Source organism: Semicossyphus pulcher, unplaced genomic scaffold (genome assembly GCF_022749685.1).
Source record: "Semicossyphus pulcher isolate SPU_LCO1_2020_fin unplaced genomic scaffold, fSemPul1.0.p SCAF_5, whole genome shotgun sequence".
In the NCBI taxonomy this organism is placed as follows: Eukaryota; Metazoa; Chordata; class Actinopteri; order Labriformes; family Labridae; genus Semicossyphus; species Semicossyphus pulcher.
The window spans coordinates 3633482-3776103 of record NW_027211726.1 but is presented as its reverse complement, the minus strand read 5'-3'; the positions used below and the strand labels follow the sequence as shown (position 1 = coordinate 3776103).

General features: G+C 41.1%; 9 protein-coding genes and 1 long non-coding RNA gene across 10 annotated transcripts in view; 9 read left to right on the top strand and 1 right to left on the bottom strand.

Annotated features, from left to right (window-relative positions):
• Positions 1 to 27835: 27835 nt before the first annotated feature.
• Positions 27836 to 38134, bottom strand: slc39a7 (solute carrier family 39 member 7). Its single transcript, XM_069682125.1, has 8 exons — positions 38022 to 38134; positions 35826 to 36304; positions 34998 to 35166; positions 34795 to 34866; positions 34506 to 34640; positions 34180 to 34293; positions 30991 to 31187; positions 27836 to 29808 (listed from the first exon to the last, which is right to left on the bottom strand). The coding sequence occupies exons 2-8, from the start codon at positions 36294 to 36296 to the stop codon at positions 29554 to 29556; spliced, it is 1413 nt and encodes a 470-aa protein (XP_069538226.1). The 5' UTR covers positions 36297 to 36304; positions 38022 to 38134; the 3' UTR covers positions 27836 to 29553.
• Positions 38135 to 41897: 3763 nt separating this feature from the next.
• Positions 41898 to 48160, top strand: LOC138608834 (major histocompatibility complex class I-related gene protein-like). The gene is made up of 7 exons (XM_069681411.1): positions 41898 to 41992; positions 43805 to 44071; positions 45087 to 45365; positions 45506 to 45808; positions 46328 to 46438; positions 46655 to 46673; positions 46766 to 48160. Exons 1-7 carry the CDS (start codon positions 41935 to 41937, stop codon positions 46773 to 46775), a joined length of 1047 nt encoding a protein of 348 aa, XP_069537512.1. The 5' UTR covers positions 41898 to 41934; the 3' UTR covers positions 46776 to 48160.
• Positions 48161 to 48818: 658 nt separating this feature from the next.
• LOC138608836 (uncharacterized) lies at positions 48819 to 70304 on the top strand. The gene is made up of 2 exons (XR_011309457.1): positions 48819 to 48874; positions 69199 to 70304. It is a non-coding gene; the product is annotated as an uncharacterized lncRNA (long non-coding RNA).
• Positions 58601 to 62406, top strand: LOC138608835 (major histocompatibility complex class I-related gene protein-like). The gene is made up of 4 exons (XM_069681412.1): positions 58601 to 58930; positions 60264 to 60530; positions 61546 to 61824; positions 61965 to 62406. The coding sequence occupies exons 1-4, from the start codon at positions 58873 to 58875 to the stop codon at positions 62345 to 62347; spliced, it is 987 nt and encodes a 328-aa protein (XP_069537513.1). The 5' UTR covers positions 58601 to 58872; the 3' UTR covers positions 62348 to 62406.
• An 826-nt stretch (positions 70305 to 71130) lies between the features above and the next one.
• On the top strand, positions 71131 to 83079 carry LOC138608833 (major histocompatibility complex class I-related gene protein-like). Its single transcript, XM_069681410.1, has 6 exons — positions 71131 to 71253; positions 73011 to 73277; positions 74293 to 74571; positions 74712 to 75014; positions 76885 to 76995; positions 82917 to 83079. Exons 1-6 carry the CDS (start codon positions 71196 to 71198, stop codon positions 82940 to 82942), a joined length of 1044 nt encoding a protein of 347 aa, XP_069537511.1. The 5' UTR covers positions 71131 to 71195; the 3' UTR covers positions 82943 to 83079.
• A 4668-nt stretch (positions 83080 to 87747) lies between these two features.
• On the top strand, positions 87748 to 92376 carry LOC138608642 (major histocompatibility complex class I-related gene protein-like). The gene is made up of 5 exons (XM_069681208.1): positions 87748 to 87883; positions 89186 to 89452; positions 89911 to 90189; positions 90330 to 90632; positions 92237 to 92376. The coding sequence occupies exons 1-5, from the start codon at positions 87826 to 87828 to the stop codon at positions 92374 to 92376; spliced, it is 1047 nt and encodes a 348-aa protein (XP_069537309.1). The 5' UTR covers positions 87748 to 87825.
• Positions 92377 to 105370: 12994 nt separating this feature from the next.
• On the top strand, positions 105371 to 108510 carry LOC138608355 (major histocompatibility complex class I-related gene protein-like). The gene is made up of 4 exons (XM_069680922.1): positions 105371 to 105477; positions 106349 to 106615; positions 107631 to 107909; positions 108050 to 108510. Exons 1-4 carry the CDS (start codon positions 105420 to 105422, stop codon positions 108430 to 108432), a joined length of 987 nt encoding a protein of 328 aa, XP_069537023.1. The 5' UTR covers positions 105371 to 105419; the 3' UTR covers positions 108433 to 108510.
• A 6295-nt stretch (positions 108511 to 114805) lies between these two features.
• LOC138608873 (major histocompatibility complex class I-related gene protein-like) lies at positions 114806 to 119821 on the top strand. The gene is made up of 6 exons (XM_069681457.1): positions 114806 to 114933; positions 116263 to 116529; positions 117545 to 117823; positions 117964 to 118266; positions 119414 to 119524; positions 119741 to 119821. Exons 1-6 carry the CDS (start codon positions 114876 to 114878, stop codon positions 119764 to 119766), a joined length of 1044 nt encoding a protein of 347 aa, XP_069537558.1. The 5' UTR covers positions 114806 to 114875; the 3' UTR covers positions 119767 to 119821.
• A 6442-nt stretch (positions 119822 to 126263) lies between these two features.
• On the top strand, positions 126264 to 133024 carry LOC138609192 (major histocompatibility complex class I-related gene protein-like). The gene is made up of 6 exons (XM_069681830.1): positions 126264 to 126348; positions 127675 to 127941; positions 128957 to 129235; positions 129376 to 129678; positions 131850 to 131960; positions 132177 to 133024. Exons 1-6 carry the CDS (start codon positions 126291 to 126293, stop codon positions 132200 to 132202), a joined length of 1044 nt encoding a protein of 347 aa, XP_069537931.1. The 5' UTR covers positions 126264 to 126290; the 3' UTR covers positions 132203 to 133024.
• An 8281-nt stretch (positions 133025 to 141305) lies between these two features.
• The window catches only part of LOC138608802 (major histocompatibility complex class I-related gene protein-like), a 13837-nt gene continuing 12520 nt past the window's right edge, over positions 141306 to 142622 (top strand). The window contains exon 1 of the mRNA XM_069681377.1: positions 141306 to 141406. Coding sequence (XP_069537478.1) covers positions 141349 to 141406 — 58 coding nt within the window. The 5' untranslated portion in view covers positions 141306 to 141348. The remainder of the gene's footprint in view (positions 141407 to 142622) is intronic.

Sequence of the window (142622 nt, the reverse complement as noted above, 5' to 3'; positions counted from 1 at the left end):
ATAGTGGAAACAAACTGCAATCTCTTTCTGCCAAAGAATTACTGGCAGAAAGACCTAAAGAGGAATATTTCCAATATGCAGAGGCCTGTGATATCTTTGCCTTCAATCTCTGGTGTAAAAATTGGTTGTCATACGGCAACTCAGAAGAATACATTGGCTAGAATCGGGCAAACCACTTAGAAAGCAAATATGAGGACTTGATAGGTCCCGCGTTCATATACCAAGAGCCCTTCGTCAACCCATCAAACCTGGCCCCAAGCTTTCAGAGCCCTTTATACGCAGGAGGAGCTCCATGTGATGAACTGGACATCAGATAAACTTCCAGCTGCCTATGAGGAAGTGATGAAGTCAGATTGAGCCGATGTGAGAGCTGGCAGGTCGTCGTCCAAAGCATTCCCAGTAAGCCAGCGGGCGTGCTGATGATACTCTTGATCGTGTACCTGATTGAAGAAATCCAAGTAACATAAAAAATATTGCTCTTGTATCTGTTTGTCTTTCCTTAACATTATCTATTAAATCATTTTTTAATTTCACCTTGTAAAGTTTTACCCAGGCAAGCGACTTCCTGGTTAAATACACATCAAACACACTCTAAAGTCCATGCAGTCAGTCGGCTGGAACATTTCTACTGCAAAATTAATACAATATTTCCTGTAAAGATTATTCTTTATGTGGTGAAGCTTCAGGAGAAGAAAAACATGAATAAATAGAGAGCGTTAGAGTGTGTTTAACTCGTCATGACAGGTGTTCACATGAAACTGCAGTTTATGAGATATTTTTAATGGACTGAAGCAAAGACAGTAAATGAACAGTACACAAGTACCTTTAGAACAAGTATTTGTAGCATACAAAACTTTTCTTCAGTTAAACAAAGAAAAAATTGAGGAAGTTGTTTTAAGAGCAAAAGAGGAGCGATTAAAAGTCAGCGCGCAGCTTCACTCATTAGTGTTGAAAACCACTGACCAAGCCAGAAATCTGGGCGTAGTCACGGACGACTTTGACCTGAATTCTCAAAGCCACATCAAAACAATTACAAAGTCAGCCAACTATCATCTCAAGAAAATATCCAGGTTAAAGGACTGATGTCTCAGAAGGATCTGGAAAAACTGGTCCATGCATTTATCTTCAGACAACTAGATTACTGTAACAGTGTCTTTACAGGTCTCCCTAAAAAATTAATCAGACAACTGCAGCTGATTCAGAACACTGCTGCTCGAGTCTCCACTAACACCAGGACAGTAGATCACATCACTCCAGCTCTGAGGTCTTTACACTGGCTCCCTGTCTGTCAGAGAATAGACTTCAAAGTTCTACTGCTGGTTTACAAAGCGCTGAACGGTCAAGGGCCAAAATATATTTGTGATCTCCTGACACAGTACGAACCATCCAGACCCCTCAGGTCGTCAGGGACAGGTCCGCTTTCTGTCCCCAGAGTCAGAACCAAACATGGAGAAGCAGCGTTCAGTTTTTACGCTCCGTATATCTGGAACAAACTCCCAGAAACATGCAGGTCTGCTGAAACACTTTCTTCTTTTAAATCAACCTGAAGACTCACCTGTTCACAGCTGCCTTTTATTAAACTACTTTAATACTTTTATTTTAATAACTATTCTAATTATTTATATCTGCACTGTAGCTTTTACCCTTATTTTTTATTTTTATTTTTATATTTTCGCTTCGATTTTAGCTGTTTTTCTTCACTTTGCTTTTTAATGTCCTGTTTTATGATGCGTTTCTTTGCCTTTGTTGTTCTGTGTAAAGCACTTTGAATGGTCTTGTGGCTGAAATGTGCTATATAAATAAACTTGCCTTGCCTTGCCTTACAACTGCTGGTTTACAAAGCGCTGAACGGTCAAAGGTCAAAATACATGTGTGATCTACTGACACAGTACGAACCATCCAGACCCCTCAGGTCGTCAGGGACAGGTGTGCTTCCTGTCCCCAGAGTCAGCCAGAGCCCTCGATTGTTTAACGTAAAAACACTGCTCACACATTTATATTATGTGTTAGGGCCTGTGTCTACTAACTGCGTTTCTTTTCGCTGGCAGCGCCCACAACCTCTATTTCAGAGCGCTTCTCATCGCCGCTTACTGTTGCTAGGTTGGCCGGTGAGAGAGAAGAGGCAAAAAGAGATTATTTATTGTTTATTTGTTCAGACATCAGGGGTCCGTTTCACAAAGCAGGTTTATTGAAAACTCTGAGTCTGTTAACCCTGAAATGAGGGAAACTCTGAGTTTTCCGTTTCACAAAGGGAGGTAACTTAAGCTCTCGGTCAGTTACCGTAGTAACAGACTCTATGAACCTAACCTGGTCGTGAGCAGGTTTACTTCAGGAAACTCAGAGTTTCGCTCTGTCTCCTCCCTCTAGAATATAAAACCCTCATTCGACTTCCTCATTCATTCAGCCCGTCTCACGCGTGTTTGAGCGGTTACCGAATTAAAAGAAGAAACGTTGCGTCTCTGTGCTGCTCTGATCCCTTTGCAAAAGTCTTTTATATTTATGATAAAAAAAATCAAAAGACAAATCTGTGTCAAAGTCATCATTTTTAGATTTTCCACCACACACTGCCGAGAGAACTCAAATAAGACGGTTAAGTTATTGGATTTTTTTTTTTTTTAAACTAACACTCAACATGAATTATAATGTATGTGAAGTCAGCATCATGTTAGGGATAAAGCTAATGCACATTAAAACGATGAATGAAAATATGATTGAAGTGCTTCCATGTATGTTTTTTTCTCCCGCTGGATTGCTCCTAAATTAATATAAATTTTAGCTTCCGGTCGTGATTAAGTATTCAATAAAAAGACCAGTTTAAACTTGCGCATTTACTCGAGCAGCAGTTTCTTCCCACGCCGCTTCTCTCTCTTTTGCAGCTGCAGCCGTGTTACTTTATTTTTCTAAAAACATGCTCGTATTCGCTGAACGTCCGCATGGGGATTTCGAGCTCCGCTGGTGTGACGTAGGAGGACCTCTTTTTGTGTACCGTTGCCATGGTGAATCGTGGTGTCGGGGCTCCATTAATGCTGGCTTTTTACAGTCAGCGTGCACGCACTTAACTCCGGGTGAACCTACTCAGAGTTGATTGAACTAACTCTGATCAGCTGTTCTGGAACCGAAAACTCAGAGTTTCCTATCTCAGAGTAGATTAACTCAGAGTTCAGGGTTAGACACAGAGTTTGTTGAACCTGCTTTGTGAAACGGACCCCAGGTCTGAATGAGGTGATGACAGCTTTACAGGAAGAAGAAACTGTGACTGATCGGCTTTAACCACTTTTCCTAGGAAATTGTATTTGATGTCCTTGCTGCGTTCTTTCCACTTGTGGCACTCTGCTGCTGCTGCTGCATCAAACGTCCCTCTTTTCCTAAACACAATTTGTTCCCTGTCACAAATACAATCATGAACATATTTGTGCCTGTAGGTAATGTTACCCTGCCGACTGTCTTCCTGTCAGACTCCCTCTCAGTCTGCAGGCTGGTTTCAGAGAGATAAGCTCTAACGTAAGCCTCAGGTAGATTCCCAAACAGATTTCTGGTTTATCATTTGTATAAAGCTGTTTCCTACCCATCCATCTTAAAGGAGAACACCTGATTTCTAAACCAGGAACAAATTCCTCCAGAGGTGTTTTTTAAGTCGGCCGCTGCAAAATGGGCTGTAATGTATTCAATGTAATCCTTTGTGGCAACTGACTAGATCAAAGTCTGTCCACTAGAAGTGCTTGCTTTGATACTGACAGGCTCAGGTTGTTATTTAAACTGTCTGACAACATCACAGAAAGGATCCTTAAAGAGATAGACCTTTTGTTTAAGAATGAACACCTTTTTAAAACCACAAAAAGAAGTTGCACGGCCTCTCTCCGAAGCCACCAGACTCCATTGACAAAACAAGTAATTCTACCGTGCAGGACACAGGAGTTGGTGGTTTCCCGCTACCAGATTGTTTAGTTTGTTTCTGTGCATGTTGGACTTTGTGTTCCTAAATGGCTAATTTGAAACAACACAATATTTGTGTATAAATAAAGACACAAAAGTACTTACTGATAGAGGCAGGGGTAGACAAGCAACTCCTGTAACTTCTTAGTAGAGGTAAAATTATTTATTTTGTCAATGGAGCCTGGTGGCTTTTATTACAAAGATGTAACGTCTGTTTCTGGTTTCAAAAAAGGCATTCATGATGTTGTTCAGCTCCCTGAATGACACTCGGAGGCTCTGTGTGAATCTAAGGATGTCATTCAGCTCGTTTTAAAGCTGTTGGCTAAAGTAATGTCAGGAAAAAGTCTAAAACTATTTGTACTCGTTAGTCAGTTAGATCCCCGAAATACAGCCCAGGTTCAAAAACCCCAGGATTCAAACAGGGCCCCTCCTCCTGGGCTCTTAGTCACCAGAAGCTCACTCTCAGTCTCTCGTGCGAGAACACCGACAGCATCACGGTTACCTTTGTGCTAGCATTGCGCTTGCCCTACCCGGTTTGAGGCACCTACCTGTCCAACAGAAAGAAGGCCAACTCTGCATCGCTCCTTCGCCATGTTCGCCGCTCCGAATGGGGCCCAGTAGCTAATCTGAACCACTCCCACGCTCACCTGTACGCTGTGATTGACTCAGGGAACCACGACAGCGCCCCTCCTGAAAACGTCCCGTGCAAAGCAAAACAACAGAATAGATGCAGAGGGAGGGGTCTCACAAGGGTCTGCACACACACTCACCAACACACGTAATGTAGAGGCCTGTAAGTGATGATTTGTATTATATTTGTAAAAGTCTATATTTTATTTTTCTAGGAAAATCCTACTTATTATACCTTTATTTTAAATGATCTCCTTTATCATCTGTCTCTGTCAGTTCCCAAAAGTGACTTAATGGTTTCACAATAAATCAAAAGGATGACACATTTGATAAAAATGCAAGATAAGAACCAAAGTCTCAAAGGCTTCTGAAGACGCTGGTTGTCACGATGCTGACTGCCCTGCCCGAGGATATTTTGATTCACCATAAAAAGGAATCTCGCCTCATGCACGAACTATCTTGACCTATCTATTAATACTTGTATTCCTCCTAACACTCCTAACTTGTCACATATGGCACCTCAGTCAGTGGAACTAAAACTTTAAAATATGACAAGCTAGGTGCCCGTCAAGCATCCGTGTGGCCCCTGCAGGGCTCCAAGTAAGCTCTTACCCCTCAATCCCACAGGATTCATCTCTGGCGCGTTCCGTGTGCGCCGCGACCTCCGGAATCGATCGCGCCCATTCAAGTCAATGCTCATGATTCCACAGCACGCGCCGCGGTCCGTCTCCGGCGCGTCCCAGAAGCGTGTCTCCGCTCTGCTCCGCTAAAGATACGCGCCGGGTCTATTTTTGACGGAGGCCGCTTCAAACACGCATCGAGCTGAACGGAGCAGATCGTTCCAAACAGGAAGTCACACACAGCAGCATACAGCGTCCGGTCATTTCAAAATAAAACACAATGTTCAGACCGGTACAGACTCCCGTTTTTTCCCGTTATTGTGTGATTTCTCAATTCTCGCGCGATTATGTAGTTCTCCCGCGATCTTGTGATCTCGCGAATCCAGCTGCTTGGGCCAGCGCTCCGCTGCGCTGCGGACCAGACACGCTTCCTGTGGGCGAGGGCTCGCGCCGTTGACGGACCAGAAACGCGCCGGAGACGGATCCTGTGGGATCGAGGGGTTATTCATGTGCAAGGTCCAATCAGACTTTTCATACAAAGCAGTGAAGCTTACAATTATAAATGAGCATTTTGGAAATAAAGCTTTACTTTTATTACTTCTGGACATTCAACAATCATAAATACTTAATTAACAATTGTTTCACAGAAGAACCCCAATTTCCTCTCGTTGTACAAAAATAAAGTCAAATTCCCGGGAGTGTGTGCAGTAAAGATCGGCTGGTGGAGCAACAGTACACAACTTTACCTTGTGTCCTTGGCGTGTTGGAGCCCTCAGGTGGGCTCAGTCTGCAGCAGAACAGCTTCTTGTGTCGGTCTGAAGCAGATATTCACGCTGATGGAAAGTTCAATGACTGTAGTGTTAGTGTTAGTTACGTCTCCTCTCGCCGTTCCTCCTCTACTCTGCTGCTCGGGAACTGAACGCTGCAGGAGCCCCGTTTGTCCACAGAGCTGTCAATCATGAGGCCACACCCCCTTTTTATAGCATCAAATAACTAATTAAAAGTAAAACTTGTCAGAGAAATGAACTCTTGGACATAAACCAGCACAATAAGAACTAACTTTAATGACAGAAACCATGTTTGAGAAAAATGTATTTGGCGTGTATTTTGATTTTATAGTTTGACTCATGTCCCATCTGTTAACATGGAGGAGGCGGGCTTTATGACCTTTATGGGCTTGCTACACTCTACTGTTGCTTTCACTCCCTGTCTCCAAGCTGCAGACCTGGTTGCAGGCTAATCAGCAGTATAGGACACACCTGTGCGCAGTGTGTCTCATGCGTATAAGCCAGCGCAGCAGCCAGTCTCGGGTTGACCTCTCACCGCACACCTCGGTGTTGTTAGTTAGTTCTGACTGTTTTTCTTGTGAATAAATTACTTTCTTACTCAGTGTGTCTCCATCTGTGTCTCGGTCTGAAAGCCGGGGCTGTGATACAGATGTTTCGGCTTCAGTTTCGGGGAGCTGTCATGTCGTCCATCTTTTTTAAAACATTAAATTAAAGGAGAGTGTTCAGAATGACCGACGGCGCTGGGCCACATGGTCAAAGTAAGAAGAGTCTGTGTTTCCCCTAGTCAAACCTGACCCACATTCACAGGCACGCTCTTTTGCATGTCAACACAAATACTCACATTAACCATGAATGCAAACTATGCAAAAGTACACACCTGCCAGTGTACTTGATACCTAATTTACCCTAATTAACAATAATTTTCAGCATTGCAGAAGGACAGGTAATTCATGATGGCAGTAATGCACGTGAACTTTCCTCTCATGGCACACAAATTAGTTGTTTATCACGTTTGATCGTGTTGAAATGGAGGTCACCCCCTGCAGTTGTAGGTCATCGCTGCACAAGTCGCTCACTTTGTAAGATTTGATTTGGAAAGAAGCCTCTTTAAATCCGACCTGTCAACAGTTTTAGACTTCAGGTCAGTACAGTCTCATTCTGCGACGTCCTACGTGGTTTATTCTACTTTACTTCCTCCTGTTGTCGTCATTTGTGGACACCTTTTTGTGCCAACTAGTGCTGTTAAAAGCAACAACAACAAGTGAAAAAACAAGATGGCCGCCATCAAGTTGGACAAGAATGTTGACCTCATTAGATAAATAAATGAAACTCGTTTAATAAAGCATTTATAGTTTGATACTGCAAATATACGTGACAAATTATCGCTAACAAGCTGCAACGCTCCGATGTAGGAAGTTCATGTTCGACGACATTGACGCGTCACGGCTCACCCAGCGCAGTGAACACAACTTGAGAAGATTCATGGAAAAAACCAGAAGGTTACAGGAAGAAAGAAAAGAGTTCTCTGTGGAGAGCAGAAAGATTTCTGGAGGAGGAAACTCAACAAAATAGAGTGAGTGAGTGAGTGAGTGAGTGAGTGAGGGTACTTTCAGAGCAGTAGAGAGAGAGAGTTGCGACGCAATGGTGGATCATGGTGCACATTGGACCTCCACTGACGCGACTCTCTGGGTAGCTCCTCCGCTGCTCGTCTGCTGTCCTCACCTACGTCCTCAGCATGCACCAGCTTTCAAACACGTTGTCATCGGCCTTATAAGGACTGTCCTTGTAACACATTGCCCACAAAAGCGCACACTGACCTGATGCGGTCGGCCAGGTTTTGACCTCGTCTTGTTCTACTTCTGACACTCATCCAAAACAGCTTGGAGAAAGTGAATAATTATTCCAAAAAAAAACTCAGAACAAGAAGTCTGGTTCAGAACCAGAACAACACACTTATTAAACACTTTGTATACAGTTCTGTGTTAGCAACAATGACCCCTCCTGAACACGTTTTTCTCCCGGGCGTGTCCGGCTTCAAAAAGAAACAACTGACCTAAATAAAGACGTCAGATGTCACAGTATTTCAATCGCGGCACGATCAGAGCGCATGAAGTCGATGACTCATTGTTTCAGACATGTTTCTGCTGAAGCCTGTTTCGTTAGAATTGTGAAATAGATATGTTCTTAATCAGACACTAAGAGATCAGATTTCCACGACTGCAGATGATTTCCTGATTTCCAGATTTCTGTGGAGGTGCGTGTCAGGGCCTCAGTCTGTTTCTTGTTGGGTGAGTTTTTCATCTACAGCTGCAGACAAATTACACCTTTTATTAGTTGTTTGTCAAGGTCTGATATATTTCAGCATTTCCTTATCAGCAAGTTCTCAAAGGCTGACACTTTTTCACAGCTTTTTGCATCTCGTACAGACGCACAGCGTATCCTTTGGCGATTCTTTTCCACACTCTGCAAAAGTTCGCACGATGTGTGAATTCAAAATACTATTTTTGCAATAAAATTCAGAGGTTAACCACACCACATCAAGCAAGAAATCACTGTTTTGTCTTTATTTTTAGGGATGTATTCGAGAGTGTGCAGGAACTGTTTGCAGGATTTGATGTACTGTGCACGGGTCGTTTTGGGAGGACAGGCTGAAGATGCAGAGCAGCTAGTTCTGTGTCAACTGGGCAAAAAAAGTGGGAGGAGAAAGATTTAATTAGTTTTACACTTTGTAAGAAAAACAGGATTTTAATTGCTGCTTAATCTGGCCACATTTCTCTGGTTGTAAAGTTGTCGTGCGTTTTACTGATTTGTTCAAAGGGAACAAAGACGGTTGCCATGGTACCACCGTCAGGATTATTCGTCCAAAAACTCAGCTCCAGAGAAGGTCTTGCGAAGGACTGGACCTGTGTGTAAAATGTTCCATGCATGAGAAGATGATTTACTGACGTGAAGAACAAGAAAAATACCTTTGGAAAAAAAGCAAGAGGGACCCGCAGGGAAGCCGCCTCGCTGCCACAAATTTAGAGAATTTGTGTACGTGTTTAGTTGAACATTTCCTGCGAGGGTGGGGCTGAGCTGGGGGAATTTTTACGCATCTGAATTTCCTGGCAACTGGCCTCCCCTCTTCACCTCAAAAGTGTCATGTGAGCATGTGCAGAAGGAAAGTATAATTCAGGGGTATAATCGCTGCGACAGCCGATAATTACAAAACGACGTGCATTTACCTCACGGAGGTTTTAAAAGAAGCCGAGCACCATCTAAGCTTGTTGTGAACTAGATAAATAAGAAGACAAAGGAGACAATGGAGCACATAATCACACTAAAGAGTAACATTAACATGTCAAACACATTCACACAACAGCCAGAAGTAATTACTCCACATCACGTTTACTGCAAATCACATGGCTGTGAGGAGATCAAAACACGGAGCGAAGGATGCAAACAGGTCAACACGTTTAAAGTCTTTGATCTGACGTAAAATAGCTCTGTCACGGCCTGCAGACTGGATGGACGACACCACAGCCCCATTAAGCTGAGCCAAACCCTCTCTATCGCCCCCTGCTGACTGGCTGCAGTATAGCTCATAAAGCCCGCCTCCTCCATGTTAACAGATGGGACATGAGTCAAACTATAAAATCAAAATGCACGTCAAATACATTTTTCTCAAACATGGTTTCTGTCATTATAGTTAGTTCTTATCATGCTGATTTATGTCCACGTGTTCATTTTTTGGTTGCAAAATGCGGTCTGTCTGATCAGTCCCAAAAGGGGGTGTGGCCTCATGATTGACAGCTCTGTTGACAAATCGGGCTCCTGCAGCGTTCTGTTCCCGAGTAGCAGAGTAGAGGAGGAACGGTGAGAGGATTGTGGACTTGGTCTATCAGCTTGTCTGCCATTGTTGTCCCTGCTGCCGTGTCGACCCCGTCACATCCCCGCTGCCTCTACACTGCCCCCGCTGTCCATGTGCAGACTGCATTTCGCGTGCTAGCTTAAAACTCTAAAGTATTTCTACACTGTGATGATAACTTCTTCCACGCTCGGTACCTTAAAAGTTCTAATCTTCTGTCTCTCTGCTTCTTCTTTTATCTCTACACTGATCCTGATTACATGCATGAAACTTCAGGCCTACTTGGAAAAAAACTACATTCTGTCCGTCACGCTGCACTACATGTTATCACAAATGCAGGCTCATGCACATAACGTCACATTTTTTCAGCAATCTTACAATTGAATCATGACACGTTCACTGCGGGGCCTGATTTTCTGGCAAACTGTCTTCATTACGTCTGAACTTTTTATCTCTTAATTGTGGTTACGGTAACAAAGTCCTCAGGGTAGCAGCACCACTTACATGTCCTTCTCTAAATAACTTTAAAGCTCTTCACTAAGCGCTCTGAGAACACATCTGATATTTTATGTAACACTTGGCTTGTGGTCAGATTTGTCATGGACATGCCTCTTAATTTGATTACTTAATTATGTGACACCTCAGGATGACTAAAAGCTGCAATAAAAAGGAAGAAAGGAGGTTGAATGAAAAGTTCGTCCACATCTTCTTTGGCATGTTTTGATTTTCTCACCAACTTTAGTCACAGAAAAAGAGTCAAACAAGATTTAATTTAAAACTCGAGGCCTGTAAAGACCATGTGAAGGAAAGTTTTATGCTTCCGTTTAACCTTTATAAGGACACACCCAGAGGTAAGTCAAATTAATTTTGGACGCCGTTAAAAGGTCAAGAATTTCTGTAATTAACAAGAAGTTATATCATCTCAGCTGTTGCAGATTACGTGGCTCGCTTACAGTCACCACTGCAGAATGAACGCGTTGAGCTGCAGAAACGAGGTTTAAAGCTTAAATCAGTGCACAGGTGGTTCCTGTAAGTCTTACTGAATGTGTCTCTCCTTTAATTTGGACAAAGATCTCCTTTACCTCTCCTGCACTCTCTCTTCTTCTATTCTTCTTTCCTTTTATGCCAAAGTGTCAACAAGTTCACAGATGTAAAAAGTACCAGGCTTGATTCCGATCTGATTGGGCGTTGTCCTGAGATCGGGGGTTGGATCGTGTCTGTTGCACACTCTGTTCTTCATAGAAGCGGCCTGCTTATTAGAAATAACAGGAACTAAAAGATAATTAATCAGAGTCTCCAATAAATAAACCGTCGAGGGAGCGAGCCATGGATTTACTTTAAAATGCCTTCATTGAATCAAAGTCTCAGGTCTTCCTCGGGGCGGGGCTAGGAAGAGGCTTTTATTTCTTCCACTAAGAAAATAGTCCCTCAGATGCTTCGGTTGAAGCAGCTTTAATACAACTCTGGATTTGTCTTAAAACCAGTTTACTGAGCTGTTATCATTGAGATAAACATAAGCCACTCTGTTTGCATCACTGCCACAGACTAAAAAAGTGCACTTTACTAAGTTTTCAGAGCTTTATGCATTTAAGTTTCCTCAAATTAGCATTCAAATGTGTCAACAATCCAGCCCCTTGAGAGATTTATCCAAAGACAGGAACAAGAAGCAGAGTGAAACTGTTATAAACAACGTTGTATATCTAAATTAGGACAATCAGCTGACTCCATAAAGGACTGTCGACTCTAGAACAAACAAACCAAATCAATCCCTGATATAAAAGCCAACCAGAGCTGTACTCATTGTGGGGGTCCGTATCCTCTGCAGAGAGTCAGAAGAGGTGCAGCCGGGGGGAGGAGGGCTGCTGGTTTGGGGGCCTCAGAATTTCATCTCTGCTTTTTGCAGATGACGTGGTTCTGTTGGCTTCATCAAGCTGGGACCTCCAGCAGGCATTGGGGCAGCTTTCAGCAGAGTGTGAAGTGGTTGGGCTGAGAGTCAGCACCTCCAAGTCTGACCCCTCCATCCCACAGGATCCGTCTCCAGCGCGTTCCGTCCGCGCCGCGTTTCTGGTCCGTCAACGGCGCGAGCCCTCTCCCACAGGAAGCGTGTCTGGTCTGCAGCGCAGCGGAGCGCTGGCCCAAGCAGCTGGATTCGTGAGATCACAAGATCGCGGGAGAACTACATAATTGCGAGAGAATTGAGAAATTAGGCGATAACATCAATGTTAGCAGAGCAACACACAAACTACAGTTCAGTTTGCACATCCAAGGTTTATTATCTGCTCATTTGGAAATCATTTCGTGATTTCTGTGCTTCTACCATGGCTGAGTATACTACTTAATTAAAAGTGTTTTTTTCGAGATTTCAGTGAGTTGATAAAATAAACGGAAAAAAACGGGAGTCTGTACCGGTCTGAACATGGTGTTTTATTTTGAAATGAACGGATGCTGTATGCTGCTTTAGTGCGTGACTTCCTGTTTGGAATGATCTGCTCTGTTCAGCTTGATGCGTGTTTGAAGCGGCCTCCATCAAAAATAGACCCGGCGCGTATCTTTAGCGGAGCAGCCGGAGACGGACCGCGGCGCGTGCTGTGGAATCACGAGCATTGACTTGAATGGGCGCGATCGACTCCGGAGGTCGCGGCGCACACGGAACGCGCCGGAGACGGATCCTGTGGGATTGAGGGGTAAGAGCTTACTTGGAGCCCTGCAGGGGCCACACGGATGCTTGACGGGCACCTAGCTTGTCATATTTTAAAGTTTTAGTTCCACTGACTGAGGTGCCATATGTGACAAGTTAGGAGTGAGAACCAGTTGTGAAATATAGAAAGTGTTAATAGAAAGGTCAAGATAGTTCCTGCATGAGGGTTAGAAAAATAAAATATAGACTTTTACAAATATAATACAAATCATCCCTTATGGGCCTCTACACATGTGTGTTGGTGAGTGTGTGCAGACCCTTGTGAGACCCTTCCCTCATTTTGGTATCATGATCATTGACTTGAATGGGCGCGATCGACTCTGGACACGGAACGTGCCGGAGACGGATCCTGTGGAATCGAAGGGTGAGGCTATGGTTCTCTGCCGGAAAACGATGGATCGCCCCCCCCTCCGAGTGCCACAAGTGAAGAGTTCAAGTATCTCGGGGTCTTGTTCAGGAGTGAGGGTTAAATGTATTGCGAGATTGACAGACGGGTTGGTGCAGCATCAGCAGTAATGTAGGCGTTGTACCAGACTGTCACGGTGAAGGGACACATAGACAGACAACCTCGCGAGCATGTCTGTGGAATGTTGGAGGAAACCGGACTACCTGGAGGGTACCCCCGCACGCACAGGGAGAAAAAGCCAACACACAGATACACGTGTCAAATAAATTGGATTCAACATTAAACAGTAATTTTCCACTGATGGTGCGGTGAGACAAGGTGAACAGGAAGAATAACTGAGTTTTTTGCCTCGTCACTGTCGGAGTGATATTTTCTTTTCCATTAACCCGTCTTCACACACCGTCGCATCCCGCACCGTGTTGTTTACTGTATGTGCCTTTTAAAATTTTAGCAATTTCTCTTCTGCTTCTTTGTGCTGTTTTCTTCTCCTGCGTTTCTCTTCTTACTTGCCACAGTGTCAACCAGCTCGTATATTTAAGAGCAGTCCAGTCCAATCTTTCTGCAGAATGACAAAACATTGTAGGACTATGTGCATCCAAACTTTTGTCTGTTATTCCTGGCAGCAGTCTGCTATACAGAAATAACAGACCACAGAATGCTGCTATCGACCAATCAGAATCAAGTATTCCACACAGCTGTGTAGTAAACTCACGTCATTGTTGCACACTTTCAAAGAAGGTTCTGTTTGCATCATTATTGCAACGAAAGTCTGAACATTAATTTTCAGTCTGTTTTTTCTCATAATCATCTCATATTCATCATTACATCATTAATCATTACATATTTGAGACACTGTTTGTAGTTGCAGGTAAATTATTCAACAACATACACATGATTATCATTAGACCATGCTTGAAAGTCTTTGGAAAGCATCTTGGGACATTTTGGCTGAACCTGGACACACATGAAAAAGGTAAAAGTCACTGAGGCGAAAGACGTCGGTGAGGTCAAGGTCAAAAAAGGTCAAAGTTATTTAAGCATTTGGATTTGTTTTTTAATGCTCACATCTGGTGTCTTTAATATTTCTGGTCTTTCTAAACATTACGGTAAAAGTTTGTTCTTTGTCTGAATATTTGATCTTTTTTTTAAAGTTGATACTTTAGCAAAAGTTTCAGGCTTATAAAATTAAACTGGAGTAAGAAGAAGAAATAACCGATATTAAGGAAAATAATGTCTCAGTCTAAAATAACAACAACAAACGACACCAGTGCAGTCAGGCAGAGGCCTCACACCTTGTGATGTGACAAAGTAACTACCCTGTTATTAACTTCACAGATCAGAAACATTAGAAAGTGTTTTTTTTTCCAAGCTTCCGTGTGCTGCAGCTGCTGACTAATCTCATACTAATTACTCTGTCATTTTCAGGTCTTCCGTCATGCTTGTGTGATTTATATCTCAGTTGCACAATATGCAAATCACTAGCTGACCACACCTCAGTGATACAAGGAAGGATAAAAAAACAAAGACAGTGTTGTATAACTGTGCTACTCTCATTACTCTGATTCGTCACGCTGTGACCTTTGACGGTCTCCTGGGTCTCTTTCAGATTTTCATTTAACACTACATTTTGATTTAATTTAATTTTAAGGTTGCATTTAGTCCTTTTAGATGAGGACTTATTTTGTTGGTTATGTTTGAGGACTTCAAGCCTCAGAAAATGAAGTTAATACTAATAAATACTCATTAACAAAAACTAAAACCAAAGATCCTCTCATGAAGCTGATGCTGCATACACACGCTAAAGTCTGCCCCTGAGTTTTTCCCTTTCGCACATGAGACGGACATCATGAGGCAGGACATGACATGTTCGCTCTCTGCCCCACCGTTCCTCAGAGAAGTAACAGAGGCGTAATAATCCTGCCTTGAACTGGCAGTGTATAAGAGGCTATCTTTGCTTTTGTCATCTTATAAATGATTGTTTTTCTTCAACCTTGGACGTTTTTAATTATCCTGTTATGTGTCGCTCTTCCGGTTTCGTACCAATCACAAGATATAAACGTTATGACCCCGCCCATTCGCTCGTGGTGAATATAACCTGCTGCGTTCACACATCGGCTCATCCCGACTTCTTACGGACATTTTACCAGAAGGCTGCAGGAAAAAGTCTGCATAAAGTCGGGGTGAATAATTTGGCCGTTTGCGTTCACACCTGCAGCCCACAATGTCAGATATATTCATGTGTGAAAGGGGCTTCACAGTGCGCTATAATAACTCAAGGGATCCAAGATAGTTAAAAATTGCTGTGAGCTTAACTGCTTATTTGACAGGCTGTCAGAGAATCTGTCAGGCTGTAAAAGAATGCATTTGACGTGTACTTCACAGTAACGATACTTAGATGGTTCATCGTTTACAAAGCAACCCGGCGTTGATTTGGAAACACTCTCTGTAATAAGTGACTCATCCTCTGCAGTTAAACGAGAAACCCGATTGCATGTTTTCACTTTTGTTTAGATGGGTGAGGAAGGGACACTCCGATGTGCTTCAAAGAAAAGACGTAAAAGATATTCCACTAAAAAAAGGAGGTACCATGAACTGGACTCGCCCACAGGGTCACTTCAGGAGAGGTGGGGCGAGGCAGCGTAAACGCATTCAAACACAGAAGCCATTCAAGGTGCTTTACAAAGGCTGAGGACTGACAAACTATATCTGACAGCTTTTAAAAGATTTAAGGGCCCTAATGGTTTGATATCCTTCAAGGAGAACAGAAATGTATCCAAGATATTAAAGTGTATTTAGTGATTTATAAACCAGCAGCCCCACTTCAAACTATTCTGTAAGTAACTGGAATCCAGTTTAAGGGCCTGTGTCCACTAACAGCACTTGTTGCACTGGCAGCATCCAAAACCTCAATTTCAGAGCGCTTCTCACCGGCGCTTACTGTTGCTAGGTTACCAAAGTTGTCCGGCGGCACTTCCGCTTCCCTCGGTAGTGTTCCTTAACTCTGTTTTAAATTGTTCTGTTTGTTTAATATTTTCATTCACGGAAAGTTTACATAGAAACAATGGAAAGGAATGTCCTGGCGTTAGCAGCAGCTCTACACCTGGAAATTGTACCCTCGAAAAACTAAAGGATTAGCATCTCCTCCGCCATTGTGGTTGACAAAGTTGATATTTGAAGGCCCGCCCCTTCTTGATTTTGATTGGTCGTTAAGGGAAAAGTGATATTGAGAAGCGCAGCGGTGTTCCAAAAGTTGAACTATTTTCAACTGAGAGCGCAGCGACAAAACACAGCTGACACCGAGAGCGTTTTTGCACCGAGGACGCAAAAAAACCGCCGTTATGGGACACAGACCCTAAAGATTTAGGAACAGGATTAACGGTCTCAGCTCTCTTGGCTCTTGTTAAAACTCCGTCAGCAACAAAGGCATGGATGAGTTTTTCTACATATTGTCTGGACATGAGACTTGCAATGTGTTTGAGATAATAAAATTCAGATTCAGACATATTTGGGCTTCAGCAGCTAAATTAAGGCAAAAAGTAATCTAAAAAAAACATCAAGTTTTCGACTATAAAGCTCTGGATGAAAGCTGAGCATAACTTTTATTCTTGACTTCCTGTAAAAGATACATTTTCTTGTTGTTTGTATTTTGTCTTGTCTTTGTTTAATTGAAGTAAATTAAATTAAATCCAGCCATCAACGTGTTCTAATCATTGATTTTCATTGGCCTTAGTGACTCAGTGATGTAGCTCTGTAAATCAGAGTGTCGTCTGCGTAGCTGTGATAGACAACTTTAAAGATACAATCTCGAACATTTCAGTTTCGTGATGTTGAGCGCTACCCACTGACGATAATCGGTAATTATGGGCGCACACTTCCCAATTTAACCAGACGTCTACTGCTGGCTCTCTTTTTCACGGTTTCACGCTTTCCTTTTTAGATGTTTGATTCATCTGAGCGTCGAGTTTGTTTCTTTTTCTTTGGATTTTCACTTCTTTTTGAAGTTGTATCTGTAGTCATCCATCTTTTCTTAGTTTGTTCAGCCATAGTAGATTACTGTTTACTCGCAACACTTGAAGAGAGCGGAAAAGCAGCTGCTTAGCTCCGCCTACCCTCTCTGGCAGACCAACCACTGCTGGCTGATGGAAAACGCGTCACTAACTGGCATGGCGCGTGACACAGACACCCAGCCTGTAATACTGCAAAGGCTTTCATCAGTGGGCCACAGGCTCAATCAGCATTGTGTTACCTCATTCAGCGATAGATAGAGACTTAACAGACATTTATTTACATGAAAAAGTTTGAGACTGTTACTTTTAGTAAAGGCAACATTTTTGACATTATAACAGTTTTTTATTATTCTAGATCAAAGTATAAAAACTGAACATCGGATGCATCAGTTGGATCTGGAAAAGTTTTGGTCAAAAAACAAAAAGAAGAATGATTAAAACATTTTCTGAAGTGCTGCATGACGGGGGGTGGGGGGGTGGGGGGGCTACCGTTTAAACCATTTGTTCGCCAGATACCCGTCATTTTTAAACTGGTGCTCGTGATTTCACTCTATTTAGGTCGCTTGTTTGTCTTTGGTCCCTCTTTAGTCTACTTTGTCATTAGCTGTATTACGTACCCAGCAGCCCTCTGTTTAACCCGGAGACCATTCGTGTTTGGTATGAAACAAGCAGAATCATTAACGCATTATTTCAGCCCGGATCTTTTCATAAACTTGACCAGGTAACGGAAATGGTTGCAGTTTGGTTCTGTTTAGGCGACAATACAACCTGGTTAGATCCAACTCCAAAACTGATAACCCGACACTACTCGTTTAAAGTAACACCTGCTGATTCATGTTTTAGGCACACTGAAACAAAAAACCTGCTCCGATCTTGATCTGCACAGATTTCAATGCTCTTTTTGACTCTTTCTGCTCTTTCCGTCGTCAGTCTGGTTGAAACTTTGCACAGTGATTTTTTATTTTTTGAAAAACCTGTCGCAGTCCTTCCTCTGTGACACCTGGGCGCCTGTGAGTGCGTGTTTTTCTCAGGTTTAGCCGTTTTGCGTATTACTAACCTGTTTTTTTGTGGCCTGCCTGCAGCCTCGACTTAAACCTGTTCTTCCTGTCTCCAGGACCGCAATTTAGCCAGCCTGCTCAGCCACCTCTAAGCCCAACTGCCACCCAGACCCCCACCAGCTACCCCTTCACTATCCCCTGCACGTGTTTCTATATAAAACACTTTGTTACCGTCACCTGTGGTCAGTCTGCATCTGGGTTCAGCTTTGACTTGTGACAAAACCCCTCTTTGTTTTTGTATTTAAGGAGACATTTCTACAACCTCAAAATAAAGAGCACAGTGTTTGTGTTTTCGGCATTTGAAGGATTTGACATTGATTTAACAGCAATTCAACCCAGACCATAAAATCCTTTCCTTGGGCTCAACCTAAACGCGTTTAAAGTTGATGACGCTCTTAAAAAATGTCCCCAGACAAAGAGCACACTTTGTAACGTATTGGAAACATCCTCGTGTGCTGCCCTGACACGTGAGCCCTGCCCTGGTATTACACTGTACACTGTTACACTGTAAGAATGAGGCGACATCTTAAATTGCAGTGGTTAAACAGATCTATTAGTGCTGACTGAAATGTTTCATCTATTGAAGGTGGAGCTGGTTTTCAGCTCATTGTCAGGCGGCTCAGACCTGCACAGGACGTAAACAACTGACCTACAATACATGCATTAAAACGTGTGCTGCATTTAGAAACAACTCCACAATATACACTCTTCTATATATTATAATTTCATGACAGTTGTTCCATCGAATGTTCAGCTTACACAGATCAGCCATAACATTATGACCACCTGCCTAATATTGTGTCGGTCCCTCTTTTGCCACCAAAACAGCCCTGACCCGTCGAGGCACGGACTCCACCAGACCTCTGAAGGTGTGCTGAGGTATCTGGCACCGAGACGTGAGCAGCAGATCCTGTAAGTCCTGTAAGGTGCAAGGTGGGGCCTCCATGGATCGGACTTGTTTGTCCAGCACATCCCACAGACGCTCGGTTGGATTGAGGAATTTGGAGGCTGAGTCAACACCTTGAACTCGTCGTGTTCCTCAAAGCATTCCTGAACCATGTCTGCAGTGTGGCAGGGCGCATCTGACTGCTGAAAGAGGCCACTGCCATTAGGGAACACTGTTTCCATGAACTTGGTCTGCAACAATGTTTAGGTAGGTGGTATGTGTCAAAGTAACATCCACATGAACGGCAGGACCCGAGGTTTCCCAGCAGAACGTTGCCCAAAGCATCACACTGCCTCCGCCGGCTCGCCTTCTTCCCATTATGCATCCTGGTGCCATGTCTTCCTCAGGTAAGCGACGCACACGCACCCGGCCATCTACATGACAAAAGAAAATGAGATTCATCAGAGCAGGCTGCCTTCTTCCATCGCTCCGTGGTCCAGTTCTGATGCCCACTGTAGGCGCTTTCAGCGGTGGACAGGGGTCAGCTTGGCTCAGCCCCGTACACAACAAACTGCGATGCTCTGTGGGTTCTGACACCTTTCTATCAGAACCAGCATTAATTGTTTCAGCAGTTTGAGCTTCAGTAGTAGTGCTGTGGTAGTGAGATAATCAGTTATTCCCTTCAGCCATCAGTGGTCATAATGTTGTGGCTGATATGTTCTGTGATCAAATTACGACAATGAGCGCATATAGGTCCTCCAGGTGTGTTTAAGGTCATTAGCAATAAAAAAAACGTTCTATTTTTCACTTTTCTAATTTACTACGAGCTTTATTTTGAAGCTTAAAAAATGCCTGCTGCTGCATGTGGGTGGATTCGTTTTTTGTGCACTGCATTGCCTTAGGCCAGCTGTCACGCAGAACCATTCTTTCGTTAGTTCATATCACTCTCTATCTCTCTCACGCCCTCTCTTATTTCTTTCCACTTCTCACTTTAAATCTGTTCTTCCTCTCCTGCCGTCAGCTGGGGTCGCTGCGACCCTCCTCCACCCCAGTCACCTCCGATCCATTCATCAGTGTCCAGCCTCAGTCCTCATCCCAGCCTGCATCCTTCCTTTCTTTTTTTCTAAACTTGTAAATGATTGTTCACTCCTGATGAAGTCTCTCCTGAGGAAGTGTGTAGGTTTGGGAACAGATGCTCGAAACTAAACTTTTATTTGTCTGGTGAAGTTTTCAGAAAAGCTCTGCTGAAGCAACTCGCCCTTCAAGTTTTTTTTTTATCTGCATTTTTGTGCATCTGGCGCTGAAAACAAAAACCTGTCTGAATGTGCTCAGAGATTTTGATCGTAAGTTTGTTATTGCTTTTACAGTTGACTTAGGATTCCTTTCATATTTATATAACAGCTGCTTTAGAGGTATCTTCTCAGCTGTCGGCCTGGTTTAAACAATATTTTATTTATTTGTTTTGGCCTTTTATGCCTTTTTTTGAAGAGAGAGGACAGTGGATAGTATCGGTGACGGGGAGGAGAGAGACAAGGGGCCGAGGGTGGGAGTCGAGTCCCGGGCTGCCGCAACCAGGAATGTAGCCTCTGCATATGGGACGCGCGATTTAACCTCTGAGCTAAACCGGCGCCCTGGTTTAACCTTTTGACAGTAGTTTGTTCTCCATGTATAAAACATTTATTTTTGCAAACCCATCGTACAAAATAACATCTATTTGTAAAGAGGACTTTCTTTAGCCTTCTGAATTTTAAACCCAGTTTAAAATCCAGATTTGCTCCGTTTAACTTCCATGTTTCTGCAGGTGAGACAAACATAGAGGACACACAGGTTTCTTGGCTAAACCACAGCAGCTTTTTCCTGAAGGTTTTCTATCTGTATTGCTTTTATCCCTCCCCGTCTCGATTACTGTAATGCACCATACGTTGGTGTTAGCCTCTCTGTCTCGCCTGCAGCTCGTTCAGAACGCTGCAGCTCGCCTTTTAACTTCTAAACGAGAGGACATCTCCCCTCCTCTGGCTCTACGATTAACTCATAAATCTCTCAGACCTCTTACAACCTCTTCTTTTACACTCGGATCTACAGACCAGTTGCTTCTGGCTGTCCACAGGTCAAGGTTGAAGCTGAGGGGTGACCTGGCCTTTGCAGTCGCAGCTCCAAAGCTCTGGAGCGCTCAGCCTCTCTGTGTTCGGCTGTCCCCTGCTCTGCCTGTTTTTAAATCAAACCTTCAATTCCTTGGCTTTTCCTGCATGAGTTACCTTTTTAATCCTTTTCCTTTCCTATTGGTCTTAATGACGTGTTATTGTCCTGTCGTCTTGGTCTTAGTGTTTTATTGAGTTATGTTTGATTGTAAAGCAACTTTTGTTGTTTTGAAATGAGCTTTATTAATACATTTGGACTGCACTTTGCCCGCTCTGCTTTTACAATCGGTTTCAAGGAAATTAAAACCTTTGTTGCATCTCAACCACAGAAAGCACCCTCACATTTTTCTGCCCTGAGTCACAGCCACCCGCACAGGCTTTGATCTGAGCACAGTGAGTCGAACGCTCCAACTGCCTTTTACATGCAAACACATTGATTTATCAGAACTCGACGGTAACTTCTTCTTGTGTAGAAAACAAAAACAAAACCTTGACCCCGGAGCATAAAATCCCCTCCTTGTTTGAGCTAAACCTGAAGGCGTTTCATGTTGATGAGGTTCTTTAAGAATGTGAAACATCTGGGCTACAAAGCGTGTCCCTGTACAAAGAGCACAATGTGTATCGCAGTGGAAACATCACTGAAGACTGCCCTGGCATGTAAATGACATTGTGTAGACCTGTTGTCTTCGTGTTCGGTTTGTGACGATCAAAACTGAAGCAGGAATGTTTATTTAAAGTAAATCGAGCGGCAGTCTCACAGCAGATGTTTATTCTTGTCAGACGTCTCCGACCTGCACACGAGCTTAACAACAATTACATTACATATATTGTGCGCTTATATCTACAGCATAATGAGTGCATTAAACGATGTAGATGCTACATAAAAATGCAGGATGATACAAACAGAAGCAAAGGACTGCACAGGTGAACATGTGCGGGCCCTGCAGGTATTGTCTGTGTGTATTGTGTATATTGCAGAAGTTTGCCTTCAGGCATTTCTGCATGAAACATCTTTTACTTCTACCGTGTGATTTAAAGGCGACATCTTTTTCACCCGAGCCACCAAATTTTCCTAAACTGCAACAGGTACGTTTGATGCCGAACGAACCAAGTTGTGAAATGATAACTAGTACGTTGGGTTTAGACATCCAAAGTGCTTGTTCAGGAAAAGGTCCTGATTTGGGTTGCAACAAAGCATGAAGGTTTGCTTTTGGTTTTGCACGGGACATGAACAGAAGCCATCCTGGTAAGAGTCGACCAGCCGACCGGGTCTCCTGACTACACTGACTGTCACCCTTTAAAGGGTTCGCCGATTTCCAACCTCAGTCCTATCATGCTATCATGGGGAGCTAATGCCATTATGGTAGAAGACCCATATCGCTCTGTGCCTTTGGAGGACGCTATCCGCTTCTCCAAACCTCCGCCTCGCTAAACTACACTTCCACAATCTAGGACGCCCGCCTCCGATGTCTCGTTCAGAATCGTCAGGTTTGAAATGTCGACTGCAGACCAGAAGATTTTTGAGACGATCCACCGTTATGTGCGTGTCGTATTTTAGATTCTCTGAGCCGCTGCCTGCAGTGAAACGGTAGTATTTCACTCCGGCGTCTCTCGCTGGGCCGTTCCTTTCAGAGGGAGGGGCGCAATGCATGCTGGGTGTTGTAGGAATGTGGAATGGGCGAAACCACGTGCTGTTTTTACAACTTTCTCCACAGCTATGGGGACAATTTCAAATATTATTGTTTCTATCGATCACAGAGAACATGAGCTTTGACTGACAGCGGCTTTTAGCCAATTGCTCCTTTAAGCTACATCTGAGGCTTTCCTCCGTAGCACATAGCATAGCATGCTTAGCACGTGTTTATGAACCTTGCAGGCATCTAATTGGGCAAGCATGTCGTATTAAAGTGTTGAAATCCATCAGCCAATCACTCAGTTACAACAGGAACAGTGTTACGAGCCGTAGTGCTGCGTGTGCGTGTTGTGGTGGTTTCTCGTGTCTCTCTCTCTTGTGTGCTCTGCTCTTCCACTCACTGCAGCAGGTGATTAAGCTCACCTGTGCAGACTTTCCAATCAAGGGCCAGAGCATAAAGAAGCAGGAGAGAGGAGGCAGAGAGTGTTCTCTTCGAGGCCTTAGTGTTTGTTTGTTTGTTTGTCTGTCGTTAGTTGTAATTTTGGTTTGTAGTGTTTGCACCAACAAGAAGAGATCGGCTTCTCTTTTGTTTGTTTTTGACAGAAGCTTGTTTTGTGTTTAGTTTGTAATAAATTCCTTTAATTTCACTTCTTCTTTTCCCTGGGTTTTACTTTATTGTTACCCCCCTCATCCCCTCACCATCTTCGGAAACGTAACAAACAGATTTATTCTAAATGTTTTTATGACCCAAAAGGCGTGGCTGTAATTACATTTTTATGTTTCTATTTGTTGAGTGTAAGACGGGAGGCTTCTTCCAATCATAATCTAGAGGAAAGACTTGATTTACCTCTCAAAATCTGAATCTTTTGGTAAACAAACAGAATATAAAGCTGAACTTAATATTGTTTTTCACTCCGGACTGAGGTTTAACAACCAACAACACTTAAAGCATTATAAGATCATTGCTTTTTGGTGGCCCCTGGGCACACAGGTGACTAAATTAATTCCTCTTCAATACGTTGAAGCTAAAGTAACGAGCTTGTTTGAGTGAGGAGAAGGAAGTCCAGATATTTGTTTTAAATGGAGGAAGTTAAATCAAAAAGCTGTCACAGGCTGCTTAAGAAAAGTACAGATACCTGGAAGCCGTAATTAATAAAGTATTTTGCGCCAGCACAGCTCTTCCTGCACGTTCTCAATAAAACTCCCCTCCTGCTTCCTTTTAACAGCCTGACAGATTCCTCACTTGGGAAAGTAGCAGGAGGAAATGGGTTTGAATCCGACCTGATGACAGCCAAGATATAAATAAATAGGTCAAGTCAGTCTCTCCGATGGTCTGGGTTTGCTTTTATAGGTCATACAGAGGTATTAAGTTTCATAACAGGTCATAAACTCCTGAATGTATGCTGCATTCAAGACCAAGACACATTTACGAGTCAGTAAAGTATATCATAACCTATACTCATAGCAGGTTTTAAAATCAACAACACCTGGAGACATCAGGCGTCTGTAAGAATGAGGCTGCAATAAAATAGAAATCAAAGTTTTGTGTGACGCCGGACGCCGGGTGTATCATCGGGTGACACGGAGGCCAGAACAGTCTGACGTGTGGCGCGGGATGGTTGCCTTCAAAGAGTCCTTTAATTCCTATAATGGACACCTCGAAAGGCATTATCACACGTATACTGTGGTCATTACAAAAAGGGAAAACACCATTCATTTGTTTCAAACTTTTACTTAACTTTTGCAAGCCGTAACTTCCTGTTTACACCAGACGGTTTGACTAATGCCTGAAACAATCAGAACCAACCTAAAAGATTTGCATACAATGGAAATGTTGCTCAATTCTCCAGTAAATAAAACAGATCTACAGATTTTTGTTGTCCGCCCAGCTCATAGAAAGCTTTGGCTCGGCTAGCAAGCAAGAAAGTTAGCAAGAAAGCTAATGCTATGCTAGCAAGATTCAAAATCATTAACAGTTGACATCCATACCTGTCCATCCATTATCTTTACCACCATCCTGTTCAGGGTCACGAGGGGCTGGAGACTATCCCAGCTGTCATTGGGCGAGAGGCGGGGTTACACCTGGACTGATCACCAGTCAATCACAGGGCGGACAAACTTTCACGCTCACACTCACACCTATGCACAATTTACAGTCACCAATTAAGACAAATTGGTCTGTGGGAGGAAGCCGGAGTACCCGGAGGGAACCTACGCATGCACGGGAAGAACATGCAAACGCCACACAAGCTTTTTTTTTACCCTGCGGTTCCGCCTCAGAGCCGTAATGCCACCTTTGCCATTTTACACTGGACCAAGCAACGCCGACGTGAAGCCGCCCTAGTGTGTGTTTCTAAACAGCGGCAGCAAAACGTGCACAAGGTGTAAACAAACACACAGCGCTGTTCCGCCGTGCCAGCTCTGCCGTTTACACAGACACCGTTTCGCCTCCGTTACTAACTTTGCCCCACCATACCCCCTCCGTGGGTTCTACATAGAAGACGGAACGTAATAGAGGCGTAAGAATCCCGTCTTGAACTGGCATTGTAAAAAGGGCTACAGAAAGGCCCCCAATACGTCTGAACCGGGATTCAAACCAGGAACCTTCTAGCTGTGAGGCAGCAGCGCTAACCATCAAACCACATACCTGTTTATAAAGTTACAAATCGTAGGTACAGGCTAATACATAGCCAACAGAGTCACTTAGAACAGTGAGCAGATGGTGTCCATTATCAGGAAATAACAGACGCCCTGCAGCCAATCAGAGCGGAGTATTCACACGGCCCGCGCTTTAAATCAGTTTAAACAGCAGGCAGGTGAAGCAGCACCACAGAGGAGGATTTTATAATAGATTAACTAACTTCTGCTTATTATTATTATCTTGAAGTCATTTTGCAGAGATTTTAAAATCACATGTAAACACGTCTCGCTTCCTCTCGAGGCTTTTTCTTCTCCTTTCTCGAACATTGAGAGACAAAAATAAACCTGCTGGCTGTTTTCAGAATAAGGAAATAAAATTTAAAAAAATAAAGCAGTCAGCTGCTGATTAGATCAACAGTCCAGTATGTTGTTCAACTTCTAAGAGATAACTTGTAATTACACCACTGCACGGAAACTTTGCTTTTATAATGCAAGTTTAATCTCTTCTGGAGAAGTCGATTAGAGTGACCAGAGGAGTGTCACTGCTTATATTCGTTACTCAGGAAACATCTAAACACTAAAACATCCCTAATCCCAAATCTGTTTTGTTTCCTATAAATACACAGAAGCGACCCGAGGCTTTTATTCATGACGCCTAAATAAACAAACACCTGCAGTCGATTCTGTTCCTCATCTTCTGATTCTTATCCTATCAGCATGTAACCACTCAACCACACACAAACACACTGCTGCATTTTGTCTTCTGTTCCATCAGCACCTCCACATACCACACCTGTCAGGGTGATGGATCATCTTGGCAGTATTGCTCGCACAGGTAAAAGAAAAGACGTGAACAAACTTTTGGTGCACGGAAAAATTGCAAAGTCTCATAAGTCTTTATAATTTGTGTATGAAAAGCATAAAAAAAAGTCTTAATTGCAGATTTCTAGAACATAGATGTTGCCATGAAATTAAAATAAAAGTTTTGCACATCCTGCAAGGTATAAAAAATGTTATCAACCTGCACTTTGAAGCATTAAAGAGCAGCTCCGGTCATGTGTTAAGACATATAAAATGCTCTGCTTCAAATAATAAATTGTGTCTGGCCCCGCCCACTATGAACAAGGTTTCCCCTTTCATAAAATTACAGCTGAAAACAAAACTCGTCAAGGCCGTCGTTTAGTGGCAACTAAACTGTCATTATAGTTAGTTCTTATCATGCTGATTTACGTCCAAGTGTTCATTTTCCTGACAAGTTTATTTTTCATTATATATTTGATGCTGTCAAAATGATGATTGACAGCTCTGTTGACCAATACGGCTCCTGCAATCGATCAGTTCCGGATCAGCAGAGTGGAGGGCGAACGGCGAGAAGAGACGTAACAAAAACAATCACTACAGTCATTGAAGTTTCCATACCTGTGAACTTTAACCTCTGACCAACACAAGAAGCTGTTCTGCTGTTAAACACGCCGGTGAGCGGGATCCTTGCTGCGTTTTGGTTCGTGGAAGTGGCTTCGGCGATCTCTACTGCGCAGATTCTGGCTCCGAATTACGTCATCAGCACAAGATGGCAGCGCCTATCACGGGGGCTATTTTGGCATCACTTTCGTACAATGGGAGCAGATGGAGACGCATCATCACACAGTCATTGCCCTGCCCCATGACAAACAGGACCTACTAGCTAGTTAGCAGTTATGGGTCCTCAATGTGTTTTTAAGAATAAAAATCAAATGGTGTTTGTTAGCCGTTTGATGGGGACTCTAAAAATGCTGAGTAAAATCTGGTCTAAAAAGCACATGTGGGTCTGGCCTGGAGTTACACAGCAGAAATGTTTCCTTACTTACTGCTCCAAAGTTAACTCTGAAATCTAAAGGCTGCAGAATCAGCGGAAAACGTGAAACATTTCTTAAATTAAATAATTTCTTATTAAATGTTCTTTTTATAAGTACATGCTTTTGAATGTTTTCAACTACACTGATCTCATCCTTAGCCTTTTATCTTTGCTTTCTTGCTTTTACTTTGATGTCAACTGTACCTACAATTCGTCTTTGAGTATCTTACTTCCGTTTTGTCAGTCACAGCACTTTGTAAACTCTTTAAAAGGTGCTATAAAAAAGTTCATTTTTCTCCCTCATTTTAGGCTTGTTTGCTGCAGGTCTATTCCACATTTTTAGTTCACCCTTTGTACATGTCCTGACTTGTCTAGAAAGTATTAGGAAGTGTGCAGTAGAAGACAACAGCAGCAGGAATCAATCATTACATATAAACATGGATGTGATATGTGTCAGGTATCAGGTATCTTATTTCTGCATTGTAATCTAATCCATCAGATGACTGATGGAGGTAATTACTGAGGGAACAGGTATTGGTGAAGGTCAAACACACACTGAGGGACCTCTTGCTCCCTCTTGTGGTCAGTTTTGTTAATAGCAGATAAAATTATGTTGCTTTGTTTAAACTTGAATTGCATTTATGTTCCATTAAAACAGATGAATCAACCAATTAAAGAATTGTCTCAAACTACATTTTCCAAGTCTTTAATTACAGAATGTGCTGAAAGATCACAGCAGTCTGTATTTTTGGATTTCGTAATCATCCGTTAATTGGAAAATATACAATTGATTGTGAAGATTGTTTAAGGTTTAAACGTCTTCCTTTATAAGGGAGGAGAGAGAGGAAATACGATGCCAATGCGTGGAGGCCACAACATTTACCTTTATTTTGTGGAATGTAAAAATACTAACAATCATTGTATCTCCAAAGGAAACAGACATTAAAAATGAATAGTATTTTTAAACCTGGGCCCAATGTTTTACATTTACCATGGTCTGAATGCCTCAAAGGTAGAAAATAGTTCAGTGTTCCATCAGGTTGCTTCAGCCAGCAGCTTTGAAACAGGCTGTAACGGCTGCAACGAAATCTTTTGTGTCAAACATGCCCGATTGAAGTACGTCTACTTAAAATAATCCGAGCATGTCTGTGGTAAAGACAAGTATTTCAGTGCCTTACACGATTACAGAAAGGATACTGACTGAGGTAGACCTTTTTGTTTAAGAGTAAGATCCATTTAAACCCAGGAAAAACCTGTCTTCAAAGCCGCCAGACTCCATTCACAAAAACAGTTATTTTACCTGGTGGAACATGGGAGTTGCTGTTCAACGGCCGCCTCAATTTTTAAGTTTTATTCTGTTATCGAGTGACTTTGGTGTTTCGAATCATTAGTTCTGATCAATGCAATATTTGTGTGAAACAAAATAACAAAAAAAAAACAGCCAATAAAGGCAGCGGTACACACGCAACTCTCAGTTGTTCTGCAAGGTAAAATTACTGTTTTTGTCAATGGAGTTTGGCGGCTTTGAAAAGAGTGATTTAACGGCCGTTTCTGGTTTCAGTAAAAGAAACATGCCTCAGAAAGAAGGGTCTTCCACTTTACAGGTTGCCTTCTTTTATTGTCAGACACAATCTGAGCCTGTCACTGGCAATAACAGGCCCCTTTAGTAGAGGTACGATGATTAGGTGCAGTTAACCACAAGGATTACCTTGCAGCCATCACAGCCTGTTTCACTGCTGCTGGCTGAAGCAATCTGCTGAGGCAATTCCAAAATGTACATTTTACTCATTTAGACTCCAAAAAATTGGGCTCAGGTTTAAAATACAGGAATTACCCTTTAAACAAGTATAACTGAGCAGATCAATGTAAAGAGAAAAAGTTAGGGAGGTCATTGCTTTCTTCTCTCTTTTACTGATCCGGCTCTGAAATGGAATTATAAAGAAACCAGCCACTTGGCAAGGAAAGTGTTCTACTCAAAGCCACTTTTAGGGGCAACCGTTTGTCAGTTAAAGCAGAATGATCCACAAAGGGACAGCAGCGAGTGAATTTAAGGACGTGCATACAGAATTTCCCCTCCTGTCCTAATGGAGGCGATCAGTAAATGCAGCCGTCCTTACAGTTAACCAACAGGTTTCTTTTCAGTCTCTCCTGCTGACCAGTTCTCAAAGAAGCCAATAAAGAAACATGAACACAGATCAGTGATGTGAACTGCTAAAAAAAACACAAAGACAACATAAATCATCCGTCTGCCATCAGTAGGTGGTGTTTGTCCCAAAACAGAATGCATAAAAGACAAGAGAAGACACCCCTGACAACCTGACAAATAATCCACCTGAACTCTTCTTAAAACCGCCATTTTTCAACCCTTCGACCTTTAACCTTCTCACTTCCTGTCTGTCTCACTGTGTAAGCAGCTTCTGTCATATCGCTGCGTCTCACTCGTACTCAGCAATCAGCACCATCATGCCGACTCCCAACAGCAGGGCCAGAATCTCCAACAGAGACTGGCCGAAACTGGAGCGGCCCGCCAGCAGTTCAGGGAGCACCGTCACGGTGGCGATGTAAACGAACCCTCCGGCTGTGAACGGCAGGATCCAGGCGGTGGCTGCGGCGCCAACGCCCTCTGCCAATAAGGAGCAAGCTGTGCCGGCCAGAGCTCCGATGGCTGTCAGCAGCTGGAGACACATGGCCTGATGGGAAACAGGAAGAGGATTACTGCAGTCAGAACGTCAATTATTTGAAAACATCCTATATACCTACAGGCTCATCTTCCTCACTCTTAGCCTCATCTTCCTCACATTCAGTCTCATCTTGTTCACTCTTAGCCTCATCTTCCTCACATTCAGTCTCACCTTCCTCAGCTCCAGTCTCATCGTCCTCACCTACAGCCTCATCTTCAGCCTCACCTCCTTCACCTCCCTCATCTTCAGCCTGAGCTTCCTTGCCTTCAGCCTCATCATCTTCTCTCTTAGCCTCATCTTCCTTTGCCCCATCTTTCCCACCTTCCTTCAGCCTCATCTTCCTCACTTTTTCCATCCTCATCTTCCTCACCTTCAGCCTCACCTTCCTTTAGCCCCATCTTCCTCACCTACAGCCTCACTTTCCTCAACGACAGCCTCATCGTCCTAATTTTTAGCCTCATCTTCCTCACCACCATCCTCATCTTCAGCCTCACCGTCCTCGCTTTCAGCTTCATCTTCCACAACTTAAGCCTCATCTTCCTCATCTTTTTAACCTCATCTTCCAGCCACTCAAAAACACAACATGAAATCCGCACTTGTATTTACACCTTCATTTTGTCAGCCCAATCTCTGCACTTTAGTTCTTTAGCTGCATCCTTGTACAGAGAAATGCAGGAGCAACAACATGACAGGCTGTTCACTTATAACTTATTGACTGACATAATATGACCACAAACCAAGTCGGCTAAACCACACGGCGGTAACCTTAAATTACCACTTCATATTTAGAGAATGCTGTATTTGTAAATATTTACACCTATTGCTTTTGGCTGCATTTTCACATTTCTTTCCCCACCGCACTCACACAGTGAGCCAGCACTTCTGAATGTTTCGCCCAGTCGGCCATGAAACCAAGAATGTAAATATGCAGTTGCACAACTTCACACTTCCCTGAAGCATGCCATTTTCTTCAGCTCATTTGTGAGGTTTTGACACAAAATGTGAATCCTGTTGAGTTTAATAGCAAAGAGAAAATCTTCAAGCAACTGGATGGTTGTGCAGTATAGTTATCAGGTGTTTTTTGCACAGACTGGAAGTAAACTGAGAGCCTCGCAGAACCAGGAACCTTTATGTGCTCAGTCTCGCTTTTACATTAGATCCTTATAAACATCACCTGGAGGCGTCAGTTACCTTTTTCTTGGTGCAGCCCGACTGGACGAGGATGGCAAAGTCTCCGATCTCGTGTGGGACCTCGTGCAGCAGGATGGTGATGGTGGTGATGGCGCCAACTGCTGGACCAACCAGGAAAGACGCCCCGATTGCCAGGCCGTCAGTGAAGTTATGTGTGAAGTCAGCCGCCAGGTTCAGGTAACCGGACACTTTGATGTCTGTGGTAGTGGAGAAAATGGAGAATGAATAAGGTTAGGAGGAAAAGAGGGTATAAAACACACAAGAGTACAAGAGAGACCAATAAATGGGGATTTTTTCAGATATGGTGGATGATAAAGTAAATATGAGAGCTGGACTAAAAAAAAAAATAGGGCTGCACAATATTGGAAAAAAACGACTGCAACTTTTTCTTCCATGATCGAGCACAAGAAAACAAAACCCATCTCCTACTTTCACCACACTTGTTTGAGTGACACCTGCATAAAAAACGTTTCTTTATAAACTAAAAACAAACAGACTTGTGGGCTGCAGTTGTGTCACTTCTACGGTATGTCATCTCGCCTTTTTAACGGTGTTCACACATAAGTTTCATCAGGTCGGTGACGGAACTTTTCGAAACTAAAAAACATATTATATCCTACTTCCTGTTGGCACACACAACCTCACGCCGAGTGTGTGCTGCAGGTGAAGCCGGTAAAAACGGTCGTTTACGGGGCCACAGCGTTAACAAGCACCGGGCCGGGGCGGGGGGTGCTGCTGATAACAGTGTGACAGGGCGTCTGCCTCGATCATCCGGCCGACATGATCTGTGACAGCAGCAGCGTTGTGTTTTTTTACAGTTTACAGGCAGGTGACACACAGGCTCTGCTGCACAGCGGTCAGTTCTCTGTGTGCTCTGGTGAAGAGCTGCAGGAGTGTGACGTCAGACAGACTTCTCTTGTAGAAAAGTCATGAAACATGAGAAACTGGCGACTTTTCCTTTTGCACCGAGCAACAAAAAAGTAGCAGCTTGACGTGTTTCAGTTCATTTGCTTCAACATTGCACGTCCTGCAATGTGACTTTTATTGCCATTGTTAAACGATATATTGTGCAGCCTTAAATAGGACCATGTAAATGCTGCTTTCTTGAACCAATATCTATATTAGTTTAGTTTGGACCAATGTCTGCTCAGCTGTGATGCTCTGATGTGCTGCAGACAGTGGTGAGAAGATCTCTGGAGTTGGACCGCCCTCTACTGGACAAACTACATGATGGCACCATTTAAAAATCGCCCCAAGAATATTTTTCTGCACTAAATGTTCTGCAAAAAGTGTTTATATTGGCACATTTAAAGTGTTAGACAAGGCAAGAGAAACAACAGCACAGTGAGGAGAGGGGGAATCGAGCACTTACATATAAAAGTATGATTTGTACCCAGATCAGGGCTCAATAATCAACCAATTCCAGCCCCCCTCCATGTAGGACACTGGGAGCAGGTAGACAGAGATGCTTTGCTGTGTTTAAGGATTAGCTGTTTGATTGACAGATGACACATTGCCCTGATCGCAAAGACTTCCATGATGCCAGCAGCACATTCCCGCGCTGACGTGAGCGACTGAAGTGAAGCCAGGAGAAAAACTACACAAGCACAACAGCAGTTTCTGCCCAAACATGCAAATGAACGGCTCGATCAAAAGGAGAACGTGACCTGGGCTGAGGCCAAACCCTGATCCACCGAATTAAACTTCTTACTTAAACCGAGCAGTAAATTTAAACTTCTGACAGCTATGAATCATTCAGAACGCTAATCGTACAGCTGAAGTGTTGCTACACATCAAAAAGGAGATGTAGACGTCGTGCACACATTATAAAACATAGCCAGACAATCAAATAGGGAGTTGATCATACTTCATTATGTCTACGTTTTGCCTTTAAATTTAAGGCCACAGTGCAGCAGTTTCAGCACTGATCGGCTCTTAGGTTTAAAATAATAACTTGACCAATTACCATTTTTGGTAAAACCTGAGAAGAAAGTTTCCTAAAATGTGAATAAATACAAAAAATAATTTTATGACTTTAATGACTCGAGCGTTTGGATTAAAATTGGGTTTAAAGGTAGTTGTCTGTGAACATAGTTCAACACATTATAACGATTGTGTCCATATTTCTACAATTATATATATATATATATTTTGTTTGTCAGTAGGTCGGCGCAGTGGTGCAGTGGTTAGCGCTGTGTGGAGTTTGCATGTTCTCCCCGTGCATGCGTGGGTTCCCTTCCCAGGCCAAAGACATGCTCGTGACTCTAAATTGCCCGTAGGTGTGTGAATTAGGGGTGTGTATCTTTCAACATCTTGTGATTCGATCCGAAATCGATTCTCGATTCAAACCGATTCACAATCAATGCCCTATTTGTTACAAAGAGGTGCTTATTTCAGGACTTACTCTTGTCTGCTGTGTGCGAAGAAAACCGCAGTGGCAAATTATTATACGACATTACAGCACATGAAATGTGTTCAAGATTCTGCAGCTTTTATATTTGATACAATCATGTAAATACACAGAGGTAAACCTAAGACAAAAGACCCTTTTTTTTTTGATTACATTAACATTTAATTAGGACGAAAAACATTTTTTTGGAAGTTTTAAATCGATTCAGAATTGTAGAAATTGCGATTCTGACATGAATCGACATTTTTCAGCACCCCTAGTCTCCATGTGTCAGCCCCGTGATTGACTGGCGATCAGTCCAGGTGTAACCCCGCCTCTCGCCCAGTGACAGCTGGGATAGGCTCCAGCCCTGAACAGGATAAGCGGTATAGCGAATGGATGGATGTTTGTCAGCATTGTAAAAGGTAGTTTAGGTTATATATTTGGATGCACTCTACATCCCAACAGCCATCAATAAATTAAATGCTCTATTAAAAAATAATAAGGTATTAAAGTGTCTGTGGCTGTTCTAGGCCTGTAAGAAGTCTGTCCACTTCATTTATAAACTACAAAGATCACATTGCATTTAAAAGGCCGACACCTGCTTCACAGGTATGGTTATGTAAACACACCCATTCTGTCCTTCTGTAAGCAGCCTCGCTGATGACAGGTTCACTGCTGTTTGTCTACTTGTGTTCTTTTGTTAATATTTACGTTTCACCACACTGCAGTTCAGCAGCTGACCAGCAGAGGGAGCTGTGCGTTCATTATCCGTCTATAAAAATCATCATATTGTTCACCTGTGCTCGGCTTCTCCTCTTTCTTTGGCTCCTTCTCGTCTTTGCTTTGCTCCCCCTCTTTCTTCTCCTCTTCTTTTTCTTCTTCTGCATCACTGTCCTTTTCCTTTGGAGCGTCTGTGTTCAAAATACAAAATACAAATGAGCCCCTGATCCCAGAGCAGCTGCTGAGGCTACAGATGTTTCTGATATGAAGCGGGCTGCAAAATAACAATGTGCAAATTCATCTTAATCTATTATTTGAGACAGATATAGAAAGCTCTGGTTGTTCATATTAATATTCCATGAATTACAATAAATTCTGTTAGGAAGAACTTCAGGAAGCGTACCATGTGAGTGTCCGTGAGAGTGTCCGTGACCGTGGCCTCCCTTCAGCAGACGCACAAATTTCTCCACAACCAGGAAGGCGATGATCCCACCGAGCACCCACAGACCCACCGACATCATGTGACCGTGAGCAGCTCCTGTGCAGACAGAGGAGGTTTACTTCTACTTATTACAGTGTATAAAAGTTAGATAAATCTCCCCATACATGAAGTGTTGTTTTCGCACCTCTAGAAGATTTAAAAAAGCACAAACTTACGACATAAACTAAAAGAAAAGGTGATTTCTACAAACCATGGGAGTGTCCGTGGTCATGCGACTCTTCCTTTGCGTGTCCATGATCTTCCGTATGGTGGGAATGCGGCTCTGCGCAGAACAAATGCGACACAAGAGGACACTGACTCGAAACTCAAAAAGACAACTGAAAATTTAATGAGCATTTATTCATTTGACTTCCTTTCAGTCAAGAAAGCAAGAAAAGGAACCGATTTACCAACCCAAAGCATGAGGTATGAGGTGGAGGAAGGCGTCTCCCAGCAGTCCACCTGAGGCGAAGCTGAGCAGCACCTTGAGCAGGTTCTGGTGCTTGTCGCTGTTGGACTGAACTGGGATCACAAACAGGATGAGGAAAGGAGCCGCACTGATCAGCAGGGTCGCTCCGATCGCCTGCAGACAGGGATGGAGGGAAGTTTACTTTTTATTACTTTCCCAGGGAAGAATATGTCAGGCCAGGAACAGACACACCATTCACAAACAATGGTGGGTTCACAAAAGCATTGCGTGACTTTTGCAGCCTTTAAACGTGTGCGCATGAGACAAACAAAGAACCACCTAGTTCTCAAAGCACAGGCAAACAGTGAAATGCTGCCCTCACATGCTGCAGAGCAAATATGATCTCATGCTTTTGTGCTGTTTGCATGTATCTAAATAAGGTCATATGTATTAGACGCTGTAATATTTACTTACACGCTTGCATGCTGAGGATGGAATGAGAAGACACCACTAGATGTAATGGTACTAAATGTATTTACGCTAATCCTTGCAGACCTAAGTGTAAAAATAGAAAGTTGCCGTTTAGCTGGGACTTTTTTTTTTGGCCTTTGCCTGTATTTAAAGGGAAGTGAAGACTGACAGGACAAAGAGGAAGAGAGAGTGGGGTTGATATGCACTAAAGGGACGAGGGTCTGACTCGATTTGTACTTAAGTTTAAAGGGAGGACACAGACTTTCTTTCAGGAGTTTTTTCATACACTGTGACCCTGCCTAGCAACAAAAATAGCTGTTATTGGAGAATAAAACACCGTGCATCTCTTTCCCAAGCCTCACCTGCATCCAGAGCTCCACCAGGTCCCTCTTCTCCGCCTCCCTCGCCACCCTCTCTCCTCCGTGCGAGTGCCCGTGTGCACTCCCCTCCTTGTGCACATGGACAACTTCTTCATGATGTGCGTGTCCGTGATCATGGGAGTGTGCGTGTCCGTGATCGTGGGAGTGTGCGTGTCCATGATCGTGGGAGTGTGCGTGTCCGTGATCATGGGAGTGGGCGTGTCCGTGATGCTCGTCCTCCTCTGAAGGGAGGTTGGCCTCGGCGCTATACTTGCTCGCTCCATGAAACATCCTCCCGTCATCTTCCTCGCCGTGGGAGTGGCCGTGGTGATGGTGGCCATGGTGATGGTGGCCGTGGGAGTGGGCGTGTCCATGGTCGCCATGGGAATGGCTGTGGGCGGTGGATGGATGGGAGGCTAACAGGAGTAGTGCCGATGTGACCACCGTCAGTGCCAGCAGACGGGAGCAGCCCATTTTATCCCCTTTGACAAGGAGAAAAAGGCCAAAGACATCAATCAGTACGCCTCAAAGAGCAACGATGGTGTTTCCTCTGCTGGATAATGGAGGGCAAATGTTCTGTCTTCTTACATTGAAAACACTATCTTTGTCATGCAGTTAAACCAATAGCTTCACTTTGAATGTCAAAAAATGACATGCAGTGTTTCTGATTCCAGCAGCACAAACAGTGACGTATGGGATGTTTAGTCTGCGTTATCTGGGACGAACAACATGCGCAACCAACAGCACATTATCACCACGTTCACCTACCAATAACCTGAAAGTCAGAGATGGTTTCACACAAAAAACAAGTCAACTGCTGAGGTGTGATAACAGCTGTCAAAACTCTGACAACTTGTGTACTTCATCTAAAAAGCTTAGAGTGTGACATTTATTTTAAGACTGCTTGACTCCATCGACTGCAATAATTCAGAGATTTATTAAATTAAATTAAAGAGCTATTCACAACTGTTAAACAAGTAGGACGAAGTGACAAGTAACAGTGACAGTTATGGGATAAAGCGAGTGACATGTATATGTGATAGCAGCAACATTTTAGCAGGATGAGATAATACAGTATGGTTTACCGTACAGTTTACATTAAAAATAAATAAATTGAGGCACTCCATTTTCATAAATCCCGGACAGTGTGGAGGACAATTTGAAGTTTGGTGCAAATACGGCAAAAAAAAGGGGGAAATAAGTTTAATTAGTTAATATCTAATATTTAATGTCTACGGTAGGCTTGTAGATTTTAGTTTAATATTTAATGTTTGATGCTTGTACATAGAGAGCGAAGTTAAACCGGAGTCAAATTCCTTGTATGTGTACATACTCGGCCAATAAAGCCGATTCTGAAAGCATACAGTTTGGACCTCTGTGCAATGATGCTCTGATTATCTTCTATTTTGTGTGGAAACTTTGGCCACTGCTTTGGAAGAAATAAATCAGCTATAGTGGACTTTTTTCACAAGGCATTAGCTGTGCAGAAAATATGGTCCCTCCATATGGTCAAAGATGCTTTTCCATTCACCAGTCTGCGGGCCTCATACAATGTGTTACAGATTAACATTCAATTTGGATTACATGATCGGATAGCAGTGCATCCTCAGTGAGACTGTCGTTTGCAGAGCTATTCTTTCATCACCAGACCAGCTAGTGAGCATTTTATTTATGATATGGCAGCTTTTCATACTGCACCGGAATTTGGCCTCTACAGTTACTAAATTTAGGGATATTTCAATACATTAAAAAAAACGCTTAGCTGCAATTTAGCTGCCTAGCCCTGATGTCAAACTGTTTACATAGGTACATGATGTACAGTACAAGCAGGTAATGGCTCCTGTTGATGTTTGCAGTCTGAGTTAACGTTCAGTGTTAAGATACTTTCGTTTGTAGCTAACTTAACAGTCACCCTTGTGACTTTACATAGCTTTATCTTGTTTATTTTCTGGCGGCTTCACACATCGGATACGGACGTAAACAGGATAATCTCTTAACTCTAAAAAGTGTGGGCTTTAATCCCACAGTAAACTGTGAAAGACCCGCTCATCAAACAATGAACATCCCGACTTCACTACATTGTAAAGTAAGCCTATTAGCATGCTAGCTAGCTAATAACCAACATGCTAACATGTTGCTGCAGCAGGAGCAGCATCACTAACTGTTATAAACAATGAAAAACAAACTGTTTATCCTTACCGGGTTGTGTCAGGTATCACTCCCTGTCAGGCCGCTGGATAACTCTGTTCTGCGACTGATATGTTTCCTAAACCGCTAATATTTCAGTCTGCGGTGGTACTGCTGGTAAGACGTGGCATTTACTCAAGTAAACGCAACGAAATCTCGCGGGAACGCATTCCATTCCAAGTGTGTGTCTCCTTCCGTGCGTCCTTGTCATCTTCACTCTCTGAAAAGATACGTTTGATGTTTCATGATACGACTGTAAAGGTATGTAAACGTTACCAAAATAGTATCAAAACATTTTTCACTCATAAATGCTACATATTTTTTACTTGCGATGATGTAAAGTAAACACAAGAGGAATGACGAGGGCTCAGTTGAAATATCGCGAGAAGACGCCAGAATTTGACTCATCATTTTCGGCAGTTGGGAAGAGAAGCATCCTGGAGGAGAGCAGGATGTAGGTCTGCGAAGAACGCTGCAAATATAGATATACAGTTATTAATAAGAGAGTATTAACTAACTTAATTGAAAAGAAGAGAACACGTGCTTTCACCTCAATAACGCTTTCACAATGCATTAAAGTAGGTTAGAATACATATTTTAGGAGGAGTCATTTCTAAAATAAATTCAATCAAAACATCACATTTTCATTAACTCCAATGTAATAGCCTATATAAGATTTTCATCTTGAAAACTTTTAATTATTAAATAAGTATTTACTCTCAGTAAGTTTTTTTCGGTCAGTTCAGTTACTCAACTGGAAAGTCAGCTCAGTCAGATGACACATATGACATATTTCAGTTCAAAACCAGTATTTTCTACTCTGTCCGTGATAAACATGGGAACATAATGGGAGATACTTGATTGGTAAGATATTATTATGTAATTAATGTATTGTCAACCTCTGAGAGCGACGACCAACATTTTGGGGCTTCCGGTGCAGCAAATGTGGTTGACGATAAAGGTCTTCCGTCCAAGACTTCCTTTTCCGTGCGCTGCATCGTTTACAGTCTGACTAGCGACTTGAGAAGTGAGACTGCAGTTGGAGTTGTACGGCGGATTGCATTCCGCCCTTTTCGCTCTGCACGCTGTTTTTCCAGCATGCAACCACAGTCTTCTGATACGTGCTCATCGTTCAAAACTATGTGGACAACAAAAGCTCTACAAACAGAAACCACTTCCCATAATGAAATCTGGTCCCACAAATATTTATGCCGAATCTGCAAAAAGGATTAGTGCTGAGGAGATTCATCCGGCTATGAACTATCCTCTTCCTAAATCTTTCCGCACTACATTTTCACTCACTTGACTTAAAGATATTATGTGAAAACATGGGCAGTTACCAACAGTTACCTCCTTATCAGAAAAAAGCTGGAATTAATTTAAGCCGCAAATAAACTCTCGCTAGGGAGCCTTGACCAGCCGATTAGATCCTTCATCTATGAACCTGGCTCTGTACTTTTACATCACAGAGAAGAGGCTATGTTGATATTCTTTAAAGAATCTCTTCATCACATTGGAATAAGTACCAAGAAGCTCTAACTTTAACTGCAGATGAAGTCATTTATTTTAGTTATCCAGAAGCTTACAGCAGAATGATATGGACACAATCAATCAAAGTGCAATTAAACAGTATAATTTAAACAAATGACCATAACACCCTTTCTCATCTTCTCTACCAATGTTCCCCCGGTGTTCACAGACATCTTCAACACCTCATTAGAGACCTGCCACGTGCCAGCCTGCTTCAAGGCCTCCACCATCATTCCTGTCCCCAAAAAGCCAAGGACCACAGGACTTAATGACTACAGACCCATCGCCCTGACCTCTGTGGTAATGAAGTCCTTTGAGCGCCTGGTGCTCTCACACCTCAAGGACATCACAGACCCTCTCCTGGACCCCCTGCAGTTCGCCTACAGAGCCAACAGGTCCGTAGATGACGCAGTCAGCGTGGTCCTTCAATTCATCCTCCAGCATCTGGACTCAGCAGGAACCTATGCCAGGATCCTGTTTGTGGATTTCAGCTCTGCCTTCAACACGATCATCCCGGCTCTGCTTCAGGACAAGCTCTCCCAGCTGAACGTGCCCGACTCCACCTGCAGGTGGATCACAGACTTCCTGTCCGACAGGAGGCAACATGTGAAGCTGGGGAAACATGTCTCTGACGCCAGGACCATCAGCACCGGCTCCCCTCAAGGCTGCGTTCTTTCCCCTCTGCTCTTCTCCCTGTACACCAACAGCTGCACCTCCAGTCATCAGTCCGTCAAGCTCCTGAAGTTCGAGGACGACACCACCCTCATTGGACTCATCTCTGGTGGGGATGAGTCTGCCTACAGGTGGGAGATTGACCATCTGTTGACCTAGTGTGGTGAGAACAAGCTGGAGCTTAATACTCTGAAGACAGTGGAGAAGGTTGTGGATTTCAGAAAGACAGCAGCCACACCCGCCCCCATCACCATCAGAGACTCCACTGTTTCCACTGTGGAGTCTTTCCGCTTCCTGGGGACCATCATCAGCCAGGACCTCAGGTGGGAGCTGAACATCGGCTCCCTCATCAAAAAGGGACAGCAGAGGATGTACTTCCTGTGGCGGCTGAAGAAGCTCAACCTGCCAGAGACAATGATGGTGCACTTCTACACCGCCATCGTTGAGTCCATCCTCACCTGCTCCATCACCGTCTGGTACGCTGCTGCTACTGCCAGGGACAAGGGCAGGCTGCAGCGTATCATCCGCTCTGCAGAGAGGCTGATTGGCTGCAATCTGGCATCTCTCGAGGACCTGTACACCTCCGGGACCCTGAGGCGTGCAGGTAAGATCGAGGCCGACCCCTCTCACCCCGGTCACAGAGTCTTTGAGACCCTCCCCTCCTGCAAGAGGCTGCGCTCCATCAGGACCAAAACCTCCTGACACAGGAACAGTTTCTTCCCTTCTGCTGCCAGCCTCGTCAACAAGGCCCTGACCCCCCTCAACCCCCCCACAGGACATGGACTCTCATCCAGCCCCTCAGTCACTCAACACTTAACGAGTGTTAAGTCTGTAATTCAGACTATGCCTTACATGAATGCACACTGGACTTATATTGTCTATACTCTGCACTATTTTTAAATTAATACTGTAAGCTCTTTGCACTATTCAATATCCTGCACACCTGTACAGTTTTTAATCACACCTGTTGTACATATTTTGTACTATTTGTATTATACGTATTGCTTTAATATTTTTATTCTTATTCCTATTTTTTATCTTGATTTTATTCAAGTTCTGTGTTAATTGTTCTGCATCAAAATCACCAAAACAAATTCCTTGTATGTGTAAACCTACTTAGCAATAAACACCGATTCTGATTCTAAATCTGATTCCGAATCCGAACTCATCGAGCAAAGCAGACATTTCTTACTGACGCATGTTGATTCAATAATAATTTAATCAACAATACATTCACAGTACAAATTACATATCATACTATGGGGGAAAATATACTGAAAAAAGTTTTAATAAATTGCTAAAATTGGCCTTTATTCCACAAAACAGACTTTAAGCAGTTTCGGGTGCACCTCTACTCTGAGCACCACGGCAGCTCAAACAGGTTACCTCGGGCCCTTCTGCCACCGTCAGTACGGTAAAAAGAAATAAACTAGTTATATTTGTATGTAGGGAACATGGGTTATCAGCTTCAGTAGCTTTACACTAAAGGTTTTTAAATATATCTATTCGGTAGTTTTATACAGACATCTGTAATTTATTTCGGGTCTGTAATCAGTATTTGATAAAACACTTGAATTGTCATTTAAAAAACGAAAATGAAAGAAAAGTTTGTCACAGTCAAGAACAGACACGCCCCACAGCACGCTGCCAAGTATAAACGGAAACCGTTATATCAGTCGACCGTCTCTCACTTATCCAAACTTAGCTACTTGTTGATTGTAAAATGACGTTTGTGAAAATTGTATTCGTGTTGCTCCTGTTCTGTGATGTTGCATCGACAGGTAAGATCACTTCCTGATTATTAATGTTAGCCTACTTCCTGATTATTAATTTATCTAACAGGGACAGTGCGCATTCAGGAACATTAACATTAATCTGGTTTCTGTGACAATGTTGATGATTTCTTGCTGTGGAGCGCGGAACACTGTGAATTTCGGTGTTGGAAAGAATAACTCAAAGAATAGACTTTTAAGCTACAAATTGTTTCACTCTTGGAAAAGTTGAACTCTAGCAGAAGCTCCTCTGGGCGGAGAGATCGAGTTTGATCAAAAACTACTCGGAGGAAATAGTTGAAACTATTTGAAATGATTACATTGAAAATGTAAACGTCATATTAAATTATAATGAAATATAATTCAAAATTGACATGCAGCAAAGAAAGGTAGTTAATTGAGTTTGTTGCTTAAAGCCCCTGTTAATTAAAATCCTTCTAACTGTGTAATTTATGGTCTTATGTACATACTAGTAAGCATCTAAAAAGTTTTAGAAATTAGTTTAAATCCAAACTCGAGTTATTGCCATTCTTTCTTTGTTAACTTCCTTGACATTGGGGTTGAATTGGGCGTGGTTATGTTAGGATACTTATTATGTCATACATTTCCTTGAACCAATCAACCGCAGTTGTCCCGCCCTCACAGGCGCAATAACACTTCTCAGCTCGTGATCAGTCTTCCTCTCTGAGTCTGAGCTAACTCGTGTCAACATACCCTGAACGTCTCTGCACATACCTGTTGCAACGAGCTTCCTAACGATCGCCTTCTTCCCCATCATGCCTGTGTGTGCCAGGAGTCACAGGACATCAATCACTCGCGAAGTCTTGGCAACCAAATAAACAACAGCGGGACCAGTTTACTTCTAACGGCAAAAGAGGGTCCGCTCCGCATCGCTGACATCGGCATACATATGCAGTTCTAATATGCAATGTCAACAATCTTTGTGCCCATATCAGCTGTGCGCTCAGTATCAAACTTTCAGCTCCCTGGCGATCTCCCTCCTGCAAGCTGCACAATATTATACTGAAATGAGGAGATAAAAGTCTATCAAACTCCACTGAGCGGGGCCAGTAGCGGTGCAGAGAGCACAGGTGCAGGTGTGTTGGGGTGACTGAAGCAAAGTGATCAGATTAAAGTCATTTGTGAGTTAAAACTTAATGAGGTGAAGAAGAGAGAACAATGAAAGTGTGGAAGTAAGAAATAACCATGTAGAAAGAGGCTAAGTCTACATGTGATGTGCTTCTCACAAAGCCTGTTATTAATTAGATTCATTATTTTAATCACCTGACAGCAATAGTTTTGATATGATGTGCACATGCACACATACCTGGGTGGTACAACAAACCCTCTACCCTGCTGCTGAAAACAATTTCCTTTCCCATGCGCCATTGTTGTGTTGACAGTTGCCATGAGAACGCGGTCAGGCGGACGTCGGCAGGTGTCAATCAGCACAGGATCTGCCACGCCTACACAGTCCTGAGAAATGTTCTGAACAGCCAAATGAGCCGATTTTCAACACGATTTTCTAGTGATTTATTTTCACTCAGATTTTTGTGGATACTTTATGACTCACTCAACTCTGATATCATATATGCATTTTTGCTGTCTGAAGCCGAGTTTCCAGGGCCTTTAAAGTGCCCGCTTGGCCACAGCAGGTCATAGGAAAGTGTGATGAATGTCTGCTTTGGTTTTTTGTATACAATTATCATCAGTCAGACACCTGCAGATGACAAAATAATCTTTAAGAGCAAATCTCTGCTCTATTATTTTTCACCTTAGTTTGACAACCCAAAGGCTGAAAACTCTTTCTCTGTCTAACAGTCAAACACTCCCTGAAATTTTTCATCACTGCATCTTCTGGAGTCCCAAACTTTCCCGAGTTTGTGGGTATCGGGATGGTTGATGAAATGCAGTTTGGATACTATGACAGCAACACCAAGACAGCAGAACCAAAACAGGACTGGATGAAAGAAGTATTCAAGGATGATCCAAAACATCAGGAGTGGTATTCTCAGAAGTGTTTGAGGAACCAGCACTTCTTCAGAGCCAACATTGAGGACTTAATGCAACGCTTCAATCAAAGTGGAGGTACAGTACGTTTAACTTCACACTGAACTTTTGGTTTTAATGTGCAATTTTCTTTATAAAACTCAACTTTATAATCTGTCTGTAAAAACAACACAGGAGACTGACTGGACTGCACTTTACATGGATGATAAATGACCACAGTAGGTGCAAAGGCTCTGGACCTGAATCAGATGACTTACTGTGTTGGTCATTTAGTTTTTACCACTTGATCTGTATAAAATAGTATCAGTACAATGCATCAGCTTTTATGAATTCTATTTAAAGACTGTATTATTTACAGTACTCTCATTTTAAAGCATTAGTAGTCTTGACCATAAAATATAATGGTTCTAAAACCTTAGTGGTTAGACAGCAGCTCCTGAGTAATACTCTGTCAGTCTGTCTAAGTCCTTGGTAAGTCACACTGTATGAGGGCAGAAGTGGTCTTTTTCTATCCTTGTTTGTTGTTCAGTTTCACAGCAATGCCCACATCAGGGTGGACTTTGTTAGGGGTCAGCCATCATACCTGTTATTCACCTTTCTGATGAGCTGGAGATCTGGTCATGCAGGTTGTAGATTAGTTTGAAGACAGGAATTGAATCTGATTCTTTTACAGTCTGCTCTGCACATCAGCTCACTACCTGAAGTATGCTAGCATTGCAACCCAGTACCTTGCTAATACCAAGGGCAGAGAGTGTGACTACCAACCTCCACAGCTGTGGCCTGTCCATATCCATGTGCATCCATGACACGTTCAGTGTCAGTCTTGTAATGCTCATCATCAAGACAGCTCTGGTTCCCTTCTGGATTTCCTTTCTGCATTGGCTCTGAGGTTTAGAGGATATGGGCTGTGTCAGGATCTCAGCAGTCTCTCTGTTGTTTAGCCGTCCGCACCGACCACGTGATAATTAGCTGCATCATCCAATAACTGCGTTCTGTGGGTCAGTCTGTCTCTGTAGTTAAGATGTGATATCATCTGTTAATAGCCAACTTTGCTGGAGTGTCACTTTTCCTGTTGTCTCTGTCAATCTGTCAGGTGCCCACATTTTGCAAAGCATGAGTGGCTGTGAGTGGGATGACGAGACTGGAGAGGTTGTTGGTTATGACCAGTATGGTTATGATGGAGAGGACTTCATCGCATTGGACCTGCAGACACTGACATGGACTGCTCCAAAACCACAGGCTTTCATCACCAAACTCAGATGGGATGCTGACAAAGATAGATTAGAATATGATAAACACTACCTCATCTCCAAGTTCCCCAGCATGCTGAAGATGTACGTGCACTATGGGAGGACGTTTCTGCAGAGAACAGGTAGAATTAAGGACCCAATGTACTGTTGCATTTTCTGTTTCTAATGCAGCATGCCAATGAAAATGAAAGTGTAGGATATACAAATTCTCCATCCTTGAGTCTCAGTATAGACTCTTCTGTTTCCCTCTGCCTCCCTACAGAGCTTCCTTCAGTGTCTCTCCTCCAGAAGACTGCCTCTTCTCCAGTCAGCTGCCACGCTACAGGTTTCTACCCTGACAGAGCCGTGCTGTTCTGGAGGAAAGATGGAGAGGAGCTTTATGAAAATGTTGAACACGGAGAGATCCTCCCCAACCACGACGGATCCTTCCAGACTAGTGTTGAACTGAACATTTCATCAGTGAACACTGAAGACTGGGGGAGGTACGAATGTGTGTTTCAGCTCTCTGGTGTGAAGGAGGAAAATGTCACCAAACTGGACAAAGCAGCGATCAGAAGCAATGAAGGTAAGGCTGGTCTCAGTGTAACCATTGACTGTATGAAAGAGGTGGACAAAGCCACTGGGACATCACTGATTAGTTTTTAAACCCTTCTTTAGCTTCTGTAGAAGCCTTAAGTTTGGCATTTTGGCCGTAGCCATTTTGTTTTGGGGTTTTTTTAGCCAAAAGGGACCATATTTTGAGAACCGGGTGGATACAGGATTCCTACCTCTCTATCCTGGATGATAGGCATCTAACTTGTCAATTACAGGTTGCAAAGCCCAAATAAATGAGACTTGGTGACTTGGACTCGAGTCACTTTTTTTTAATGACTTGCGACTTGACTTGACAAAAAATTAATGATTTGAGACTTGACTTGACTTGAGGCACGATGACTCGCACCCGTTGGTGCTCGGGCCCTAATCAAAGGAAATGAAAAGAATAAGTTCCAGGACTTACACGATGGAAACCCTTTCAGAATCACACAGCATGGCTTGTTAGGTTGAAACACTGTGAATGAACTCTAATGGTTTGTTTTGATTGCAGGCTCTCCCTCAGGGTTTCCCGCTGGTCTTGTTCCTGGAGTCATCGTTGGACTGCTGCTCCTTCTGCCTGTCTGCATTGTTGGACTCTTCATCTGGAGAAGAAACAATAATGGTGAGGAACACATTTTTTATATCTCCTGATGAATTTAGAATAAATACCTGTGATAGTCTTGTCTTGCATATTTTGCATTGTATTTCTGTTAAGTAGTCAATTAAGTGGATAAGTGATTGTGAAGCCCACTGAACAGATTTTCCATTTTTGTTGTTTCATAAATTCTGAATGTTGATCAAATGTAACATGTGGTGGTATTTTTCATTTGTATTTCAGGGTTCCAGCCGGCGAACAGGAAGTAATATCCAGTTCACCATAAAGCTTTAATGTTCTGCGTCATGCGGACACCAATATTAGTAAGATTTATTCACTGTTTGTCTCGACAGGAGAACAGTGACAATTTGAAGAGGAAGCTGAACTCCACCGAGTGAGGAGTCAATAAAATCACAGCAATTTCTTAGAATTCTTAGGCTTAGACTTTCTGTTAGGACAAAGAAATCGCAGAGCAAGCCCTATTATTTGTTCAAGACAACTTTTGGACTGACTTCGTTATCTAAACTTTGCCAAGCACGACAAAGATATTCAAAATCATGTTTTGATCATCTTGAAAGCCCCAAATAACATGAAATGGGGATAAAGGTAGAAGGATTGCCTGCTCAGCCAGCCAGTCTGCCACCTGCTGCCAGAAAGATGCAACAACAGGACAATACCAAAATACATGATAATATCCTCTTCTTCATCATGACAAAATCTACAACTATTATCATCAGCTATGTTCCATGTTTTTAACATTTTTCTTGTTGGCAATATTCAGTAAAATAATTGTAACTGAAAAGCCCATAAATAGGTAGAACACGATGATTGACAGACAAAATGTCTTCAACCAGGGAAGAGGAGTGTCGAACACATCTTTCCAGTGTGTTTGAAAATGATGGGGATGAGAAATTATATTCTCAGAGGATATAAAATGATGATACATGGCAGTGTTTATTTTCCAATTCACCAGACATTTGTAATTGTTAATGCACGGGCGGCAGACATGTAAATGAAGTTGTGATTTTTTAATCATATTTCTCCATGATGAAGATAATAATAATAACAATAATAATAATGTATTTTTTTTATATAGCGCTTTAAAAGGTACTCAAAGGCACTTTACATGAAAGAAAGAACAGAAGCAACAACAGCAAATACATTAAAAACAAAAACAATCAAAGTATTGGTGCAAGGTATTGCAGACAATAGCTAGGCATAGCAATGACTTGTACCTACCTCCCCATATTTTAACATCAACCAATCATACGAAAGAAAATCTCCTTTGACATCTAATATGTCATTCACAAAATAGATATGTTTATTTGAAAGAAAGAGGCACGAAAAAGGTGAGTCAATTTTTCATTGAGCGGGCAGATAGTTGAAAAAAGGGAAAACATTTTCCTGCGAATGAATCACTTCAGGAAAGAAATAATTTGGATGAAAACCAGGGGGGATTATTATACCATCTCTGTACACATGACGCTTTCAGACTGCGATCCAGAGCCGAAAGATTTATTAAACCAAGGCCACCATTCTCACATGTATTATACAAAGAGCTACGTTTAATTGTTTCTGGTTTACCGTCCCAAATAAATCTAAAGAGTTTCTTTTCATAGATTTTAAAGAAGGTAACATCCTGAGAGGGCAAAGACAATAGATAATATGTAAACTAAAAAACTATTAAGGAATCGATTATTGCAACTTTACCATTTACCAAACATTTTTGAAACTTTATAAGCAAATGTTTTCGAGCTAAAGTTATATAATCAAAAGTTTTATAATCAAATGTTTTGCTTAAAGTTTTATGATCAAATGACTTAAAGTTAAAGTTTTACAGTCAAATGTTTTTAAGTTAAAGATTTACGGTCGAATGTTTTAAAGTTAAAGTCGAGGTGAAATGAAAAATGTCATTTTAATCCTTTTAGATCACATCCCCGGTAATATTGTGCATCTATTTGAAAAATCAATTCCTTCGTATTCTTATATCAAAATCTTTTTTTTTGTTTTGGTCTTCCTGTAAAAAAAAAATGTCCCGCGTGCTTACGTAGGCTAGAACCAACCAATTTCAACCAATCAATCTGCAACATTTAGCCGCAGAGCACCAAGAACGCTCGGTCAGTTAGCTAGCTACTGTGCTGTGGAGAACGTCTGTCTACGCCCACTTATCAACGATCAAATCAAATCCCTCCAATGACATGTCCCGCGTGCACATCCTGTTTCACTCGGAAATGCGTCAAGATGCGGAAGCTAGATACTCTCGAAATGCCGTTTCAGCTCGTCTTTAAGGTTTAACGGTCAAATGTTTTAAAGTTAGCGTTTTTCGGTCAAATGTTTTAAAGTTAACGTTTTACGGTCAAATGTTTTAAAGTTAATGTTTTACGGTCAAATGTTTTAAAGTTAACGTTTTACGGTCAAATGTTTTAAAGTTAATGTTTTACGGTCAAATGTTTTAAAGTTAACGTTTTACGATCAACTGTTATCAAGTTTAAAGAGTTTTTCAACTAAGTTTTAGAACCTATTTTTAAGAGTTTTTCAACCATGTTTCATTACCTATTGGAGATTGAAATTAAGTTGCTGACAAGAGGGTTCTGGGACCTTTTTTGCCACAACTCCACCTGATTGTATCACATGCTTTTTCAAAGTCGGCTATAAAAATCTAAACAGGCAACTGATTCTTATCATAATATTCAATTACTTCAAGAAGTAACCAGATAATATCTTCTATGAATCGCCCCTCCAGAAAACCAGTTTGATCAAAGTGTATTAAATGTTGAATAACCTTCTTTAATCTAAGAGCAATACATTGAGCTAATATAGTAGCATCACAGCACAAAAGTGTCAGGGGTCTCCAATTCTTTAATTTCACCGGATCTTTTGCCTGGCCGTCTGCATCATGTTTTAGCATAAGAGAGATTAACCCTTCTCTCTGGGAGTTAGACTGCTGTCCCATTTCAAAGGAAAAGTTAAAACAGGCTAACAAAGCCTCCTTACTTTCCGGAAAGAAAGTTTTATAGACCTCCACAGGTATCCCATCTAATCCAGGAGACTTTCCATTGTGAAAAGAATGTATTGCATCATATAACTCACTTTCACCAATAAGACCCTCACATAATACACGTTGTTCATCTGTACGTTTAGGATGAGGGCAGGATTTCATAACATCCAGCAAAGAGAGATTCACTGATCGGGTTTCTTCATCATTAAAAATATTAGCATAATAGTTTGTGATTGTTTTAAGAATATCATTTGTACTGGTAACTTCTGTTTCATTTTCAACCCAAATTTTATTCATGTGTTTCCTGGATATATTCCTTTTTTCAAGCTGCAGAAAGTATTTAGTGAATTTCTCACCATATTCCATGTAGCTTTAGTTCTACGTATTCTCCATTTGATTTTATGTTGATAACTCTTTTTGTTTGAGATCAAGTAACTGTTGATTGACCTTGGTGAAACTTGACTTCATGTTCTTTGACACGTAAAGCGGTTATGTGACAGGAAGCTTAAAGGAATGTTTTCCCAACATTTAATCGTCCTGATATTTTGATTAAATATACTTCCCTGTTTCACCAGTTGTCTGTGTCCCTTCGCCTCCATTTTATTTTTATTTATTTTTTATTTAGCCTTTATTTAAACAGGTAATGTCGTTGAGACACGGGTTCTCATTCTCAAGAGAGACCTGCTTGGACAGCAGCAACACACAGAGTGACAGACAGACAGTAATCATTACTCTAAATACTTTCCATTATCACTTTCTATAGCTGCTGGTCTTTAAAGGAATCCACGACTCATACTGATGTTCACAATCATGTTTAATCTTCACAGAAGACTATCAAACACCGTGAAAACTACAAAACGAAAGAAGACAATTTCAGACATTTAGCATGAAATAAATAGACAGTAAATTAACAAGTAAAATAACTTAATATTTACCGTGTTCGCCTGGTAGACCAACAGAAATGCAAAATAAAAGACAGGATCAACAAGTGCCGCTTCCACCCGCCAGCTCTCAGTCTCTCTGGCGCTGCACCACGTCTGCGTGCAGCATGGTCACATGACCAACAACAAAACTTTATTGGCCAGGACGAACGTAACAAAGGAAATTTACTAATACTGTATAATGCTTATGTAATACTTTGACATGACAAAATAACCAAAAAAGCAGTGAAATTAAATTCTTAAGGACTGCAACAAAGGTAAAATGTTACAATAATCATTAGGAGAAAAGGGGTAAGTTTAGTAACTCTCGCCGTTGTCATGGCAACGTGTGAGGTCGGAGCAGCGTCCGCTACACTCCCACCAAATTACCCTTGACTCAACAACCAAGAACATATAACAATTTCTTCAAACCATTCTACATTCCCCATGAAATAAATCAATGGTAATTTCCAAGCACTTTAAGGTCACCCATAAATTGAGTAGCCAGCAAACATACTTTAACTCAGGTAAATGCTACATACAAGAGAACACTCACCCTGATAAACAGGTATAAAACACCCTATCATACTAACCTAGAAAGGCGTAGCGAGCAATGGCTAGCTCTAAGTGAAAAGCCTAATATTTAGCTGCTTTCTACAAGAATCACTAGCTTCTGAATGGGCCTCTCTAGGATCGATGGTTTGCTGAGGCGTTCGCCACCTTTTCCCAACTTTCGGTCTCCTATCTGTATTGTTGCTTTTCGTACCAGTCCATCTTTATCCTCGTGTACTCCAAGAACCCTAGCAAGTTTCCATTCATTACGAGGGATCTCCTCTTCCTTGACAATGACGACGTCCCCGATTTGCACATTTCGTCTTGGAACATGCCACTTTTGCCTTAGATTGATGTTGGCAAGATATTCTTTTCTCCATCTGTTCCAAAACTGCTCAGACAGATATTGCACTCTTCTCCAACGCTTTCTGGCATACAAGTCCTCCTTGACAAATTCACCTGGTGGGGGCAGTGGAACAGAGGATTTCATGGTCAGCAGGTGGTTGGGGGTTAAAGGCTCAAGACTTTTGGGATCATTAATACTGTTCACTGTCAGTGGGCGGTTGTTTACAATGGACATGGCTTCATAAAAATACGTCCTCAAGGAAGCATCGTCCAATCTTCCAGCACTGCATGCTAGGACTGAACTGAGTACGCTCCGAACTGTCCTGATCTGCCGCTCCCATACCCCTCCAGCATGACTTGAGCTCGGCGCATTCATGCAGAAGTCGCATTGCTTCTCTGCCAAATATGCAGCAACTCTGACTTTGTCCATTTCCATCAGGGCCTTTTCCATTTCATTTCTTGCTCCAACGAAGTTGGATCCCTGATCTGATCTTATGTGTCTAACAGCTCCACAGATGGCTATGAAACACCGTAAGGCATTGATGAATGCGTCAGTCGTCATGTCTTCCAACATCTCTATGTGAACTGCTCTGGAACATAGGCACGTGAAAAGAAGACCATACCGCTTTTGCACCTTGCGACCTTGTTTAGTGTGGAATGGGCCAAAGCAGTCCATACCACAGTAAGTGAATGGAGGTGAGGGATCAACGCGGTCATTAGGCAGATCTGCCATCCGTTGCTCCTCTGGCGGCCTGCGAGCCCTCCTACAGAGGACACAATGTTTTATACACTGGGCAACTGCCTTACTGCCACCAATAATCCAATATCCATTGGCCCTCAATTCATTCAGGGTTTGTCCTCTGCCTTGATGTTGCGTCTTTTCATGATAATGTGCAAGGATGAGGCGTGTAACAACACCGTCTCTTGGAAGAATTATTGGGTGTCTGAGATCAACAGGTGCCGATGCTCTCTTCAGCCGTCCTCCCACCCTCATTATGTCTTCTTTGAGGTGTGGGTCAAGTTGATAGAGTTTGTGGTTACACGGCAGCTTTGCAGATTTCTGCCTGAGTATGTGCAGCTCCTCCTTGAATGCATCTTGCTGAGCAAGCTTAATGATAGTGAGCGAAGCTCTTCGTCTTTCCTCCACATTTAAGGGTTCTGCCCTCTTAGTTCTCGTTGCTAATCGCTGAATTCGAGCAATTGCGTTCACAGCTGTGGTCCATTTAGAGAACCGTGACAGCCTTTCTTGGAAATCAAAGTGCTTTGCAGCCTCAGTGTTCAGCACTTGAGTAACCTTGACCTCAGGATCTCCCACCAACAACTCTGAAGTTCTTTGGTTTGCTACTACTTCTCTCTCCCAGAGGAACTTTGGTCCAGTAAGCCAGCTTGAGTGGATTAGCTCTGCAACCTTGAGGCCCCTTGAGGCATAATCGGCAGGGTTTTCTCTTGTGTCAACATAGAACCATTGTCCCGGGTCAGTGGTTTCCCGGATTCTCTGGACACGGTTGGCTACAAAGACATGAAACCGTCTGGCTTCGTTGTTAATATAACCTAGGACAACTTGTGAGTCCGTCCAAAAGTACTCTCTGTCAACTCTAAGTTCAAGCTCCTGCTTTAGCACGTTGCTCATAGCTGCGGAGATCACTGCTGCAGTCAACTCTAATCTTGGTATAGTGACTATTTTTGTGGGCGCGACTCTAGATTTGCCCACGATTAAGGAGCAATGCACCTTATCTTCACCCACTACTCTGATGTATGAACACTGACCATAGCCTTGACTGCTAGCATCGGAGAAGTGATGTAGTTCAACTTGAAGGACCTTTCCGAAGTTGTCAGGTGTGAAGCATCTTTTGATCTGAATGCTTTCAAGATTTTTCAAATCATTCACCCAACTCTCCCACCTTGGCTTTAACTCACTTGGCAGAGGTTCATCCCAAACAATGCCTTTCTGACACATCTCTTGAAGGACTCTTTTTCCTGTTAAGATGAATGGGGCCAAGAATCCTAATGGATCATAAACTGAAGCCACCACTGAAAGAAGTCCACGTCGGGTAGCTGGTTTTTCAACAAGCAAGACCTTGAAGGAGAAAGTGTCACTCTCTGCACTCCACCTCACCCCTAGCACCCTCTGCACTGGGAGATCGTCATGGATGAGATCCACATTCTTCGCCTCAACAGCACGTTCACTTGCACAGATAGACTGTAAAACGTCTCGATTGTTGGAGATGAATTTGTGAAGGTGTAGCTTTCCTTTAGCACACACTGCTTGGGCTTCCTTCACCAGCTCTATTGCTGCATTAACAGATTCAACACTTATGAGGCCATCATCTACATAAAAATGCTTCCTGATGAAGCTAGCTGCCGTTGGATGCTCTCTCTCATTTTGGCCAGCGAGATATTTCATGCCATAGTTGGCGCAGCCTGGTGATGATGACGCTCCGAAGAGGTGAACCTTCATGCGAAACTCTCTTGGTTCTGAATCTGTATCTCCGTTGTCCCACCACAAGAAGCGAAGATAATCTCGGTCTTCTTTGCAGACATGGAATCTGTGGAACATTTTTTCCACATCGCACATGACTGCAATGGAGTGCTTGCGGAATCGACAGAGGACTCCAGTGAGCCCATTTGTAAGATCAGGTCCTGTTAGAAGATGGTCGTTTAAGGAAGTGCCTTCATACTTTGCAGAGCAGTCAAAAACTACCCTGATCTTATCTGGCTTCCTAGGGTGATAAACACCCTGGTGCGGAATGTACCATGCACTGCCTGGTTCAGTAGGCTCGTCTGCTCTCTCTGCATCACCATCTTTGAAGACACCTTCCATAAATTTCCCATAATCACTCTTGAACTTAGGATCTCTGTCGAGCTTTCTTTTAAGGTGCTTTAGCCTGATTAAGGCGAGCTTCTTGTTATTTGGGAGGTACGGTCGAGCTTTGAACGGAAGGGGCATCTCAAGGTGACCACAGTCATTATGTTTAATACTTCCCTTTAAGATTTGCAGGAACTGAATGTCCTCTTGAGACGTGCTCTTTTCTTCTGGTCTGGTGTCTGCAAAATCTGACTCTAGCACTTTTATCACAGTGGCTGGTGTAACAGGTGGAAGCTCCTTGACAAGTATGCGGTAACACAGACCAGTAACATCCTCTGAGTTCACTCTGTGTGGTGCACTTCCTACAATGCTCCAACCAAGATCTGTCTTGACTGCATAAGGCTCAGAGTCACTTCCAGTGATGACCTTTCGGGGTGCAAGTGCTCTGGAGCAGTCGTAACCAATAAGAAGTCCTACTCCACAATCCATCAGCGAGGGCATTTCATGAGCTATGACCTCAAGGTGTTTCCACTGACTGGCTGTTTTGCAGGTGGGGATGTGTGCACGTTCGAGTGGAATGAAATCCCTTGTATAGGCAGGAGGTAAGTCAATGAAGCTGTCTGACATGAAGCTTTTTACTCTTAGTCCATTAACTCTCTGACTCTTTACAATTGAGCCCTTTGCCATCATAGTGGAAAGCTTTAGTTTAACAGGCTCCGTTACTGCCTTTAGCTTTTCACACACCTCTTTGTCAACAAATGTATGACTACTTTGAGTGTCCAGTAATGCATATACCAGGATTTCAGAATCTGGAACATTAGGTGCTGACAACCATACTGGAACAATCATTGATGTGCTTCCTCCTTCATCTCCAGTCACACAGCATGATAATGAGGAGGTATTTTCTCCAACTTGTGGGACACTTTGTGCAGAAAACTTGTCTGCTGGCGGACGGTCTTCATGCAAAGGAGTTGGATGGTGCTTTTTGCATATGCCACACATGGCTTTGTTTCTGCAATCTTTAGAGATATGTCCCTTTCTTAGGCATGCAAAACAGAGCTTATTATCCTGAACAAATATTCTCTTTTCTTCCACAGATCTCTCCATAAGCCTTTGGCATTTATGAATTGAGTGGTTTTCTCCACAACATATACATTTGATTGGGTTTGAATTATTAGCTAATCCAGTGTTCCATTTCTTTGGTTTATTGTTATCTTTTGTCTTGTTGTCATCAACGTCAATGGATTTGGCTGTGGGACCTGCATCTGAAGCTTTTACATTAGTGGCGAAGGTGTTTGCTTTTGGGCGCCTTATTTCTCTACAAGACTTTTCTTCAGGGGGCTTTAACGCATGCAATGATGACACTGGATTGCACGCTATGCGCGCTTCTTTTGAGATGAATGAAGCAAACTCTCCAAAGCTTGGATAGTCTTTGGCTTGATCCAGCTGCTCAGTGACATAGCGATTCCACCTGGATGTTACCCAATCAGGGAGCTTTGCTAACATTTTCTGGTTCTCTTCACAGTCATTCAGAACCTGAAGGCCCTTGATATGAGGCATGGCATCACTACATGTTTGGAGGAAGTCACTGAATTCCCTTAGCTTAACATACTCTTTTCCACCAATCTTTGGCCACCTGTTAAGCTTTTCTCTGTAAGCACGTTGCACTACGAAGGAGTGACCATATCTGGCATTTAGTTTCACCCATGCTTGTTGATAGGCTTCTTCGTCCTTCCTGTAGAAGCTGCCTTCCAGAATAGACCTTGCTTCTCCACTGATGTACTTTTGTAAATAGAACAACCTATCTGCAGAATTTGAGCATCGTCTCTCTATAAGAGCTTTAAAGCACGTGCTCCACTCTGTGAACTTCAGTGGATCACCAAAGAAGACAGAAGGTTCTGGGACTGGGAGTCGAGTCAGGGCCATTGATTCCTGTAATGTCTGCACTAAAGTTGTTTCATTTTTTGTAACTTGCCCTTCTTGAAGTCCTATAAAAGGATTATGTTGACCAGGATCCTTTGCTTCAATGCCTGGAGAACTAGATCTCTCACTCTTTGCCTTTAACTCCTCCTCATTGTACACTCTGAGCTTTGCTTCAATTACTTCAATGTCTCTTTGATTTTCGAGTTTTTTCAGTTGTTGACGTTGTGCATCAATTGCTGCTTCTCTCTCAATTTCAGCTCTCTTTGCAGCTAACTGTGCAGCTGTCTCTGCTCTCTTAGCTGAAATACTTGGAGACTCTGAGGAATGGCTGGAACTGCGACTGAGTGAAGTGACTTTGGAAACTGTTGATCCATATATGGACTTAGCATATTCATTGTCAAGCAGCATGCATAACCTTGTTTTTTCTGCATCCGCATCAAACTCTTCTCCCTCTTCAGTAAGGCGTACCTTCATTAGTCCCATTAAATCTGCTGTTACAGCTGTGCATGCATCGATTTTTCTTCTTATTTCTGGGCTGGGTGTTGTATTAAGTCTAATGTTGTTGTATAGCTCCTTTAACTCAGATTCTAGTTTTTCAACTATATCCATCATGTCGTACAAGTCATTCTCAGAGCATTCATGCCGTAATTTTATACGAACTTCTCTGGCTTGGTTTTTCCATTTTTCATATGTTAACTTAAACTTCCTTTCTCTTTTAGTTGACTCTTGCTCTTTTAGCTCCAGCATCTTAGGGGTTAAGCGTCTGTCACGGGAAGATTTTCTTAATTCATCTGGATTTCCTTCAGCTGAATTAAGCTCCATAGGCAGTGTTTTAGAAGGCTCGTCCTTTTTGACACTTCCTTTCTTCCTCTCCTCTGCTGCATCAGTCTCAGAGTTTAAGAATCCTTGCTTTTCTGACTTGGAATCTTTCTGCTCACCTAACTCATCATACTGAGATAAAAACTCATTCTGAACTGACATTTTTTTTTTATTTACCTTTGAGCAGTTAACATTAAAAATAGAAAACAAGGTAACTCACAAGCACATTAATTGCAATAATCAAAAACCAGACTTACGACAATACACCCTTCCTTATTTTCAAAACCTTACCACTTAAATTTGTACTATAACAAATATGAGCTCCAATTTACCAACAATTAGTGGTTTACAATCGTATTAACCTTAAACAATGCTGAGGAAAATAACCCTTACAATCAGGACATATATTAATTTTCTTTATCTTTAAATCAGTCCCGAGCTCCTTTTGCTTTTTATGTAGCGTTGATTATTTCCTTGTACCTTTAATGTGGAACTTTCCATCCATTACCGGAGGTTGAAGATTATCATTGCACAGTCTGACCTGCAGAGGCACACTTTCACCTGTAGTCCACAGCAATAGATGAGAAACTTCACGCTGAGACCCACGTTTCACCACAGGATGAGGCAGAGCTGCACGCTGTTGACCCACGGTTCACCACAGGATGAGGCAGAGCTGCACGTTGAAACAGTGATCCACTGCTGTAGAGGGAGCAGAACTGCACGCTGAAGCCTGAAGATCACCGCAGGAGATGAAGCAGAGCTGCACGTCGGAATTGAAGTCCACTGCAGACGACGATTAGCCTCCGGAGGATGGATTTAGGCACGTTTTCACTATAGCTGCTGGTCTTTAAAGGAATCCACGACTCATACTGATGTTCACAATCATGTTTAATCTTCACAGAAGACTATCAAACACCGTGAAAACTACAAAACGAAAGAAGACAATTTCAGACATTTAGCATGAAATAAATAGACAGTAAATTAACAAGTAAAATAACTTAATATTTACCGTGTTCGCCTGGTAGACCAACAGAAATGCAAAATAAAAGACAGGATCAACAAGTGCCGCTTCCACCCGCCAGCTCTCAGTCTCTCTGGCGCTGCACCACGTCTGCGTGCAGCATGGTCACATGACCAACAACAAAACTTTATTGGCCAGGACGAACGTAACAAAGGAAATTTACTAATACTGTATAATGCTTATGTAATACTTTGACATGACAAAATAACCAAAAAAGCAGTGAAATTAAATTCTTAAGGACTGCAACAAAGGTAAAATGTTACAATAATCATTAGGAGAAAAGGGGTAAGTTTAGTAACTCTCGCCGTTGTCATGGCAACGTGTGAGGTCGGAGCAGCGTCCGCTACACTTTCACTGCACTTATCTTACACACTCAAAGGTCACAATGAGATCAAACATTACCTTTAATCAAAACAAACTTTTAAAAGAGTTTAATTCTTTGTCTTCACCATAACATCTATCCTTTATCCATCAGTACACATATATGTTGATTTTACTCTTCTAATCAATCAGAACACATCGAGCAAAGCAGACATTTCTTACTGATGCATGTTGATTCAATAATAATTTAATCAATACATTCAGTGTACAAATTACACATGATACTATGGGGGAAAATATACTGAATAAAGTTTTAATAAATTGCTAAAATTGGCCTTTATTCAAGAAAACAAACTTTAAGCAGTTTTCGGGTGCACCTCTACTCTAAACACGACGGCAGCTCACTCAGACTCTCTGGGGCCCTTCTGCCACCGTTAGTACGGTTAAAAAGAAAAAACTGTTTACAATGTAGGGATATGTCGAGAACATGGGTTATCAGCTTCAGTGGCTTTACACTAAAGGTTTTTAAATATATCTATTCGGTAGTTTCATACAGAAATCTGTAATTTATTTCGGGTCTGTAATCAGTATTTGATAAAACACTTGAATTGTTATTTAAAAGACGAAAGTGAAAGAAAAGTTTGTCACAGTCAATAACAAACACGCCCCGCAGCACGCTGCCAAGTATGATAGGAAACCGTTATATCAGTCGACCGTCTCTCACTTATCCAAACTTAGCTACTTGATGATTGTAAAATGACGTTTGTGAAAATTGTATTCGTGTTGCTCCTGTTCTGTGATGTTGCATCGACAGGTAAGATCACTTCCTGATTATTAATTTATCTAACAGGGACAGTGCGCATTCAGGAACATTAACATTAATCTGGTTTCTGTGACAATGTTTATTATTTCTTGCTGTGGAGCGCGGAACACTGTGAATTTCGGTGTTGGAAAGAATAACTCGAAGAATAGACTTTTAAGCTACAAATTGTTTCACTCTTGGAAAAGTTGAACTCTAGCAGAAGCTCCTCTGGGCGGAGAGATCGAGTTTGATCAAAAACTACTCGGAGGAAATAGTTGAAACCACTTCGAAAAAATGATAGCATTGAAAATGTAAACGTCATATTAAATTATAATGAAATATAATTCTAAATTAACATGCAGCAAAGAAACGTAGTTAACTGAGTTAATCAAAAGCCTTCTAACTGTGTAATTTAGGGTCTTATGTACATACTAGTAAGTATCTAAAAAGTTTTAGAAATTAGTTTAAATCCAAACTCAGCTGTGCGCTCAGTATCAAACTTTCAGCTCCCTGGCGATCTCCCTCCAGCAAGCTGCACAATATTATACTGAAATGAGGAGATAAAAGTCTATCAAACTCCACTGAGCGGGGCCAGTAGCGGTGCAGAGAGCACAGGTGCAGGTGTGTTGGGGTGACTGAAGCAAAGTGATCAGATTAAAGTCATTTGTGAGTCAAAACTTAATGAGGTGAAGAAGAGAGAACAATGAAAGTGGGGAAGTAAGAAATAACCATGTAGAAAGAGGCTAAGTCTACATGTGATGTGCTTCTCACAAAGCCTGTTATTAATTAGATTCATTATTTTAATCACCTGACAGCAATAGTTTTGATATGATGTGCACATGCACACATACCTGGGTGGTACAACAAACCCTCTACCATGCTGCTGAAAACAATTTCCTTTCCCATGCGCCATTGTTGTGTTGACAGTTGCCATGAGAACGCAGTCAGGCGGACGTCGGCAGGTGTCAATCAGCACAGGATCTGCCACGCCTACACAGTCCTGACAAATGTTCTGAACAGCCAAATGAGCCGATTTTCAACACGATTTTCTAGTGATTTATTTTCTCTCAGATTTTTGTGGATACTTTATGACTCACTCAACTCTGATATCATATATGCATTTTTGCTGTCTGAAGCCGAGTTTCCAGGGCCTTTAAAGTGCCCGCTTGGCCACAGCAGGTCATAGGAAAGTGTGATGAATGTCTGCTGTGGTTTTTTGTATACAATTATCATCAGTCAGACACCTGCAGATGACAAAATAATCTTTAAGAGCAAATCTCTGCTCTATTATTTTTCACCTTAGTTTGACAACCCAAAGGCTGAAAACTCTTTCTCTGTCTAACAGTCAAACACTCCCTGAAATTTTTCCTCACTGCATCTTCTGGAGTCCCAAACTTTCCCGAGTTTGTGGCTATCGGGATGGTTGATGAAGTGCAGATAGGATCCTGTGACAGCAACATCAAGACAGCAGAACCAAAACAGGACTGGATGAAAGATGTATTCAAGGATGATCCAACACAGCAGGAGTGGTATTCTTTTGAGTGTTTGGGGAACCAGCACTTCTTGAGAGCCAACATTGAGGGCTTAATGCAACGCTTCAATCAAAGTGGAGGTACAGTACGTTTAACTTCACACTGAACTTTTGGTTTTAATGTGCAATTTTCTTTATAAAACTCAACTTTATAATCTGTCTGTAAAAACAACACAGGAGACTGACTGGACTGCACTTTACATGGATGATAAATGACCACAGTAGGTGCAAAGGCTCTGGACCTGAATCAGATGACTTACTGTGTTGGTCATTTAGTTTTTACCACTTGATCTGTATAAAATAGTATCAGTACAATGCATCAGCTTTTATGAATTCTATTTAAAGACTGTATTATTTACAGTACTCTCATTTTAAAGCATTAGTAGTCTTGACCATAAAATATAATGGTTCTAAAACCTTAGTGGTTAGACAGCAGCTCCTGAGTAATACTCTGTCAGTCTGTCTAAGTCCTTGGTAAGTCACACTGTATGAGGGCAGAAGTGGTCTTTTTCTATCCTTGTTTGTTGTTCAGTTTCACAGCAATGCCCACATCAGGGTGGACTTTGTTAGAGGTCAGCCATCATACCTGTTATTCACCTTTCTGATGAGCTGGAGATCTGGTCATGCAGGTTGTAGATTAGTTTGAAGACAGGAATTGAATCTGATTCTTTTACAGTCTGCTCTGCACATCAGCTCACTACCTGAAGTATGCTAGCATTGCAACCCAGTACCTTGCTAATACCAAGGGCAGAGAGTGTGACTACCAACCCCCACAGCTGTGGCCTGTCCATATCCATGTGCATCCATGACACGTTCAGTGTCAGTCTTGTAATGCTCATCATCAAGACAGCTCTGGTTCCCTTCTGGATTTCCTTTCTGCATTGGCTCTGAGGTTTAGAGGATATGGGCTGTGTCAGGATCTCAGCAGTCTCTCTGTTGTTTAGCCGTCCGCACCGACCACATGATAATTAGCTGCATCATCCAATAACTGCGTTCTGTGGGTCAGTCTGTCTCTGTAGTTAAGATGTGATATCATCTGTTAATAGCCAACTTTGCTGGAGTGTCACTTTTCCTGTTGTCTCTGTCACTCTGTCAGGTGCCCACGTTTTGCAAAGCATGAGTGGCTGTGAGTGGGATGACGAGACTGGAGAGGTTGTTGGTTTTAACCAGTATGGTTATGATGGAGAGGACTTCATCGCATTGGACCTGCAGACACTGACATGGACTGCTCCAAAACCACAGGCTTTCATCACCAAACTCAGATGGGATGCTGACAAAGATAGATTCGAATATAATAAATACTACCTCATCTCCAAGTTCCCCAGCTGGCTGAAGATGTACTTGCACTATGGGAGGACGTTTCTGCAGAGAACAGGTAGAATTAAGGACCCAATGAACTGTTGCATTTTCTGTTTGTAATGCAGCATGCCAATGAAAATGAAAGTGTAGGATATACAAATTCTCCATCCTTGAGTCTCAGTATAGACTCTTCTGTTTCCCTCTGCCTCCCTACAGAGCTTCCTTCAGTGTCTCTCCTCCAGAAGACTGCCTCTTCTCCAGTCAGCTGCCACGCTACAGGTTTCTACCCTGACAGAGCCGTGCTGTTCTGGAGGAAAGATGGAGAGGAGCTTTATGAAAATGTTGAATACGGAGAGATCCTCCCCAACCACGACGGATCCTTCCAGACTAGTGTTGAACTGAACATTTCATCAGTGAACAGTGAAGACTGGGGGAGGTACGAATGTGTGTTTCAGCTCTCTGGTGTGAAGGAGGAAAATGTCACCAAACTGGACAAAGCAGCGATCAGAAGCAATGAAGGTAAGGCTGGTCTCAGTGTAACCATTGACTGTATGAAAGAGGTGGACAAAGCCTCTGGGACATCACTGATTAGTTTTTAAACCCTTCTTTAGCTTCTGTAGAAGCCTTAAGTTTGGCATTTTGGCCGTAGCCATTTTGTTTTGGGGTTTTTAGCCAAAAGGGACCATATTTTGAGAACCGGGTGGATACAGGATTCTTACCTCTCTATCCTGGATGATAGACATCTAACTTGTCAATTACAGGTTGCAAAGCCCAAATAAATGAGACTTGGTGACTTGGACTCAAGTCACTTTTTTTTAATGACTTGCGACTTGCCTTGACAAAAAATTTATGACTTGAGACTCGACTTGAGGCCCGATGATTTGGATGACTTGCGTGTGTTCATAAGTTTGAATGTTAGCTGTTAAATATAAAATGATAAAATTCAATGTTGTCGAGTTTCTGTCCAACTATCAAGTATGTACGCAGCGCAAACTGGGAATCATGATTGGACGACTCAAAAAGCTCCCTGGTATGTGATTGTCATGATTGGAGGACTGGCTGTCAGTCAAACTCCTCGCTGTGGCAACACGCAACATCAAGGCCCCCAAAGAGAATCCTCATCAGTCCTACTCGTTACTACTCAATACGGCCTCAGAGCAGACCATCATCATGGCTGCGTCTGTGCCAAGATAACACAGATACAATTCATTGTCATACTTTGTGAACAGGTTATATAAATTGGCCAATAATATCATTATTAGACGAGCTGCTAACACCTTGTCTTTTCTCTTTATAAAGACCGGATACTACAGGTAAGAGTGCTGGATCTTGGGCGGAAAAAAAGTGACTTAACTTGCCTTAACTAAGGACTCGACTTGACTTGACATAATTTGTGACTTGACTTGCCCAAGAAAAAATGACTTGAGACTTGAGCAAAGATGACTTGATCACAACACTGTTATTTAATTGCTTTATATGTAGTGTAGTATCCTCTGATTGATGGGTGTTTTTTAGCCTGTCCTTTAACTTTCTCTTATTGCTTAACATAGTCCAAAGCAAATACAGTAGGTGTCTGGCATGTGAGCATGTTTATGACATGCACTTTGAACTCTGGACAGAGTATGTTTTTGGTCTCTGATGTTAATTTGTTCATTACCGAGCAGGAAATCTAAAATCATTCTTACCTGCGAGACCTCATTAGAAATCCAGATGTACTCTGCTACCATGTAGACTTCAACGTCCTCAAGGGGAAATTTGTCTCACATTAAATACATGACCTCACTTTATCTTATATAAAATGATGTACAGCAGTTACAGCAGTATCACATGAAACCTGATCCAGGCATTATAACCTAACAGGATCACCATCATCACCTTTACCTTCTACATTACAATGTTTTTAGGACACAGTTTTTTTCCATTATCATTGACAGCGCTTCTTAACCTGCCTGAATTTTATAATAATGAAACCAGGTCTCCTCTACCTGTACAACAAATGTGAGATGGACTGGTTGAACGGTGTAGGAGGAGTTAATCCAAGTTTGACCCCTTAAAACGGCAAAAAAATCACAATTTTTTCACATTCATTGGAAAATTGTGGACTTCCTGTTTGGTTTTAGGTTTGGGTGCAAGAGGCTTTTTTTTAGGTCTTGACATGCTAAATCTTCATACCAAATTTCGCACATGAAGGTGAAAGTAACCTCAATGGGGACCCCCATATTGAGATTTCCAGGTGGCACTATTGAGCCACTTTGCCGCGCCCGTGTTTGAGACCCATAAAATATCACATTTATCGCCACTTCTGATGTGCCTGCACAGTTTCATGAGTTTTTGAGCATGGTAACCCCCTCCAAAATGGGATTTAAGTGGATTGTGAAGAATAATAACAATCCTAACAAACACAATAGGGTCCTCGCACCCGTTGGTGCTCGGGCCCTAATCAAAGGAAATTAAAAGAATAAGTCAGTTACACCATGAAAACTTGAAATGATGAAGGCACTTGAAATTACAAAGGTAAGTAGAAAATGTAAACCGTACTTTGGCGTTTCATTTTTACCTCTTTAAATTTCATTAAACTTTTTTTTTTTTTAACAAAAACACTGATAAAGAGGAAGATCTTGGGTTGATAAAAATGACAAGAATAAATATTAAACAAAATTTAAACCTCTGTCAGGTCTTGTTCCTGGAGTCATCGTTGGACTGCTGCTCCTTCTGCCTGTCTGCATTGTTGGACTCTTCATCTGGAGAAGAAACAATAATGGTGAGGAACACATTTTTTATATCTCCTGATGAATTTAGAATAAATACCTGTGATAGTCTCGTCTTGCATATTTTGCATTGTATTTCTGTTAAGTAGTCAATTAAGTCGATAAGTGATTGTGAAGCCCACTGAACAGATTTTCCATTTTTGTTGTTTCATAAATTCTGAATGTTGATCAAATATAACATGTGGTGGTATTTTTCATTTGTATTTCAGGGTTCCAGCCGGCTAACAGTAAGTAATATCCAGTTCACCATAAAGCTTTAATGTTCTGCGTCATGCGGACACCAATATTAGTAAGATTTATTCACTGTTTGTCTTGACAGGAGAACAGTGACAATTTGAAGAGGAAGCTGAACTCCACCGAGTGAGGAGTCAATAAAATCACAGCAATTTCTTAGAATTCTTATTCTTAGACTTTCTGTTAGGACAAAGAAATCGCAGAGCAAGCCCTATTATTTGTTCAAGACAACTTTTGGACTGACTTCATTATCTAAACTTTGCCAAGCACGACAAAGATATTCAAACATGTTTTGATCATCTTGAAAGCCCCAAATAACATGAAATGGGGATAAAGGTAGAAGGATTGCCTGCTCAGCCAGCCAGTCTGCCACCTGCTGCCAGAAAGATGCAACAACGGGACAATACCAAAATACATGATAATATCCTCTTCTTCATCATGACAACATCTACAACTATTATCATCAGCTATGTTCCATGTTTTTAACATTTTTCTTGTTGGCAATATTTAGTAAAATAATTGTAACTGAAAAGCCCATAAATAGGTAGAACACGATGATTGACAGACAAAATGTCTTCAACCAGGGAAGAGGAGTGTCGAACACATCTTTCCAGTGTGTTTGAAAATGATGGGGATGAGAAATTATATTCTCAGAGGATATAAAATGATGATACATGGCAGTGTTTATTTTCCACTTCACCAGCCATTTGTAATTGTTAATGCACGGGCGGCAGACATGTAAATGAAGTTGTGATTTTTTAATCATATTTCTCCATGATGAAGATAATAACAACAATGAACTATAACTGGAATGGAGTATGCAAAGAAGCTGATGTTAACAAAGCTTATGAGTTATTTTTACATATATTTACATCTTTATATGACAACAATTGTCCATTACTGCAGTTTAAGAAGAAGAAGTACTCAGACAAGCCGTGGATATCAAAGGGACTGCAAAATGCATGTAGAAAAAAAAAAAGTCTATATAGGCAATTTAGAAATACAGAACATTAGGGGCAGAGCAAAAATACAAGAAATATAAAAATAAGTTGATTAATATTATAAGGACATGTAAGAAGGATTATTATTCCAAATTACTAGAAAATAATAAAAATAATTCAAAAGGAATTTGGAATATATTAAAAAGTATTATCAGTAAAAGGCAAACCAAGCCAACTTATCTAGAATATTTTTTTGATAACAACATGACAATTAAAGATATGAATGACATGGTTGACGGATTCAACAATTTCTTTGTAAATGTGGGACCAAAACTAGCAAAGGAAATAAATTATATGGGAAAGAGATCTGCTGATGAGGACTGTGAAGAGAGAAACCCATATTCAATTATTTTGGGAACTGTAGAAAAAAAGGAAATGATTGATATTGTAAATAAGTGTAAGAATAAAACGTCCACAGATGGGAATGATATTGATATGACTCTGGTAAAGAAACTGATAGATGGAATTGTTGATCCACTAACACATATATGTAATTAATCATTTAAAACATTTATATTCCCAGATAAAATGAAAGTTGCCAAAGTCATCCCATTATATAAAGCTGATGACAAACATCTTTACACCAACTATAGACCGGTTTCCTTACTTCCTCAGTTCTCAAAATTACTAGAAAAGCTCTTTGCGTCAAGACTGGACAATTTTATTGAAAAGAATAACTTGATAATGGACAGTCAGTATGGTTTTAGAGCAGACAGATCGACCTCTATGGCTTTAATGGAATTAGTGGAGGAATTAACAGGATGTATAGAAAATAAAAAGTATGCCGTCGGAATATTCATAGATTTAAAAAAAGCATTTGATACAATCGACCACGAGATATTGCTTAAAAAGATGGCTAGGTATGGTGTGAGAGGAGTGGCTTTAGATTGGCTGAAAAGTTATTTAGAAAATAGGAGGCAATTTGTACAGATGGGTCATCACATGTCAAAGTGCTTAAACATTACATGTGGTGTCCCACAGGGGTCAGTCCTGGGCCCTAAATTATTGATAAAGTACATCAATGATATTTGTAAAGTATCAAATGTATTGAAATTTGTTGTTTTTGCAGACGACACAAATGTTTGTTGTTCTGGGCAGGACTTGCAGCAGCTCTTGGAGGTGGTTGAGAAAGAAATGAGCAAACTGAAATGTTGGTTCGGTATAAATAAATTATCTTTAAACTTGAGTAAAACCAAATTTATGGTATTTGGAAATCGTAAAATAAATGCAAATACCGAAGTGAAAATTGAGAATGCGGTAATAGAAAGAGTGTATGAAAACAAGTTTTTAGGGGTTATAATAGACCACAAGCTCTGCTGGAAGCCTCATATAAAATGTCTGTGTACCAAGATTTCAAGAAGCATTGGAATCTTGGGTAAAGCAAAACACATTTTGAATCAGGTAATACTTCACACACTGTATTGCACACTTATATTACCATATCTTCTCTATTGTGTGGAAGTATGGGGTAATACTTACAAGACCACCCTACAAAAGATATGTATACTGCAAAAAAGAGCAATAAGGACAGTTAATCATGCTGGGTATCGTGAGCACACGAATCAACTGTTTTTATTGTCACAAACCTTGAAATTGATGGATTTAGTCAAATTTAGAACAGCACAGCTTATGTATAAAGCAAGTCACAAAGTACTACCAGGTAACATTCAAAAAATGTTCATGGAGAGAGAGGGAGGATATAACTTAAGAGGAACACTTAATTTAAAGCAGCCTTATGTACGCACTACTCTTAAAAGCTTCTGTGTTTCAGTTTATGGGGTAACCCTGTGGAATAGTTTGGAGGAAGAAATCAAAAGAAGTAAGACCATTGTACAGTTCAAGAAGAGATATAAAGAAAAACTCATTAATGAGTACAAAATGAAGGAGCTCTATAATTATAATTAGATAATGAATAGATTTTATTGTTAAGCATAGTTTATTTTAATTTTTTTTGTGATTTTATTTTATTACTATGGTGTATATATTTGTATGTATATATGTATGTATATGTGTATGTGTATATATATATTTATTTTTCATGTTATTTTAGATTGATAAAAGTTTTTTTATGAATGATATTGTAAGGAAGGGGCAGGATTAAATAAGCATCTGCTTCTTTCTGCTCCTTCTCGAACCCTTTTGTTGTGTTTTCTTTTGTTTATATTGACTGTAAGATTTGACAGTTTATGTTTGTGTTTTCTTTTTATTATGTAATTTCATGTGGTTGATTGTTCGAGATAAATAAACTCAACTCAACTCAACAATAATAATAATGTATTTTATTTATATAGCGCTTTAAAAGGTACTCAAAGGCACTTTACATGAAAGAAAGAACAGAAGCAACAACAGCAAATACATTAAAAACAAAAACAATCAAAGTATTGGTGCAAGGTATTGCAGACAATAGCTAGGCATAGCAATGACTTGTACCTACCTCCCCATATTTTAACATCAACGAATCATACGAAAGAAAATCTCCTTTGACATCTAATATGTCATTCACAAAATAGATTTGTTTATTTGAAAGAAGCACAAAAAAGGTGAGTCAATTTTTCATTGAGCGGGCAGATAGTTGAAAAAAGGGAAAACATTTTCCTGCGAATGAATCACTTCAGGAAAGAAATAATTTGGATGAAAACCAGGGGGGATTATTATACCATCTCTGTACACATGACGCTTTCAGACTGCGATCCAGAGCCGAAAGATTTATTAACCCAAGGCCACCATTCTCACATGTATTATACAAAGAGCTACGTTTAATTGTTTCTGGTTTACCGTCCCAAATAAATCTAAAGAGTTTCTTTTCATAGGTTTTAAAGAAGGTAACATCCTGAGAGGGCAAAGACAATAGATAATATGTAAACTGAGAAACTATTAAGGAATTGATTATTGCAAATTTACCATTTACCAAAAATTTGTGAAACTTTATAAGCAAATGTTTTCCAGTTAAAGTTATTTAATCAAAAGTTTTATAATCAAATGTTTTAAAGTTAAAGTCGAGGTGAAATGAAAAATGTCATTTTAATCCTTTTCGATCACATCCCCGGTAATATTGTGCATCTATTTGACAAAATAGGCCAAAAAAAATACAGAAAATCAATTCCTTCGTATTCTTATATCAAAATCTTTTTTTTGTTTTTTTCTTCCTGTAAAAAAAAATTGTCCCGTGTGCTTACGTAGGCTAGAACCAACCAATTTCAACCAATCAATCTGCAACATTTAGCCGCAGAGCACCAAGAACGCTCGGTCAGTTAGCTAGCTACTGCGCTGTGGAGAACGTCTGTCTACGCCCACTTATCAACGATCAAATCAAATCCCTCCAATGACATGTCCCGCGTGCACGTCCTGTTTCACTCGAAAAAACGTCACGATGCGGAAGCTAGATACTCTCGAAATCCCGATTCAGCTCGACTTTAAGGTTTAACGGTCAAATGTTCTAAAGTTAAGGTTTTACGGTCAACTGTTATGAAGTTTAAAGAGTTTTTCAACTAAGTTTTATAACCTATTTTTAAGAGTTTTTCAACCATGTTTCATTACCTATTGGAGATTGAAATTAAGTTGCTGACAAGAGGGTTCTGGGAGCTTTTTTGCCACAACTCCACCTGATTGTATCACATGCTTTTTCAAAGTCGGCTATAAAAATCTAACCAGGCAACTGATTCTTATCATAATATTCAATTACTTCAAGAAGAAACCAGATATTATCTTCTATGAATCGACCCTCCAGAAAACCAGTTTGATCAAAGTGTATTAAATGTTGAATAACCTTCTTTAATCTAAGAGCAATACATTGAGCTAATATAGCAGCATCTCAGCACAGAAGTGTCAGGGGTCTCCAATTCTTTAATTTCACAGGATCTTTTGCCTGGCCGTCTGCATCATGTTTTAGCATAAGAGAGATTAACCCTTCTCTCTGGGAGTTAGACTGCTGTCCCATTTCAAAGGAAAAGTTAAAACAGGCTAACAAAGCCTCCTTACTTTCTGGAAAGAAAGTTTTATAGACCTCCACAGGTATCCCATCTAATCCAGGAGACTTTCCATTGTGAAAAGAATGTATTGCATCATATAACTCACTTTCACCAATAAGACCCTCACATAATACACGTTGTTCATCTGTAAGTTTAGGATGAGGGCAGGATTTCAAAACATCCAGCAAAGAGAGATTCACTGATCGGGTTTCTTCATCATTAAAAATATTAGCATAATAGTTTGTGATTGTTTTAAGAATATCATTTGTACTGGTAACTTCTGTTTCATTTTCAACCCAAATTTTATTCATGTGTTTCCTGGATATATTCCTTTTTTCAAGCTGCAGAAAGTATTTAGTGAATTTCTCACCATATTCCATGTAGCTTTAGTTCTACGTATTCTCCATTTGATTTTATGTTGATAACTCTTTTTGTTTGAGATCAAGTAACTGTTGATTGACCTTGGTGAAACTTGACTTCATGTTCTTTGACACGTAAAGCGGTTATGTGACAGGAAGCTTAAAGGAATGTTTTCCCAACATTTAATCGTCCTGATATTTTGATTAAATATACTTCCCTGTTTCACCAGTTGTCTGTGTCCCTTCACCTCCATTTTATTTTTATTTATTTTTTATTTAGCCTTTATTTAAACAGGTAATGTCGTTGAGACACGGGGTCTCATTCTCAAGAGAGACCTGCTTGGACAGCAGCAACACACAGAGTGACAGACAGACAGTAATCATTACTCTAAATACTTTCCATTATCACTTTCACTGCACTTATCTTACACACTCAAAGGTCACAAGAAGATCAAACATTACGTTTAATCAAAACAAACTTTTAAAAGAGTTTAATTCTTTGTCTTCACCATAACATCTATCCTTTATCCATCAGTACACATATATGTTGATTTTACTCTTCTAATCAATCAGAACACATCGAGCAAAGCAGACATTTCTTACTGATGCATGTTGATTCAATAACAATTTAATCAATACATTCACAGTACAAATTACATATGATACTATGGGGGAAAATATACATATATATTTTTTTAATAAATTGCTAAAATTGGCCTTTATTCCACAAAACAGACTTTAAGCAGTTTTCGGGTGCACCTCTACTCTAAACACGACGGCAGCTCACACAGATTACCTGGGGCCCTTCTGCCACCGTCAGTACGGTAAAAAGAAAACAAAGGGAACATGGGTTCTCAGCTTCAGTAGCTTTACACTAAAGTTTTTTAAATATATCTATTCGATAGGTTTATACAGAAATCTGTAATTTATTTCGGGTCTGTAATCAGTATTTAATGAAACACTTGAATTGTTATTTAAAAAAAAACATAATGAAAGAAAAGTTTGTCTCAGTCAAGAACAGACACGCCCCACAGCACGCTGCTCAGTATGATAGGAAACCGTTATATCAGTCGACCGTCTCTCACTTATCCAAACTTAGCTACTTGTTGATTGTAAAATGACGTTTGTGAAAATTGTATTCGTGTTGCTCCTGTTCTGTGATGTTGCATCGACAGGTAAGATCACTTCCTGATTATTAATTTATCTAACAGGGACAGTGCGCATTCAGGAACATTAACATTAATCTGGTTTCTGTGACAATGTTGATGATTTCTTGCTGTGGAGCGCGGAACACTGTGAATTTCGGTGTTGGAAAGAATAACTCAAAGAATAGACTTTTAAGCTACAAATTGTTTCACTCTTGGAAAAGTTGAACTCTAGCAGAAGCTCCTCTGGGCGGAGAGATCGAGTTTGATCAAAAACTACTCGGAGGAAATAGTTGAAACCACTTGAAATGATTACATTGTAAATGTAAACGTCATATTAAATTATAATGAAATAAAATTCAAAATTGACATGGAGCAAAGAAAGGCAGTTAATTGAGTTTGTTGATTAAAGCCCCTGTTAATCAAAATCCTTCTAACTGTGTAATTTAGGGTCTTATGTACATACTAGTAAGCATCTAAAAAGTTTTATTGCCATTCTTTCTTTGTTAACTTCCTTGACATTGGGGTTGAATTGGGCGTGGTTATGTTAGAATATTTATTATGTCATACATTTCCTTGAACAAATCAACCGCAGTTGTCCCGCCCTCACAGGCGCAATAACACTTCTCAGCTCGTGATCAATCTTCCTCTCTGAGTCTGAGCTAACTCGTGTCCACATACCCTGAACGTCTCTGCACATACCTGTTGCAACTAGCTTCCTAACGATCGCCTTTTCCCCATCATGCCTGTGTGTGCCAGGAGTCACAGGACATCAATCACTCGCGAAGTCTTGGCAACCAAATAAACAACAGCGGGACCAGTTTACTTCTAACGGCAAAAGAGGGTCCGCTCCGCATCGCTGACATCGGCACACATATGCAGTTCTAATATGCAATGTCAACAATCTTTGTGCCCATATCAGCTGTGCGCTCAGTATCAAACTTTCAGCTCCCTGGCGATCTCCCTCCTGCAAGCTGCACAATATTATACTGAAATGAGGAGATAAAAGTCTATCAAACTCCACTGAGCGGGGCCAGTAGCGGTGCAGAGAGCACAGGTGCAGGTGTGTTGGGGTGACTGAAGCAAAGTGATCAGATTAAAGTCATTTGTGAGTTAAAACTTAATGAGGTGAAGAAGAGAGAACAATGAAAGTGTGGAAGTAAGAAATAACCATGTAGAAAGAGGCTAAGTCTACATGTGATGTGCTTCTCACAAAGCCTGTTATTAATTAGATTCATTATTTTAATCACCTGACAGCAATAGTTTTGATATGATGTGCACATGCACACATACCTGGGTGGTACAACAAACCCTCTACCCTGCTGCTGAAAACAATTTCCTTCCCCATGCGCCATTGTTGTGTTGACAGTTGCCATGAGAACGCGGTCAGGCGGACGTCGGCAGGTGTCAATCAGCACAGGATCTGCCACGCCTACACAGTCCTGACAAATGTTCTGAACAGTCAAATGAGCCGATTTTCAACACGATTTTCTAGTGATTTATTTTCACTCAGATTTTTGTGGATACTTTATGACTCACTCAACTCTGATATCATATATGCATTTTTGCTGTCTGAAGCCGAGTTTCCAGGGCCTTTAAAGTGCCCGCTTGGCCACAGCAGGTCATAGGAAAGTGTGATGAATGTCTGCTGTGGTTTTTTGTATACAATTATCATCAGTCAGACACCTGCAGATGACAAAATAATCTTTAAGAGCAAATCTCTGCTCTATTATTTTTCACCTTAGTTTGACAACCCAAAGGCTGAAAACTCTTTCTCTGTCTAACAGTCAAACACTCCCTGAAATATTTCGTCACTGCATCTTCTGGAGTCCCAAACTTTCCAGAGTTTGTGGCTATCGGGATGGTTGATGAAGTGCAGTTTGCATACTATGACAGCAACATCAAGACAATAGAACCAAAACAGGACTGGATGAAAGAAGTATTAAAGGATGATCCAAAACATCAGGAGTGGTATTGTCAGAGGTGTTTGGTGGCCCAGCACTTCTTGAGAGACAACATTGAGGACTTCATGCAACGCTTCAATCAAAGTGGAGGTACAGTACGTTTAACTTCACACTGAACTTTTGGTTTTAATGTGCAATTTTCTTTATAAAACTCAACTTTATAATCTGTCTGTAAAAACAACACAGGAGACTGACTGGACTGCACTTTACATGGATGATAAATGACCACAGTAGGTGCAAAGGCTCTGGACCTGAATCAGATGACTTACTGTGTTGGTCATTTAGTTTTTACCACTTGATCTGTATAAAATAGTATCAGTACAATGCATCAGCTTTTATTCATTCTATTTAAAGACTGTATTATTTACAGTACTCTCATTTTAAAGCATTAGTAGTCCTGACCATAAAATATAATGGTTCTAAAACCTTAGTGGTTAGACAGCAGCTCCTGAGTAATACTCTGTCAGTCTGTCTAAGTCCTTGGTAAGTCACACTGTATGAGGGCAGAAGTGGTCTTTTTCTATCCTTGTTTGTTGTTCAGTTTCACAGCAATGCCCACATCAGGGTGGACTTTGTTAGAGGTCAGCCATCATACCTGTTATTCACCTTTCTGATGAGCTGGAGATCTGGTCATGCAGGTTGTAGATTAGTTTGAAGACAGGAATTGAATCTGATTCTTTTACAGTCTGCTCTGCACATCAGCTCACTACCTGAAGTATGCTAGCATTGCAACCCAGTACCTTGCTAATACCAAGGGCAGAGAGTGTGACTACCAACCCCCACAGCTGTGGCCTGTCCATATCCATGTGCATCCATGACACGTTCAGTGTCAGTCTTGTAATGCTCATCATCAAGACAGCTCTGGTTCCCTTCTGGATTTCCTTTCTGCATTGGCTCTGAGGTTTAGAGGATATGGGCTGTGTCAGGATCTCAGCAGTCTCTCTGTTGTTTAGCCGTCCGCACCGACCACATGATAATTAGCTGCATCATCCAATAACTGCGTTCTGTGGGTCAGTCTGTCTCTGTAGTTAAGATGTGATATCATCTGTTAATAGCCAACTTTGCTGGAGTGTCACTTTTCCTGTTGTCTCTGTCACTCTGTCAGGTGCCCACATTTTGCAAAGGATGAATGGCTGTGAGTGGGATGACGAGACTGGAGAGATTGTTGGTTTTAGCCAGTATGGATATGATGGAGAGGACTTCATCGCATTGGATCTGCAGACACTGACATGGACTGCTCCAAAACCACAGGCTTTCAGCACCAAACTCAGATGGGATGCTGACAAAGATAGATTAGAATTTAATAAATACTACTTCACCTCCAAGTTCCCCAGCTGGCTGAAGATGTACTTGCACTATGGGAGGACGTTTCTGCAGAGAACAGGTAGAATTAAGGACCCAATGTACTGTTGAATTTTCTGTTTGTAATGCAGCATGCCAATGAAAATGAAAGTCTAGCATATACAAATTCTCCATCCTTGAGTCTCAGTATAGACTCTTCTGTTTCCCTCTGCCTCCCTACAGAGCTTCCTTCAGTGTCTCTCCTCCAGAAGACTGCCTCTTCTCCAGTCAGCTGCCACGCTACAGGTTTCTACCCTGACAGAGCCGTGCTGTTCTGGAGGAAAGATGGAGAGGAGCTTTATGAAAATGTTGAACACGGAGAGATCCTCCCCAACCACGACGGATCCTTCCAGACTAGTGTTGAACTGAACATTTCATCAGTGAACACTGAAGACTGGGGGAGGTACGAATGTGTGTTTCAGCTCTCTGGTGTGAAGGAGGAAAATGTCACCAAACTGGACAAAGCAGCGATCAGAAGCAATGAAGGTAAGGCTGGTCTCAGTGTAACCATTGACTGTATGAAAGAGGTGGACAAAGCCACTGGGACATCACTGATTAGTTTTTAAACCCTTCTTTAGCTTCTGTAGAAGCCTTAAGTTTGGCATGTTGGCCGTAGCCATTTTGTTTTGGGGTTTTTTTTAGCCAAAAGGGACCATATTTTGAGAACCGGGTGGATACAGGATTCCTACCTCTCTATCCTGGATGATAGGCATCTAACTTGTCAACTACAGGTTGCAAAGCCCAAATAAATGTCCTGCTTCAGGGTGTATTTGACTGTAAATGAGACCATAATTTGCTAAATGAACATCATGCTGTGTTGAAGAAGACTTGAAACCAGAGATTGAGACCATAAACTCATTAGGAAAATGTTTACTGAGGGAATAAATCAAGAGAGAAGGAGGACCATTTTCAGGTCTGGCGCATGTGAACACCAGATCGTAATGGATCACACCCCATGTAAACAGTTGACCTGTAATCTCCAATCAGAATGATTTCAATCAGAATGACTAAAAAGTGTGCATTTAAACCCAACCACACTGTAGGGTATAGCATCCACTTTCACTGTGTTATTTAATTGCTTTATATGAAGTGTAGTATCCTCTGATTGATGGGTGTTTTTTAGCCTGTCCTTTCACAATTCACCATTTTTTCACATTCATTGGAAAATTGTGGACTTCCTGTTTGGTTTTAGGTTTGGGTGCAAGAGGCTTTTTTGTAGGTCTTGACATGCTAAATCTTCAGACCACATTTTGCACATGAGGGTGAAAGTAACCTCAATGGGGACCCCTTATTGAGATTTCCAGGTGGCGCTATTGAGCCACTTTGCCGCGCCCGTGTTTGAGACCCATGAAATATCCCATTTATCGCCACTTTTGATGTGCCTGCACAGTTTCATGAGTTTTTGAGCATGGTAACCCCCTCCAAAAAAGTGATTTAGGGGATTGTGAAGAATAATAACAATCCTAACAAACACAATAGGGTCCTCGCACCCGTTGGTGCTCGGGCCCTAATCAAAGTAAATGAAAAGAATAAGTTCCAGGACTTACACGATGGAAACCCTTTCAGAATCACACAGCATGGCTTGTTAGACCAGTCAGGCTTGTTAAGTTGAAACCAAAGACTGTAATTAAAGATGGACGACGTGACCGCTCCCTAAAAGTGAAGCCAAAACATTTACAGCGCCCCCTGCTGATTGGCTGCAGTATAGGTCATAAAGCCCGCCTCCTCCATGTTAACAGATGGGACATGGGTCCAACTATAAAATCAAAATACACGCCAAATAATTTTTTCTCAAACATGGTTACTGTCATTATAGTTAGTTCTTATCATGCTGATTTATTTCCAAGTGTTCATTTTTCTGACAAGTTTACTTTTAATTATTTATTTGATGCTGTCAAAATGATGATTGACAGCCCTGTTGACCAATCCGGCTCCTGCAGCCAATCAGTTCCAGAGTGGAGGAAGAATGGTGAGAGGAGACGTAACTAAAACAATCACTACAGTCATTGAAGTTTCCATACCTGTGAACGTTAACCTCAGACCAACACAAGACGCTGTTTTGCTGTTAAACACGGCGGTGAGAGAGATCCTTGCTGTTTTTTCTGTAAGTTAAGTGTGTTGTGTGCGCAAGTGTTTTGGTTAGCGGAAGTGGTTACGGCAGCGCCCCCGCCGATCTCTACTGCACAGACTCTGGGTCCAAATGACGTCATCTTGCAAGATGGGAGCGCCGATCACAGGGGCTATTTTGGCATCACTTTTGTACAATGGGAGCAGATGGAGATGCGTAGTCCATCTATATATACACTCCTAGGTTGAAACACTGTGAATGAACTCTAATGGTTTGTTTTGATTGCAGGCTCTCCCTCAGGGTTTCCCGCTGGTCTTGTTCCTGGAGTCATCGTTGGACTGCTGCTCCTTCTGCCTGTCTGCATTGTTGGACTCTTCATCTGGAGAAGAAACAATAATGGTGAGGAACACATTTTTTATATCTCCTAATGAATTTAGAATAAATACCTGTGATAGTCTTGTCTTGCATATTTTGCATTGTATTTCTGTTAAGTAGTCAATTAAGTCGATAAGTGATTGTGAAGCCCACTGAACGAGAGTTACGTATGTAACTACGGTTCTATGAATTCTGGATGACCGCCAGAGGCAGTGCTTAAAACTGGATGTTATCCATCTCGCGCATGCACAGGTCGAGTATTTAATATCAACAAAGTCACATGTGACCTAGGATGACGTAGGGCAGCCCTGCCTACATAAGCTCACGTCATCATCAAAGATGTCCCTACAGAATCTTCTCGCCAAGATTCCGAGTGACACAGAACTCTGGCGGTCATCCAGAATTCATAGAACCGTAGTTACATACGTAACTCTCGTTCTATTTCATTCTTACTGACCGCCAGAGGCAGTGCTTAACACTGGATAACTATTGCCAACATAGTCACGAGGAATCAGTACCCACCTTACCGGAAACGGCCTGAGGGTTCCTGAAAAACCGCTGCCGCCAATGCGTTGGGAGCAGCGACATTGACCCTGTAGTAACGGGCAAAGGTGCACGGTGAAGCCCAGGTGGCCGCAGCACAAATCTCATTTAGAGGCACCCCCCGTAGTGCTGCCCAGGAAGTGGAGACACTCCTGGTTGAGTGGCCCCTGATATTGAGAGGCAGAGGCAGTCCCTTTGACCTGTATGCCTCCCCGATTACCTCAACAATCCACCTGGAAAGTCTCTGTTTGGACAGGGCATGCCCCTTTCTAGGGCCACCATAGCAAACAAACAGGCCATCAGAGTGGCGAAAGCCAGCAGTTGCCTGTATATAATGTGACAAGGCCCTCACCGGGCAGAGTAGTTCTGCTGAACTAGCTTCCTCATCCTGTAGGCAAGCGGGGTCATAAGCTGCTAGCTCAATGACCTGATTAACGTGGGCCGGAGCCAGCCTCTTCGGGAGAAATGACGGGTTAGGCTGAAGTGCCACCCCTGTGCCGTCTGAGTTCCAGCGCATACATGCTTCACTCACTGACAAGGCATGAAGCTCACTCACACGCTTCGCTGAAGCCATTGCCAGAAGACAAACAGCCTTTGCTGAAAGCCACTTTAGCTCTGCCTGCTCCAGAGGCTCAAAGGGGGGGAGACGAAGGACCTCCAGCACCAGAGGCAGGTCCCATGAGGGAACCTTGACAGCCTGTGGGGGGTTCTGCCGCTGGGCTCCTTTAAGGAAACGGGTCACCAGAGTGTGAGACCCTAATGTCTGGTTATCCACTCTAATATGCCTGGCCGAAATCGCAGCCACATAGACCCTCAAGGTAGAGGCAGAAAGCCTTCTCTCTAGCAAAGACTGCAAAAACCGCAGTATCATTGGCACAGAGGAACTCTCAGGTACCTCTTTGTGAGCTCTACACCACTCCGAAAATATCTTCCACCTGTTAGCATAAAGTGCCCTGGTGGAGGGAGCTCTTGAGTCCATGATGGTTTGGACTACCTCCTGATCACATGCCATTAGGAGTGGGTCAGGCCCCTCAGGGGCCATACCCAAAGCTGCAGACGTTCCGGATTCGGATGCCAGATTTGGCCCCCCAGCTGTGAGAGTAGGTCTCTCCTCCTGGGCAGGCACCATGGATCCCCGTCTAGAAGTTTGTACATCGCTGGAAACCAGGGTCTCCCTGGCCAGTTCGGGGCCACCAACAGGAGTCTGTGGTTGCCTTGCTGAACTCTGTGTAGCGTCACAGCTAAGAGCGGAAATGGTGGAAAAGCATAAAGGAGGCGATCTGGCCATGGGTGTGCCAGGGCATCCTGTCCCAACGGACTCGTTGTCTCCGTCAGTGAGAACCAGAGGGGGCAGTGTGTCGATGACTCCGAAGCGAACAAGTCCACCTCTGCTGTGCCATATTTGCCCCATATTGCCTCTACTACCTCTGGGTGGAGTCTCCACTCCCCTGAGGGGGGCTTCTGGCGGGAGAGAAAGTCGGCCACCACGTTCTGTGGTCCTGGCAGGTACATGGCTCTGAGGCTGGATAAGTGAGGGAAAGCCCATACAAGGAGTTGCTGTGCCACGTGTAATGACTGTGTCGACCTGGTGCCGCCCTGGCGGTTGACATGGTAGACGGCTGACTTGTTGTCGGACCGTATGAGAACATGCCTGCCCCGCAAATATGGTAGGAAGTTGCGGAGAGCCAAATGTATAGCACGGAGCTCGAGCACATTTATGTGTTCTGCAGCCTCCTGTGCACTCCAGAGTCCCCTTACTGCTCTGCGCCGCCATACTGCCCCCCATCCGGAGGGTGAAGCATCGGTCACCACCACCTCGCGGCGCGAAGGGATTGAACCCAATGAGACACCTTTGGCCAGATGGGCCCGGTCTCTCCATGGCCGCAATGTCAGGAGGCATCGACTGGAAACCCTGACCTTCTTGAATCCGTGCAACCTCGGATCTAGATGGAGGCCATTGGTCCAAACTTGGAACGGCCGCAAGTTGAGGAGACCCAGTGGTACTACTGATGTTACAGAAGTCAGCATACCCATCAGCCTGAGAAATAGGCTGTACCTTAACCTCCTGTTCCTCCGAAAACAGAGGAGGAGCTGCTGTATGGCCTCTACCCGTCGTGGAGTTGGGTAGGCAAGCATTTGGCAGGAGTCTAGGGTTATCCCAATAAACACTATCCTTTGGCTGGGTACGAGACAACTTTTGGCATGATTGACGGTTAGGCCCAACCGCGTCACATGGCATAGAAGGGCTGTTGTGTCCTGCTCTGCCCGTTCCCGGGTGGGGGCACAGATCAGCCAATCGTCTAAATAAGGGAGGATCTGCACACCGGTGGCTTGCATCGGGGCCAGTGCTGCCTGCATGCACCTCGTGAAGACCCGTGGGGCTAGGGAAAGACCAAATGGGAGCACCTTGAACTGATAGGCCTGTCCTTCGAATGCAAAGCGCAGGTATTGCCTGTGATGAGGTGCTATGGGGACGTGGAAATAGGCATCCTTTAAATCGATTGATGTGAACCAACTGTGCCGTGTCACGGCTTGGAGCACGTCTGCTGTACGTAGCATGTGGAAGGGCAACACTTTTAGAAATTTGTTCAGCCCTCGTAAGTCCAGTATAGGGCAAAACCCACCCTCTTTCTTGGGAATCAAAAAATAAACTGAATAGAACCCACCTTGCTGTGTCTGGAGATCTACGCCTTCGATGGCATCCTTCTCCAGGAGGGTGGATATCTCCTGGCTGAATGCACGAGACTTTGTGGGATCGCTGACTATGGTCAGTCAGATCCCACGGAAAACTGGGGGCCGGCGTCGGAACTGGAGATTGTACCCTTGGGAAAGCGTAGTCACCACCCAAGGGTCTGTAGTGCAGCTCTCCCAGAAGCTGAGGTGCTGCTGGGAGAAGCGTCCGACAGCCGACCCCCCCGCACTCAGGGCCCAACAGCTCCCCCGGTACTACAGGGAGAGTGCGGAGGACCCTCCGGCATGGCTCTGAAAGTGGAGATTGGGCTAGCCATACCTGGCGGCGAGTCAAAGTAAGTGTTGACATTAGCCTACCAAGCTCCCGGGTCATGAAGGTGAATGCCTGCAGAGAGGCATCACTAAGACTCTGGACGGAAGCGTCTACACTGGAGGTTTGCAGGGACTGGGACAGGGCTAATATCAGGTGGGACAGGGAGTTCCCAACACGGCCCATGCGTGCTGCCGTATCGTAGCACTTTGACAGAAGGTCATCTGTGATGCGACACTGTGGCCTGGGACAGCGAGCATCACGTCTCAATACCTCCTCCGGTGACACAATCAGGGAGGCAATAGATGGCTCCACGGCTGGCATGCGGTCCAGTCCGTACCTGCTGGTATTTTGCATGGAAGCCAGGGCCCTGCTGTCACTGGTGTGGTGAGAAAAGGATTTGGGGTCTGGCCAGCATTTGTGGAGCTCCTCAATGAATGGCAGGGAGGGCGGCACAGAGAAAGTAGCCTGCGGCCGGATCCGCCTAAAAAATGCACCAGCTGGAGTGCCTGCTGCTGGAGCCTCATCCAACCCCAAGCGTGCCAGTGCCATGCGGACAACTGGCTTCACTGTGGTTTGGGCAGTCTCCGAGCCCGCCCTAGACCCACTTCCAGACTGCTGGGAACAGGTGTCGGAAACATGGGTGGAAGCCTCCCCTTCTCCCAGTCCAGGCCTGTCCTCACAAAACTGGCTGCAGGAGGCCCTTGTAGACAGGGCGTCCTCATCCCATCCTTGTGGGTTAGGAGCCTGAGGGCTGTGCACTGGGACTGAAGTCCCGCTGCCAGGCTGAAGATTAAGGAGCAAATCTTTAAACACTGCAAACTCAGAGGTTAGTGTGTCGACTTTGGCTGCCAAACAGTCAACTTTCTTGGCCTTCTTTCTTGGCGGAGCATTCCTAGGAGGAGAGCGTCCTCGCACTGAAGCCACACCAGACGGGGGCAGCTCGCCCTCAAGCTGCCGTTCCTCTACCTCAGCCAGGTGGGCTACCTTTAGCCCACGCGGCATATAACTGCAGTTCATGCACTGACTATCAGACAGCCCCTCCCTCAGGTGGACAACACCGAGACATGTGGGGCATTCATCATGTCCATCTGCAGCTAGCAGTGGAGCCATGCAGGTGCGGCAAGCATGTGAGTCTAACATGATAGGGCCAGCCTGCATGTATTTTTCGTCCTTTACTCAGTTCACTTAATTACTTGGGAGCGAACACACTCTTAAGTAACAGATTACTATGGAGCGAAAGCACTCTTTAGTAACACATAATCATTAATATAGCAGCGAAATATACTCACTACGGACACTCCGCCGATCACAAATGAAATTATACTCAGTAACAAAAACTTAAATCACTACTAAGATAATGTTACCCTACTCACTGTAGGTAAATAATATGCTTTGACAAGCAAAAGCAATCGTCAGGGAGCAATATCTTAAGTGCAACAAAGGAAGCTTTTACCCACTAGCAACACACACTACTTGGGAGCATCTGCTCTAAAAGTTTTAGAGCAGTGTTTTAGACTAAAACACACAACTAAGGAGGTACACTACACGCTTCAACGAGCGAAAACATTCGTCAGGGAGCGATAACACGAAACACATGCTACTGGGGAGCATCCGCTCTGAAAACCCAATTGAGGAACATAATACACGCTTTAACGAGCGAAAACAGTCGTCAGGGAGCGGTGAATTAACTACAACAATACGTTGTCAAATCAATAAATCAATAACCCAGCCACACAGGCAGGTGCTATCCCGATGCCAGCCTTGATGCTCACTGCAAGCGCTAACACACCGTTCAGCCACTGTAAAGTTTAGAGGAACCCCGGAAACAGGCCTCTTTTCATATATTATCATTGCGTTACTTTACGCTTACAAAGGAGAATACTTACCCTTCCAGCCGAGCTTCGGAGCCGGCGAAGACGCTCCTGTGTTTGCCTACCCGAAACGTTATGCTACCTGGACGGGCGAAAACACCGGTCTGTCAGCAAAGTTAAGTTTAGCCGTAGTATACCCAACGCAGCCCTTAAAGGACAAAACCGTAGCTCCAACCATGTGGTTACAGGGCTACCAGCGAAGAGTCACCGGCTATCTGCTTTTATTTCAAGCTTATAGTTTCAACCTGCATTCGCGGATTACCTGCGAGAAGATACAAGGGACATCTTTGATGATGAAGTGAGCTGATGTAGGCAGGGCTGCCCTACGTCATCCTAGGTCACATGTGACTTTGTTGATATTAAATACTCGACCTGCGCATGCGCAAGATGGATAACATCCAGTGTTAAGCACTGCCTCTGGTGGTCAGTAAGAATGAAATAGAACAGATTTTCCATTTTTGTTGTTTCATAAATTCTGAATGTTGATCAAATGTAACATGTGGTGGTATTTTTCATTTGTATTTCAGGGTTCCAGCCGGCTAACAGGAAGTAATATCCAGTTCACCATAAAGCTTTAATGTTCTGCATCATGCGGACACCAATATTAGTAAGATTTATTGACTGTTTGTCTTGACAGGAGAACAGTGACAATTTGAAGAGGAAGCTGAACTCCGCCGAGTGAGGAGTCAATAAAATCACAGCAATTTCTTAGAATTCTTAGGCTTAGACTTTCTGTTAGGACAAAGAAATCGCAGAGCAAGCCCTATTATTTGTTCAAGACAACTTTTGGACTGACTTCATTATCTAAACTTTGCCAAGCACGACAAAGATATTCAAAAACATGTTTTGATCATGTTGAAAGCCCCAAATAACATGAAATGGGGATAAAGGTAGAAGGATTGCCTGCTCAGCCAGCCAGTCTGCCACCTGCTGCCAGAAAGATGCAACAACAGGACAATACCAAAATACATGATAATATCCTCTTCTTCATCATGACAAAATCTACAACTATTATCATCAGCTATGTTCCATGTTTTTAACATTTTTCTTGTTGGAAATATTTAGTAAAATAATTGTGACTGAAAAGTCCATAAATAGGTAGAACACGATGATTGACAGACAAAATGTCTTCAACCAGGGAAGAGGAGTGTCGAACACATCTTTCCAGTATGTTTGGAAATGATGGGGATGAGAAATTATATTCTCAGAGGATATAAAATGATGATACATGGCAGTGTTTATTTTCCACTTCACCAGCCATTTGTAATTGTTAATGCACGGGCGGCAGACATGTAAATGAAGTTATGATTTTTTTATGCTTTCAGACTGCGATCCAGAGCCGAAAGATTTATTAAACCAAGGCCACCATTCTCACATGTATTATACAAATAGCTACATTTAATTTCTTCTGGTTTACTGTCCCAAATAAATCTAAAGATTTTCTTTTCATTGGTTTTAAAGAAGGTATCTGAAAATGTTGATACTTCAGTGATCCAATTTTAAGAATGCAACATTTTTCAAAGTTGGGCTTCAACCCTGATAGAGAAGGAAAACAATTGAAGTCAGAAATAAGGGTCTCCAGTGAGAGAGCATCTGGATTTAGATGAAAGGAAGCATCATCTGCATAAAACGAGGCTTTTGACTCCATTTGATTCATCACTAAACCTGTAATATTTGAGTTATTTCTTCTTTTTATGGCCAATAATTCTATTACAAGGATAAACAAATATGGTGAAAGAGGACAGCCTTGCCTTCCCTCTAGAAAGTTTAACTGGGTCAGAAATGTGCCCATTATTAATAATTGTGCTGAAAGGATTTTGATCTAATGTACGTATCCATTTAATAAAACAGTCACCAAAATTATAGTATTGTAGGCAGTGATATAAAAACTCCCACTGTTGGAAAAAGGTTAGAAACTTTATAAGCAAATGTTTTTGAGAAAAAGTTATAAAATCAAAAGTTTTATAATCAAATGTCTTAAAGTGAAAGTTTCAAGTTAAAGGTTAAAGTTTTACGGTCAAATGTTTTAAAGTTAAGGTTTTACGTTCAAATGATTTAAAGTTAAATTTTTACGTTCAAATGCTTTAAAGTTTTACTGTGAAATGTCTTTAAGTTAAGGTTTTACGTTCAAATGTTTTAAAGTTAAGGTTTTACGGTCAAATGTTTTAAAGTTAAAATTTTACTGTGAAATGTCTTTAAGTTAAGGTTTTACGTTCAAATGTTTTAAAGGTAAGGTTTTACGGTCAAATGTTTTAAAGTTAAAATTTTACGTTCAAATGTTTTAAAGTTATAGTTTTACTGTGAAATGTCTTTAAGTTAAGGTTTTACGTTCAAATGTTTTAAAGTTAAGGTTTTACGGTCAAATGTTTCAAAGTTAACGTTTTTCGGTCAAACGTTTTAAAGTTAAAGTTTTATGGTCAAATGGTCAAATGTTTCAAAGTTAACGTTTTACAGTCAAATGTTTTAAAGTTAAAGTTTTACGTTTTTCGGTCAAATGTTTTAAAGTTAAGGTTTTACGGGCAAATGTTTTAAAGTTAACGTTTTACGGTCAAATGTTTTAAAGTTAAGGTTTACGGTCAAATGTTTTAAAGTTAAGGTTTTACAGTCAAATGTTTTAAAGTTAAGGTTTTACAGTCAAATGTTTTAAAGTTAAGGTTTACGGTCAAATGTTTTAAAGTTAAGGTTTTACGGTCAACTGTTTTAAAGTTAAAGTTTTACTGTGAAATGTCTTTAAGTTAAGGTTTTACGTTCAAATGTTTTAAAGTTAAGGTTTTACGGTCAAATGTTTTAAAGTTAAAATTTTACGTTCAAATGTTTTAAAGTTAAAGTTTTACTGTAAAATGTCTTTAAGTTAAGGTTTTACGTTCAAATGTTTTAAAGGTAAGGTTTTACGGTCAAATGTTTTAAAGTTAAAATTTTACGTTCAAATGTTTTAAAGTTAAAGTTTTACTGTGAAATGTCTTTAAGTTAAGGTTTTACGTTCAAATGTTTTAAAGGTAAGGTTTTTCGGTCAAACGTTTTAAAGTTTAAGTTTTACGGTCAAATGGTCAAATGTTTCAAAGTTAACGTTTTACAGTCAAATGTTTTAAAGTTAAAGTTTTACGTTTTTCGGTCAAATGTTTTAAAGTTAAGGTTTTACGGTCAAATGTTTTAAAGTTAAGGTTTTACGGGCAAATGTTTTAAAGTTAACGTTTTACGGTCAAATGTTTTAAAGTTAAGGTTTACGGTCAAATGTTTTAAAGTTAAGGTTTTACAGTCAAATGTTTTAAAGTTAACGTTTTACGGTCAAATGTTTTAAAGTTAAGGTTTTACTGTCAAATGTTTTAAAGTTAAAGTTTTACGTTTTTCGGTCAAATGTTTTAAAGTTAAGGTTTTACGGTCAAATGTTTCAAAGTTAAGGTTTACGGTCAAATGTTTTAAAGTTAATGTTTTACGGTCAACTGTTATGAAGTTTAAAGAGATTTTCAACTAAGTTTTATAACCTATTTTTAAGAGTTTTTCAACCATGTTTCATTACCTATTGGAGATTGAAATTAAGTTGCTGACAAGAGGGTTCTGGGACCTTTTTTGCCACAACTCCACCTGATTGTATCACATGCTTTTACAAAGTCGGCTATAAAAATCAAACCAGGCAACTGATTCTTTTCATAATATTCAATTACTTCAAGAAGAAACCAGATATTATCTTCTATGAATCGACCCTCCAGAAAACCAGTTTGATCAAAGTGTATTAAATGTTGAATAACCTTCTTTAATCTAAGAGCAATACATTGAGCTAATATAGCAGCATCACAGCACAAAAGTGTCAGGGGTCTCCAATTCTTTAATTTCACAGGATCTTTTGCCTGGCCGTCTGCATCATGTTTTAGCATAAGAGAGATTAACCCTTCTCTCTGGGAGTTAGACTGCTGTCCCATTTCAAAGGAAAAGTTAAAACAGGATAACAAAGCCTCCTTACTTTCCGGAAAGAAAGTTTTATAGACCTCCACAGGTATCCCATCTAATCCAGGAGACTTTCCATTCTGAAAAGAATGTATTGCATCATATAACTCACTTTCACCAATAAGACCCTCACATAATACACGTTGTTCATCTGTAAGTTTAGGATGAGGGCAGGATTTCATAACATCCAGCAAAGAGAGATTCACTGATCGGGTTTCTTCATCATTAAAAATATTAGCATAATAGTTTGTGATTGTTTTAAGAATATCATTTGTACTGGTAACTTCTGTTTCATTTTCAACCCAAATTTTATTCATGTGTTTCCTGGATATATTCCTTTTTTCAAGCTGCAGAAAGTATTTAGTGAATTTCTCACCATATTCCATGTAGCTTTAGTTCTACGTATTCTCCATTTGATTTTATGTTGATAACTCTTTTTGTTTGAGATCAAGGAACTGTTGATTGACCTTGGTGAAACTTGACTTCATGTTCTTTGACACGTAAAGCGGTTATGTGACAGGAAGCTTAAAGGAATGTTTACCCAACATTTAATCGTCCTGATATTTTGATTAAATATACTTCCCTGTTTCACCAGTTGTCTGTGTCCCTTTGCCTCCATTTATTTTTTATTTATTTTTTATTTAGCCTTTATTTAAACAGGTAATGTCGTTGAGACACGGGGTCTCATTCTCAAGAGAGACCTGCTTGGACAGCAGCAACACACAGAGTGACAGACAGACAGTAATCATTACTCTAAATACTTTCCATTATCACTTTCACTGCACTTATCTTACACACTCAAAGGTCACAATGAGATCAAACATTACCTTTAATCAAAACAAACTTTTAAAAGAGTTTAATTCTTTGTCTTCACCATAACATCTATCCTTTATCCATCAGTACACATATATGTTGATTTAATCTTCTAATCAATCAGAACACATCGAGCAAAGCAGACATTTCTTACTGATGCATGTTGATTCAATAATAATTTAATCAATACATTCACAGTTCAAATTACACATGATACTATGGGGGAAAATATACTGAATAAAGTTTTAATAAATTGCTAAAATTGGCCTTTATTCCACAAAACAAACTTTAAGCAGTTTTCGGGTGCACGTCTACTCTAAACACGACGGCAGCTCACACAGACTCTCTGGGGCCCTTCTGCCACCGTCAGTACGTAAAAAAAATAAACAGGTTATATTTGTTTGTAGGGAACATGGGTTATCAGCTTCAGTAGCTTTACACTAAAGGTTTTTAAATATATCTTTTCGGTAGTTTTATACAGAAATCTGTAATTTATTTCGGGTCTGTAATCAGTATTTGATAAAACACTTGAATTGTTATTTAAAAAACGAAAATGAAAGAAAAGTTTGTCTCAGTCAATAACAGACACGCCCCACAGCACGCTGCCAAGTATGAAAGGAAACCGTTATATCAGTCGACCGTCTCTCACTTATCCAAACTTAGCTACTTGTTGATTGTAAAATGACGTTTGTGAAAATCGTATTCGCGTTGCTCCTGTTCTGTGATGTTGCTTCGACAGGTAAGATCACTTCCTGATAATTAATTTATCTAACAGGGACAGTGCGCATTCAGGAACATTAACATTAATCTGGTTTCTGTGACAATGTTTATCATTTCTTGCTGTGGAGCGCGGAACACTGTGAATTTCGGTGTTGGAAAGAATAACTCAAAGAATAGACTTTTAAGCTACAAATTGTTTCACTCTTGGAAAAGTTGAACTCTAGCAGAAGCTCCTCTGGGCGGAGAGATCGAGTTTGATCAAAAACTACTCGGAGGAAATAGTTGAAACCACTTGAAATGATTACATTGAAAATGTAAACGTCATATTAAATCATAATGAAATATAATTCTAAATTAACATGCAGCAAAGAAACGTAGTTAACTGAGTTAATCAAAAGCCTTCTAACCGTGTAATTTAGGGTCTTATGTACATACTAGTAAGTATCTAAAAAGTTTTAGAAATTAGTTTAAATCCAAACAGTATCAAACTTTCAGCTCCCTGGCGATCTCCCTCCAGCAAGCTGCACAATATTATACTGAAATGAGGAGATAAAAGTCTATCAAACTCCACTGAGCGGGGCCAGTAGCGGTGCAGAGAGCACAGGTGCAGGTGTGTTGGGGTGACTGAAGCAAAGTGATCAGATTAAAGTCATTTGTGAGTTAAAACTTAATGAGGTGAAGAAGAGAGAACCATGAAAGTGTGGAAGTAAGAAATAACCATGTAGAAAGAGGCTAAGTCTACATGTGATGTGCTTCTCACAAAGCCTGTTATTAATTAGATTCATTATTTTAATCACCTGACAGCAATAGTTTTGATATGATGTGCACATGCACACATACCTGGGTGGTACAACAAACCCTCTACCCTGCTGCTGAAAACAATTTCCTTTCCCATGCGCCATTGTTGTGTTGACAGTTGCCATGAGAACGCGGTCAGGCGGACGTCGGCAGGTGTCAATCAGCACAGGATCTGCCACGCCTACACAGTCCTGAGAAATGTTCTGAACAGCCAAATGAGCCGATTTTCAACACGATTTTCTAGTGATTTATTTTCACTCAGATTTTTGTGGATACTTTATGACTCACTCAACTCTGATATCATATATGCATTTTTGCTGTTTGAAGCCGAGTTTCCAGGGCCTTTAAAGTGCCCGCTTGGCCACAGCAGGTCATAGGAAAGTGTGATGAATGTCTGCTGTGGTTTTTTGTATACAATTATCATCAGTCAGACAAAATAATCTTTAAGAGCAAATCTCTGCTCTATTATTTTTCACCTTAGTTTGACAACCCAAAGGCTGAAAACTCTTTCTCTGTCTAACAGTCAAACACTCCCTGAAATTTTTCCTCACTGCATCTTCTGGAGTCCCAAACTATCCCGAGCTTGTGGGTAACGCGATGGTTGATGAAATGCAGATAGGATACTGTGACAGCAACATCAAGACAGTAGAACCAAAACAGGACTGGATGAAAGAATTATTCAAGGATGATCCAAAACATCTGGAGTGGTATTCTCAGAGGTGTTTGAGGGGCCAGCACTTCTTCAAAGCCAACACTGAGGGCTTAATGCAACGCTTCAATCAAAGTGGAGGTACAGTACGTTTAACTTCACACTGAACTTTTGGTTTTAATGTGCAATTTTCTTTATAAAACTCAACTTTATAATCTGTCTGTAAAAGGATTTGAATCTGATTCTTTTACAGTCTGCTCTGCACATCAGCTCACTACCTGAAGTATGCTAGCATTGCAACCCAGTACCTTGCTAATACCAAGGGCAGAGAGTGTGACTACCAACCCCCACAGCTGTGGCCTGTCCATATCCATGTGCATCCATGACACGTTCAGTGTCAGTCTTGTAATGCTCATCATCAAGACAGCTCTGGTTCCCTTCTGGATTTCCTTTCTGCATTGGCTCTGAGGTTTAGAGGATATGGGCTGTGTCAGGATCTCAGCAGTCTCTCTGTTGTTTAGCCGTCCGCACCGACCACATGATAATTAGCCAACTTTGCTGGAGTGTCACTTTTCCTGTTGTCTCTGTCACTCTGTCAGGTGTCCACATTTTGCAAAGGATGGATGGCTGTGAGTGGGATGACGAGACTGGAGAGATTGTTGGTTTTAACCAGTATGGTTATGATGGAGAGGACTTCATCGCATTGGACCTGCAGACACTGACATGGACTGCTCCAAAACCACAGGCTTTCATCACCAAACTCAGATGGGATGCTGACAAAGCTAGATTCGAATCTAATAAATACTACCTCATCTCCCAGTGCCCCAGCTGGCTGAAGAAGTACTTGCACTATGGGAGGACGATTCTGCAGAGAACAGGTAGAATTAAGGACCCAATGTACTGTTGAATTTTCTGTTTGTAATGCAGCATGCCAATGAAAATGAAAGTGTAGGATATACAAATTCTCCATCCTTGAGTCTCAGTATAGACTCTTCTGTTTCCCTCTGCCTCCCTACAGAGCTTCCTTCAGTGTCTCTCCTCCAGAAGACTGCCTCTTCTCCAGTCAGCTGCCACGCTACAGGTTTCTACCCTGACAGAGCCGTGCTGTTCTGGAGGAAAGATGGAGAGGAGCTTTATGAAAATGTTGAATACGGAGAGATCCTCCCCAACCACGACGGATCCTTCCAGACTAGTGTTGAACTGAACATTTCATCAGTGAACACTGAAGACTGGGGGAGGTACGAATGTGTGTTTCAGCTCTCTGGTGTGAAGGAGGAAAATGTCACCAAACTGGACAAAGCAGCGATCAGAAGCAATGAAGGTAAGGCTGGTCTCAGTGTAACCATTGACTGTATGAAAGAGGTGAACAAAGCCTCTGGGACATCACTGATTAGTTTTTAAACCCTTCTTTAGCTTCTGTAGAAGCCTTAAGTTTGGCATTTTGGCCGTAGCCATTTTGTTTTGGGGTTTTTTAGCCAAAAGGGACCATATTTTGAGAACCGGGTGGATACAGGATTCCTACCTCTCTATCCTGGATGATAGGCATCTAACTTGTCAACTACAGGTTGCAAAGCCCAAATAAATGTCCTGCTTCAGGGTGTATTTGACTGTGAATGAGACCATAATTTGCTAAATGAACATCATGCTGTGCTGAAGAAGAAACCAGAGATTGAGACCATTTTGACCACCAGGTGAAAGTAACCTCAATGGGGACCCCTTATTGAGATTTCCAGGTGGCACTATTGAGCCACTTTGCCGCGCCCGTGTTTGAGACCCATAAAATATCACATTTATCGCCACTTCTGATGTGCCTGCACAGTTTCATGAGTTTTTGAGCATGGTAACCCCCTCCAAAATGTGATTTAGGTGGATTGTGAAGAATAATAACAATCCTAACAAACACAATAATCAAAGTAAACTAAAAGAATAAGTTCCAGGACTTACACAATGGAAACCCTTTCAGACTTGTTAGACCAGTCAGGCTTGTTAGGTTGAAACCAAAGACTGTATAAAAAGATGGACGACATGACCGCACCCTAAAAGTGAAGCCAAAACATTTCAAGCGCCCCCTGCTGACTGGCTGCAGTATAGCTCATAAAGCCCGCCTCCTCCATGTTAACAGATGGGACATGAGTCAAACTATAAAATCAAAATACACGCCAAATACATTTTTCTCAAACATGGTTTCTGTCATTATAGTTAGTTCTTATCATGCTGATTTATGTCCAAGTGTTCATTTTTCTCACAAGTTTACTTTTCATTAGTTATTTGATGCTATAAAAAGGGGGTGTGGCCTCATGATTGACAGCTCTGTGGACAAATGGGGCTCCTGCAGCGTTCTGTTCCCGAGTAGCAGAGTAGAGGAGGAACGGCGAGAGGAGACGTAACTAACACTAACACTACAGTCATTGAACTTTCCATCAGCGTGAATATTAGATGAGCGAGATGGCAGCGCCCGCTCCGGGGGGGTTTAGACTTCACTTTTGTACAACAAGAGGAGGTGGAGACGCGTCGGCCATCTTTATGCAGTCATTGACTCCAACATGTTAGCCATTAGCATCCTCATTGCTGGAACACTCCCCCTCTTTATTTTGCAATAAGTTCTTATCTTGCTGATTTATGTCCAAGTGTTCATTTTTCTGACAATAGCTGTTTTGCTGTTAAACACTCCTTGCTGTTTTTTCTGTAAGTTAAGTGTGTGTTTTGGTTAGCGGAAGTGGCTACGGCCGCGCCCCCGCCGATCTCGACTGCGCAGACTCTGGCTCCAAATGACGTCATCATCGCAAGATTGCAGCGCCGATCACAGGGGCTATTTTGGCATCACTTTTGTACAATGGGAGCAGATGGAGACACGTAGTCCATCTATATATACAGTTATGGGTTGAAACACTGTGAATGAACTCTAATGGTTTGTTTTGATTGCAGGCTCTCCCTCAGGGTTTCCCGCTGGTCTTGTTCCTGGAGTCATCGTTGGACTGCTGCTCCTTCTGCCTGTCTGCATTGTTGGACTCTTCATCTGGAGAAGAAACAATAATGGTGAGGAACACATTTTTTATATCTCCTGATGAATTTAGAATAAATACCTGTTGTTGCAGCCAATTTAGACTTGTGTATGTTTGTGTGCGTGAATGTGGCTGTGTGTTTAGGATAGGCACTATGGTTGCTAGTGGTTACCTGCACCGCTGTGGGCATAGGTGGTGATTAGTCACATGTAGGCTAGATAGGGGAGACACAGGTGATCAGTAATTAGGGACATGAGTATCAGTGGAAGCCACACAGTTTTTCAACCGTGTCTGTGTGTGTGTCGAGTAAATGAGTTTTTGGTACAGTCGTTTTACACCCGTCTTTTTGTAGGTGTTTTTAATGTTTTTGATCTAATAAAGTGTTAAACGCATACGATGGAGGACCTCATTTTTACACACCAGCATGAGTTGGAAAGGCTTCACGTTCCCTCAAGTGGCATTTTTTGTGGATATGTTGCCGCTACATTTTGTTGAAAAACTCAGCTTCTTGCTGCGCTCCAGCGGACTCCATGCAACAGCTGATTCCACTCAATTGAATGCAGACACAGCGACAGCCTGGGAAAAGCAACGCTGAAGAATTACGGTAGGACTGATTGAGAATTGTTAAGCCCTGTGGAAGAGATTGGCCTTCTCACAAAAGGATACAGGTAAATCCTGCTGCAGTTCAAATAAAGCCTTCGGCTCGTAAATCAGTCAAAATGAGTGACGTTGCTGCAGCTGTCAATCAGCGTGATAAAAGACCGGTCAAACTCACCTTTAAAGCCATGGAAGCAAAAATAATATCACAACAAAAGGAAAGGAATCTCAGAATAAAGAAACTGCATAAATTAACAAAGGAAGTTGGACAACTCATGACTTCAAAGGAAAATGCGTCTGTTGTGCAATCGATGCGTGAAGTGTTCTTAAAGCTGTGTGTGGAAAGCAATGAGTTGCATCAATCATTGAGATCGTTAATACCTGAGGATGAAATGTTAAAACAAGATGAGTGGGTTGAAACTCGAATGCGACATAATAAAGAAATATTACGAAAAATGGAAGAGTGGTTGCTTGATAAAAATGAACAAGATGACTATGGTGATGCAAATATGTTTAATGATGATGTCGCTGCAAATTCAAATGTGCTGGGTGATGCTGCTGCTGCTTCTGTGTTTAATGACAAAGATGCTCCAAACGTGGTCACTGACGATATTGCTCCTGGTGACAGCATTTCTAATGTTGGTCGTAAAACATGTTCATCTGCTGGCCGCTCCAGCAACAGGTCTTCAAGGTCCTCAGCCGCCTCTGCCCGTCTAAAAGCAGAGGCTGAAAGGGCTGCTCTCCTTGCTATGGCAGCTGCCTTAAAAGAAAAACATGAATTGGAAGCTCAGGAGGAGCAAATCAGGCAGAAAAAGGAGCTTCTTGCATTACAAAGCCAAATTGCTGCTCACACTGCAAGGGTTAATGTGCTGAAGTCCGGAGAATCTGATGTTCAGAGCTCCGGAGCCCATTCTAATGGAATGAATTCATATCTGGAAAGGTCAAAACGCAAATCATCTCTCAGACCCTCTGCTGTAGAATTTGTTCCACAAAGTTCTAACCTCCAGTTCCATCATTCACCACTGGGAGACAACAAGGCTGCAATGCCAATGGAGGCAAAGCCGAAACATTTAAACCCCCAGTTCCATCATCTACCACTAGGATGCAGCAAATCTGCCATATCAATGGGTGCACGGCCCAAGGAAAGTTTTGTACAGGATGGAACAGGGGTTCATGCTCTGAATCCAAAACCCAGCATGTCTCAAGGACTTCAGGAAACATATCATGTTCATCACACCCAAGAACCCACCACCTGTTTTAAGCAGGAATCCATTCAATGTAATGACCTAATGCAAACCAGCACGGATCAAGGCAAATTGCTTGCCATAATGCAACGGCAAAATGACATTACAGCTCTTCTGGTGCAGCAGCAGTCCTCATTGTCACTGCCACCAAGAGGTTTCCAACCTTTGATGGAGACCCACTCGAATACAGTACATTCATCAGCGCATTTCAGCACGGAGTGGAAGGAAAGGCAGCTAGCAGCGTAGACCGCCTATATTTCTTGGAGCAATATACAAAAGGACAACCAAGAGAACTGGTTAAGAGCTGTCAACACATGCCACCTGACAGGGGATATCAAAGAGCAAGAGAACTCTTACAAGAACGCTTTGGAAATGAGCAAAAAATAGCCAGTGCATACATGGAGAAAGCTCTTGGATGGCCACCAGTAAAGTCAGAGGACATCAAGGATTTGCAAGCTTTTGCATTGTTTCTCCGTGTCTGCTGTAATGCTATGGAGGATGTCAGTTACATGTCAGAGATGAACATGCCATCTAACATGCGTGCCATTATCCTGAAGCTACCTTCTAAACTAAGGGAAAAATGGAGGAACACTGCTTATGAAATACAGGAGAAGCACCACTGTCAAGCAGGCTACAGTGATATTGTCAAATTTATTGAGAGACAAGTATCTATTGTTTGTAATCCAGTCTTTGGAAACATTCAGGATATAGCCATCTCATCACCAAATAATAAAAATGGAAACAAAGTTTTTCAGGCTCGCATCAAGGGAAAAGGAAGCAGTTTCGCAACTTCTGTGGCAGCTGTCAATTCTAAAACTGTGACCCAAATGCAAAAGGAGAAAAGCTTGCCTGATAAACTCATAAAGGTGTTTTGTCTGCTGTGTGAAGAGGGTCACAAATTGGAGTCGTGTCCCAAGATGGAGAAGAAGTTACACCGAGAGAAAATAGACTTCTTAAAAGAGAAAGGTGCTTGTTTTGGGTGTTTATCTGTTGGACACATGAGCAAAGACTGTCATAGGCGTCTGACTTGCAAATTGTGTAACCTGAAGCATCCTACCATCCTCCACATTCCTCCAAGAAAAGAGATTAAATCAGAGGACACACAGCAGGAAACACCAGAGGACAGTCGTGTAGTTTCTCCCAAGACATGTGGCCATATAAGGGCCGGAGCACAGGATTGCGTCTTGGCAATTGTACCTGTACAGGTCAAGGTTAACAAAGGCAGCAAGATAGTAACCACCTACGTGTTCTTAGATCCTGGCAGCACAGCCACTTTCTGTTCTGAGCGACTCATGAGGGAGCTAAAGGTCAGAGGAAGAAGTGCCAAATTTCTCCTGACAACGATGAACCAAGAAAGGTTGGTTGACAGTCACATAATCTCAGGACTGGAGGTAGCTGCACTCAATAGTAACACTTACTTTGAGTTGCCTGACGTGTACACACAGTACCAGATGCCTGTGACCCGTGATAACATCCCAAGGCAGGAAGAGTTAAGTGCCTGGTCTCACCTAAACTCTGTTGAAATTCCCATCATTGATGCCGATGTGGAGTTGTTAATTGGAACCAATGTTCCAAAAGTAATGGAACCATGGGAGGTGGTTAACAGTAATGGTGAAGGACCGTATGCCATCCGAACCCTATTGGGCTGGGTTATTAACGGGCTACTGAGAGGAGGCAGTGAGACTGAGAGCAGCTGTCACACCATTACAGCCAACCGGATATCCATCGCTCACATAGAGGAACTGCTGGTGACGCAGTATAACCACGATTTCAATGAAAAAACGACAGATGAAAAGCCAGAAATGTCCAGAGAAGATCTTAAATTCATGAACATTATGAACAGCTCGGCTGAATTTAATAATGGACATTACTGCTTGAGATTACCTTTCAGAAATGAGGACGTTGTCATGCCCAATAATCGCCACGTCGTTGAGCAAAGGGCCCTCATGCTGAAAAGGAAATTGGAGAAAAATTCTACACTCAGTTTCTTGACGATGTTATAAACAAAGGCTATGCAGAGAGGGTGCCAGAACACCAGCTGGAAAGAAAGGCAGGTAAAGTCTGGTACATCCCGCATCATGGCGTGCACCATCCAAAAAAGAAAACTTTGAGAGTGGTGTTCGATTGCGGTGCAAGCTTCAAAGGCACCTCACTTAACAGTCAGTTACTGCAAGGACCGGACTTGACAAATTCTCTGTTTGGAGTCCTCACAAGATTCCGTCAAGAACCCATTGCAGTGATGGCGGATATACAGGCAATGTATCACCAAGTTAACGTTGCAAAACAGGATGTAGACTTTCTCTGCTTCCTCTGGTGGCCAAATGGGGAACTGGCACAACATCTCACAGAGTACAGAATGACAGTTCACCTGTTTGGCGCAACATCATCACCCAGCTGTGCTAGCTTTGCTTTAAGAAAGACTGCTGAGGACAACAAGGCAGCATTTCCAGCACATGTCATTGATACCATCAAGCACAATTTTTATGTGGACGACTGCTTGAAGTCCTTGCCGTCAGAAGCTGAAGCCACAGCTTTGGTGAGAGACCTGACGGCTTTGTGCCAGTTAGGAGGCTTTCAGCTGGTAAAATGGATCAGCAACAACAGATCAGTGCTGCAATCCATTGAAGTGGAAAAACGAGCCAAGGAAGTAAAGGAATTGGATTTGGACAGAGACAATCTCAACACTGGCATTGCAGTGGTGCGCAGAAACTGACACCTTCAGGTTCAAAATGGCATTACAAGAAAGACCATTTACAAGACGGGGTATTTTGTCTGTCATAAGCTCAGTGTACGACCCTATTGGATTTTTGGCACCCTTTACCTTACCTGTCAAGTTGATGCTGCAAAATCTTTGTAGGCTGAACTACAGTTGGGATGAGCACATCCCTCAGCAGCAGTGGGTCGGGTGGCTAGAAGATATAAAAAGGCTCAGTACATTAAGTGTGCCAAGATGTGTCAGGCCTAAAGACTTCGGACAGCTCATGAGTGCCCAATTACATCATTTCTCTGGTGCTAGCGAGGATGGGTACGGCACAGTCTCCTACCTGTGGCTGCAGAATGAAAGGAACCAGGTTCACCTTGCCTTCCTCCTGGGAAAGGCACGAGTTGCTCCAGTAAAGAAAGTGACAATTCCAAGGATGGAACTAACAGCCGCTGTGCTTGCAGTGAGGGTCGACAGGATGTTGAAAGCAGAGCTGCAATTAAAGCTGGAAAATTCTATCTTCTGGACAGATAGCACAACTGTGCTAAAGTAGATCAGGAATGAAACAAGGCGCTTTCACACTTTCGTTGCCAACAGGGTTTCTGCTATAAGAAAAGCTACCGCTGTGTCACAATGGAGGTACGTGGATACCAAGCAGAACCCCGCCGATGAGGCCTCTCGCGGGGTCAAAGTTGAGTATCTTCTCACATCCAGCAGATGGGTCCATGGCCCACACTTTCTCTTCAAGGATGAAAGAGAATGGCCCACTAATATTGTGGAGTCCACTTCTATCAGCAGCGACGATCCTGAGGTCAAAGGAGAGGCCATAGTTAATACTGTGATCATCAAAGATGCACCAAATGCAACGACCCAGCTAATAACCTACTTCTCTTCATGGAAAAGGTTAAAGATTTCAGTAGCCTGGCTTCTCCAGCTGAGAAAGGCATTGCAGATGTTGAGTCAGAAGAGGAAGGAAATGAAGGCTTCTGTGTCGAGCAATGGGCTTGACATAACTCAACAAAGAAAGAAAGGCGAAGAGGAGATGAGAACGCTCAGAGCCACATTGGGTGCTCAAATCTTGTCTCCTGAAGATATTTCTGCTGCTGAGAGTGCCATCATTCAGTATTGCCAGCTGGAGAGGTTCAGTTGTGAAATAGCTGCACTGAAAGTTGGAACATTAGGAGTGAAGAAAAGCACTCACATTTACAAACTCGACCCAGTGCTGGAAAATGGACTTTTGAGAATGGGAGGACGGCTTAGCAAAGCAGCTATGCCAGATGACATGAAACATCCAGTCATTCTTGCTAAAGATCAGCACATTTCCACTCTCATCTTACGCCACGTTCATGAGCAGTTGGGACATTGTGGAAGAAATCACCTGCTCTCCAGACTTCGCCAACAGTATTGGATCACTAATGCCCATGCTGCTGTCAGAAGGCTCCTCTCCTCTTGTGTCATGTGTAGACGCTACAGGGGGAAGCTGGGTGAACAAAGGTTGGCAGATTTGCCAAAAGAGAGACTTCAGCCTGACCTCCCACCATTCACAAATGTGGGTGTTGACTATTTCGGCCCTTTTGAAGTTAAGGCAGGCCGCAGCCTCATTAAACGCTACGGTGTCATATTCACTTGTATGGCCAGTAGAGCAGTGCATTTGGAAATGGCATACTCGTTGGATACCAGTTCTGCGCAGATTCATTTCTAGAAGAGGCCAAGTGTCACACATCAGGTCAGATAACGGAACCAACTTTGTGGGAGCAGAACGCGGACTGAGAGAAGCTCTGTCTGCTTTGAACCACAAGAAAATCCAAAGTGCGTTACTTCAGTCTGGAGTGAATTGGAGCTTTAATACTCCTGTGGCATCCCATCGTGGGGGATCATGGGAAAGAATCATTCGTATGGTCCGGAAGGTACTGAACTTGGTACTTCAGCAGCAACACATGGATAATGAAGGATTGCAAACTCTTCTGTGCGAGGTATGATTTAGAACCCTTTACTCCAAATCACATCCTGTTGTTGAAAGGCAAACCCGCTTTACCACCTGGTCTTTTTGAGAAAAGCGACCTTTACAGCAGACGACGCTGGAGGCAAGTTCAATTCCTCACAGATCTCTTCTGGCACAGATGGATTCGGGAGTACTTACCTCTGTTACAGGACCGACAACGGTGGATAAAGGACAAGAGAAGCTTTGTTGCAGGAGATATTGTTCTGGTGGCGGACTCCACTGCTCCTCGCGGATCCTGGCTGTTAGGGAAGGCACTGCAGACCTTTCCTGACACATATGGACTGGTGCGGTCTGTCAAAGTTCAGACCAAGTACAATATATTGGAGCGACCGATTACAAAGATCTGTCTGCTGTTGGAAGCGGATTAAAGACTCTTGTAAAGACTCCGAGCTTGGGATCAAATTGACTCTATGGACACATGAACATCATTGAAAAATGTTTTTTCAAAAAACTATTGTAATTGGCTTCAAATGTTCTATGGCATTGAATTGTTATGTTATTATACAGTAACAATTAGGGGCCGGTGTGTTGCAGCCAATTTAGACTTGTGTATGTCTGTGTGCGTGAATGTGGGTGTGTGTTTAGGATAGGCACTATGGTTGCTAGTGGTTACCTGCACCGCTGTGGGCATAGGTGGTGATTAGTCACATGTAGGCTAGATAGGGGAGACACAGGTGATCAGTAATTAGGAACATGAGTATCAGTGGAAGCCACACAGTTTTTCAACCGTGTCTGTGTGTGTGTCGAGTAAATGAGTTTTTGGTACAGTCGTTTTACACCCGTCTTTTTGTAGGTGTTTTTAATGTTTTTGATCTAATAAAGTGTTAAACGCATACGATGGAGGACCTCATTTTTACACACCAGCATGAGTTGGAAAGGCTTCACGTTCCCTCAAGTGGCATTTTTTGTGGATATGTTGCCGCTACACCTGTGATAGTCTTGTCTTGCATATTTTACATTGTATTTCTGTTAAGTAGTCAATTAATTCGATAAGTGATTGTGAAGCCCACTGAACAGATTTTCCATTTTTGTTGTTTCATAAATTCTGAATGTTGATCAAATGTAACATGTGGTGGTATTTTTCATTTGTATTTCAGGGTTCCAGCCGGCTAACAGGAAGTAATATCCAGTTCACCATAAAGCTTTAATGTTCTGCGTCATGCGGACACCAATATTAGTAAGATTTATTCACTGTTTGTCTTGACAGGAGAACAGTGACAATTTGAAGAGGAAGCTGAACTCCACCGAGTGAGGAGTCAATAAAATCACAGCAATTTCTTAGAATTCTTAGGCTTAGACTTTCTGTTAGGACAAAGAAATCGCAGAGCAAGCCCTATTATTTGTTCAAGACAACTTTTGGACTGACTTCATTATCTAAACTTTGCCAAGCACGACAAAGATATTCAAAAACCTGTTTTGATCATCTTGAAAGCCCCAAATAACATTAAATGGGGATAAAGGTAGAAGGATTGCCAGGGGTCCGTTTCACAAAGCAGGTTTATTGAAAATTCTGAGTCTGTTAACCCTGAAATGAGGGAAACTCTGAGTTTTCCGTTTCACAAAGGGAGGTAACTTAAGCTCTCGGTCAGTTACCGTAGTAACAGACTCTATGAACCTAACCTGGTCGCGAGCAGGTTTTCTTCAGGAAACTCAGAGTTTCGCTCTGTCTCCTCCCTCTAGAATATAAAACCGATTCGGTTTTATATTCTCTTATATTCTGTTATATTCTATCAATTCGACTTCCTCATTCATTCAGCCCGTCTCACGCGTGTGTTTAAGCAGTTACCGAATTAAAAGAAGAAACGTTGCGTCTCTGTGCTGCTCTGATCCCTTTGCAAAAGTCTTTTATAATTATGATAAAAAAAATCAAAAGACAAATCTGTGTCAAAGTCATCATTTTTAGGTTTTCCACCACCACTGCCGAGAGCACTCAAATAAGACACCTTAAGTTATTGGATTCTTTTTATTTATTTAAACTAACACATTCAGTTTAATCAACATGAATTATAATGTATGTGAAGTCAGCATCATGTTAGGGATAAAGCTAATGCACATTAAAACAGCCACTGAATTATATTTCATTAGTTTAATATTTAAAATATGATTGAAGTGCTTCCATGTATGTTTTTTTCTCCCACTGCATTGCTCCTAAATTAATATAAATTTTAGCTTCTGGTCGTGTTTAAGTATTAAATAAATAGACCAGTTTAAACTAGCGCATTAACTCGAGCAGCAGTTTCTTCCCACGCCGCTTCTCTCTCTTTTGCAGCTGCAGCCGTGTTACTTTATTTTTCTAAAAACATGCTCGTATTCGCTTAACGTCCGCGTGAGGATTTTGAGCTCCACTGGAGTGACGTAGGAGGACCTCTTTTTGTGTACCGTTGCCATGGTGAATCGTGGTGTCGGGGCTCCATTAATGCTGGCTTTTTACAGTCAGCGTGCACGCACTTAACTCTGGGTGAACCTACTCAGAGTTGATTGAACTAACTCTGATCAGCTGTTCTGGAACCGAAAACTCAGAGTTTCCTATCTCAGAGTAGATCGACTCAGAGTTCAGGGTTAGACTCAGAGTTTGTTGAACCTGCTTTGTGAAACGGACCCCTGCTCAGCCAGCCAGTCTGCCACCTGCTGCCAGAAAGATGCAACAACAGGACAATACCAAAATACATGATAATATCCTCTTCTTCATCATGACAAAATCTACAACTATTATCATCAGCTATGTTCCATATTTTTAATATTTTTCTTTTTGGCAATATTTAGTAAAATAATTGTAACTGAAAAGCCCATAAATAGGTAGAACACGGTGATTGACAGACAAAATGTCTTCAACCAGGGAAGAGGAGTGTCGAACACATCTTTCCAGTGTGTTTGAAAATGATGGGGATGAGAAATTATATTCTCAGAGGATATAAAATGATGATACATGGCAGTGTTTATTTTCCACTTCACCAGCCATTTGTAATTGTTAATGCACGGGCGGCAGACATGTAAATGAAGTTGTGATTTTTTAATCATATTTCTCCATGATGAAGGTAATAATAATTACAATAATAGTAATATATTTTATTTATATAGCGCTTTAAAAGGTACTCAAAGGCACTTTACATGAAAGAAAGAACAGAAGCAACAATAGCAAATACATTGAAAACAAAAACAATCAAAGTATTGGTGCAAGGTATTGCAGACAATAGCTAGGCATAGCAATGACTTGTACCAACCTCCCCATATTTTAACATCAACCAATCATATGAAAGAAAATCTCCTTTGACATCTAATATGTCATTCACAAAATAGATCTGTTTATTTGAAAGAAAGAGGCACAAAAAAGGTGAGTCAATTTTTCATTGAGCGGGCAGATAGTTGAAAAAAGGGAAAACATTTTCCTGCGAATGAATCACTTCAGGAAAGAAATAATTTGGATGAAAACCAGGGGGGATTATTATACCGTCTCTGTACACATGACGCTTTCAGACTGCGATCCAGAGCCCAAAGATTTATTAAACCAAGGCCACCATTCTCACATGTATTATACAAAGAGCTACGTTTAATTGTTTCTGGTTTACCGTCCCAAATAAATCTAAAGAGTTTCTTTTCATAGGTTTTAAAGAAGGTAACATCCTGAGAGGGCAAAGACAATCGATAATATGTAAACTAAGAAACTATTAAGGAATTGATTATTGCAACTTTACCATTTACCAAAAATTTTTGAAACTTTATAAGCAAATGTTTTCCAGTTAAAGTTATTTAATCAAAAGTTTTATAATCAAATGTTTTAAAGTTAAAGTCGAGGTGAAATGAAAAATGTCATTTTAATCCTTTTAGATCACATCCCCGGTAATATTGTGCATCTATTTGACAATATAGGCCAAAAAAAATACAGAAAATCAATTCCTTCGTATTCTTATATCAAAATCTTTTTTTTGTTTTTTTCTTCCTGTAAAAAAAAAATATCCCGTGTGCTTACGTAGGCTAGAACCAACCAATTTCAACCAATCAATCTGCAACATTTAGCCGCAGAGCACCAAGAACGTTCGGTCAGTTAGCTAGCTACTGCGCTGTGGAGAACGTCTGTCTACGCCCACTTATCAACGATCAAATCAAATCCCTCCAATGACATGTCCCGCGTGCACATCCTGTTTCACTCGAAAATACGTCACGATGCGGAAGCTAGATACTCTCGAAATGTCGTTTCAGCTCAACTTTAAGGTTTAACGGTCAAATGTTCTAAAGTTAATGTTTTACGGTCAAATGTTTTAACGGTCAAATGTTTTAAAGTTAACGTTTTACGGTCAAATGTTTTAAAGTTAACGTTTTACGGTCAACTATTTTAAGGGTCAAATGATTTAAAGTTAACGTTTTAACGGTCAAATGTTTTAAGGGTCAAATGATTTAAAGTTAACGTTTTACGGTCAAATGTTTTAAAGTTAACGTTTTACGGTCAACTATTTTAACGGTCAAATGATTTAAAGTTAACGTTTTAACGGTCAAATGTTTTAAGGGTCAAATGTTTTAAAGTTAACGTTTTACGGTCAAATGTTTTAAAGTTAACGTTTTACGATCAACTGTTATGAAATTTAAAGAGTTTTTCAACTAAGTTTTATAACCTATTTTTAAGAGTTTTTCAACCATGTTTCATTACCTATTGGAGATTGAAATGAAGTTGCTGACAAGAGGGTTCTGGGACCTTTTTTGCCACAACTCCACCTGATTGTATCACATGCTTTTTCAAAGTCGGCTATAAAAATCTAACCAGGCAACTGATTCTTATCATAATATTCAATTACTTCAAGAAGAAACCAGATATTATCTTCTATGAATCGACCCTCCAGAAAACCAGTTTGATCAAAGTGTATTAAATGTTGAATAACCTTCTTTAATCTAAGAGCAATACATTGAGCTAATATACCAGCATCACAGCACAAAAGTGTCAGGGGTCTCCAATTCTTTAATTTCACAGGATCTTTTGCCTGGCCGTCTGCATCATGTTTTAGCATAAGAGAGATTAACCCTTCTCTCTGGGAGTTAGACTGCTGTCCCATTTCAAAGGAAAAGTTAAAACAGGATAACAAAGCCTCCTTACTTTCCGGAAAGAAAGTTTTATAGACCTCCACAGGTATCCCATCTAATCCAGGAGACTTTCCATTGTGAAAAGAATGTATTGCATCATATAACTCACTTTCACCAATAAGACCCTCACATAATACACGTTGTTCATCTGTAAGTTTAGGATGAGGGCAGGATTTCATAACATCCAGCAAAGAGAGATTCACTGATCGGGTTTCTTCATCATTAAAAATATTAGCATAATAGTTTGTGATTGTTTTAAGAATATCATTTGTACTGGTAACTTCTGTTTCATTTTCAACCCAAATTTTATTCATGTGTTTCCTGGATATATTCCTTTTTTCAAGCTGCAGAAAGTATTTAGTGAATTTCTCACCATATTCCATGTAGCTTTAGTTCTACGTATTCTCCATTTGATTTTATGTTGATAACTCTTTTTGTTTGAGATCAAGTAACTGTTGATTGACCTTGGTGAAACTTGACTTCATGTTCTTTGACACGTAAAGCGGTTATGTGACAGGAAGCTTAAAGGAATGTTTTCCCAACATTTAATCGTCCTGATATTTTGATTAAATATACTTCCCTGTTTCACCAGTTGTCTGTGTCCCTTTGCCTCCATTTTATTTTTATTCATTTTTTATTTAGCCTTTATTTAAACAGGTAATGTCGTTGAGACACGGGGTCTCATTCTCAAGAGAGACCTGCTTGGACAGCAGCAACACACAGAGTGACAGACAGACAGTAATCATTACTCTAAATACTTTCCATTATCACTTTCACTGCACTTATCTTACACACTCAAAGGTCACAAGAAGATCAAACATTACCTTTAATCAAAACAAACTTTTAAAAGAGTTTAATTCTTTGTCTTCACCATAACATCTATCCTTTATCCATCAGTACACATATATGTTGATTTTACTCTTCTAATCAATCAGAACACATCGAGCAAAGCAGACATTTCTTACTGATGCATGTTGATTCAATAATAATTTAATCAATACATTCACAGTTCAAATTACACATGATACTATGGGGGAAAATATACTGAATAAATATTTAATAAATTGCTAAAATTGGCCTTTATTCCACAAAACAAACTTTAAGCAGTTTTCGGGTGCACCTCTACTCTAAACACGACGGCAGCTCACACAGACTCTCTGGGGCCCTTCTGCCACCGTCAGTACGTAAAAAAAATAAACTGGTTATATTTGTTTGTAGGGAACATGGGTTATCAGCTTCAGTAGCTTTACACTAAAGTTTTTTAAATATATCTATTCGGTAGTTTTATACAGAAATCTGTAATTTATTTCGGGTCTGTAATCAGTATTTGATAAAACACTTGAATTGTTATTTAAAAAACGAAAATGAAAGAAAAGTTTGTCTCAGTCAATAACAGACACGCCCCACAGCACGCTGCTCAGTATGATAGGAAACCGTTATATCAGTCGACTGTCTCTCACTTATCCAAACTTAGCTACTTGATGATTGTAAAATGACGTTTGTGAAAATCGTATTCGTGTTGCTCCTGTTCTGTGATGTTGCATCGACAGGTAAGATCACTTCCTGATTATTAATTTATCTAACAGGGACAGTGCGCATTCAGGAACATTAACATTAATCTGGTTTCTGTGACAATGTTGATGATTTCTTGCTGTGGAGCGCGGAACACTGTGAATTTCGGTGTTGGAAAGAATAACTCAAAGAATAGACTTTTAAGCTACAAATTGTTTCACTCTTGGAAAAGTTGAACTCTAGCAGAAGCTCCTCTGGGCGGAGAGATCGAGTTTGATCAAAAACTACTCGGAGGAAATAGTTGAAACCACTTCGAAAAAATGATAGCATTGAAAATGTAAACGTCATATTAAATCATAATGAAATATAATTCTAAATTAACATGCAGCAAAGAAACGTAGTTAACTGAGTTAATCAAAAGCCTTCTAACCGTGTAATTTAGGGTCTTATGTACATACTAGTAAGTATCTAAAAAGTTTTAGAAATGAGTTTAAATCCAAACAGTATCAAACTTTCAGCTCCCTGGCGATCTCCCTCCTGCAAGCTGCACAATATTATACTGAAATGAGGAGATAAAAGTCTATCAAACTCCACTGAGCGGGGCCAGTAGCGGTGCAGAGAGCACAGGTGCAGGTGTGTTGGGGTGACTGAAGCAAAGTGATCAGATTAAAGTCATTTGTGTTTGCATTGCTGTTTGAAGCCGAGTTTCCAGGGCCTTTAAAGTGCCCGCTTGGCCACAGCAGGTCATAGGAAAGTGTGATGAATGTCTGCTGTGGTTTTTTGTATACAGTTATCATCAGTCAGACACCTGCAGATGACAAAATAATCTTTAAGAGCAAATCTCTGCTCTATTATTTTTCACATTAGTTTGACAACCCAAAGGCTGAAAACTCTTTCTCTGTCTAACAGTCAAACACTCCCTGAAATTTTTCCTCACTGCATCTTCTGGAGTCCCAAACTATCCCGAGCTTGTGGGTAACGCGATGGTTGATGAAGTGCAGTTTGTATACTATGACAGCAACATGAAGACAATAGAACCAAAACAGGACTGGATGAAAGAAGTATTCAAGGATGATCCAAAACATCAGGAGAGGTATTCTCAGAAGTGTTTGAGGAACCAGCACTTCTTCAGAGCCAACATTGAGGACTTAATGCAACGCTTCAATCAAAGTGCAGGTACAGTACGTTTAACTTCACATTGAACTTTTGGTTTTAATGTGCAATTTTCTTTATAAAACTCAACTTTATAATCTGTCTGTAAAAACAACACAGGAGACTGACTGGACTGCACTTTACATGGATGATAAATGACCACAGTAGGTGCAAAGGCTCTGGACCTGAATCAGATGACTTACTGTGTTGGTCATTTAGTTTTTACCACTTGATCTGTATAAAATAGTATCAGTACAATGCATCAGCTTTTATTCATTCTATTTAAAGACTGTATTATTTACAGTACTCTCATTTTAAAGCATTAGTAGTCTTGACCATAAAATATAATGGTTCTAAAACCTTAGTGGTTAGACAGCAGCTCCTGAGTAATACTCTGTCAGTCTGTCTAAGTCCTTGGTAAGTCACACTGTATGAGGGCAGAAGTGGTCTTTTTCTATCCTTGTTTGTTGTTCAGTTTCACAGCAATGCCCACATCAGGGTGGACTTTGTTAGAGGTCAGCCATCATACCTGTTATTCACCTTTCTGATGAGCTGGAGATCTGGTCATGCAGGTTGTAGATTAGTTTGAAGACAGGAATTGAATCTGATTCTTTTACAGTCTGCTCTGCACATCAGCTCACTACCTGAAGTATGCTAGCACTGCAACCCAGTACCTTGCTAATACCAAGGGCAGAGAGTGTGACTACCAACCTCCACAGCTGTGGCCTGTCCATATCCATGTGCATCCATGACACGTTCAGTGTCAGTCTTGTAATGCTCATCATCAAGACAGCTCTGGTTCCCTTCTGGATTTCCTTTCTGCATTGGCTCTGAGGTTTAGAGGATATGGGCTGTGTCAGGATCTCAGCAGTCTCTCTGTTGTTTAGCCGTCCGCACCGACCACATGATAATTAGCTGCATCATCCAATAACTGCGTTCTGTGGGTCAGTCTGTCTCTGTAGTTAAGATGTGATATCATCTGTTAATAGCCAACTTTGCTGGAGTGTCACTTTTCCTGTTGTCTCTGTCACTCTGTCAGGTGTCCACATTTTGCAAAGGATGGATGGCTGTGAGTGGGATGACGAGACTGGAGAGATTGTTGGTTTTAACCAGTATGGTTATGATGGAGAGGACTTCATCGCATTGGACCTGCAGACACTGACATGGACTGCTCCAAAACCACAGGCTTTCAGCACCAAACTCAGATGGGATGCTGACAAAGCTAGATTCGAATCTAATAAATACTACCTCATCTCCCAGTGCCCCAGCTGGCTGAAGAAGTATGTGCACTATGGGAGGACGATTCTGCAGAGAACAGGTAGAATTAAGGACCCAATGTACTGTTGCATTTTCTGTTTGTAATGCAGCATGCCAATGAAAATGAAAGTGTAGGATATACAAATTCTCCATCCTTGAGTCTCAGTATAGACTCTTCTGTTTCCCTCTGCCTCCCTACAGAGCTTCCTTCAGTGTCTCTCCTCCAGAAGACTGCCTCTTCTCCAGTCAGCTGCCACGCTACAGGTTTCTACCCTGACAGAGCCGTGCTGTTCTGGAGGAGAGATGGAGAGGAGCTTTATGAAAATGTTGAAAACGGAGAGATCCTCCCCAACCACGACGGATCCTTCCAGACTAGTGTTGAACTGAACATTTCATCAGTGAACACTGAAGACTGGGGGAGGTACGAATGTGTGTTTCAGCTCTCTGGTGTGAAGGAGGAAAATGTCACCAAACTGGACAAAGCAGCGATCAGAAGCAATGAAGGTAAGGCTGGTCTCAGTGTAACCATTGACTGTATGAAAGAGGTGGACAAAGCCTCTGGGACATCACTGATTAGTTTTTAAACCCTTCTTTAGCTTCTGTAGAAGCCTTAAGTTTGGCATTTTGGCCGTAGCCATTTTGTTTTGGGGTTTTTTAGCCAAAAGGGACCATATTTTGAGAACCGGGTGGATACAGGATTCCTGCCTCTCTATCCTGGATGATAGGCATCTAACTTGTCAACTACAGGTTGCAAAGCCCAAATAAATGTCCTACTTCAGGGTGTATTTGACTGTAAATGAGACCATAATTTGCTAAATGAACATCATGCTGTGCTGAAGAAGAAACCAGAGATTGAGACCATTTTGACCACCAGGTGAAAGTAACCTCAATGGGGACCCCTTATTGAGATTTCCAGGTGGCACTATTGAGCCACTTTGCCGCGCCCGTGTTTGAGACCCATAAAATATCACATTTATCGCCACTTCTGATGTGCCTGCACAGTTTCATGAGTTTTTGAGCATGGTAACCCCCTCCAAAATGTGATTTAGGTGGATTGTGAAGAATAATAACAATCCTAACAAACACAATAATCAAAGTAAACTAAAAGAATAAGTTCCAGGACTTACACAATGGAAACCCTTTCAGACTTGTTAGACCAGTCAGGCTTGTTAGGTTGAAACCAAAGACTGTATAAAAAGATGGACGACATGACCGCACCCTAAAAGTGAAGCCAAAACATTTCAAGCGCCCCCTGCTGACTGGCTGCAGTATAGCTCATAAAGCCCGCCTCCTCCATGTTAACAGATGGGACATGAGTCAAACTATAAAATCAAAATACACGCCAAATACATTTTTCTCAAACATGGTTTCTGTCATTATAGTTAGTTCTTATCATGCTGATTTATGTCCAAGTGTTCATTTTTCTCACAAGTTTACTTTTCATTAGTTATTTGATGCTATAAAAAGGGGGTGTGGCCTCATGATTGACAGCTCTGTGGACAAATGGGGCTCCTGCAGCGTTCTGTTCCCGAGTAGCAGAGTAGAGGAGGAACGGCGAGAGGAGATGTAACTAACACTAACACTACAGTCATTGAACTTTCCATCAGCGTGAATATTAGATGAGCGAGATGGCAGCGCCCGCTCCGGGGGGGTTTAGACTTCACTTTTGTACAACAAGAGGAGGTGGAGACGCGTCGGCCATCTTTATGCAGTCATTGACTCCAACATGTTAGCCATTAGCATCCTCATTGCTGGAACACTCCCCCTCTTTATTTTGCAATAAGTTCTTATCTTGCTGATTTATGTCCAAGTGTTCATTTTTCTGACAATAGCTGTTTTGCTGTTAAACACTCCTTGCTGTTTTTTCTGTAAGTTAAGTGTGTGTTTTGGTTAGCGGAAGTGGCTACGGCGGCGCCCCCGCCGATCTCTACTGCGCAGACTCTGGCTCCAAATGACGTCATCATCGCAAGATTGCAGCGCCGATCACAGGGGCTATTTTGGCATCACTTTTGTACAATGGGAGCAGATGGAGACACGTAGTCCATCTATATATACAGTTATGGGTTGAAACACTGTGAATGAACTCTAATGGTTTGTTTTGATTGCAGGCTCTCCCTCAGGGTTTCCCGCTGGTCTTGTTCCTGGAGTCATCGTTGGACTGCTGCTCCTTCTGCCTGTCTGCATTGTTGGACTCTTCATCTGGAGAAGAAACAATAATGGTGAGGAACACATTTTTTATATCTCCTGATGAATTTAGAATAAATACCTGTTGTTGCAGCCAATTTAGACTTGTGTATGTTTGTGTGCGTGAATGTGGGTGTGTGTTTAGGATAGGCACTATGGTTGCTAGTGGTTACCTGCACCGCTGTGGGCATAGGTGGTGATTAGTCACATGTAGGCTAGATAGGGGAGACACAGGTGATCAGTAATTAGGGACATGAGTATCAGTGGAAGCCACACAGTTTTTCAACCGTGTCTGTGTGTATGTCGAGTAAATGAGTTTTTGGTACAGTCGTTTTACACCCGTCTTTTTGTAGGTGTTTTTAATGTTTTTGATCTAATAAAGTGTTAAACGCATACGATGGAGGACCTCATTTTTACACACCAGCATGAGTTGGAAAGGCTTCACGTTCCCTCAAGTGGCGTTTTTTGTGGATATGTTGCCGCTACACCTGTGATAGTCTTGTCTTGCATATTTTGCATTGTATTTCTGTTAAGTAGTCAATTAAGTGGATAAGTGATTGTGAAGCCCACTGAACAGATTTTCCATTTTTGTTGTTTCATAGATTCTGAATGTTGATCAAATGTAACATGTGGTGGTATTTTTCATTTGTATTTCAGGGTTCCAGCCGGCAAACAGGAAGTAATATCCAGTTCACCATAAAGCTTTAATGTTCTGCGTCATGCGGACACCAATATTAGTAAGATTTATTCACTGTTTGTCTTGACAGGAGAACAGTGACAATTTGAAGAGGAAGCTGAACTCCACCGAGTGAGGAGTCAATAAAATCACAGCAATTTCTTAGAATTCTTATTCTTAGACTTTCTGTTAGGACAAAGAAATCGCAGAGCAAGCCCTATTATTTGTTCAAGACAACTTTTGGACTGACTTCATTATCTAAACTTTGCCAAGCACTACAAAGATATTCAAACATGTTTTGATCATCTTGAAAGCCCCAAATAACATGAAATGGGGATAAAGGTAGAAGGATTGCCTGCTCAGCCAGCCAGTCTGCCACCTGCTGCCAGAAAGATGCAACAACGGGACAATACCAAAATACATGATAATATCCTCTTCTTCATCATGACAAAATCTACAACTATTATCATCAGCTATGTTCCATGTTTTTAACATTTTTCTTGTTGGCAATATTTAGTAAAATAATTGTAACTGAAAAGCCCATAAATAGGTAGAACACGATGATTGACAGACAAAATGTCTTCAACCAGGGAAGAGGAGTGTCGAACACATCTTTCCAGTGTGTTTGAAAATGATGGGGATGAGAAATTATATTCTCAGAGGATATAAAATGATGATACATGGCAGTGTTTATTTTCCACTTCACCAGCCATTTGTAATTGTTAATGCACGGGCGGCAGACATGTAAATGAAGTTGTGATTTTTTTACGCTTTCAGACTGCGATCCAGAGCCGAAAGATTTATGAAACCAAGGCCACCATTCTCACATGTATTATACAAAGAGCTACGTTTAATTGTTTCTGGTTTACCGTCCCAAATAAATCTAAAGAGTTTCTTTTCATAGGTTTTAAAGAAGATAACATCCTGAGAGGGCAAAGACAATAGATAATATGTAAACTAAGAAACTATTAAGGAATTGATTATTGCAACTTTACCATCAATACTTAAAAAGGTTGACAGAATTCGACAGAACATTTGAGTTTCACATCATAATTTGTCTGAACTAAAATCGTATTATCTACTGGAATATGCATTCCTAAACGACTCACTGGATCATCAGCCCATTTAATCGGACTCTGGCATGGTATCTGAAAATGTTGATACTTCATTGATTGTTAAGTCATGAGTCATTGAACTGTGTTCTTTTCTCTTTTACTTTCTTTTCTTGGTTTGGTATATTTTGGATCATAGTTTAAAATCATGTAAATAATTAAGTAGCGCACAAGAGGTCAGCGTTGAGCTGATTGAGAGGTGTGGCAGCTCAGGCTCCAGGCGTGCAGGTAGAGAGAGAGGCCAGTTTGATTAGGAGGTTCACCTGTGCAGGTGCGAGTTTTCTTTGTTTGTTCAGCATGGCAGGCTCCTTCAGGGAGAAACGTGCCAATGAAAAGTTTGTTTGCATCAATGCTTAGACGAGCACAGAGACGCTATTGGTATGTATGCTTGATTGATTGTAGATAATATGATCTGTTTAAGTTTGATGTGGTGTTATGTTGTGCAGGCGGTCTGTGTGATTCATTCATTCATTGTTACTTTGGTCACTTTGGATTGTGTGTAACTTTGTGTGACTGCGCTGCATTAGAATCAGATATGTTTGACCGCTTTATGAAGTGATAGAGTAATTTGATTATTTGATGCAATTTTAAGTTGAAATTAAATTAGTAATGATCGGTGAAAAAATGACTGATTAATTTTAGTTTGTAGAAATAAAGTTCTTAAGTTAGTAATGAGGAAACTTTAATCTTTAAAAATCAGCATTAAAAAGTGAGATTAAACTTGATGTAAAATGAATAAATAGTATTTAAAAACAGTTTAAATGGAATGATTTACAATTGGCATAAATATGATTAAAATTGTAATGACTACATTTAATATTTACCATGACATGAGATTGATTATGCTAAATGGATGATGGCTTCAACATGATTTAATGAAGATGATTTTCAATGAAGAGATTTGAATGTTACCTTATCTGATTGAATTAACATGATTTTATGTTTCCTTTATTTGACGCTCACACTGACTGATTCTTCTTTTGAAACCAAAAGCCAAAATAAAGAAGGGAAACGTGTGGAGTTGTCCAGCGTCCTCTGTTGTGCTCTATGTCGGGTCGAGTTTAGGCAGGCATTGAGACTAAAGCTCCAAATAACTCGACAGTGATCCAATTTTAAGAATGCAACATTTTTCAAAGTTGGGCTTCAACCCTGATCGAGAAGCAGAACAATTGAAGTCACAAATAAGGGTCTCCAGTGAGAGAGCATCTGGATTTAGATGAAAGGAAGCATCATCTGCATAAAACGAGGCTTTTGACTCCATTTGATTCATCACTAAACCTGTAATATTTGAGTTATTTCTTCTTTTTATGGCCAATAATTCTATTACAAGGATAAACAAATATGGGGAAAGAGGACAGCCTTGCCTTCCCTCTAGAAAGTTTAACTGGGTCAGAAATGTGCCCATTATTAATAATTGTGCTGAAAGGATTTTGATCTAATGTACGTATCCATTTAATAAAACAGTCACCAAAATTATAGTATTGTAGGCAGTGATATAAAAACTCCACCTGATTGTATCAAATGCTTTTTCAAAGTCAATGAACCTGGCTCTGTACTTTTACATCACAGAGAAGAGGCGATGTTGATATTCTTTAAAGAAACTCTTCATCACATTGGAATAAGTACCAAGAAGCTCTAACTTTAACTGCAGATGAAGTCATTTATTTTAGTTATCCAGAAGCTTACAGCAGAATAATATGGACACAATCAATCAAAGTGCAATTAAACAGTATAATTTAAACATGACCATAACACCCTTTCTCATCTTCTCTACCAATGTTCTACTCACAACCCCTGGAGTCTGAAGATGATGGCTGGGACTAGACATGAAAAATAAAGTTTAAAAAAAATCTCCTAAAATGGCAAAAATAACTCAGGATGATGTCCAGCAATATTTGAATCCTGGTCTCACTTCATTCCAGGCCTGCTGGAGGCTCGAGGATCTTAGTTTCTCCTGTTGTCTCCTTCATCTGGTCTTGTTCAGAGTTTTCTTTTTGACTATGTCTGCTCGCCCTGAATGAACATCCTCCATTGGGTTACTGATAAGGTGGACCTTGGTGAAACTTGACTTCATGTTCTTTGACACGTAAAACGGTTATGTGACAGGAAGCTTAAAGGAATGTTTTTTGATTAAATATACTTCCCTGTTTCACCAGTTGTCTGTGTCCCTTCGCCTCCATTTTATTTTTATTTATTTTTTATTTAGCCTTTATTTAAACAGGTAATGTCGTTGAGACACGGGGTCTCATTCTCAAGAGAGACCTGCTTGGACAGCAGCAACACACAGAGTGACAGACAGACAGTAATCATTACTCTAAATACTTTCCATTATCACTTTCACTGCACTTATCTTACACACCCAAAGGTCACAAGAAGATCAAACATTACCTTTAATCAAAACAAACTTTTAAAAGAGTTTAATTCTTTGTCTTCACCATAACATCTATCCTTTATCCATCAGTACACATATATGTTGATTTTACTCTTCTAATCAATCAGAACACATCGAGCAAAGCAGACATTTCTTACTGATGCATGTTGATTCAATAATGATTTAATCAATACATTCACAGTACAAATTACACATGATACTATGGGGGAAAATATACTGAATAAAGTTTGAATAAATTGCTAAAATTGGCCTTTATTCCAGAAAACAAACTTTAAGCAGTTTTCGGGTGCACCTCTACTCTAAACACGACGGCAGCTCACACAGATTACCTGGGGCCCTTCTGCCCCCGTCAGTACGTAAAAAAAATAAACAGGTTATATTTGTATGTAGGGAACATGGGTTATCAGCTTCAGTAGCTTTACACTAAAGTTTTTAAATATATCTATTCGGTAGTTTTATACAGAAATCTGTAATTTATTTCGGGTCTGTAATCAGTATTTGATAAAACACTTGAATTGTTATTTAAAAGACGAAAATGAAAGAAAAGTTTGTATCAGTCAATAACAGACACGCCCCACAGCACGCTGCCAAGTATGATAGGAAACCGTTATATCAGTCGACCGTCTCTCACTTATCCAAACTTAGCTACTTGATGATTGTAAAATGACGTTTGTGAAAATTGTATTCGTGTTGCTCCTGTTCTGTGATGTTGCATCGACAGGTAAGATCACTTCCTGATTATTAATTTATCTAACAGGGACAGTGCGCATTCAGGAACATTAACATTAATCTGGTTTCTGTAAAATGTTTATTATTTCTTGCTGTGGAGCGCGGAACACTGTGAATTTCGGAGTTGGAAAGAATAACTCAAAGAATAGACTTTTAAGCTACAAATTGTTTCACTCTTGGAAAAGTTGAACTCTAGCAGAAGCTCCTCTGGGCGGAGAGATCGAGTTTGATCAAAAACTACTCGGAGGAAATAGTTGAAACCACTTGAAATGATTACATTGTAAATGTAAACGTCAAATTAAATTATAATGAAATATAATTCTAAATTAACATGCAGCAAAGAAAGGTAGTTAATTGAGTTAATCAAAAGCCTTCTAACTGTGTAATTTAGGGTCTTATGTACATACTAGTAAGTATCTAAAAGAGTTTTAGAAATTAGTTTAAATCCAAACTCAGCTGTGCGCTCAGTATCAAACTTTCAGCTCCCTGGCGATCTCCCTCCAGCAAGCTGCACAATATTATACTGAAATGAGGAGATAAAAGTCTATCAAACTCCACTGAGCGGGGCCAGTAGCGGTGCAGAGAGCACAGGTGCAGGTGTGTTGGGGTGACTGAAGCAAAGTGATCAGATTAAAGTCATTTGTGAGTTAAAACTTAATGAGGTGAAGAAGAGAGAACAATGAAAGTGTGGAAGTAAGAAATAACCATGTAGAAAGAGGCTAAGTCTACATGTGATGTGCTTCTCACAAAGCCTGTTATTAATTAGATTCATTATTTTAATCACCTGACAGCAATAGTTTTGATATGATGTGCACATGCACACATACCTGGGTGGTACAACAAACCCTCTACCCTGCTGCTGAAAACAATTTCCTTTCCCATGCGCCATTGTTGTGTTGACAGTTGCCATGAGAACGCGGTCAGGCGGACGTCGGCAGGTGTCAATCAGCACAGGATCTGCCACGCCTACACAGTCCTGAGAAATGTTCTGAACAGCCAAATGAGCCGATTTTCAACACGATTTTCTAGTGATTTATTTTCTCTCAGATTTTTGTGGATACTTTATGACTCACTCAACTCTGATATCATATATGCATTTTTGCTGTCTGAAGCCGAGTTTCCAGGGCCTTTAAAGTGCCCGCTTGGCCACAGCAGGTCATAGGAAAGTGTGATGAATGTCTGCTGTGGTTTTTTGTATACAATTATCATCAGTCAGACACCTGCAGATGACAAAATAATCTTTAAGAGCAAATCTCTGCTCTATTATTTTTCACCTTAGTTTGACAACCCAAAGGCTGAAAACTCTTTCTCTGTCTAACAGTCAAACACTCCCTGAAATTTTTCCTCACTGCATCTTCTGGAGTCCCAAACTTTCCCGAGTTTGTGGGTATCGCGATGGTTGATGAAGTGCAGTTAGGATACTATGACAGCAACATGAAGACAGCAGAACCAAAACAGGACTGGATGAACGAAGTATTAAAGGATGATCCAAAACAGCAGGAGTGGTATTCTTTTGAGTGTTTGGGGAACCAGCACTTCTTCAGAGCCAACATTGAGGACTTAATGCAACGCTTCAATCAAAGTGGAGGTACAGTACGTTTAACTTCACACTGAACTTTTGGTTTTAATGTGCAATTTTCTTTATAAAACTCAACTTTATAATCTGTCTGTAAAAACAACACAGGAGACTGACTGGACTGCACTTTACATGGATGATAAATGACCACAGTAGGTGCAAAGGCTCTGGACCTGAATCAGATGACTTACTGTGTTGGTCATTTAGTTTTTACCACTTGATCTGTATAAAATAGTATCAGTACAATGCATCAGCTTTTATTAATTCTATTTAAAGACTGTATTATTTACAGTACTCTCATTTTAAAGCATTAGTAGTCTTGACCATAAAATATAATGGTTCTAAAACCTTAGTGGTTAGACAGCAGCTCCTGAGTAATACTCTGTCAGTCTGTCTAAGTCCTTGGTAAGTCACACTGTATGAGGGCAGAAGTGGTCTTTTTCTATCCTTGTTTGTTGTTCAGTTTCACAGCAATGCCCACATCAGGGTGGACTTTGTTAGAGGTCAGCCATCATACCTGTTATTCACCTTTCTGATGAGCTGGAGATCTGGTCATGCAGGTTGTAGATTAGTTTGAAGACAGGAATTGAATCTGATTCTTTTACAGTCTGCTCTGCACATCAGCTCACTACCTGAAGTATGCTAGCATTGCAACCCAGTACCTTGCTAATACCAAGGGCAGAGAGTGTGACTACCAACCCCCACAGCTGTGGCCTGTCCATATCCATGTGCATCCATGACACGTTCAGTGTCAGTCTTGTAATGCTCATCATCAAGACAGCTCTGGTTCCCTTCTGGATTTCCTTTCTGCATTGGCTCTGAGGTTTAGAGGATATGGGCTGTGTCAGGATCTCAGCAGTCTCTCTGTTGTTTAGCCGTCCGCACCGACCACATGATAATTAGCTGCATCATCCAATAACTGCGTTCTGTGGGTCAGTCTGTCTCTGTAGTTAAGATGTGATATCATCTGTTAATAGCCAACTTTGCTGGAGTGTCACTTTTCCTGTTGTCTCTGTCACTCTGTCAGGTGCCCACATTTTGCAAAGGATGAATGGCTGTGAGTGGGATGACGAGACTGGAGAGATTGTTGGTTTTAACCAGTATGGTTATGATGGAGAGGACTTCATCGCATTGGACCTGCAGACACTGACATGGACTGCTCCAAAACCACAGGCTTTCAGCACCAAACTCAGATGGGATGCTGACAAAGATAGATTAGAATATAATAAATACTACCACATCTCCCTGTTCCCCAGCTGGCTGAAGATGTACTTGCACTATGGGAGGACGTATCTGCAGAGAACAGGTAGAATTAAGGACCCAATGAACTGTTGCATTTTCTGTTTGTAATGCAGCATGCCAATGAAAATGAAAGTGTAGGATATACAAATTCTCCATCCTTGAGTCTCAGTATAGACTCTTCTGTTTCCCTCTGCCTCCCTACAGAGCTTCCTTCAGTGTCTCTCCTCCAGAAGACTGCCTCTTCTCCAGTCAGCTGCCACGCTACAGGTTTCTACCCTGACAGAGCCGTGCTGTTCTGGAGGAAAGATGGAGAGGAGCTTTATGAAAATGTTGAATACGGAGAGATCCTCCCCAACCACGACGGATCCTTCCAGACTAGTGTTGAACTGAACATTTCATCAGTGAACACTGAAGACTGGGGGAGGTACGAATGTGTGTTTCAGCTCTCTGGTGTGAAGGAGGAAAATGTCACCAAACTGGACAAAGCAGCGATCAGAAGCAATGAAGGTAAGGCTGGTCTCAGTGTAACCATTGACTGTATGAAAGAGGTGGACAAAGCCTCTGGGACATCACTGATTAGTTTTTAAACCCTTCTTTAGCTTCTGTAGAAGCCTTAAGTTTGGCATTTTGGCCGTAGCCATTTTGTTTTGGGGGTTTTTTAGCCAGAAGGGACCATATTTTGAGAACCGGGTGGATACAGGATTCCTGCCTCTCTATCCTGGATGATAGGCATCTAACTTGTCAATTACAGGTTGCAAAGCCCAAATAAATGTCCTGCTTCAGGGTGTATTTGACTGTAAATGGGACCATAATTTGCTAAATGAACATCATGCTGTGTTGAAGAAGACTTGAAACCAGAGATTGAGACCATAAACTCATTAGGAAAATGTTTACTGAGGGAATAAATCCAGAGAGAAGGAGGACCATTTTCCAGTCTGGCGCATGTGAACACCAGATCGTAATGGATCACACCCCATGTAAACAGTTGACCTGTAATCTCCAATCAGAATGATTTCAATCAGAATGACTAAAAAGTGTGCATTTAAACCCAACCACACTGTAGGGTATAGCATCCACTTTCACTGTGTTATTTAATTGCTTTATATGAAGTGTAGTATCCTCTGATTGATGGGTGTTTTTTAGCCTGTCCTTTCACAATTCACCATTTTTTCACATTCACTGGAAAATTGTGGACTTCCTGTTTGGTTTTAGGTTTGGGTGCAAGAGGCTTTTTTGTAGGTCTTGACATGCTAAATCTTTAGACCAAATTTCGCACATGAGGGTGAAAGTAACCTCAATGGGGACCCCTTTTTGAAATTTCCAGGTGGCACTATTGAGCCACTTTGCCGCGCCCGTGTTTGAGACCCATAAAATATCCCATTTATCGCCACTTCTGATGTGCCTGCACAGTTTCATGAGTTTTTGAGCATGGTAACCCCCTCCAAAATGGGATTTAAGTGGATTGTGAAGAATAATAACAATCCTAACAAACACAATAGGGTCCTCGCACCCGTTGGTGCTCGGGCCCTAATCAAAGGAAATGAAAAGAATAAGTTCCAGGACTTACACGATGGAAACCCTTTCAGAATCACACAGCATGGCTTGTTAGGTTGAAACACTGTGAATGAACTCTAATGGTTTGTTTTGATTGCAGGCTCTCCCTCAGGGTTTCCCGCTGGTCTTGTTCCTGGAGTCATCGTTGGACTGCTGCTCCTTCTGCCTGTCTGCATTGTTGGACTCTTCATCTGGAGAAGAAACAATAATGGTGAGGAACACATTTTTTATATCTCCTGATGAATTTAGAATAAATACCTGTGATAGTCTTGTCTTGCATATTTTGCATTGTATTTCTGTTAAGTAGTCAATTAAGTGGATAAGTGATTGTGAAGCCCACTGAACAGATTTTCCATTTTTGTTGTTTCATAAATTCTGAATGTTGATCAAATGTAACATGTGGTGGTATTTTTCATTTGTATTTCAGGGTTCCAGCCGGCTAACAGGAAGTAATATCCAGTTCACCATAAAGCTTTAATGTTCTGCGTCATGCGGACACCAATATTAGTACGATTTATTCACTGTTTGTCTTGACAGGAGAACAGTGACAATTTGAAGAGGAAGCTGAACTCCACCGAGTGAGGAGTCAATAAAATCACAGCAATTTCTTAGAATTCTTAGGCTTAGACTTTCTGTTAGGACAAAGAAATCGCAGAGCAAGCCCTATTATTTGTTCAAGACAACTTTTGGACTGACTTCATTATCTAAACTTTGCCAAGCACTACAAAGATATTCAAAAACATGTTTTGATCATGTTGAAAGCCCCAAATAACATGAAATGGGGATAAAGGTAGAAGGATTGCCTGCTCAGCCAGCCAGTCTGCCACCTGCTGCCAGAAAGATGCAACAACGGGACAATACCAAAATACATGATAATATCCTCTTCTTCATCATGACAAAATCTACAACTATTATCATCAGCTATGTTCCATATTTTTAACATTTTTCTTGTTGGCAATATTCAGTAAAATAATTGTAACTGAAAAGCCCATAAATAGGTAGAACACGATGATTGACAGACAAAATGTCTTCAACCAGGGAAGAGGAGTGTCGAACACATCTTTCCAGTGTGTTTGAAAATGATGGGGATGAGAAATTATATTGTCAGAGGATATAAAATGATGATACATGGCAGTGTTTATTTTCCAATTCACCAGCCATTTGTAATTGTTAATGCACGGGCGGCAGACATGTAAATGAAGTTGTGATTTTTTAATCATATTTCTCCATGATGAAGGTAATAACAACAATGAACTATAACTGGAATGGAGTATGCAAAGAAGCTGATGTTAACAAAGCTTATGAGTTATTTTTACATATATTTACATCTTTATATGACAAAAATTGTCCATTACTGCAGTTTAAGAAGAAGAAGTACTCAGACAAGCCGTGGATATCAAAGGGACTGCAAAATGCATGTAGAAAAAAAACAACTCTATATAGGCAATTTATGAAATACAGAACATTAGGGGCAGAGCAAAAATACAAGAAATATAAAAATAAGTTGATTAATATTATAAGGACATGTAAGAAGGATTATTATTCCAAATTACTAGAAAATAATAAAAATAATTCAAAAGGAATTTGGAATATATTAAAAAGTATTATCAGTAAAAGGCAAACCAAGCCAACTTATCCAGAATATTTTTTTGATAACATGACAATTAAAGATATGAATGACATGGTTGACGGATTCAACAATTTCTTTGTAAATGTGGGACCAAAACTAGCAAAGGAAATAAATTATACGGGAAAGAGATCTGCTGATGAGGACTGCGAAGAGAGAAACCCATATTCAATTATTTTGGGAACTGTAGAAAAAAAGGAAATGATTGATATTGTAAATAAGTGTAAGAATAAAACGTCCACAGATGGGAATGATATTGATATGACTCTGGTAAAGAAATTGATAGATGGAATTGTTGATCCACTAACACATATATGTAATTAATCGTTTAAAACATTTATATTCCCAGATAAAATGAAAGTTGCCAAAGTCATCCCATTATATAAAGCTGATGACAAACATCTTTACACCAACTATAGACCGGTTTCCTTACTTCCTCAGTTCTCAAAGTTACTAGAAAAGCTCTTTGCGTCAAGACTGGACAATTTTATTGAAAAGAATAACTTGATAATGGACGGTCAGTATGGTTTTAGAGCAGACAGATCGACTTCTATGTCTTTAATGGAATTAGTGGAGGAATTAACAGGATGTATAGAAAATAAAAAGTATGCCGTCGGAATATTCATAGATTTAAAAAAAGCATTTGATACAATCGACCACGAGATATTGCTTAAAAAGATGGCTAGGTATGGTGTGAGAGGAGTGGCTTTAGATTGGCTGAAAAGTTATTTAGAAAATAGGAGGCAATTTGTACAGATGGGTCATCACATGTCAAAGTGCTTAAACATTACCTGTGGTGTCCCACAGGGGTCAGTCCTGGGCCCTATATTATTAATAATGTACATCAATGATATTTGTAAAGTATCAAATGTATTGAAATGTGTTGTTTTTGCAGACGACACAAATATTTGTTGTTCAGGGCAGGACTTGCAGCAGCTCTTGGAGGTGGTTGAGAAAGAAATGAGCAAACTGAAATGTTGGTTCGGTATAAATAAATTATCTTTAAACTTGAGTAAAACCAAATTTATGGTATTTGGAAATCGTAAAATAAATGCAAATATCGAAGTGAAAATTGAGAATGCGGTAATAGAAAGAGTGTATGAAAACAAGTTTTTAGGGGTTATAATAGACCACAAGCTCTGCTGGAAGCCTCATATAAAATGTCTGTGTACCAAGATTTCAAGAAGCATTGGAATCTTGGGTAAAGCAAAACACATTTTGAATCAGGTAATACTTCACACACTGTATTGCACACTTATATTACCATATCTTCTCTATTGTGTGGAAGTATGGGGTAATAATTACAAGACCACCCTACAAAAGATATGTATACTGCAAAAAGAGCAATAAGGACAGTTAATCATGCTGGGTATCGTGAGCACACAAATCAACTATTTTTATTATCACAAACCTTGAAATTGATGGATTTAGTAAAATTTAGAACAGCACAGCTTATGTATAAAGCAAGTCACAAAGTACTACCAGGTAACATTCAAAAAATGTTTATGGAGAGAGAGGGAGGATATAACTTAAGAGGAACACTTAATTTAAAGCAGCCTTATGTACGCACTACTCTTAAAAGCTTCTGTGTTTCAGTTTATGGGGTAACCCTGTGGAATAGTTTGGAGGAAGAAATCAAAAGAAGTAAGACCATTGTACAGTTCAAGAAGAGATATAAAGAAAAACTCATTAATGAGTACAAAATGAAGGAGCTCTATAATTATAATTAGATAATGAATTGATTTTCTTGTTAAGCATAGTTTATTTTTATTTTTTTGTGATTTTATTTTATTACTATTGTGTTTGTATATATATGGATATATGTTTGTATGTATATATTTGTATGTATATATATATATATTTATTTTTCATGTTATTCTAGATTGATAAAAGTTTTTTTATGAATGATATTGTAAGGAAGGGGCAGGATTAAATAAGCATCTGCTTCTTTCTGCTCCTTCTCGAACCCTTTTTTTGTGTTTTCTTTTGTTTATATTGACTGTAAGATTTGACAGTTTATGTTTGTGTTTTCTTTTTATTATGTAATTTCATGTGGTTGATTGTTCGAGATAAATAAACTCAACTCAAAAATAATAATAATATATTTTATTTATATAGCGCTTTAAAAGGTACTCAAAGGCACTTTACATGAAAGAAAGAACAGAAGCAACAATAGCAAATACATAAAAACAAAAACAATCAAAGTATTGGTGCAAGGTATTGCAGACAATAGCTAGGCATAGCAATGACTTGTACCTACCTCCCCATATTTTAACATCAACCAATCATACGAAAGAAAATCTCCTTTGACATTTAATATGTCATTCACAAAATAGATCTGTTTATTTGAAAGAAAGAGGCACAAAAAAGGTGAGTCAATTTTTCATTGAGCGGGCAGATAGTTGAAAAAAGGGAAAACATTTTCCTTCGAATGAATCACTTCAGGAAAGAAATAATTTGGATGAAAACCAGGGGGGATTATTATACCATCTCTGTACACATGACGCTTTCAGACTGCGATCCAGAGCCGAAAGATTTATTAAACCAAGGCCACCATTCTCTCATGTATTATACAAAGAGCTACGTTTAATTGTTTCTGGTTTACCGTCCCAAATAAATCTAAAGAGTTTCTTTTCATAGGTTTTAAAGAAGGTAACATCCTGAGAGGCTAATGTACGTATCCATTTAATAATACAGTCACCAAAATTATAGTATTGTAGGCAGTGATATAAAAACTCCCACTGTTGGAAAAATGTTAGAAACTTTATAAGCAAATATTTTTGAGAAAAAGTTATAAAATGAAAAGTTTTATAATCAAATGTTTTAAAGTTAAGGTTTTACATTCAAAGGTTTTAAAGTTAAACTTTTACGGTCAAATGTTTTAAAGTTAAAGTCGAGGTGAAATGAAAAATGTCATTTTAATCCTTTTAGATCACATCCCCGGTAATATTGTGCATCTATTTGACAAAATAGGCCAAAAAAAATACAGAAAATCAATTTCTTCATATTCTTATATCAAAATCCGATCATTTTTTCTTCCTGTAAAAAACAAATATCCTGTGTGCTTACGTAGGCTAGAACCAACCAATTTCAACCAATCAATCTGCAACATTTAGCCGCAGAGCACCAAGAACGTTCGGTCAGTTAGCTAGCTACTGCGCTGTGGAGAACGTCTGTCTACGCCCACTTATCAACGATCAAATCAAATCCCTCCAATGACATGTCCCGCGTGCACGTCTTGTTTCACTCGAAAAAACGTCAGGATACGGAAGCTAGATACTCTCGAAATGTCGTTTCAGCTCAACTTTAAGGTTTTACGGTCAAATGTTCTAAAGTTAATGTTTTACGGTCAAATGTTATCAAGTTTAAAGAGTTTTTCAACTAAGTTTTAGAACCTATTTTTAAGAGTTTTTCAACCATGTTTCATTACCTATTGGAGATTGAAATTAAGTTGCTGACAAGAGGGTTCTGGGAGCTTTTTTGCCACAACTCCACCTGATTGTATCACATGCTTTTTCAAAGTCGGCTATAAAAATCTAAACAGGCAACTGATTCTTATCATAATATTCAATTACTTCAAGAAGAAACCAGATATTATCTTCTATGAATCGACCCTCCAGAAAACCAGTTTGATCAAAGTGTATTAAATGTTGAATAACCTTCTTTAATCTAAGAGCAATACATTGAGCTAATATAGCAGCATCACAGCACAAAAGTGTCAGGGGTCTCCAATTCTTTAATTTCACAGGATCTTTTGCCTGGCCGTCTGCATCATGTTTTAGCATAAGAGAGATTAACCCTTCTCTCTGGGAGTTAGACTGCTGTCCCATTTCAAAGGAAAAGTTAAAACAGGATAACAAAGCCTCCTTACTTTCCGGAAAGAAAGTTTTATAGACCTCCACAGGTATCCCATCTAATCCAGGAGACTTTCCATTGTGAAAAGAATGTATTGCATCATATAACTCACTTTCACCAATAAGACCCTCACATAATACACGTTGTTCATCTGTAAGTTTAGGATGAGGGCAGGATTTCATAACATCCAGCAAAGAGAGATTCACTGATCGGGTTTCTTCATCATTAAAAATATTAGCATAATAGTTTGTGATTGTTTTAAGAATATCATTTGTACTGGTAACTTCTGTTTCATTTTCAACCCAAATTTTATTCATGTGTTTCCTGGATATATTCCTTTTTTCAAGCTGCAGAAAGTATTTAGTGAATTTCTCACCATATTCCATGTAGCTTTAGTTCTACGTATTCTCCATTTGATTTTATGTTGATAACTCTTTTTGTTTGAGATCAAGTAACTGTTGATTGACCTTGGTGAAACTTGACTTCATGTTCTTTGACACGTAAAGCGGTTATGTGACAGGAAGCTTAAAGGAATGTTTTCCCAACATTTAATCGTTCTGATATTTTGATTAAATATACTTCCCTATTTCACCAGTTGTCTGTGTCCCTTTGCCTCCATTTTATTTTTATTTATTTTTAATTTAGCCTTTATTTAAACAGGTAATGTCGTTGAGACACGGGGTCTCATTCTCAAGAGAGACCTGCTTGGACAGCAGCAACACACAGAGTGACAGACAGACAGTAATCATTACTCTAAATACTTTCCATTATCACTTTCACTGCACTTATCTTACACACTCAAAGGTCACAAGAAGATCAAACATTACCTTTAATCAAAACAAACTTTTAAAAGAGTTTAATTCTTTGTCTTCACCAGAACATCTATCCTTTATCCATCAGTACACATATATGTTGATTTTACTCTTCTAATCAATCAGAACACATCGAGCAAAGCAGACATTTCTTACTGATGCATGTTGATTCAGTAATGATTTAATCAATACATTCACAGTACAAATTACACATGATACTATGGGGGAAAATATGCTGAATAAAGTTTAATAAATTGCTAAAATTGGCCTTAATTCCACAAAATAAACTTTAAGCAGTTTTCGGGTGCACCTCTACTCTAAACACGACGGCAGCTCACACAGACTCTCTGGGGCCCTTCTGCCACCGTCAGTACGGTAAAAAAAATAAACGGGTTATATTTGTATGTAGGGAACATGGGTTATCAGCTTCAGTAGCTTTACACTAAAGGTTTTTAAATATATCTTTTCGGTAGTTTTATACAGAAATCTGTAATTTATTTCGGGTCTGTAATTAGTATTTGATAAAACACTTGAATTGTTATTTAAAAGACGAAAATGAAAGAAAAGTTTGTCACAGTCAATAACAAACACGCCCCGCAGCACGCTGCCAAGTATGATAGGAAACCGTTATATCAGTCGACTGTCTCTCACTTATCCAAACTTAGCTACTTGATGATTGTAAAATGGCGTTTGTGAAAATCGTATTCGTGTTGCTCCTGTTCTGTGATGTTGCATCGACAGGTAAGATCACTTCCTGATTATTAATTTATCTAACAGGGACAGTGCGCATTCAGGAACATTAACATTAATCTGGTTTCTGTAAAATGTTTATTATTTCTTGCTGTGGAGCGCGGAACACTGTGAATTTCGGTGTTGGAAAGAATAACTCAAAGAATAGACTTTTAAGCTACAAATTGTTTCACTCTTGGAAAAGTTGAACTCTAGCAGAAGCTCCTCTGGGCGGAGAGATCGAGTTTGATCAAAAACTACTCGGAGGAAATAGTTGAAACCACTTGAAATGATTACATTGAAAATGTAAACGTCATATTAAATTATAATGAAATATAATTCTAAATTAACATGCAGCAAAGAAACGTAGTTAACTGAGTTAATCAAAATCCTTCTAACTGTGTAATTTAGGGTCTTATGTACATACTAGTAAGTATCTAAAAGAGTTTCAGAAATTAGTTTAAATCCAAACTCAGCTGTGCGCTCAGTATCAAACTTTCAGCTCCCTGGCGATCTCCCTCCAGCAAGCTGCACAATATTATACTGAAATGAGGAGATAAAAGTCTATCAAACTCCACTGAGCGGGGCCAGTAGCGGTGCAGAGAGCACAGGTGCAGGTGTGTTGGGGTGACTGAAGCAAAGTGATCAGATTAAAGTCATTTGTGAGTTAAAACTTAATGAGGTGAAGAAGAGAGAACAATGAAAGTGTGGAAGTAAGAAATAACCATGTAGAAAGAGGCTAAGTCTACATGTGATGTGCTTCTCACAAAGCCTGTTATTAATTAGATTCATTATTTTAATCACCTGACAGCAATAGTTTTGATATGATGTGCACATGCACACATACCTGGGTGGTACAACAAACCCTCTACCCTGCTGCTGAAAACAATTTCCTTTCCCATGCGCCATTGTTGTGTTGACAGTTGCCATGAGAACGCGGTCAGGTGGACGCCAGGTGTCAATCAGCACAGGATCTGCCACGCCTACACAGTCCTGAGAAATGTTCTGAACAGCCAAATGAGCCGATTTTCAACACGATTTTCTAGTGATTTATTTTCACTCAGATTTTTGTGGATACTTTATGACTCACTCAACTCTGATATCATATATGCATTTTTGCTGTCTGAAGCCGAGTTTCCAGGGCCTTTAAAGTGCCCGCTTGGCCACAGCAGGTCATAGGAAAGTGTGATGAATGTCTGCTGTGGTTTTTTGTATACAGTTATCATCAGTCAGACACCTGCAGATGACAAAATAATCTTTAAGAGCAAATCTCTGCTCTATTATTTTTCACCTTAGTTTGACAACCCAAAGGCTGAAAACTCTTTCTCTGTCTAACAGTCAAACACTCCCTGAAATTTTTCCTCACTGCATCTTCTGGAGTCCCAAACTTTCCCGAGTTTGTGGGTATCGCGATGGTTAATGAAGTGCAGATAGGATACTGTGACAGCAACATGAAGACAGCAGAACCAAAACAGGACTGGATGAAAGAATTATTAAAGGATGATCCAACACAGCAGGAGAGGTATTCTCAGGAGTGTTTGAGGAACCTGCACTTCTTGAGAGCCAACATTGAGGGCTTAATGCAACGCTTCAATCAAAGTGGAGGTACAGTACGTTTAACTTCACACTGAACTTTTGGTTTTAATGTGCAATTTTCTTTATAAAACTCAACTTTATAATCTGTCTGTAAAAACAACACAGGAGACTGACTGGACTGCACTTTACATGGATGATAAATGACCACAGTAGGTGCAAAGGCTCTGGACCTGAATCAGATGACTTACTGTGTTGGTCATTTAGTTTTTACCACTTGATCTGTATAAAATAGTATCAGTACAATGCATCAGCTTTTATTAATTCTATTTAAAGACTGTATTATTTACAGTACTCTCATTTTAAAGCATTAGTAGTCTTGACCATAAAATATAATGGTTCTGAAACCTTAGTGGTTAGACAGCAGCTCCTGAGTAATACTCTGTCAGTCTGTCTAAGTCCTTGGTAAGTCACACTGTATGAGGGCAGAAGTGGTCTTTTTCTATCCTTGTTTGTTGTTCAGTTTCACAGCAATGCCCACATCAGGGTGGACTTTGTTAGAGGTCAGCCATCATACCTGTTATTCACCTTTCTGATGAGCTGGAGATCTGGTCATGCAGGTTGTAGATTAGTTTGAAGACAGGAATTGAATCTGATTCTTTTACAGTCTGCTCTGCACATCAGCTCACTACCTGAAGTATGCTAGCATTGCAACCCAGTACCTTGCTAATACCAAGGGCAGGGAGTGTGACTACCAACCCCCACAGCTGTGGCCTGTCCATATCCATGTGCATCCATGACACGTTCAGTGTCAGTCTTGTAATGCTCATCATCAAGACAGCTCTGGTTCCCTTCTGGATTTCCTTTCTGCATTGGCTCTGAGGTTTAGAGGATATGGGCTGTGTCAGGATCTCAGCAGTCTCTCTGTTGTTTAGCCGTCCGCACCGACCACATGATAATTAGCTGCATCATCCAATAACTGCGTTCTGTGGGTCAGTCTGTCTCTGTAGTTAAGATGTGATATCATCTGTTAATAGCCAACTTTGCTGGAGTGTCACTTTTCCTGTTGTCTCTGTCACTCTGTCAGGTGCCCACGTTTTGCAAAGGATGGGTGGCTGTGAGTGGGATGACGAGACTGGAGAGATTGTTGGTTTTAACCAGTTTGGTTATGATGGAGAGGACTTCATCGCATTGGACCTGCAGACACTGACATGGACTGCTTCAAAACCACAGGCTTGCATCACCAAACTCAGATGGGATGCTGACAAAGATACATTAGAATCTAATAAACACTACCTCATCTCCCAGTGCCCCAGCATGCTGAAGATGTACGTGCACTATGGGAGGACGTTTCTGCAGAGAACAGGTAGAATTAAGGATCCAATGTACTGTTGCATTTTCTGTTTGTAATGCAGCATGCCAATGAAAATGAAAGTGCAGGATATACAAATTCTCCATCCTTGAGTCTCAGTATAGACTCTTCTGTTTCCCTCTGCCTCCCTACAGAGCTTCCTTCAGTGTCTCTCCTCCAGAAGACTGCCTCTTCTCCAGTCAGCTGCCACGCTACAGGTTTCTACCCTGACAGAGCCGTGCTGTTCTGGAGGAAAGATGGAGAGGAGCTTTATGAAAATGTTGAATACGGAGAGATCCTCCCCAACCACGACGGATCCTTCCAGACTAGTGTTGAACTGAACATTTCATCAGTGAACACTGAAGACTGGGGGAGGTACGAATGTGTGTTTCAGCTCTCTGGTGTGAAGGAGGAAAATGTCACCAAACTGGACAAAGCAGCGATCAGAAGCAATGAAGGTAAGGCTGGTCTCAGTGTAACCATTGACTGTATGAAAGAGGTGGACAAAGCCTCTGGGACATCACTGATTAGTTTTTAAACCCTTCTTTAGCTTCTGTAGAAGCCTTAAGTTTGGCATTTTGGCCGTAGCCATTTTGTTTTGGGGTTTTTAGCCAAAAGGGACCATATTTTGAGAACCGGGTGGATACAGGATTCCTACCTCTCTATCCTGGATGATAGGCATCTAACTTGTCAATTACAGGTTGCAAAGCCCAAATAAATGTCCTGCTTCAGGGTGTATTTGACTGTAAATGAGACCATAATTTGCTAAATGAACATCATGCTGTGTTGAAGAAGACTTGAAACCAGAGATTGAGACCATAAACTCATTAGGAAAATGTTTACTGAGGGAATAAATCAAGAGAGAAGGAGGACCATTTTCCAGTCTGGCGCATGTGAACACCTGTAGTGGAGGTAATAGGAAACCGCTTGATCTGGGTGCTAGTTGGGATTTATCACTAGATTCAAGTCAGTGTGTCGGCCAGAACACCACTTAAAGCCAAAGCTCAAGAGTATGTATTGAAGAGGCAGGCGATGGTTGATGCTGCTTTATTCCCTCCTAAGTAGTGACAGGCTTACAGGTAATCCAGTTGCAATACAAGGTAACGTGGGTGCGTGCGTGTGTATGTGTGTGTGGTTTCTATAAAAGAAAGAAGATACATACAAATGAATGAATAATGTATACATAAATACACTCATATGAACAGAGAAGTGATAAACACTCATTACACGAGATTCTCTCTCATATATACATTCTGTGAAGTTACTGCCAATGTGAACCTCACACTTCCGGTTATTTACGGCTAATGTTAAATCTCCCGCTGCCCAACCGGCAGGATACCTTTATTTTGAAAACCTACGGACGTGCTACATCCGTCACCGAGTGATCAAAGCACAGACGGCCGCAATATGATTAACACCATTCACGTCGTACCCAAGCCCAACAATTAAGCACATAACATTAATGAACAGATTATGAACACATTAACACACATGAAGATGTTTAAACTTAATGTGATGCAGGTCTGACGACCGTAATTACGTGCATATAATTAGCATAAACATCAAACAGCCAACATCAAAGCGCAGAATCCTGATCAGAATTGGCTGACACTAAGTATGTGTATCTACATTAACACAAGAAATACGGTCATTCAGTAGAAAATACTTACTCTTATGCATTTACGCACACATCACTCTTCACAAGTTCGTGCACCGCACTGTCCCTCACTCATCTATCACTCTGAAGCAGCCGGCTTATTAATGTGAATGACGTCACTTAAAACAGCAAGCCTGTGGGTAAGCTCCCAATCGTATGAGCTTGACGATATACACCAACAGTACTTCAAAACAAAAGACCCCACATAATTAAAGGCACTTAATAATAATTATTAACACACTTGTCACTTTGCAGCCTTTTCTACAACACCAGATCGTAATGGATCACACCCCATGTAAACATTTGACCTGTAATCTCCAATCAGAATGATTTCAATCAGAATGACTAAAAAGTGTGCATTTAAACCCAACCACACTGTAGGGTATAGCATCCACTTTCACTGTGTTATTTAATTGCTTTATATGAAGTGTAGTATCCTCTGATTGATGGGTGTTTTTTAGCCTGTCCTTTTACAATTCACCATTTTTTCATATTCATTGGAAAATTGTGGACTTCCTGTTTGGTTTTAGGTTTGGGTGCAAGAGGCTTTTTTGTAGGTCTTGACATGCTAAATCTTCATACCAAATTTCGCACATGAAGGTGAAAGTAACCTCAATGGGGACCCCTTATTGAGATTTCCAGGTGGCACTATTGAGCCACTTTGCCGCGCCCGTGTTTGAGACCCATAAAATATCACATTTATCGCCACTTCTGATGTGCCTGCACAGTTTCATGAGTTTTTGAGCATGGTAACCCCCTCCAAAATGTGATTTAAGTGGATTGTGAAGAATAATAACAATCCTAACAAACACAATAGGGTCCTCGCACCCGTTGGTGCTCGGGCCCTAATCAAAGGAAATTAAAAGAATAAGTTCCAGGACTTACACGATGGAAACCCTTTCAGAATCACACAGCATGGCTTGTTAGGTTGAAACACTGTGAATGAACTCTAATGGTTTGTTTTGATTGCAGGCTCTCCCTCAGGGTTTCCCGCTGGTCTTGTTCCTGGAGTCATCGTTGGACTGCTGCTCCTTCTGCCTGTCTGCATTGTTGGACTCTTCATCTGGAGAAGAAACAATAATGGTGAGGAACACATTTTTTATATCTCCTGATGAATTTAGAATAAATACCTGTGATAGTCTTGTCTTGCATATTTTGCATTGTATTTCTGTTAAGTAGTCAATTATCTCGATAAGTGATTGTGAAGCCCACTGAACAGATTTTCCATTTTTGTTGTTTCATAAATTCTGAATGTTGATCAAATGTAACATGTGGTGGTATTTTTCATTTGTATTTCAGGGTTCCAGCCGGCTAACAGGAAGTAATATCCAGTTCACCATAAAGCTTTAATGTTCTGCGTCATGCGGACACCAATATTAGTAAGATTTATTCACTGTTTGTCTTGACAGGAGAACAGTGACAATTTGAAGAGGAAGCTGAACTCCACCGAGTGAGGAGTCAATAAAATCACAGCAATTTCTTAGAATTCTTAGGCTTAGACTTTCTGTTAGGACAAAGAAATCGCAGAGCAAGCCCTATTATTTGTTCAAGACAACTTTTGGACTGACTTCATTATCTAAACTTTGCCAAGCACTACAAAGATATTCAAAAACATGTTTTGATCATGTTGAAAGCCCCAAATAACATGAAATGGGGATAAAGGTAGAAGGATTGCCTGCTCAGCCAGCCAGTCTGCCACCTGCTGCCAGAAAGATGCAACAACGGGACAATACCAAAATACATGATAATATCCTCTTCATCATCATGACAAAATCTACAACTATTATCATCAGCTATGTTCCATATTTTTAACATTTTTCTTTTTGGAAATATTTAGTAAAATAATTGTAACTGAAAAGCCCATAAATAGGTAGAACACGATGCTTGACAGACAAAATGTCTTCAACCAGGGAAGAGGAGTGTCGAACACATCTTTCCAGTGTGTTTGAAAATGATGGGGATGAGAAATTATATTCTCAGAGGATATAAAATGATGATACATGGCAGTGTTTATTTTCCAATTCACCAGCCATTTGTAATTGTTAATGCACGGGCGGCAGACATGTAAATGAAGTTGTGATTTTTTAATCATATTTCTCCATGATGAAGGTAATAATAATAACAATAATAATAATGTATTTTATTTATATAGCTGTTACATGCGCTCCCCCTACTGGTGGTTTGTGTTAAGGTCTGTTCTCACCATGTTAATGCTTTCAGGTGTGGGTGATCCCCCTGATGGAGGAGAGCCCATAAAAGGGAGGGGCAGAAACAAGACACGCTCACGCTCTTTGTCTGATGGCTTCACAGCAGCAGCAGGAGCAGCTGAAGCTACTCCTTTTGTTAATTTGAGTGTGCTTTGTGCTTTCTTATTATTTTCTGATGGGACCGGTAGTCTAGTTTTCGGTTTTGTTTCTTTACTAGGGTTTAGTTTTTGGTTAAGTTTAGGGAAGGAGGAAAGACACCAGATCCTACGGCCCTTTGTGGGCTGGTCTGAGTGTCTTCCTGATTTGGTTTAGTTTGGCCGGCCCATCAGTATTTGTTTAGGTTTGATTTTGAAATGGGTTGTTTTGTGGGTTATTCTAATTTTGATAAATAAATTCTTGTTGATTTCGGCAAACTCTGACTCTTTATTATGTTTGGCCTCTTTGATTCGAGAGCCTTTGGTGAGGTCGTAACATAATTTGGGGGCTCGTACAAATAGATTGAAAACTGAGTTTTCAATGTTGTAGTGACATGTGGTTTTTTGTAGCATCAGGGTTTAATTGCTTAGTGGCAGTAAGTCTGTGGTTCTCTGGATGTTATTGTTGGTCACTTGTACTTGTAGCCAGTAGTACTGTGTGTTGCCTTTTGTATCGTTGGTAACTTTGGATGCAGTTTGTGGGCTAAAGTGGTTGAAGTGTTTTTGCTGTGATTAAGTTTACAGTATTTGAGTCAGTAGTTGCTGTTAAGGCTGTGTTGTACTGTAGCCGAGAGGTGAGTTCTCCTAAAAATGGAGTTTAATTTGGATCAGTTCATTGAATTGCTGATCACTATAACGTAGGTGTCTCAAAACAGGCGAAAAAACAATGCGTGAAGTCGGAGTTATGCGCTGCCTTGGTGAATAAGGGCATTTTGCCAGAGTTACCGAGCACTCCTAAAACTCCCGAGCAGTCAAGTCAAAGAGTAGGTGAGTTGGTAAAACTTAAAGAGCTTGAAATTGAATTGCAACGTTTGTCATTGAAAGAAAAAGAACTTCAGCTTGCTAACGATCTCGAGACGAAGAAGCTTGAACAGCAGACTACAATTCGCTTGCGTGAGTTGGAGCTAGGTGCTGTTGCTAATGTTTCTGCTAGATCTCCGGACTTTGACGTGAGTAGAAACATCCGTTTGGTTCCTCCTTTTGATGAAAAGGATGTTGATAAATATTTTGTCTTGTTTGAACGGGTGGCTTCTGCTCTTAAGTGGCCGAAGTCTGCATGGACGTTGTTGTTGCAATGTGTTTTGACTGGTAAAGCGTAAAGGGTTTATTCTGCACTTCCGGCGGAAGACAGTCTTGATTTTGACAAAGTAAAAGCAGCGGTGCTCAGAGCGCATGAACTAGTACCGGAGGCTTATCGACAAAAATTTCGCAGGTTAAAAAAGCAAGGACATCAGACTTTTGTTGAATTTGCTCATGAGAAGGAGGCACTTTTTGATCGTTGGTGTAAATCTAATGATGTGAAAGATTTGGATCAGCTTAAACAGTTCGTGCTAATGGAGGATTTTAAAAACTGTCTCCCTGAGAAAGTGTCGACATACTTAAATGAGAATAAAGTCAGTGATGTGTTTAAAGCTGCTGTTTTGGTGGATGATTATGTCCTCACACATAAGGCTGTTTTCGATCGTCCATTTAGCTATGTTAACAAGCCTTTGGAGAACTTTAATACAAGTAATGGAAAGGACCATGCTAAAAGTTTCTCTGGCGTATCTCATGGTAACAGGAGTTCTAGTGCGTTAGAGCTGGATGTTAAAACTGATAAGGAAGATTTGAGGGACAAGGATAATGTTATGTGTTTCTACTGTAAGAAAAAGGGACATATTGTAGCAAGTTGCCCGGTGTTGAGAGAGCGCAACGTAAAGCCAGTTGCTTTCGTAAACAAACTTGATAACTTACCCGAACCTGTGATGTCTGAAGAAATGTCCAGTGGGTTGGCGGACTTTGCTCCGTTTGTTATGGATGGTTTTGTCTCGTTGCCTGGTAACAGTCTTAAGGTCCCTGTGAAGATGCTGCGTGACACAGCTGCCTCGCAGTCCTTTATTTTGGAGGGAGTTTTGCCACTCAGTGAAGAGTCTGCGGTAGGGACTGATGTTCCCGTGTTGGGTTTCGGCATGGAAGACATAGACGTACCATTACATAAAATCATTGTGGAGTCGGACCTTGTGTCCGGTAACGTGTCTGTGGGCGTGCGTCCTGGTTTTCCGATTAAAGGGGTTGCCTTCTTGATGGGGAATGATTTGGCTGGGGGAAAGGTGTTGGTCACGCCTGAAGTGACACCCATTCCTGTTCGTCAGTCTCCGGATGAGCTTGCTCAGAAATTTCCCAAGGTTTTTGCTTCTTGTGCTGTAACTAGGTCTATGAGTAAGCAGGAGGGCAAAGTTGATTTGAGTGACAGTTTTCTCTGTGTCCCGGATGACAGTCGCTCATTTGCGTCAGACGCTGCTGAAAGTAAAAACATTAGTAGGCCTACAAAAACTTTCCCTGAGGTTAAAAACTTGTCTGTCTTGTGAGCAGTTAATTGCTTCACAACAAAATGATTCTGCTTTGTCTGCATTGTTTGAAAATGCTGTAGTTGCAGATAAAGTTGAGTCTTTGTCCACTGGTTACTTCCTGAAGGATGGGATGGTCATGCGTAAATGGACGCCGTTGGATGCGTCTGCTGCAGATGACTGGAGTGTTGTTACACAGATTGTAATTCCAGGTCCATATCAGTCAGAAATATTGAGTCTAGCACATGATAATCCTCTTGCCGGTCATTTGGGTGTTAGAAAAACATACAACCGTATTTTGAGACATTTCTTTTGGCCTGGTTTAAAGGGTGATGTGGCACGTTACTGTAAGTCTTGTCATACATGTCAGGTGGCTGGGAAACCTAACCAGACCATTCCTCCTGCTCCACTGTATCCAATTCCAGTTGTATGTGAACCTTTTGAGCGTGTTTTGGTTGACTGTGGGTCCTCTTCCCCGTACAAAATCTGGGAATAAGTTTTTGTTGACAGTCATGTGTGCATCCACAGGATTCCCAGAGGTGTTTCCCCTGCGTACAATAACAACTCCCAGTGTTGTTAAGCCTCTGACCAGATTTTTTTCATTGTTCGGTTTACCCAAAGTAGTCCAGACAGATCAGGGGTCTAACTTCATGTCCCGTGTGTTTGGTCAGGTGTTGAAGCAGCTCGGGATTAAACATTGCCATTCCAGTGCATATCACCCTGAGAGTCAAGGTGCACTTGAGCGTTTCCACCAGACGTTAAAAACTATGTTGCGCATGTATTGTTTGGAGTTTGAAAAGGACTGGGATGAGGGAGTTTATATGCAAATGTTCGCAATCAGGGAGGTAGTTCAGGAGTCTTTGGGGTTTAGTCCATCTGAGCTCGTGTTTGCCCATCCTGTACGCGGTCCTCTCAAACTTCTGAAAGAGAAGTGGTTGTGTGAAGGGACAGATGAGAATCTGCTTGATTATGTGTGTAACTTCAGAATGAAACTGCGCCGTGCCTGTGAGATAGCCCAAGACAATCTTAAAGCAGCGCAGGCCAGAATGAAAGGCTGGTATGATAGGCACGCTAAACACAGAGTTCCAGCCTGGTGACAGGGTTTTAGTGTTGCTGCCGATCCCTGGGTCCAGCCTGCAGGCTCGCTATAGTGGGCCTTATCTGGTAAAAGAAAAGGTTGGTGATAGAGATTACCTTCTAGACACTCCTGATCGCCGTCGTAGAAGTCGTCTCTGTCACATTAATATGTTAAAACCTTATTGTGAAAGGGAAAATGTGCAGATCGATAGTGGATCCAGTTCTGAACCAGGTGAGCCTGTGGTTACCTCTGTGGCGCTGTCCGGTGCTGAAGTTGCTGCACCGCGTGTTAGCCTGGTAGCGGGTAAAGTCCCAACGGCTCTGCCTAGTGCTGAAATGAGTGACGTTTTGTCAGTGGCTTTGACTCATGGGAAGTTGTCCAACTCAGAGGTTTTGAAAAATCTCCCCGCTTACATGTCTCATCTTTCTGAGTCGCAGAGTTCAGACTTGGTTCAGCTAATACAGTCTAGCATAACACTTTTTTCTGATGTTCCCTTTCAGACTTCTTTGTTGAAACATGACATTGATGTAGGTGACTCACGGCCCATTAAACAACATCCTTATCGCGTAAACCCAGATAAACGTCGTCGTCTCAAGAAGCAGGTGGAGTAGATGTTGCAGCATGACATTGCTGAGCCTAGTTGCAGTCCTTGGAGCTCCCCCTGTTTGTTGGCCGATAAAGCTAACGGTGAAGATCGTTTTTGTACAGACTTTAGAAAAGTGAACAATGTAACAAAACCCGACTGTTATCCTCTTCCACGAATGGAGGACTGTGTTGATCATGTCGGGGGGGCTAGGTTTGTTACAAAGTTAGACTTACTGAAGGGATACTGGCAGGTTCCGTTGACTGAGCGGGCAAAAGAGGTTTCTGCTTTTGTCACTCCGGATGACTTCCTCCAGTATACGGTCATGGCCTTTGGAATGCGTAATGCGCCGGCCACCTTTCAGAGGCTAATGAATGTAGTTCTATCTGGTCTGTCATTTTGTGAGGCGTATCTGGATGATTTGGTTGTTCCGAGTCGTGGGTTGAACATCTGGAGCACCTCAATAAAGTGTTTCTTCGTTTGAAGGATGCAGGTTTAACTGTTAACTTGTCCAAATGTGAGTTCGGACAGGCGACTGTCACTTATCTTGGCAAGGTGGTGGGGGGAGGTCAGGTTCGTCCTGTTCAGGCGAAGGTGGAATGTATTATTGCATTTCCCGTTCCAACTAACCGAACCGAGCTTTGCCGTTATTTGGCCATGGTTGGTTATTATCGGGGCTTTTGTATGAACTTTTCTGCTGTAGCCTCGCCTTTGACTGATCTCCTTAGTCCGAAAGTTAACTTTAAGTGGTCCAGCATCTGTCAGTCTGCGTTTGAACAGACTAAAAGTCTTCTTGTCAATGCACCTGTCCTCGCTGCACCCCAGTTCGACCAGCCGTTTAAGTTGGCTGTGGATGCGAGCGACACCGGCATTGGCGCTGTTCTTTTGCAGGACGGTTCTGATGGCGTAGAGCACCCAGTTTCATTGGCCCTTGTTGTGGCTCTGGAGCATTTTCAGGTTTATATAGGTTCCACTAGTGCTCCTGTGGTTGTGTATACTGATCATAATCCGCTTGTTTTTCTTCACAGGATGCGTAACAAAAACCGACGCCTAATGAGTTGGAGTTTGCGGCTGCAAGGCTTCAATGTGGAGATTCGACATGTCCGTAGCAGTGATAATGTTTTGGCCGACGCGTTGTCGCGCCTGTAGATACTTTTTTTTTTTTCCTGAACATTGTATCGTAATAAGAAATCATGTAATTTACTTCTTATTCTTTTAGTACATGTTCAGTAACTTAGGGTGGGGGTGTTACATGCGCTCCCCCTACTGGTTGTTTGTGTCAAGGTCTGTTCTCACCCTGTTAATGCTTTCAGGTGTGGGTGATCCACCTGATGGAGGAGAGCCCATAAAAGAAGCTTTCAGACTGCGATCCAGAGCCGAAAGATTTATTAAACCAAGGCCACCATTCTCACATGTATTATACAAAGAGCTACGTTTAATTGTTTCTGGTTTACCGTCCCAAATAAATCTAAAGAGTTTCTTTTCATAGGTTTTAAAGAAGGTAACATCCTGAGAGGGCAAAGACAATAGATAATATGTAAACTGAGAAACTATTAAGGAATTGATTATTGCAACTTTACCATTTACCAAAAATTTGTGAAACTTTATAATCAAATGTTTTAAAGTTAAAGTCGAGGTGAAATGAAAAATGTCATTTTAATCCTTTTAGATCACATCCCCGATAATATTGTGCATCTATTTGACAATATGGGACAAAAAAAAACAGAAAATCAATTTCTTCGTATTCTTATATCAAAATCTTTTTTTTGTTTTTTTCGTCCTGTAAAAAGAAATATCCTGTGTGCTTACGTAGGCTAGAACCAACAAATTTCAACCAATCAATCTGCAACATTTAGCCGCAGAGCACCAAGAACGTTCGGTCAGTTAGCTAGCTACTGCGCTGTGGAGAACGTCTGTCTACGCCCACTTATCAACGATCAAATCAAATCCCTCCAATGACATGTCCCGCGTGCACGTCCTGTTTAACTCGGAAATACGTCACGATACGGAAGCTAGATACTCTCGAAATGCTGTTTCAGCTCGACTTTAAGGTTTTACGGTCAAATGTTTTAAAGTTAAGGTTTTACGGTCAACTGTTATGAAGTTTAAAGAGTTTTTCAACTAAGTTTTATAACCTATTTTTAAGAGTTTTTCAACCATGTTTCATTACCTATTGGAGATTGAAATTAAGTTGCTGACAAGAGGGTTCTGGGACCTTTTTTGCCACAACTCCACCTGATTGTATCACATGCTTTTTCAAAGTCGGCTATAAAAATGTAACCAGGCAACTGATTCTTATCATAATATTCAATTACTTCAAGAAGAAACCAGATATTATCTTCTATGAATCGACCCTCCAGAAAACCAGTTTGATCAAAGTGTATTAAATGTTGAATAACCTTCTTTAATCTAAGAGCAATACATTGAGCTAATATACCAGCATCACAGCACAAAAGTGTCAGGGGTCTCCAATTCTTTAATTTCACCGGATCTTTTGCCTGGCCGTCTGCATCATGTTTTAGCATAAGAGAGATTAACCCTTCTCTCTGGGAGTTAGACTGCTGTCCCATTTCAAAGGAAAAGTTAAAACAGGCTAACAAAGCCTCCTTACTTTCCGGAAAGAAAGTTTTATAGACCTCCACAGGTATCCCATCTAATCCAGGAGACTTTCCATTGTGAAAAGAATGTATTGCATCATATAACTCACTTTCACCAATAAGACCCTCACATAATACACGTTGTTCATCTGTAAGTTTAGGATGAGGGCAGGATTTCATAACATCCAGCAAAGAGAGATTCACTGATCGGGTTTCTTCATCATTAAAAATATTAGCATAATAGTTTGTGATTGTTTTAAGAATATCATTTGTACTGGTAACTTCTGTTTCATTTTCAACCCAAATTTTATTCATGTGTTTCCTGGATATATTCCTTTTTTCAAGCTGCAGAAAGTATTTAGTGAATTTCTCACCATATTCCATGTAGCTTTAGTTCTACGTATTCTCCATTTGATTTTATGTTGATAACTCTTTTTGTTTGAGATCAAGTAACTGTTGATTGACCTTGGTGAAACTTGACTTCATGTTCTTTGACACGTAAAGCGGTTATGTGACAGGAAGCTTAAAGGAATGTTTTCCCAACATTTAATCGTCCTGATATTTTGATTAAATATACTTCCCTGTTTCACCAGTTGTCTGTGTCCCTTCGCCTCCATTTTATTTTTATTTATTTTTTATTTAGCCTTTATTTAAACAGGTAATGTCGTTGAGACACGGGGTCTCATTCTCAAGAGAGACCTGCTTGGACAGCAGCAACACACAGAGTGACAGACAGACAGTAATCATTACTCTAAATACTTTCCATTATCACTTTCACTGCACTTATCTTACACACTCAAAGGTCACAATGAGATCAAACATTACCTTTAATCAAAACAAACTTTTAAAAGAGTTTAATTCTTTGTCTTCACCATAACATCTATCCTTTATCCATCAGTACACATATATGTTGATTTTACTCTTCTAATCAATCAGAACACATCGAGCAAAGCAGACATTTCTTATTGATGCATGTTGATTCAATAACAATCTAATCAATACATTCACAGTACAAATTACATATGATACTATGAGTGGAAAATATACTAAATGAAGTTGGAATAAATTGCTAAAATTGGCCTTAATTCCACAAAACAGACTTTAAACAGTTTTCGGGTGCACCTCTACTCTAAACACGAAGGCAGCTCACACAGACTCTCTGGGGCCCTTCTGCCACCGTCAGTACGGTAAAAAAAAGAAAAGAAAAAAGGGAACATGGGTTATCAACTTCAGTAGCTTTACACTAAAGTTTTTTTAAATATATTTATTCGGTAGTTTTATACAGAAATCTGTCATTTATTTCGGGTCTGTAATCAGTATTTGATAAAACCTTGAATTGTCATTTAAAAAAAACCATAATGAAAAAAAAATTGTCTCAGTCAAGAACAGACACGCCCCACAGCACGCTGCTCAGTATCAACAGAAAGCGTGAAATCAGTCGACCGTCTCTCACTTATCCAAACTTAGCTACTTGTTGATTGTAAAATGACGTTTGTGAAAATCGTATTCGTGTTGCTCCTGTTCTGTGATGTTGCATCGACAGGTAAGATCACTCCCTGATTATTAATTTATCTAACAGGGACAGTGCGCATTCAGGAACATTAACATTAATCTGGTTTCTGTGACAATGTTTATTATTTCTTGCTGTGGAGCGCGGAGCACTGTGAATTTCGGTGTTGGAAAGAATAACTCAAAGAATAGACTTTTAAGCTACAAATTGTTTCACTCTTGGAAAAGTTGAACTCTAGCAGAAGCTCCTCTGGGCGGAGAGATCGAGTTTGATCAGAAACTACTCGGAGGAAATAGTTGAAACCACTTCGAAAAAATGATTACATTGAAAATGTAAACGTCATATTAAATTATAATGAAATATAATTCAAAATTGACATGGAGCAAAGAAAGGTAGTTAATTGAGTTTGTTGCTTAAAGCCCCTGTAAACCCAAATCCAAAAAAGCCTTCTAACTGTGTAATTTAGGGTCTTATGTACATACTAGTAAATATCTAAAAAGTTTTAGAAATGAGTTTAAATCCAAACTCGAGTTATTGCCATTCTTTCTTTGTTAACTTCCTTGACATTGGGGTTGAATTGGGCGTGGTTATGTTAGGATACTTATTATGTCATACATTTCCTTGAACCAATCAACCGCAGTTGTCCCGCCCTCACAGGTGCAATAACACTTCTCAGCTCGTGATCAATCTTCCTCTCTGAGTCTGAGCTAACTCGTGTCCACATACCCTGAACGTCTCTGCACATACCTGTTGCAACTAGCTTCCTAACGATCGCCTTCTTCCCCATCATGCCTGTGTGTGCCAGGAGTCACAGGACATCAATCACTCGCGAAGTCTTGGCAACCAAATAAACAACAGCGGGACCAGTTTACTTCTAACGGCAAAAGAGGGTCCGCTCGGCGTCGCTGACATCGGCATACATATGCACTTCTAATATGCAATGTAAACAATCTTTGTGCCCATATCAGCTGTGCGCTCAGTATCAAACTTTCAGCTCCCTGGCGATCTCCCTCCAGCAAGCTGCACAATATTATACTGAAATGAGGAGATAAAAGTCTATCAAACTCCGCTGAGCGGGGCCAGTAGCGGTGCAGAGAGCACAGGTGCAGGTGTGTTGGGGTGACTGAAGCAAAGTGATCAGATTAAAGTCATTTGTGAGTTAAAACTTAATGAGGTGAAGAAGAGAGAACAATGAAAGTGTGGAAGTAAGAAATAACCATGTAGAAAGAGGCTAAGTCTACATGTGATG

What these genes read in the sequence shown, in the direction of transcription:
- slc39a7 (XM_069682125.1), bottom strand. Translation starts at nt 36,296, where the DNA reads ATGGGCTGCTCCCGTCTGCTGGCACTGACGGTGGTCACATCGGCACTA. An exon ending in TGACCACGGACACTCCCATG is followed by an intron (nt 34,641 to 34,794) that starts GTTTGTAGAAAT and finishes CTGTCTGCACAG; the next exon opens with GAGCTGCTCACGGTCACATG. An exon ending in AGAGGAGAAGCCGAGCACAG is followed by an intron (nt 31,188 to 34,179) that starts GTGAACAATATG and finishes CCACTACCACAG; the next exon opens with ACATCAAAGTGTCCGGTTAC.
- LOC138608834 (XM_069681411.1), top strand. Translation starts at nt 41,935, where the DNA reads ATGACGTTTGTGAAAATTGTATTCGTGTTGCTCCTGTTCTGTGATGTT. An exon ending in ACGCTTCAATCAAAGTGGAG is followed by an intron (nt 44,072 to 45,086) that starts GTACAGTACGTT and finishes TCAATCTGTCAG; the next exon opens with GTGCCCACATTTTGCAAAGC. An exon ending in GACGTTTCTGCAGAGAACAG is followed by an intron (nt 45,366 to 45,505) that starts GTAGAATTAAGG and finishes GCCTCCCTACAG; the next exon opens with AGCTTCCTTCAGTGTCTCTC.
- LOC138608835 (XM_069681412.1), top strand. Translation starts at nt 58,873, where the DNA reads ATGACGTTTGTGAAAATTGTATTCGTGTTGCTCCTGTTCTGTGATGTT. An exon ending in ACGCTTCAATCAAAGTGGAG is followed by an intron (nt 60,531 to 61,545) that starts GTACAGTACGTT and finishes TCACTCTGTCAG; the next exon opens with GTGCCCACGTTTTGCAAAGC. An exon ending in GACGTTTCTGCAGAGAACAG is followed by an intron (nt 61,825 to 61,964) that starts GTAGAATTAAGG and finishes GCCTCCCTACAG; the next exon opens with AGCTTCCTTCAGTGTCTCTC.
- LOC138608833 (XM_069681410.1), top strand. Translation starts at nt 71,196, where the DNA reads ATGACGTTTGTGAAAATTGTATTCGTGTTGCTCCTGTTCTGTGATGTT. An exon ending in CTGTGATGTTGCATCGACAG is followed by an intron (nt 71,254 to 73,010) that starts GTAAGATCACTT and finishes TCTGTCTAACAG; the next exon opens with TCAAACACTCCCTGAAATAT. An exon ending in AGCGATCAGAAGCAATGAAG is followed by an intron (nt 75,015 to 76,884) that starts GTAAGGCTGGTC and finishes TTTTGATTGCAG; the next exon opens with GCTCTCCCTCAGGGTTTCCC.
- LOC138608642 (XM_069681208.1), top strand. Translation starts at nt 87,826, where the DNA reads ATGACGTTTGTGAAAATCGTATTCGCGTTGCTCCTGTTCTGTGATGTT. An exon ending in GACGATTCTGCAGAGAACAG is followed by an intron (nt 90,190 to 90,329) that starts GTAGAATTAAGG and finishes GCCTCCCTACAG; the next exon opens with AGCTTCCTTCAGTGTCTCTC. An exon ending in AGCGATCAGAAGCAATGAAG is followed by an intron (nt 90,633 to 92,236) that starts GTAAGGCTGGTC and finishes TTTTGATTGCAG; the next exon opens with GCTCTCCCTCAGGGTTTCCC.
- LOC138608355 (XM_069680922.1), top strand. Translation starts at nt 105,420, where the DNA reads ATGACGTTTGTGAAAATCGTATTCGTGTTGCTCCTGTTCTGTGATGTT. An exon ending in CTGTGATGTTGCATCGACAG is followed by an intron (nt 105,478 to 106,348) that starts GTAAGATCACTT and finishes TCTGTCTAACAG; the next exon opens with TCAAACACTCCCTGAAATTT. An exon ending in GACGATTCTGCAGAGAACAG is followed by an intron (nt 107,910 to 108,049) that starts GTAGAATTAAGG and finishes GCCTCCCTACAG; the next exon opens with AGCTTCCTTCAGTGTCTCTC.
- LOC138608873 (XM_069681457.1), top strand. Translation starts at nt 114,876, where the DNA reads ATGACGTTTGTGAAAATTGTATTCGTGTTGCTCCTGTTCTGTGATGTT. An exon ending in ACGCTTCAATCAAAGTGGAG is followed by an intron (nt 116,530 to 117,544) that starts GTACAGTACGTT and finishes TCACTCTGTCAG; the next exon opens with GTGCCCACATTTTGCAAAGG. An exon ending in AGCGATCAGAAGCAATGAAG is followed by an intron (nt 118,267 to 119,413) that starts GTAAGGCTGGTC and finishes TTTTGATTGCAG; the next exon opens with GCTCTCCCTCAGGGTTTCCC.
- LOC138609192 (XM_069681830.1), top strand. Translation starts at nt 126,291, where the DNA reads ATGGCGTTTGTGAAAATCGTATTCGTGTTGCTCCTGTTCTGTGATGTT. An exon ending in CTGTGATGTTGCATCGACAG is followed by an intron (nt 126,349 to 127,674) that starts GTAAGATCACTT and finishes TCTGTCTAACAG; the next exon opens with TCAAACACTCCCTGAAATTT. An exon ending in GACGTTTCTGCAGAGAACAG is followed by an intron (nt 129,236 to 129,375) that starts GTAGAATTAAGG and finishes GCCTCCCTACAG; the next exon opens with AGCTTCCTTCAGTGTCTCTC.